Raw genomic sequence first — 117,835 nt, 5'->3', positions numbered from 1 at the left:
ATAGGTCGTGAAGTTTGGCCCCCCTCATTTTTAGTTTAAAGCCCTCTTGATAAGATGAGCCAGTCATTTTCCGAGTTCTTGTGAGGTGCAGTCCATCCCTTGCCAGTAGCCCTTCATCTAGGTCAGGGGTAGGCAACCCAAAACACTCAAAGAGCCACTTGGACCAGTTTCCCACCAAAAACTAAACACTGGGAACCGCAAAAACCTTTTGATACCTAAAATGAAGATAACACTGCATATATTCTTTTTTACATACATACATATCATAAAGGTAAGAAATGATATATGCAGTGTTTTCATTTTAGATGTCAAAAAGGTCTCTCTCTGTCTCTCCCTCCCTCCCTCTCCCTCTCTCTTTCTGCCCTTTGTCTGCCAGTCTTCTTCCCCCCTCTCTCTCCCTCTCTCCGATCTTCTGCTCATCTGGCAAACTGGCTTCAAGCTGTTCTCCAACAAGCTAAGGGTAGGCAAACTCGGCTCTTTTATGACTCATGGACTTCAACTCCCAGAATTCCTGAGTCAGCATTGCTGGGCTAGCTAGTTCTCTTCTGCCCTTCCTGCTTCCTGTTTCCTGCAGAGACGGAGCCAAGGCAGGAGCCCCACCCAGTAAGCTTGTTGGCTTGTCGAACAAGGTGAGGCCACTCTTTTTTATACACACACACAAACACACACACACACACACAGAGAGAGAGAGGGAGAGAGAAGAGAAGTGCAAGTGCCTCTCTCTGTCTCTGTTTCTCTCTGAAAATGGCAGAGGAGGCTGGGAGCCACAAGGGGAGGTTCAAAGAGCTACATGTGGCTCCAGAGCCGCAGGTTGCCGACCTGTGATCTAGGTAGTGCAGACCATCGTCTAGGAAGCTGAAGTTTTGTTGACAACACCAGTAGTTTCTAAAATCCTTTGCTCCCTCATTGGATGTTGGCCTTTGGTTGGATGTATAGATGAGAACACCATGTGTGATCCTAATTCTTTAACTTTCTTCCCTAGCTGTTCATAATCTCATTGTTTTCAGATTCATTGTTGTGTCATTGGTCCCCACATGTAGAAGAAAGAGGTAGTAATCCATTCTTTTATTAATTACAGCTTTTTGCTCCAGGGAAACTATATACTTCCTTAGGTTGACTGCCTGGTCTGAAGACTATAGATCAGTGGTTCTCAACCTGTGGGTCGGGACCCCATTTGAGGTCGAACAACCATTTCACAGGGGTCGCCAAACAACGCAGCCCGCCATTTTTTCCCCCTTTTCCTTAGCTGTGCTACTCCCTTTTATTCTATTGGCTTTTGAAAGCCAATAGAATAGACTCTCTTGAATAGAGTCTAATTCTATTGGCTTTCAAAAGCCAATAGGAATTGTCCAGGCTGTCTCTGCCCTGCTGAGCCGGCCAAAAGTCCCATTCTGCAAACGGTGCTGTACCAGTTGAGTAGTCCTCGACTTACGATCGGTTGGGGGTCGCGGCATTAAAAAGGTTGAGAACCACTGCTATAGATTCTGTTCCTCTAAGAATTGAATCTCCTATCACCAATATTCACTCTTTTTTTCCCTAAGGAAGTCTGGAATAATTCTCTTCCCATCGCAGGAATGCTGGGTTTTGCCTCTTTTTTAGAAACTACTGATGAATGCTCCTTTGTGAGTGCTTGTATATTTTCTTCCAGGGGGAAGCTGTGAAAGCAATTGTTCAGTTCCATAGGGGCTTCATTGGAGTGGGCAAGGGTAGATAGTATGGGCCTTTGCTCTTCGTTGTTTTCTTCTAAGAATCTCATGTTTCCATCAGTCTTGCTTTTTAAGTACGAATGCAGGCTCATTTTTTTACGGAGCTGTTTGTTCCCTATTGTGTTCAATTTCGGTATATCAGTTTTCTTCTTTATGTTTATATATGGGGTCATCATTTTTTAGAAGCTGTTTGCTCCCTATTGTGTAGTCTCTTTGTTTAGGTTGGGATTTCTTGCTTTGCTCATTGAGTTTCAGAGTGGCTATAGTTGTCTCTAAAGTTCTAAACCCTTTATTTTTTCTTCTAGTAATCAAATAGATTACATTTGATACATAAATAGTTTGGGTGGGCATAAGCTGAAACATAGCAAGTCGCTATAGTGTCAGTCTCTATCTCCATGACTTTTTTCTTTGTTTGCTAAAAAATTTAAAATTTCTAAAAATTTAAATATTCTCTGTGTTGCGAAGTGTCAGTTTACAAGAGTTTACAAAAGTTTTGGGCCGTTCGTTCTCTCTCTTGAAAAATTCATTAGTAATTTCCCTGTTTTAAGTGTCTGTCTCTTTTTTTGTGTGTTTTTTTATTTCTTTCCTCTTAGATCAATAAGAATTTAAAAATTTCTAAAGAATTAAAATAAAAAAAAATCAAATGTTTAGTTGAAATAAGAAATTGAAAAATTGAAGATTCTGTGCAGCTTAAAATTAAAAACTAAGAAAAATTCAAAAGTAGGAAATATGTGCAACTGGAAGACAAATGAACAAAAAGCCACAAATTAAAGGCCCAGCGTACATTTGCTTAATTCTTGGGAGAAATTATTTAGTTATTTATTAGATTTTTCTCTCATGTTTATTACTTTTTAAACAACTCATAGCCAGATATTGAGCAGCTTGATTCTTATGCATAATCAGTGCTTTTTTTCTAAAAAAAAAAAATGTGCCAGAACTCACACATGTCATACAACCTGCCTTGCCTACCCTACAAGGTTCCAGCCAAAAAAGGTGCCGGAACTCCGTTCTGGGCATTCTATAAGAAAAAAAGCCCTGTGCATAATATTACTACTGTATTGGCTTTAAACTTTCTGATGCTAGTAATATACACAATAATATGAAACCATGCTGCCAGTTCTTTAGCTCTTCGTAAAGATTGAGTTCCTCCAAAGAACCTAGATGTTGTAAAATATTGGCATAGTGTATGTCCTGATACAAGTAGTGTGGCTTTTGTATTTAACAGATAAATATGCTGTCAATGCAGATTCTATAAATGCTATCCAAAGTGTTTTGATATGTTACCCAGTGCACCGATGACCACTGGGGACCACTATGTTTATGCCATAATCTTTCAACTTCGATTTTCAGATCTTGATATTTTGTGATCTATTCTTTGTATTCTACTATCCATTAGTATTGCCACTTCAATTATCCACCATGTCTTCTTTTCAAGCACAGTTTAATCTGGTATGTTATGAGCCAAGAGTTTATCAGATTGTATCTGAAAAACAATATTTTAGCCTGCTCATTTTCTTTTTCAACTCTGTGCCCACTAATTTTGAATCATTTTGGCCACTATGTTATTTTGTTTATGATCAGTTTGTGTGAACTTCTGGCATAAATAAGTATGTATTTTATTGTTCCTTTTTCCACAATCTGCACTTTGAATCATTTGATTTTTCAATTCTGACCTTGTTTGCATTGGCTCAATTGGCTTGCTCTTGAGATGGCAAAATCAACCCTTAATTTCTTTCCTTAATGTTTCGGTGACCATTGCCAAGTTTTCTTTACCCACTTTCCCCTCCATCTTTTTAGAAATTGAACATGTAATGCTTTTCCTTGCCAGCCTTGTCTTCGTGTTTTTATTACATTATTTTAATATTCATGTTTTGTTTCCTGTATATTCAGTCCCATTTTTAACTTGCATTAGTTCTAGTTCTCGATTGTCTTTTACATAATCAGCCACTGCAGGCTTTTCTTCTTTGACAGTTTGTTCAACTTGAACGAACCTCTGCTTCTATTTCTGCAGGAGGGAGGGGGGAGAGGAGTACCATATACTATGGCATAGAGTCTTCCATATATAGGCAGATTATTATACAAATTACAATTCAGAATGCCCAATGGGAAGAATTCAAAGATTGTGCCAATAAAAATGACAATACTAGTAACTGACAACATCTACATACAACATAAGAAACTTGACAGATCACTAGTATCGCAATGATCCTGGCAAGAGGAGATAGTATTAAACGAAACACAATTTGAATTTTTCCTGCTCAATAGACATACAATGCTTCCTCATTTCTGAATTCAATGGAAATATATAGTAATAAAGAATGCAATAAATTATTTTAATTTTTAAATTTTCAATTTGCATTTAAAGTACTTTATGAATTATCCTAAAGAAATAGTTTAGGAAAGCATAACTGGCTGGCTGGAACATGAGAAGGACTGCAGTAGTTTTTCACATTTTACATATTCATATCTCTAGCACTGAACTGAAAGGAGTCTAGGATGACTCAAAACTGCTAGCACGACACAACCAGTCTTCTCACCATCAAGTGCAAACTCACAGCCACCATTTCTTTGCAGGACATCTCAATACCAGAACTTCGCTGCGGAGATAATTCACTGTGGGTGCTGGATGGAGCTGGGCGGGCGAACAAGCAGGCTGTCAGAGGGGGCCAGGGATGGGCAGAGAGTGAGGTTGGAGGCAATGTTCAGACACAACGGTTGAGGAGAGAGATGGCAAAATGGGACGCTCCCGCCACTTGCAGCTTTTTTTTTAAAGCCACATTGCTTAATTTTTGAGGGTGATTTGCTCTGAAAATAAGGACAACTTTGGGAAGCATGGGGTGGGATGTCAGCTTTTGTTTAAAGTAAAAAGATTTATTTTGAGATGCATTCAAATTATTTCACGTCAAGCAGATTTCAAAGTTTGCAGCTCCATTTAGCTGCAGTCTGATGCACCACAGAAATGGGGCTGTGTGAACACTAATGTTTAGAGTCCAAGCTAAAAAAAAACCCTCAGCATTACTCTTTTCATAGCATTGATGTCGGCTTTGGAGGGAATATTGCTGTGACTCTTGATCCAAACGCACTCTGCACATGACCAGAAACCCGTGGAAAGCATTGTGCATGTGACCAGAAACAAAAAGAAATCATCCAGCGAGCCCTGTGGGGGAAGGGTACATTGCTGTGACACTCCGTACAAACATGTGTTTTTGGTCATGTGCAGAGTGCTTTCATGCTGTTTGTGGCCATGAGCAGGATACTATTTTTTCCTCAGTATTATTATTGATCTGCCTCAATAAGGTTTTTCCTATTGGCTAGTATCAAACCAAGAACAGCTGATCTCATTGGTCTTTCATTCATCCTTTGGAAATGAATGTTGTCAGGTGGAAAAGTAAGAATTTCCTGGAATAATTATTTCTGTTGGCTTTGTCGCTCAATAGAAGTGTAATTTTAATTTTTACTTTTATTTCTATAATTTAAATGCTTCCACACTGATTAGATACCTTAGTTGACCTAATAAAAGACATTGCCCTGTTAGAAAATGTGAAATTTAAGACAGAACAGCATATCAAAAAATACATGGTTTTTCTAAGATATCCAACTAAAAAATGCTTTTTTAAAAAAGAAATGTATTACACCATTACTTTAAAAAAAAAACCTATGCAAAAGAAACTCTTACTAACACATGCAACTAGTTCCATTTTTTTATCCAAGAAATATCCAGGTCTTGTCATGATAATAAGAAATAGCTTCACCCAACCAATCAATCACCTGGGAGTTGCTGATAAGTTTATCAGCAGACAGCATGCTAGCTTCTAGAGTGCATCAAATTCTGCACTATTTTTATTCCAGTTATTTTGTCTTAAAAATACTAACCTGAGTGCCAGTTTGATCTAATGGTTAAGGCACCAGGCTACAAAGCAAAAGACTGAGTTCACGTCCCGCTTTAGCTATGAAAGCTGGCTGGATGATTTGTGGCTAGTTACACTTTCGTAGCCCAACCCTCCTCACAGGGCAGTTGTGTGGAAAATAGACAGAGCAAAGTATTGGGTATGTTTGCTGTCTTGAGTTATTTTGTAAAAATAATAAAGGTGGGATACAAATAAATAATGTTCTTGAGTTGCACATATCTTGAGTTACACATATTTTTTTAGAAAAAACTGTTCTGAAATCACAGCATATATATGTGATTCAAATCCAACAGTAAATTATTTCTTTGCACTGCACTGTTAAAAGTCTCCTATTTGAATTTTTTAGTGAAAAAGAAATGCAGTAAGCTGCATTGCTAGCAAACACCATTGTTATTTCCAATTTATTTTTTAAAAAGTTCTCAGATAAGGCTAGAGACTATGTCAGCCTTTGGGGCAGATGTGACTTGAAACTGCTTAGGTTCAATTCCACGGAACTTAGTTTCTTAAACATGGTTGACTAGTGTTCAAGCAACTTGTGAAGCACATATATCAAATGTATGTGCAGGAGAAACAGCATAGGTAACTACCATGGTGTCTGCCCTAGAAGCCCAAAACTCTAATTTCAAAAACATTATTGGTTTCTTTCTGCTGCTGAGATTTCAGGCTATAAACTTCTTCCGTTCTCAATATGGTCAAACATAAAGCAGAATGAGTGATTCCTTACATGATCTCTAGCAAAGCCAGGTTCATGCTTTCCAAATACCTTTAAAAAAGCTTTGCTGGTGGACTTAATAGTTTTATTTCCTCTTGAATCCTAGCACCAACTCTTAAATGCATGGCATTGTCTTATTTTGGATAGGCATTTAAACCTTACACATAAATCTGCACTCTCTTCCTGAGCAAGCCACCTTCTTAGGGAGCTATTTTGATGCTGCATTATAATTACCCTCCTTCCTTTCCTTTGTGCATGCTATCTAAATACTGCCTGTAACAACATCACGATCTGTGGCAGAGAGGAGTGATAAGTATTACACTATGCTCGTTTATAACCAACTTAGTATTCAGAAGCTATTTAAAAGATTAGGTTTAACAGTAAGTATCAGGCGTTTCACTTCAAAAGTGTAAAAGAACCAAAAGTGATAAAAATTTCCCAGGAGGAAGCATTTTTAAAAAAATAGATTTTAATAATAATAAAATAATCCAAGACAAGCATTTAAAACATGTCAGAATTCCTTCACAGCCCAAACAAGTAAGTCCTCTTGTAGATTTCAAGGCTTCAGATCTTTGGAGGTAAAGAGCTTTCTTACCCCAAGGAAAGCATTGCTGTTAATCAGCAGAACTGCCTGGAAATAGCTTTAAATGACCACTTTTCCAACAATAGTTTTCTGCCTTCATTAGCTATGCAAAAGACATTGAACTAGTCTTCTAAAAATGTTAAGGGTATCATTCCAGCCTATTTTCAAGACTGATCTTTGGAGTAAGGAGTGCACAGAATGGGCCAAGTATATTCTATTTGGAAAAAAGCAAGATGAGTCTTGATTAAACAGTAACTCAGGAGCAGTTTTTAGTACTAGCTTGGTATCTCTGGTCCTCCATATACTATTGGATTATAATTCCTATGCCTGTGCCATTTAATTACTGATGGAATGTTTAGCCCATCATTATTTGGCAGTATTAATTACCACAGCTTCAAAAGTAATACATGCAATATTCAACTCTCTAACTTAATCTTAAATAGAACACCGAAGCCATGTTTCATTATGAGTTTGGCAGAATTAAGACTCTAAGGAAAAGATTTCCACAACCCAGAACTGTCCATTTATGCTGGAACTGCAACTCTAGCTATATTAAATAGCACTTTTGAAAGCCACAGTGCCAACAAACCTGGAGGAAGCAAGATTGAAGAAAACTGCTTCAGAAATGGCAAGATGATATCTTAGTGTTATTTTTAATCAAAATGTCAAATGTAGTCTTTTAGTTTAGCATTGATTTTTTTTACTTTAACAATTGTATCAAGCAAACAGCGAATGAGATTTTCTTGATGAAATCCTTTGCAAGGCTTCCCTCAGAATTTTTTGGTTGTGTATATAAATAGGAGCAATACTGAAAGCAGAGAAAAAACGCAGCACACAATTCTGGAGATTGAAATCAGCAAAAAAAATGTTTCTACGTTCTAGAATCTCAACTGCAAAAAGTATTCAACAGTTCATTGAATAAAGACATCACAGTAGAGGGTGAAAAAGTTCCTGTGGGTAAAATGGCTTTGTAGGACAATTCATACTTACTAAACAATGGGATTCTTGGTTTGCACTGATGATGTTGCCTAGTTGGGTAATGAAATGTCTGTAGGAAAACACCAAGTTCAGAGAGCATTAAGGACCCCACTGTTCAACCCTGAGCTAAAAATATTCTCTTCTATTGGTACTTACTACACCACAAAACAGACAAAAGTCCATGCCATTTCCAAGTATGGCATAGGTTTCCTGAAATATCTCCCCGTGCTGTCACATTATTCTATTCCATTCACTCATATTCTGAGCCACTGTTTCGGCAATTCAGTATATAGAGAAAAACTGCCTAATCAAGTCACCTTTCACATAAGATTACTCCAAACACAGGTCTCACCAAGCAATCACAGTAAGTGGAAAAATAAAGGTAGAGCGATTGTTCTTGCCACATCACTTAGGATTTCAAACCCATCTTAGCCATCATTTGTTCGTATACAGTCCATGCCATTGCTGCCATCAGTGTGCGCCGCAAAGCTCGTGGAACAGCACCATGGAAAAATCCAGGCAGCCCATAATTCTGTAGAGGAGGGGGGAAAAATAGCCATCTAATTCTTAAGCATCAGTTCTGAATGGTAGTTATTAAAGATCACTCTTTAACTAAAGATGGAAATAAAAACTACTAACTATAGAAGTTAGAATGAGTTAACAATGTTTTTATTAATTAATTTATTATTTTTTGATAGCTATCTTGCCACACATGTCAAAAACTATATCTATTTCTTCTAAGAGAATGCAAGCTCATCCAAAACTGGTAAATTCCCCATTCCAAGTATCACCCTCTACAACCTAGTGTCAAGATAACATTTCAGAATGTGCTTAGATTCTCCTGATTGACATATTACAAAGAAACAGAATCGTCACCAGCATATTGATTAGCTCTCAAGTTCATAACAACAACCACCCATACCCCACCCTGATTTCACTGAGATGTGAAATAGCATTAAAGATAAAGATATTAATAAAAGATAAACAGGACTTATGCTTCCTCTGTTTCTCTTCCACAAGAGATCATTTATCAATAAACCATGGCTGTACTGTCCCTAAAAACCACAATGAAGAGAGTTTAAATAATTTATGTCCTGTAACTATAAATTAAATAATTTATATCCTATAATCATTACTTGGGATCGAATGTTCTAGTTGTTTTGAGTTTGCACCTTAGGTGCCTGTTTCTATTGGTACTATTTTTGCTTTTTTTGCCACAATTATTCTATATTCAAAATACAATCTTTGTATTTTGCGATTTTCTCCAGTTTTTTTGTCTTTTATTCTACTGTCTCCATGTATTGCCAAGCCCACTATCCAGACTTTCTTTGTCTTTCTTATCAACAATTATTAAGTCTGTGGTGCTGTGTGGCAGATGCTTTTCTAATTGAATTCTAAGGTTCCAGCTTCTTTATTTTCTAACCCTTTGTCCATTGTGTGGTTCCATCAGTTCTTGTTTACAAAAAATGGTATTTCTTGCCAATATTCCAATGCACCATTGTTGCTACTATGTCCTGCTGGTGTTTGTAGTCCATCTGTGCCATCTTCTTACAGCAGTTAATAATCTAGTGCACTGTTTCTTCAGCTTCTTTGCAGAGGTGGCATATACTGTTTATTTTTGTCTTCTCAATTCTGATTTTATATGCATTTCATTTTAAGGCTTGGTATTGAGTAGACAGAATCTGTCTCTTTCTTCAACTTTTCTTCTCTTAGACCTTGTCAGGTGTTGTGCTGTGTACTTTGCCTGCTTTTTTTTTAATACCGGCCATATGGAGTCTTTGGAGTTCTCTAAGCTTGGAGACAAGCAAAACACTAACAGAGCACATTCATGAATACCAACTAGCAGTCAGAAGACACAAAGAAAATTCCTTAATTTCACAACAAACAGAGCTAACTATAGTTTCAACTGGGAAACTACGAACATCCTAGATCAAACTAAATCCAAAAATGCTAGGGAATTCCTGGAAGTTTGGCATTCAGACAACTCAGCCATCAACTGGCACATAGAGATAACATTTATATGTTGTTCAAAAGAGACAATAAAAAGCTAAACAATTTTTTTAGAATACCTCCTAGCCAGGAATACCAGATAACCATGGATTAACACCAGCAATACTAAACAAACCATCAACCAGTAAACAATGGCCTAATTAGGAATTACCAACTCAACCAATCAAGCACTAAATAAAAGTCTAATTAAGGAATAACCAAGGAGAAAACAGCACTCCCGTCAATACTGATGGAGCAAAATACTGTATACAAGAAAATACTGTATGCAAGATATTATATATAACCAGAGAACAAATCCCACTCCTTTCTAGCACTGAAGATATTACTTAACTAGATAATGAAATTAGTGTCTCCAATATTTTTTTAGCTTTTCATTTTCTCTTTTGAATGGTATATAAATATGGTTTATCTCAATGTGCCTGTTAATAAACCTTCATGGTATACTAGCTTCAGTGTATCTTCTTCACTGTCCTTCAGACATTCTTCCTATGACCTTTTTTCCTCCTTTAAATGTCTGGTATATTTCCAATATTCCATGCCTACCCATGCTCCATAGTTATGTAGACATTGTCAAATCATTGATAGATGAAGGGCGTTATTCATTGTCATTATTTTTCTGGTCTTCCTATCCAGAGTTTGTAGTTCTGCTTGAGCCCAGTCCATTATTCCAGCTGCATTTTTTACTGGAATTGTGCAGGTGTTAATCACTTGATGGTATTTCCTTCACTGAGTTTGGATCTTTCTGATATATTTACTACTAACCTTCCTCTTGATTTCAGTATGCTTGATATTGTCAGCATAATGTTATCACTTTCATCCAGACTCTTGATGTTATTTTCCACAGGGCCTCTTAATTCCTTTAATTTTCACTATTTTCCCCTTCTTGTTGCAGGTGAGTGGACAGGGAAGAGGCACCTCTATCCAGTCCAAACTCCACTGAAATATTTTGGCTGCATATTTGGGTACTGTTGAACAATGATTCTATTTCAGATATTTTTTTCCATACAGCTTCAGATCATCTGTGTAGAGGAGGTGGAATGGCCTGTCAGATATTTTGGATGTTTGATAGCCATGACCTGAGTATTTCAGTATTGTACACAGAGGAATAAATGCAATGACAGTCATGGTGATAATGAATCTCCTTGAAGGGTTCCCTCTCTTTCTGGACAAAAATCTAAATTGTATCAAAAGCAGTATCAACAGGAACAATAAAACAGGAACCAACACCATGCTTCAGAAAGCTAATTATCAATTAATGGGACTAAATAAGACAAAGCTATAGTGTTCACAACTTCTTTGTGCCAAGAGACACCTGGTTTGCCACTGCAGAAACAGAATGCTGGATTAAATTAGCCCTTGATCTTGTCTAATTAATCCAGCATTCTGTTTCTGCAGTGGCAAACCAGGTGTTTGCACGTATAACCAATCACTGCAAAATCCTGATGAAATTAATTTAGGAATACTTTTTCAGAAACATGATGAAAATGAAGTCAGCTGTCAGGTTTGTTTTAACTGAAAATATTTTGTGCTGGTGATTTAAGAGCCAAAATGCTGTTAACTATTTAATTCATTTAGCCTTACCCTGAATATTAAGGCAATAGTCTGTCCAGTGTGAAGGTATTTTTCAGATGAGAGTTGCATGTGTGTTTTGATGACATCAGCAGGCTGAGTAGCTAAAGAAGCCAGAATTCCAGCCACAGTTCCACAACCAAAGTTCACTAATGGTGCAACTGTTGTATCTAGTTGGCCTGGAAGATAGCAAGCAAACCCACAAAGTAATATTACAATTAATTTCTGCAAAGAATAAGTAAGAACAACTAAATACTTTATGTCACATCATAAGCAAGGACTAATTTAGAGTCAGTGTTTTAAAACCCCAAAATTTCAAATTGAAAAGGAGTATAATTGGAAAACAAAGTGGAGATGGATTTCTAAAGGCCCTGAAAAATCAGATTGCATGAATCTGTGGTACTGCACACCTAAGAGGATCCTGGCAAAATGATCAATGTTTTGAAAATTTGAATATATCATGTTTGCTTCACTCCTATTCATATGATTAAGATAAAAAAAACTATTTCAGCATCATTTTTCTCTTAAATTTGGCAGCTGTGATAGTTATACAAGTAAGAAACAAATCAAATTCCAGGAAGTTGAATGACAACTTGGTTTACCTTTACATTATTAATTCAACATTCCTAAAAAGTAACACTATTATAAAACTTCTAGTATTACTTGAACAAACAGATAAATATTAGAATCAAAGGAAATGCAGGTACCTCCGTTTTTTTTTTAAGCATACAACTTTTAGACCAGGGGTGTCAAACTCAATTTCACTGAGGGCCATATCAGGGTTGTGGTTGACCTCGGGGGGGGGGGAACACGGTCAGGGTGGGCATAGTCAGAGTGGGCATGGCCAGCTAAACATTGCTTGTGTTGGGCATCTTTGTGATCTGGGTGGGGCTGGGGGGATCCAGGCTGGTCCTTGAGCTCCCGGGGCACTGGGACCCTACAGCCCAGCCCTGCTATCACAAGAGGGCACCCTGCTGCGCTTATCTCCTCCTCGAAGCTGCTGCTGCTGTTCTTGCTCTCCTTGGCCAGGTTGCTCATGATGTGTGTGGGAGGGCAAAGTATGTGGGTCGGAGGGAGGCCCACTCTCTCTCCATATGAGGAAACCTGGCTTTGTAATTAAAGTATCCTCAGCAATAGGATGGGAGATCACCAGAAGAGATCAAGAGGAGACAAGGGGATGGCAAAAGGGCAGCAGGGCTGTTGGTGGCCAAATGCTAAGACAGGACTTCCCTCAGACCCTCCTTCTCTCTCATTGTAATCCCCTCCCTCCCTCCCTCTCTTCCTTCCTTCCTTCTTCCCTTTCCTTCTTTTTCCTTCCCTCTTTATTCTCCTTTCTTCCTTCTTCCTTCCCCCCCTTTCCTTCTTTTTCCTTCCTTACTCTCTTCCCCTCTTTCCTTCTTTTTTCTTTGTCTTTCCTCTTTCCTTTCTCCTTTCCTGTCCCTTCTTGGATGCTCAAATGCAAAAGGGTAAACATTTCTCAATGCCACCATGGAAAGCTTGGCTGACGTGGGCAAGGCAGGCACGCACACAGATTCTGCTGTTTTCAGCGGCGTTTTAGTGCCTGGCCCAGCAAAGTGGAGCCAGGCGTGGTGAGGCGAGGCCCGGCAAACCAGAGCTGGACAAGGGGAGGCTCAGTAAAACGGGCATGGCCAGGCATGATGGGCGAGGCCTGGAGGGGTGGGGCAAGACTGGGTGGGTCGGGATGAGGCAAATGAGCTGCAGCTGCTCCTGCGCACCACCAGCCTCTGAGCGCTATTTCTTATGTGTGCTTCAGGAGATTGCCCAGCCGGGTTGGGGTGGGCCAGGGCTGGGGCAGTGGGGGCCAGTCCCTTGCTATTTCTGGAACAGCTCCAGGGGCAAAATTTTGGCCCTTGGCGGGCCATATCCAGCCCGCGGGCCTTGTGTTTGACATGTCTGTTTTAGATAGCAGCAGCTTGTCTTTTTTTCAGAATTGTTATGTCTAAGCATTCAAATTGAAACACATGATTAATTTTTACATTCTTTATACCAAGCCATTCAGTCATGGTTAAAAGATTCATGGATCCAGAATCAATATGCTACAAAACAAGGCTTATGATTTAGAAAACCAAAGAGAGACGTAACATGTGCAAACTCAAGAACTTTTTGGGAAATTTCAAAGGAAAAAACAATTACAAAGTACTAGTTTTATGTAACAAATGACATACAAAAGGACATTTTCAAAGATAAAGATGTAAAAGATTTCTTGCCACAAAATCTCTTATAGAAACTATTTCATCTATTTTAAATTCTACAGAATAAGCCATAGAACCTTTTCACTTACCATACGGTGCAAGCTTTTGGGTCTGTGTATAGAACATCAGATAGATGCCAGAAAAAGGTGCATCACGTAGAAGTGTTGCTGACAGGCCACTAAACAATCCACGGGCCCCTTCTGACCGGTAGATATTTCTCAGGGCTCCATACACACTTTTATAGCTGTATTTTCCACTCTGTACATCAAATGTAATTATCAAAGTAAACATCCTACCACAAAAACACATCTGAACTTAAATACACGTGGAGCAGAAAAAAGTTCCAAATTACAAAGGATAATACTGGAACCATTGTAAGCTAATGATATCCATATTGAAACAATTTATTGTTATGACAGAATGATTTATATCAGAGATGTTTAAAAAAATCATGGTATTAATGTTCCTGATATTTTGGTATTATTATACCAATTCTATGGCAATTCTATTTTTTTAGTTATTGCTATAAGTTGCTTAGAGTTGGAAAGAGTGAAATAACATAAAAGGATTTGAAGTGTATAAATAAAACTCTCCAATAAAAAAACAAATTCTCACCTCATACCGTGTTTTTATTACTGTGATGGGTAACATACAAATAACAGCTACAGTCCGTGAGGTTGCTCCCAAAAGAACAGATTCCAAGGCAGTAGGAGAGTGTTCCCACAAAAAATGCTGTTTTATCATATATAAGGTACTGAAGTAAATCCCAACTCCTGGAATGCAACGTATAAAGGACTGCAACATGATGGCAAGCAGAACACATACGGATACAGAGAGAGAGAGAAAGAGAGAGAGAGACAACAATCACGCAAAGAAACAAATTTAAGGAAACCCAGATTTTTATTGGCTATTTTTAACTTTTATTTCAAAAGGATTGAGGCCCAATCTATTTTTTTCCAATTTAATAATGTTGCATTTTATGCAAGAAGCTCAAGAAATTTGCACGAAGTAGGATAGGCTGGGCAAAGGCAACTTGTCTAAAGTCATTTTATCAACTTCAAAAGTGAAGTGGAGATTTGAACTTCCATGGTCTTTAGCTCCAGTCAGATATTTCAGTTCCTGTATCTAAATTTCAAGCTTCATTCTTCAGCAACAGGGACACCCATGTGCAAGCACTTTTGTCAAAAGGCCCTTAATCAAACTAAAGAGACCACAGAGGACATGAGTGACGAAAAGTTGTCACTGCACTTTTGGAAAGGAGAATACTAATCGATTCTTTAGGCAATATGTATGATCAAGTAAAGCAGTATGGAAAGCTAATCATCAGACAGAGGTATTCCCATACTCTGTGATTAAAAAGGTACTAGTGAGCAATGAATTACACTTCCATGGAATCCAAATAAACAGCAATTTATGTTTGTGAGAAACAGCTGAAACACTGTGGCCATATTCAATCAATGTGTGGTCTAGAATTTGGTTAGATTAGTTCAGAATATGGTAGGAAATTGACCATTGTTTTGGCATAAAAGAACCTAGATCTCATAATGGTTTAGTCTGATCATATACAGTTTACTTGGATCTCTATGTCATCTGAGCATTCCCTTTCAGACTTCCATATTCCATTTTGAAAGCTCGATGACAGGGGTGTCAAACTCAATTTCATTGACGGCTGCATCAGCATTGCGGTTGCCCTGGGGAGAAGGTAGGTGTGGCCAGAGTGGGTGCAGCCTAGTGGGTGGGCATGGAATGGGTGTGGTCTACTGGGGGGGCATGGCCAGTTCTACATCATTTGCGTCAAGGATACCTATGGGGACCTGGGCAGGAGTGGGACAGATCTGAGGGTCTCTGGCAAAAGGAGGTGGGACTGGGGCAAGTGCCAAGGCCTGGTCCACTGGGGCAAATGCCAAGATGGCCACCACAAAATTGTACATTGGCTCCCGGCTGGCCTGGGCCAGGGCCAAGGCAGCAGGGGCCGTTCCCTCATGTGGCTTCGCGGGCCACATGAAACCACTTCACGGGCCGCATCCAACCCCTGGGCCTTGTGTTTGACATGTCTGCTCTATGGCCACTGTTATCCCCTGGCTCAACAATGTTCAATCAAATGTTATTTTGAGCCACTGTTGGATAAATTTATTCCTGAACTGGTTGCCACTGGCTTGTAGTGGGAAGGATTAAGGTTTCTTATAGATTCAAACTCAAAATAAGCTCATTCCAACAAATTCAATGCAAGCAAAAAAAAGTCACACTACTTATTAGAGACAACTCACTGGAGAAATACCTTTCCACAGCCCAAATATACTTTCTGTACGAGCAACTTTGAGGAGTAAAGTTATCATCTTAATACGGCCTGATCTGGCGGGAAAAATATATTGGATATTAGAAACAGGTATAGCTCAACAATCATGTATTACAGCTTCTCTACCAGGGGACATTCTGAATGACAGCCTACCCACCCCACTATCCCCCCATAAATACCATCAATTGTACTGGTTGTAATTATGAGATTGAAAATTTAACTCCACTGGAAGATTCCCAGTTCAGAAATATGCTCTACCAAAATAGTTGATAGCATACACAAGCCATTCTTCAACCTAGTAACTTCTATATGCATTGGGATCCACTGGAGACCAAGACACTTTTTCCTGAAGTTATTTAGATACAGGTAAATCCATACACATGGCCAAAATTCCACAGTTTTTATCTGTTGATTCCCAATATTACCATTAGAGAAAAATGCAAAATTTTGCTGTTGACTTCACTACCAGCAAGCATGTAGAGAAACTATCTTCCTGAATTTATGAGTAACTCAGATGTGCTATCTGAATGTTTTTCTCTTTGCACAATTAAGTTGGGATTTATCAATAAAGCCAACCTGTAGGCAGGCAAGACGTAATGCCAACTTTTCCTATAAGGAACAGCAATACATTTATATATCAGTTCACAGTGCTTTACAGCCCTCTCTGAGAGGTTTACAGAGTCAGCATATTGCTCCCAACAACCTGGATCCTCATTTTACCAACCTCGGAAGGATGGAAGGCTGAGTCAACCTTGAGCCAATCAGGATCGAACTCCTGACAGTCAGCAGAGTTAGCTTGCAATACTACATTCTAACCACTGCGCCACCAAGGATCCTAATGCATAACTTTTATGGATGTATTCACTTATATGGATGTATTCACTTATAAAATCATGTAAAACCTAGGACTACATCTTTGCCTATCTCATTGTTATATCGATTTCACCCTTTCCCATCACCTGATCACTTGATTTTAGCCCAGAGCTTTAAAGTCAACAGCAGAAGAATCTCCAATAAATATTTGAAATACTTGCCCACTGACAGTTGGCTGCACAGTCTGTAGCCTAGTTTTCAGCAAGTCAAGAGGCTGGAAGAGCAGGGTGGAGCATGTTCCACTGACAGAACCACAAAAAAAGGCTTTCAGCACAGGATGCATCTTGAAAGAAAAACAAACAAAATTAGATTGGATGCACAGTCAAAAATTAAAACTACACAATTTTTAATAACCATATCCCAGACTTTCTAGTCCTAAAAATAAAGATTAGATTAGGTGATATTTAATAAGTAAATGTTTTCAAATAAATAATAAACACTTATTCTTAAGAAAGCATAATAATCTTTTAAATCTCATGTAGAATCCTTTAGCATATAATTCTTGTTTAAAACATTAGCAATTTCTTCATTATTCTTACTAATTGGGTAACTGTGCTGCAAAATTTTTCACAGGAATTAATACGGCATCTCTCTGAGGAATTTTGATTTCTTTTAACACAGATACTCATTTATTATAATTCCTATATCTACAACTTGTTTACAACTTCAAGTAATCTATCATTTAATAGAAAGAACGGAAGCTGTGGGGAAAGTTTCAAAAAGTATATTGAGTCAAAAAAAGTTAAAAATAAATGAACACTAAGAAAGAATGAGGTCAGCTGGAAAAAATGAGATCAGAATTGTGGTATCTCAGACCCCTAGAATCATATAATCACAGATGTCTTAGCAGAATAGCTTACAATATTGCCTATCAGCTAAAAAGGCTAAAACCAAACTGTTTATAAGGAGCAGCTGTACAAAATGTAGAATGCATCCATAACTTCAGACTTGACTTCTAAAGTATTCAGATGATAAACATTAGTATTTTTAGATCATTATCCTTTTCGCAAAATGCTGTCAGTTGGCAACCAAAAAAAGAATATGAACATGCCAGCTGAAACTATCATCCTTTGAAGAAGCCAAATGCCTATCATAAAATTAAGCAATTCAAACATTATCTGGATCAAGTAGGTTATCTGGATCCTTTTCAGCCTGGGTTCAGGCTGGGGTATAGCACTGAGATGGCATTAGTTGTGCTTGCTGTTGACCGTTCAAGGGCTTGGAATGGCGGTGGTACAATTGCCCCGACTCTCTGGATCTCTCAGCAGCTTTCAATACCATCAATCATAATATTCTTCTGGAATGGCTCCAGGGGTTAAGAGTAGAAAGTATTGTTTTGCAGTGGTTCTCTTCCTCCATGGCTGGTTCTAGTTGGTGTTGGTGGGTGAGGAGAAATCGAGCCCCCAGCTCCTACAAGGTGAGGTATTTTAGGGCCGAAATCTTTTGTTACCCTTCTTTAACATCTACATGAAATCATAGGGTGAAATCAGACAACAGCACAAGGTTGGACAAGTAACATTGTTGGTATGTCCAAGTGCCTAGAGGCCATAAAAGCATGGATGGGGATGAACCGGCTCAATCCTGGCAAGATGAAATGGCTTTGAGCTTTTGGATCCCCATATCTGATGATCTTTGATCCTGGATGGAATTGTACTTCCCTGAACCAAGCTGGTGTGCAATTTGGGGGTCTTCTTGGTCTTATGGCTCCTGCTTGATGAGCAGATGGAAGCCATAGCTAGAGGCTCTTTGCATAGTTGCATCTTGTATGCCTTCTGCACCATTTTCTGGACCAGGAAGCCTTGTTCATGGTAAGTCATGCCTTACTCAACTGTCAGCTGCATTACTGTAATGCTTTTTATAAGTGGTTGCCTTTGAAGACCACTCAAAAGTTATAACTGGTACAGAACACAGTGATACACATAGTTTTGGGTGTCCATAAGTTCATCCATGCTATACGTTTGTTGCACAAGCTGTACTAGCTTCCAGTTTTCTTCAGGGTGCAATTCAAGATGCTGATTGTCACCTTTAAAGCCCTGCATGGCACAAGACCTTGTTATATGCAGGATTGCATAAGAATATCCATCCATCCCAGATCAGATAGGCTGGGCACTTTCAAGGTCCCATCCCTGAAATTTTGCCACCTAGAGGCACCTCAGAAGCCATGAGGTACCTTCATGGCTACCCATATGTTGTGGAACATTTTTCCACTGGTTATTTAATAGACTCTCACACTTCTAACTTTTCAGAAGGCCATTAAGACCTCTGACCACACTTATATTTGCACACTAGAGTATTAAATATGTTCACCAGCGTGGGTTACATATAAAAAGGATGGGACAAAAATGTAATAATGTCACCGAGAAGCAAACTATCTGATGGCCTCATGCTGTACCGATCTTGTATCTGCCTGTAGTCCTTATATAACAGTCCTCCTGGTAGGAATCCCATAGCTACAATCCCCTTTAAGCCCAGACAGAGGATCCTGGGATCTGTACCAAGAGTTTGGGAAGAACAAATACACACGATGCCCTTTACATACAGATAATACTGCACGCTAGGTAAGAGGTAGCGTTTGGGAAACCCCACGGGACTCGGGAGGCGTCACTGCTGAGTAACGTTACCGTCCCTCCCTTTTCTTAAGCCAGCCAATTTAACAGAGAGATGCGAGGTGAGGCAAACGACTTCACCAACCAGCCCAGCCTCCTCTTTCTTCCCAGAGGAACCGCGGCCCTTTTCTGATCCGGCGCCAAACCAACTTCTCAACTCGGATTCGGGTTTTGCCGGTGCGGACATTCCACGCAGCTGGTATCTGGGCGCAAGGGGCGTGGCGTCAGCGGCTCGCCTTCATCACCGGGCCAATCAGAAAGAAGGAGAGGAACCAAGACTGAAATGTCACTCTTTAACTCTTTCTCCGCTGAAGGCGCCTTCGTGCTCGGCTTACTTTAACTAGCGCAGGCGTCGGAGGCATCCCACCCCAGGATGGATACAGAGAACGGTGGCCAATAAGAAAGCAGCTGACGATTAAACTCTTTCTCAAGATAAGATGCTCTGAAACAAAAACAACTTTCGGTTTCTAATCTTTCCCTCTTGCAGCTTTGTTATTTTGCAAGCAAACAATGTTTCCGCTCACGATAACTATGAAATCCAACCACCTGGATTTGTAAAAACACTCCAGACGGCTCTCCAACCTACTTTTGAGAGAAAAGGAACAACCCAATGTTGCGTTCGCTCTTCGGGAGTCTTTCTCAAGGAATTCCCGAGAAAGGTTTCTTTCACTAGCACTATCCGTGTTAGGACTGCACCGACCTGCACCAACGTGCCAAGTCATTAGCTACGGTTTGCAATTTACAACACCTTCTACCCAAGCTCCCCAAAAATGTTAGCCGCCCAGCCACGACACTAGATCACAACCACAAGTTGAGCCGCTTCTGTGTTCTTACCGCTATAAATTCCACTTTGTGCTGCGTTTGGAGCAGAGCAGGAGTCCATTTCTGTATCATTTAAAACCTATGAAGGGGCCTCCTCATTAATTAACAAAAATCAATACAATAACGTTATTAAATAATATAATAAAATTCGACAATTGTCAAAAGGGCTTTCTCCTTCAATTTTTTTTTTTTTTTTTTTAATCCAAGAGGCTTAGCGGAAGAGGAAGGAGCCAGCAACCTAGAGATACGAAATATGAAGAGAGGCATATTCCCTATTCTTTTTCCGCTTCAGGATTCTATTTAGGCGCAGCAGCAATTTCCCTGGCTTCGGCCCCAAAGTGCCCAAAGATTTATAAAAGATGCAAAATTATGGAAAACATTCTTGGACTATGTTCATGTTACTAATGGTATTTTTTCAAAAAGTGCTTCGTGATAGAACAAGATTAATTTGACTATCTCAGACGCTGAAATTTGAAGCAATTCTGCCCATGAGGTTTCCCCCAAATATTCGACTGCCCCCCCCCCCCACACACACACACGTTTCTGTATTTGGAAGAGTCCTGAAGGCATGACTCTTTCGATCAGGCTTTCCATCAGAATGACTGACGTCTCTTCCTTTTTGTTCTCCTCTGAATTTATTTTCTTTGCAATCATTGTTCCTTCTGTCTTATGCTGGTTGGTTGGTTGTGTTTTGGGTCTATCTGTACATTTTCTACTGTTTTTCACTTTTAAATGTTTTAATAATTGCAAACCCCTCAGAGTCATTGGGAATTGGATAGCATATACATTTAATGAATTATTATTATTGGTCATACAGTCACCCAGATATAAACAGTGGATTTGACATTTTTATACTCTTATTGAATTCTTTCCAAAGATCTGCGAATGCTCCCCTCGTTTCCTTTTCCGTCCGGTTCGGCGTTGACTTTCAGTGCCATATTGCCATCTAGTGGCGGTCCAATAAATGGCTGCCCTTTAAAATATTGTAGAATTCATCATTATTTTAGCTATTATATATCCATTATAGCAGAGGTCACCAACCTTTGTTGGTTGACAGACCGGATAAAAAGGGAGGGGGAAGCATTTTACGTGTGTGTGTGTGTGTGTGTGTGTGTGTGTGCGTGTGTGTGTGTGTGTGCGCGCGCATGCGCATGGGGCCACAAGCACACATGTGCTGCAAACGGCAGGGATACTTCCAGCGTGATACTCAGTAGCCCTGCCCCATTCTTGCATGGTGCAGCATCTTGTTTTGCGCCCCACAATGCGGCAGTGACTATTTTTGCAGCATAGTGGCAACCCATTTTTATACTCCATGGTGTTTTTGTGCCACGCAGCACAGTGGTGGCCCGTTTTCATGCCCCAAGGTGCGGCACTGGCCCATTTTTGCACCCCATGGCACAGTGTCCTATTTTTGCACCCTGCAGCTGCAAGGCTAGCACAAGAGAGGGGGTATGCACATACACGTGCGCACACAGTGGCCAGCCTGTCCTGCGGCCCGGTGGCTAGGAGGCCACAGCCCAATACCGGGCCACAGCCCACAGGTTGGGGACCCCTGCACTATAGGATGAAGGCATGTTCTGCATGTTTCCAACCAATATGGCCCTGAGATTTCTTTTGCCAATTGTACCCACAATACTTGCTGAACTGTAGTATTATATATACTATTCTGATTCTGGTCTCCATAGAGTATACTGTAGAATCAGAATAGAGCTGGAAGGGACCTTGGAGATCCTCTGGTCTAGTCCATCCACTTGCTCAAGCATTTCTGAAGAGTGACTGTCCAGTCTCTTCTTAAAAATCTGCAATAATGAAGCAATCACAACTTTTTGACTAGTTAATTGTCCTCACTCTAAGGAAGTTTCTCTTTAATTCCAGGTTGCTTCTGTCCCCCATGCTCTTTGTGGCAACCTCTCAAGTACTGAATACTACTATCATGTAAACCCTAGCCCCTTTTTTCTCTAGACTAGCCAAATCCTGCAACTGTTCTTTATATGTGTCCAGGCCTTTAATCATTTTAGTTGCTCTGTAATTCAGTCAGTCAGACTATTCATTTTTCAGAAAAGTTGGAACATTTAAATTAATGGTTATTTGCTGTTTCATAGCAATATTCATATACTTATCAAGCACTTTGTGTTTCTTGATTTAGAAATAGGAGCTTTTTTCTCTATAGGTAGGTCTCAACTTTGACTGGTTCCTTAGTGACCATTTGAAATTCTGACTTGAAAAAGGGGACTTACAGCTAGATTCAAAGTTTTGACAGTTGCAAAATATAGTCACATGACTAAATTTCAGGCACTCAGAAACCAGGATTCATTCATTCATCCATCCATCCTTCCATCCATCCATCCATTCATTCATTCATCAAACAAAAATTACAAATTTGAACTAACAAAATGAAAAAAACTAAAATGTGACAGGGACAATAGGCATGCACGTACCCCCTTAGGAGTGTTTAAATATGGGATGAGATCCACAAAAATTAAGTTGTAATTAAAACTGTGAAAGTTAGTATCTGATTAAATTTACAACCATTTGCAGCATCCTGTGGTCACATGACTCCATTTTATGATCATTTTGCTGAAAATCAGCAGTTATCTCTGATTTATGGGTTAAAAAGTGCCCAGCGTAAATTATGGGTTCACTTAACAATTGTTTTCCTGACATTTCAATGATATGCTTCAAGATCCCACTGGAGAACCATCATTTTAGCACATGTGTTTCTTTGACATTGTCTTCAAAAAATATTTTCTTTGTTCTAGGAATTGAGATCTCTTCTTTGGTGCTAGCCCAACTGCTCCACTAATATTTTGCATTCATTTTAGATTTTAATTAAAGAAAAATTGTGATCCTACATGCATAGTCCCAATTTCAACTTTTGATCTAAAAACATGCCAAAAAGGGCTCAGAATGTTTTCTGTTTTTCCTATGAGTTGCCAAACAATATCTTTTTTCCAGGCACCATAATACCCATTAGCATCATGACATTTGTACTACTCCTACGTGGTATCCATAAGACACCCCACCCCCAATTATAAACATGAATTAATAAAAAGCCCCGAATTCTTAACATTACAAATGTCACAAGATAAATGAAATGCCAAATTTTATAAGATATTCTGGGGCAACTGAAATCTCACAAGAATTGGGATATTATATTTTAGTACTTGCTCCATTGCACAAAAGTCAGTTCTGCTTTTGATCCCTGAAATCATAATGCATAATGTTTTAATTTATTCAATTCTGCTGTATGCCATTTCAAGTCTGAACTTCGTTGTTTTGTCATCCAAGTATGTGCATTATTCTTGAAATTATTTTCAATCAGATTTTTTTTCACTTTTTTTTTTTCATCAGTTCAGCTTTCAGAAAAAGAAATTTTCTGACTGGCCATAGCTATTTTATGAATGGGTGGGTTACAACTTGCTGCTGTGCATGATCCAATTGTTTTTCCTGGAAGCTTGTTAAATTAAAAAAAAAGGTCAAGTTATAAAAATCTCCACCTCTTCTTTTGGAGAAAAAGAAATCTGCCTTGAAAATGTAAGGTTTTTCAGCTCAGAATCCAAATAAAAACCAATGAGACTCTGAACACGAGCCTTCTGCGTAAGAATACAGCTTTATTCCTTTGATCAAAGTTATAGACTGGGCTCTTCAATCTCTTGTCACATGCAGGCACTGCTGTGAAACAACGTAGAAAGAAAGGGCACCTAATCAGAAAAAAATCTTCTTTTTATAACTAATACATATTACAAGGTTCCTACGCATCTAAAAGGTTCCTTTAAATCTCCTTATCTATCCTATCCTAGTTACATTTCTGCATCTCTAAGCTTGAACATACAATAGCTCAATAGCTGGCAATTAGCCCAATAACTTTGTTACTTTGCAGGCCATTAGAGAAGCAAAGAACTGTTACATTTACCATCCAAGGAAAAAGGGGATGGAAAGCAAAGGAAGTGTTGCAGTTTCTTAGCTAGGCTTTCTTTTGAAACAGAGAAGTAACAGAAACATTTTCTTTGGTCAGCACAATTTAGAATACAATGGAGCACATACAGAAAGCAAGCAAGAATAAATGAACAATAGCTGGGCTATGTTTTACATGAACAATTGATTATACAATAAAATATTATTGTTGTGTATTGACCAAATTTCTAATGGCAGTTATAAGCTGTTAATTGAATATGTTTAAATCAAGTTTCTAACTGTTTGTGTATTGTTACAAGCTTTAAATTCGTTGGCTGCCACCTAGTGGCAGTCCGATATAAATAGGAGCCAAGCGGCTATTAGAGTCACTTCTGTGTTTATTCAATAAAGAGCTGTTGCCTAACCTTCGGTCTGATCAATGCCTCACCGATCCCAGTATTTAACAGTGGTGACAAAGGTGGGATATGCTGCTAAGGATAGAGAGAGTTGAAGCATTAGAGCCAGAGCCAGAAGTCAATAAGGGCTGAAACCAGGCACTAGCGCCGTGGTAGGGACTGTGTCCCTCTTGCCAGCAAGCCACCCTGGAGGCACCATTCTCTTGAGGCATCTGTCCCCACGATTCACAGAGCAGCATAAGGCATTCGACAGACCTCGTGAGAGTCAGCTATGGCCAAGGTGGGCAAACTGAACGAATTTGACGTTTTCCATCTAGATCAATGGAGCTCCTACATTTCCAGGGTGGAGAATTACCTGCAGGCCAATCAGGTGAGGGAAGATGGACTGAAGGCTGCTACTCTGCTATAAATGTGCAGATAGGCGAACTTCGACATAGCGGAGAACCTAATAGCCCCAGCCAGCGTAGAATTAGTCACCTACACCGATCTGAAGAGGAGACTAAAAAAACACTTTGAACCCAGGCTGTCAGTCATTGCTGACATTGGCACGCATTCGAGCAAAGAGAACAACAGCCCAGGGAGTCAGCTGCTGAATTCGTGGCTGCCCTTAGGCAGGCGTCCAGAATTTCCAGATTTAGAGGATCGGCTCAACTCATATACGGCCTGAGAAACAGAGAATTACAGCAGAGGCTGTTTGTAAAGGAAACCTTGAGGTTCCAGGATGCATTGAAAGAAGAGATGGCAGAAGAAGCCACAGGTGGGCAGTGAAGGCATCACGACCCCGAAGACCCCCCCCCCAGCCAGACAGCTGTTCACTACAAAGACACAGATAGAACAGACGACCCGGACGAGAATGTTGAGATCGACCGGGTGTAGAAACCACCAAGAAGAAAGCAGCGACTATTTGACAAGGCAGCCTTCTTCCCTAGCTGTGCTGGCTGCAGAGAACGGCATCAGCGATCGGAGTGTAGGTTCCGCACAGCAGTGTGTCAAGCCTGTGGCAAACGGGCACATCGCCATCATCTGTAAAAGTCGCCAGAGGGAAGTTCAACCCGAAGACATCCCCAGGAGAGGTAAATGGGCCCCAGGAGGAACATTTTTAGAACAGGAGCCCATCGCCCTCTCAAAGAAAAGCTAAGACTCAGGGTTAGTCTACAAGGAATTCCATGTTCAATGGAACTGGGCACCGGGTCAGCCCTCTCCATAATCTCCTACAAAACTTTCAGTCACATCTGCAGACATGGCGGGAAATGAGTCAGACTTAAGCCGTCAAATTTGATGCTAACAGACTTTCAAAACTCCCGCGTAGCAGTTAAAGGTGAAGCAAAAATAAAAGTCAGCTTCAAAGAGTTTGAGGGTCACCTCAATGTCGTGGTAGTCAAAGGCCAGCGCACCAGTTTGATAGGGCTGGACTGGTTTGATGCCTTGGGCATCCATGTGACTGGCATCAACAAGACTCCACCAGCTGATTTGACAGCTGTGTGCCAGGAATTCACTGATGTATTCCGCCCCAGCTTAGGCAAGCACAAAAGAGCAGCAATCACCCTCCACCTTGATCCAGCAGTAACCCCCATCAGGATCAAGGCTCGCAGAGTGCCTTTTGCCTTAAAACCAAAAATAGATGCAGAATTAGATAAGCTTGTGGAGCAGGGAGTGTTGCAAACTGTAGATAGCAGTGTGTGGGAAACCCCCATAGTCACACCAGTTAAACCTAATGGAGATGTGTGCATCTGTGCTGTTTATAAGTGCACCATTAATAAGGCACTTCAGCAGCATGCGTACCCAGTCCCCGTAGTTAGCCACATCCTGGCATCACTACAGGGAGATCGCTTATTTGCTAAGCTGGACCTGGCACAGGCATATCAGCAACTGCCTGTGGATGATGCCACTGCAGAGGCACAAACAATAGTTATACACAGAGGGGCATTCAGGGTTCGTAGCCTGCAGTTTAGGGTGAGTGTCACCCCAGGGCTTTTTCAGAATGTAATGGAACGCACACTCAAGAATATTCCAGGAGTGTGTCCTTACTTTGATGACGTTCTAATCACTGGGGAGTCAGCAGAAATCTTAGCAGTTCTCCAACGCTTCCATGAAGCAGGGTTAAAGCTTAAAAGAGATAAATGCCAGATAGGTGTGAACTCTACTGAGTTCCTAGGATTCCAGATAGATGCTGCCAGAATCCACCCTGCTGACTCAAAGCTTAAGGCTATACTGCAGGCTCCCAGACCTAAGCCAAAGGGGGAGCTGCAGGCATTTTTAGAATTACTCAACTTCTACCATGCATTCTTTCCTCATAAAGTAGCATTAGCAGAGCCTCTGCATATGCTCCTAGATAAAAGGGCACCATGACTGTGGACTAGCATCCACAAAAAAAGTTTCAAAGCAGTCAAATCACTGCTGTCATCAGATTCAGTGTTAACACACTTCAACAAAAAACTGCCTATTAGTATTGCGTGCGATGCTTCATCGTATGGGATAGGAGCAGTTTTGAATCATTTAATGGCTGATGGGCGGCATAGCGTATTATTCAAGGACACTTTCCCCTGCGGAAAGAAATTATGCACAAATTGACAAGGAGGCATTAGCAATAGTAGCTGGAATAAAGAAATCCCACAATTTCCTTTATGGTCACCCATTTACCGTTTTTACGGATCATAAGCCTCTTCTAGGTCTGTTTACTGCAGACAAGCAAACCCCTCAGATCCTTTCCCCAAGGATGCTGAGGTGGTCAATCTTCATGGCAGCCTACAATTACCGGCTAGTACATAAGCCTGGCAAGGAAATGGGCCATGCTGATGCGCTCAGCAGGCTGCCCCTGCCTAAATCAGAGCCCGACCTTGCACCTGCTGCACGTATCCTGGCAATCCAGGATCTGTCAGAGTCTCCCCTTCACGCAGGAGATGTGGCTGCTGACAAAACACTCAGTCGGGTTTTGAACTGAGTGCTGAGGGGGTGGCTGAAGCCAGTCCTGGGACAGAATTTCACAGTTTCATCAAAAGACAAGATCAGCTATCAGCTTACAAGGGCTGCATTTTATGGGGAAGTTGGGTCATAGTCCCACACACATTAAGAGTGAAAGTCTTAGAATCTCTGCATGAGGGATATCTTGGAATAGTCAGGATGAAGGCACCTGTGGTGGCCAGGGTTGGATAAGGATATAGAGGCTCAAGTTAAAGGATCCCAGGTTTGCCAGCAGACCAGAGCTGAAATGCCTCAAGTTTCAGTACATCGTTTGGAGACCACGCAAACTCCCTGGTCTTGAATTCATATAGACTATGCAGGACCCTTCCAAGGACAGGTGTTCCTCATTGTGGTGGACAGTTATTCTAAGTGGCTAGAGGTAGCACTTGTCCAACTATGACTACTACTAGGACTATCCAGGAACTGCGCAGAATCTTTGCCACGCACGGCTTGCCTGATGTGATTGTGTCCAACAATGGGGCACAATTCACTGCTGCTGCATTCCAGTCCTTCTTATGGACTAACATGATCAGACATGGTACCTCAGCCCCCTTTCATCCTGCTTCAAATGGTCAAGCAGAATATATGGTCAGAACGACCAAGGAAGCATTAAAGAGACTAATGACTGGTGATTGGCATCATCGGCTGGCAGACTTTTTGCTCTGCCTACACACAGCCCATGCACCTCAATGGGCCGCAACCCATGTCCCCAGAACTGAGATGGGGACATCGACTGACCACAAAGCTGGACTGTCTCCATCCAGATCAGGTAGCCACAGAAACAGCGCTGCCCAAGCCCCCGCAGAATCTGCAACTTGGTAATAAAGTTTGGGTGAGACACTACAGTCAAGTGGCACTGTGGGTGGTAGCTGTGGTTTGTAAGGTGTCAGAGCCACTGTCGTATGAAGTGGCCCTGGAAGACGGTCGTATGGTTCGGCACCACATTGACCAATTGCGATGACGGCAGGCTAATCAAACCCTGGCCGCCGACAGAGAGGAGAGCCGGGAGCTGCCTGGTAACTGTAACATGCCTGAGTCCCCTAAGTTTTGTGAGACTCGCAGGGAGATACAGGGTGACTTAGCCATGTCTGAGTCACCACAAACTTCTGAGACTATGTCCACAGAATGGGAATTGTTAGTGGACTTGTTCCCCAGACCGTCAGAAGGTGCTTTGTACAGAGAAACAGGCACCGATCAACCTAACAGGGTTGTGCAGGACAGCACCGGACTACCTGGGCAGAATGTTCAGAAAGGCACCGGTCTGCCAGAGGCAAGCAGCTCTAGCCCAGTCTGTCTAGCTCACAGGTCGGCAACCTGCGGCTCCAGAGCCGCATGTGGCTCTTTGAGCCTTCCCCTGTGGCTCCCAGCCTCCTCTGCCTTTGCAGAGAGAGAGAGAGACAGAGAGAGGCAATTGCGCTTCCCTGCTCTCTCTCTCTCTCTCTCTCTCTCTCTCTCTCTCTGTGTGTGTGTGTAAAAGAGAGTGCACTCACAGTGTTCTTGGAGGAGCTGAAAAGCTTACTGGGCGGAGCTCCTCCCTTTGCTGCGTTTCTGCAGGAAGCAGGAAGGGCAGGAGAGAGCTAGCTAGCCCAGCTAGGCTGACTCAGGAATTCTGGGAGTTGAAGTCCATGAGTCATAAAAGAGACGAGGTTGCTTATCCCTGAGCTTGTTGGACAACAGTTTGAAGCTTGCCAGGTGAGCAGCAGATAGGAGGGGGGGGAGAAAGAGAGAGAGAGAAAGAGAGAGAGAGGGAGGGAGGGAGAGAGAGAGAGAGAGAGAGAGAGAGAGGAAAGAGAGAGAGAAAGAAAGAGAGTGGGGAAAAAGGAGTGGCAGACCAAGGGCAGATAGAGAGGGAGGGAGGGAGAGAGACAGAGAGGACCCTTTTGACATCTAAAATGAAGATAACACTGCATATATCCTTTTTTTACCTTTGTGTGTATATAATTTTATTCTCTTAAAGCATTCTCTTGGTGATCATTGTTTTAATAGTAGGGATATTCCCAAGAGTCATATTTTTACTTTTAGTGTGTGTGTGTGTGTGTGTGTGTGTGTGTGTGTGTGTGTATGTGTGTGTGTGTGTGTGTGTGTGTGTATATATATATATATATACATACACACACATACATACACACACACACACACACACACACACACGTATAATAAAGGTAAAAAAGGATATATGCAGTGTTATCTTCATTTTAGATATCAAAAGGGTTTTGCGGGTCCCAGTGTTTTGTTTTTGGTGGGAAACGGGTCCAAGTGGCTCTTTGAGTGTTTTGGGTTGCCTACCCCTGGTCTAGCTCAGCAAAAGGGCTTGTAGACCGGGATCCTCTAACGGCGCTCTGGTGATCGGAACGGGCACAAAACCTGCCTGCCTACTTACAAGACTATATTCATTATTGTGATATGTGATTATTTAGGGGGAAGAGGTATTGTGTATTGACCCATTTTGTAATAAGGCTGCACTTTGGGTGGCAAATAGTGCTTTAAATTCATTGGCTGCAGCCTAGGGGCAGTCCGGTATAAACAGCTATTAGAGTCACTTCTGTGTTGATTCAATAAAGAATTGTTGCCTAACCTTCAGTCTATCAATGCCTCACCGATCCTAGTAATTAACAATTATATTTTGAAAGATTATACTTGGCTTGATCGCTACAATGTTATGAGATGCACAATCAGCAGATTGCTTTCATGATATGTGTAACAGAAAATAGAGATAGCTCTGAACAAGAAATTTAAAAAATGGAAAATCTGCTTAAGAAATGCAGTTTTAAAACCCCTTTTTCTGGCTTCAGAAATCCTTCTAAACAAGTAAATTCTTAAAATCATATTTAAGTTCTTAAAATTGCACTTTAAGAAGGAATCTTCAAAGCTGTGCACTGAGTTTCCAAATGTTGCAACAGTATTCAAGGCCATTGTATACTAAATAATTAATTCAGTAAACATTAGAATCCACAGTATCACTGATAGCAGACTTCAGAATTTCAAACCAATGAAAATTAAAATGATTTGTATGTAGTGCAACAATTGTACTAATAAGAAATATATGAATTATTTCCATTTGTGAAAATTAAAGACTATAATACAGCCACGGATCAGCCACTTTCCCTCTGAAAAGGGCAACAAAGGAAGATGAATAGAACATTCTACCCATCCTTGGTTATTTCTGTGCTTTTTGTGGAATAAAAAGACCTTAGGCCAAAATTTCTGTGGGAATGGAAATTTTCCTTGTCCACTTGAGTGCTAACTTCTTAGCAAATTAAAAATCTTTTTATTTCATTACCAAGCTGGCTTAAAAGTCTTCATAATATGCACAGAATAGTGGTTTTGGATTATAGAATTGAAGGGAAAGTGTATTATTTCCTAGATCAGGGTTTTTCAACTGGTGGCATGTGTACCACCAGTGGTAGGCAAGCACCTGGCTGGTGGTATGCGTAGGACGGGTTGAAAAAAAATGTTTAAAAAATGTTTTAAAAAGTGTAAAAGTGGATAAGGTGAAGTGGCAGCAGTGCTTCACAGGCTTGTGGCAAAGTCAACTGGAACTGCACATTGCCTGGGTCCTGCTGAGAGCCCAGGATCAAAGCATGCAGCTCCAGCTGATTGGCGGAGGCCATGGGGTAGCAGGCAGCCTCAAGCAGTCTTCAGTGGAGATTCCACTGGAGCTGCGCGACGCCTTGCCTGGGTTCCCCCTGCCCACACCCAAATGCCCTCACCTCTCCCAAGTATGTTTCTACTCACCTGCTTTCAGCAGCATTCCCTTTCTCCTGTCCTTCTCAGCCTTCATGTGTTTGTGAGACAAAAAAAAGTTCTATGAGACTCGCGAGAAGTTAGACAGTCTCATGGAACTTTTTTTTCTTTTTTATCCACAAACACGTGGCAAAGGCAGAGAAGCAAAAGGAGAAAGGGAGTGCAGCTGAAAGCAGATGAGTACAAAAATGCTTGGGGAAGGCAAGGGCATCTGGGTGGAGGTGGGGGCACCAACATTACCCTGCATGGTGGTGGGAGGGTTAACGGCAGATGCGGGGAGCCCAGGAGGTGCTGCGCAAAGCAGGCAGAGGGAAGGCCGGGCAGATTGTGGGCGCCGGCAAGCGAGCAAGATGGGCAGGGGTGTGAATCAGCGTGTTCTCAAAAACACCAATCTTGTGCTCCTGCTCATCTCACTTGCTTGCAGAAATCTGTAAAGTTTACAGCACTGCCTTTTGGGAGGGGGGGAATAAGAATGGGCAAGCTGAGCAGGGCAGGATTGGCAGCTGCTTGTCACTCCGACCACCGTTAGAGGGCATGGGGAGGCCCTCCCCAGCAAGACCCCGCTCGCTTTTCCCACCGCTCTCATGGCTGCCCTCTGGTCACTGGGCTCGGCTCTCATCTGGAGAGCAAGGTCCGTTTTTGCCCGCAGGTCAGTGCAGCAATGGGCCTGGAGCTTGAAAAGCGCCCCTTTGCACCCGAGGAGGGGCTGAAGCTGCTGCAACTGCATTTCGGCTCGGTGCTAAGGAGCCTCCCGGGGTCCAGCCAGGTGCTGAGGCTCCTCTGTGCCCGTAAAAGAAATACCCGGGGCTGCGTGTGGCTCTGGGCTGTGGCTGCAGCAATGAATGAGCTGCTTCCCCACTCGCTGCTTTTCTCCGGCTGCAGCCACACACAATGAACCAAAGGGAGTCTGGCAGCCACAGCTCTTTCCCCGCCCCATGCGCTCTCCGCTGCCTTGCTCTCCTCCCCCTGCGGAAGAACAGCAGCTGTGCTGGGCTCCCGGCTGCACCGAGCACGACCGCCGCTCCTTTTCAGAGGAAGCAGCCAAGGAGAAGCAGCGGGCAGGAACCTCAGCAACCGCCATCACACAGCCATCTGGCTCAGCAACAGCGGCGGTGGCAGCAGTGGCAGCCAAACTCCAATTGCCTCCTCTGGGCTCTTTTATGTCATCCCCACTCCTGGAGTGTTGGACAATGGGAGGGAGAGAGGAAAGGAAGGGACAAAGAGAGGAGGAAGGAAAGGAAGGGAGGGAGGGAGGGACAAAGAGGGAGGAAAGGAAGAAAGGAAGGAAAGAAGGAAGGAAGGGACAATGGGATGGAGAGAGGGAGGAAAGGAAGGTGCTCATGCCTGTCCCACCCCCTCCACCAGAGACTCACAGATCCCCTCCATATCCCTGCCCGCATGAGCTGGCCACTGACTTCGCTTGTCAAAAAGTTGCAAAAGGTGATCACATGACACTGGGACACTGTGACCGTCATAAGTATGAATCAGTTGCCAAGCATCCAAATGTAAATCACATGACCCTGAGGATGCTGCAACAGCATTAAGTGTGAAAAATGGTCATAATTTGCTTTTTTCAATACCATTGTAACTTCAAACAGTCACTAAGCGAATTGTTGTAACTCGAGGACTACCTGTACTTTATCATTTTTTTTCCTCTCTTTTTTTGGTCAAGCTTTTGACACCTTGCTGGGTGAGTGGTGGTACTCGGATATTGCCTTATCCTAAAAGTGGTACAATGGGTGAAAAGGTTGAAAAGCCCTGCTCTAGATGACGAAGCAAAGGGCATTTGAGAAACTGCACAATTTCTTCACCGGACAAACAGTGTGCGAGATAGCAAGTTTGTGCTTTCATTAAGCAGAGAAGGAATTGGTGCAGTAAACTTGCTTTCTCCTCCTTTCAGGAAATTGCATTGGTGTGACCATCAGGTCAACACAAGTCAGGTTTAACTTGAAGAAAGTGTATATATGTACATGGAGTAACACTGTGATATCTAGATTAGCAGCTATGGAAGTTTCTCCAAAACAAAGTAGTTCAAAATGATATTATATTCATTGGGGTACAAATGTTAATGTATGGACACTGGAAGTATAATTTACTTGATTTTCTTTTCATTCACTATTCTTTATCTTTTTCTCCAAAGCACCAGAGGGCAGGACAAGAAACAATGGTTGGAAACTGACCAAAGAGAGAAGCAACCTGGAATTAAGGGGAACCTCCTGACAACCTGGAATTAAGGGGAACCTCCTGACAGTGAGGATAATTAACCAATGGAACAACTTGCCTTCAGAAATCGTGGGCCCTCCATCACTGGAGATTTTTAAGAAGAGGCTAGACAGTCACTTGTCTGATATGGTATAGATCAGTGGTTCTCAACCTTTCTAATGCCGCGACCCCATAATACAGTTCCCCATGTTGTGGTGACCCCCAATCACTTATACATCACCGGGTGCCAGGGGCGTGGCCAAAGAAAAGAGGGAAAAAATGGCGGACAGCCTTGTTTGGCGACCCCCGTGAAATGGTCATTCGACCCCAAATGGGGTCCCGACCCACAGGTTGAGAACCACTGGTATAGATTCTCCTGCTTGACAGGGGACTGGACTAGAAGACCTCCAAGGTGCCTTCCAGCTCTATTCTATTCTGTTCTGTTCTGTTCTGCTCTGCTCTGCTCTGCTCTGCTCTGCTCTGCTCTGCTCTGCTCTGCTCTGCCTTGCCCTGCCCTGCCCTGCCCTGCCCTGCCGTGCCCTGTCCTATTCAAGATTCTGACAAAGCATCTGTTTTAATTTCTGTGTTTTAATTTCTGTCCAGTAATTATAAAAGTTATGTGCTATGTAGATGGTTACTAATACTATTCATTACTTTAACAGGAATTAATTGAAAGAATTAAAAAAAATCCAGAAGTACCTCAACACCTCGATAGAAGAGATCAGTTGTTACCCTCATGAGCAATGGAAGACAAGGCATTATTTTTAACCCAACTAATGAAGAAATCATTCTGGATGAAATATTTTCACTTTTCAACAATAAAAAATATCCTAAGTTCCAAGGAAAACCTAAAATATTTATAATTCAAGCCTGCCAAGGAAATGAATATACCTCAAAACAGTTGTCTACATTGAAAATATTATAATAAATAGAATCAAGGTATTTCTGATTTTTGTCAATTGATTGTTCATTTTGTATTCTTGTTGCACTATAAAGAAATTTGAGTTTTGCACATGAATTTCAAAAAGTACACCCACGTGTCACCTATCCTCCGCGAGCTGCACTGGCTTCCTGTGGGTCTCCGGGCGCAATTCAAGGTGTTGGTTATCACCTTTAAAGCCCTTCATGGCATAGGACCAGGTTACTTACAGGACCGCATACTGCCGCATAGTTCCCATAGACCGGTGAGGTCCCACAGATTGAGCCTCCTTCAGGTCCCATAGGCCAGACAATGTCGGTTGGCGGGCCCTCGGGGAAGGGCCTTTTCTGTGGTGGCTCCGACCTGGTGGAATCAACTTCCCCCCGAGATTCGAACTACTCCCACCTTGCCGGCCTTTAAGAAAGCCATTAAAACACTCCTGTTCCGGCAGGCCTGGGGCTGATGTCCCCAGGGGGGGACGGGATACGATTGGACATGCTGTATGAATGTACTTATTTTACTGTTTTATTGTTATATTTATTGTTTTAATTTTGTACGCCGCCCTGAGTCCCTCAGGATTGGGCGGCATATAAATTTTAGAAATAAATAAATAGAATAGAATAGAATAGAATAGAATAGAATAGAATAGAATAGAATAGATCAGAAACTTAACCGCTGGGAGGAAATTGCTTATGTAGATGAGCAACTGATTATTTTTTATTAAGAGAAAATGTTTTTGGCTTATATCATGTTGGGTCACCCCTTCCAACTGTCACTTTAAGTTGATTGTGGTTAAAGAAACTAGAGCTTATCTGTTGTGAATGCAATCAGAGTTGACAAATAGTGAGGAAAGGCTTTTGTGCAGAGAAACCAATTGATGTGCGAGAGTGCTTCCTGAAAATTTCTTAAGTGCTAGCCTTATAAAACGATGGGAAATGATAAAAAGAGCCTGAAATTTTTTTGTTACAAGCTGATATTAACCTGTCTAAAATAAATGGTGAAGAGTTTTTTGCTGCTGAGTTTCTCCTACAATGGTTGCCTGCCCTGGCCTTTGGATCTTAAGATTCTTCTCAGAACAAGTATCTTGTGAGAGGAAGTTCCCAATAGAGAAGTCCCCAATAATCTGCCATTCAATTGTTTTTTAGACTCTCAGTTCCAGGCTCTTTAGGCCACAATCCTCTTTTCTTAACAGTCATTTTTAATCAGTTACATTGGAACTAATTTCTTATATGATCTAGAATGAGTTTATTCTTCAAATGAAATGAGGGAAATAGTGAAGTTAAATAACTTCATTGGCTTCACTGATGTGATGTTTGTAAAAATATGTTTTATTGTACTGATAGGTTTAGGAGAACCAATGTAATAGAGGAAATTATTACAATGCTACAATTATGCTAGAAGCCACAGTGAGCAATTTTCTACTCTTTATGTTTTCTTGTTTGCTTTCAACAGTCTACTGTGTTCAAATAAATTTGCTTACTTGGCTTTGTATGCATAGAATTGTGGCCTTTAATACACAGGCTCCCTCAAACTGAGCCTTGATAAAACTGAACATCCTTTTCTTAATCCACAAGTTATTTTTACAACTCATTACAATTTTTACTGGCAGCTCTGTTCCATGATCAATTGGCACATTCATAGATATTCCATAATAACACATTAACTTCTCCAGGCAGTTTAATTGTTGATCGTGTTTAGTGAAATTTTCTATTAAACATATACTGAAATACTTGTTCACCATGATGTTAGCATTCATACAAATTTAGTGACACTCAAAAAGGTAAGGGTAAATCAAAAGATTGCTGTCAATGCGTATACTGTACACTACATCTTGATCCTCTGTGCCTATTCTAAAGTAAAATGGCCTTTAGCTCAAACTTCCCCTAAAAATATTTTCACATCATCCCTTAGAATTGGACTGAATCTCATTTGGCTGATTACTGGAAAAAAAAGACTTCATTTGAAAATATCATAGAAAAGGAAGATACAAGTATCCCTTGACTAAAAATTGTAATGGACCCTACCTATTGCAGTTACTAATCATGAGGGTCATTAGGCGAGATGTCTATGAGATCGCCTCACCAAACGATCCCAATCCAAGAATTGCAACTGCTCTGAAATGGCACTCGCTTCCAGGATGACCCTTTATGGCTTCCAGGAAGGTTGAGGAGTGGAGCAGCCAGCTCTCCTTCTCAAACACAGTCTCTGGAATTCATGGTGTCTACTCTCAAAATGGCACTGCTTCGGAGGTAGCAACATACCACCTGTACATCTTTCTAAAACTGTTGGGTAGGCTGTGTAGGGTGTGTGGCAGAGTATCTGCTTCCCAAAGATCTACTGAAAAGGTAAGTGACCGATTTGTGATGAAGGGTGGGGAGGAGAATGCAAGACCCAGAGGAGTGGAATTCAAGACCAGGGACTGCAGTATTTCCTGTTATTGTTTTCTATTACAGAATATAATAAAATAATTATACTTTAAATACATGGTCAATACTAATAATTATGTTTAATATTTTAATGTTTAAAATGATTGTTTATTATGTTGTAGAGATATAAATAAGAACTTCATTCATTTACATTACAGATTGGTCAACTGCCAAAGATCTCCTAATTTCCTAATAAAATATAGAACAATTATAGTGAGAAGCCCAGGTTTCCTGAGCTTATATGTGATTGTACAGAGTTTCTAATGTATGGGAAAGAAACTATACCAAATCTCCAGCCTAAATTGGATTTGGGGGAAAGTGGAGGGAATCAACAACACCTCCCGAATCTTGAAATTTCCTTGAAATGATCAAAGATTATTATGCCATCTCTATGCATGTACTACTCTTGATGTATGTTCATGAGACATAATGAAACCTGTATAAAATGGACCCAACTTGCACATTTCCTCATTTGTCCTTCTTTCTGGATGTCTAGTAGAAAGCAATGATAAACTACTTCCATTTTGTATCCAAGAAAACTCTACGGACAGGTTGATAAAGTCACCAGTTTGACTCATAGATAGAGACTATAAGTAAGTCTTTAAGTAGAATTATAGGAATGCATTCAACATTTGTTTGAACTACAGAGCCATTTGTGATTATTTAGTTACAGACATCTGCTTTATGCAGAATCCTTAAACACAAAAGTAGCCAAAAAGAGAAGAGTACACTATAACAAAATTGAATCTAAAAAGAGAAGATATTTGGGCTGAATTCTCACTGACACTTGAAGTTCCCTATTAACTGACAATATTTACAGCCTGTATTTTAAATATATTTTGTTAAATTTCTACAGAAGCATGTGCAGTCTTGTTTTGTTATTTTTTATTAGGCCTGAATATCTTAGACATTGGTAGCAATCAATTGTCTCTACATAATTTAGGATGTACACTTCTGTTCTTTTGACAGGCAATAATAGTAACTAAGATGCTTAAGTAGTGATTAAGTACAGGTCAGGCTGTTACCTTTGATAGTTATTTTATTTCCCCCATTCCCTACTAGGATTGCTAGTAAAATTACCATTGTTTATTAGGTAGATGGAGATAAAAAAACACTATCATTACTGCATTATGAACAAAAGAATTCTCCAAAAAGAAAGGAAGCTAAAAAAAACATTAATTTTTATGAAGCAATATCAAAAACTTAATCTTCCTGACCTGGCAAGATCAACAAAAAGTAAATGTTGTCTAACATCTATAATCAGTTACCAAACTGAATAAAGAACGAAATATTGCAGTTTACTTCTTATCTCAGAAATACTTTTAGAGTTGGGAAATAGTAATAATCTTAGGAACAGGAAGTAAAAGGAAGATGTAGATAGCATCTGTTCAGTACATTTTTTGTTCTTTGTTTTTTGCTTTAGTGTGGTCCTAGTGATGTGAGCCACAGTCTTCTGGATGTTGGGTGAGCAGCACTGTTTTGCAAGTTTGCTCATGGCTTGCATTGGGAATTTTTCTGAAGCTCTCGGAATTGGCTTGTGGTGACACAGGTCCAGATAATTGGAAGAAAAGGAGAAGAATGTAGACTGTAATAGTTACTGCTACTAAGGGCCACATGGTATATCCATGCATGACCAAGTCCCTCTAGTCCCTTGATTTGGCATTCCTTACCCTTATAATCAGTGGTGGGATTCAAATATGTGTGAACAATCGGTTATCTGTGTGGATGCTGCTTCTGGAAGTCCATTCTGGGCCTGGGCAACAAAAAATTAGTTACCAGTTCTACCGAAGTGGTGCAACCCGACTGAATCCCACCACTGCTTGCAATCTGTCAGAACAAAGATTTTGCAGCTCCCATCATTGGCAACACAAAACATCAGTAATTCAAGCTTTGTACCTGCTGCTGATTTATTTCTCAATGACTTAGCAAATAATTGTTAAATTTCTAGTGTACTCTAGCACTAGAGTTCATCATTTTAAACCAGGGTTCTTCAAACCTGGCCCTCGCTGGCTGAGGAATTCTGGGAGTTGAAGTCCACAAGTCATAAAAGAGCCAAGTTTGAAAACCCATGTTTTAAACCCTTTAAATAATTGAAGCACCATAAAGTTAAAATTCAACTTATCAATCCAATGAACGTTTTCTAAAAGTTACTACATAAAAGAAAATAAAAGAAAATGCAGTATATAATATCAAGTAGAATATGGCATGTATTAAGGTGACCAACTTTTTTACAATGAAAAGGACACAAATAAATTGAAGAAAAAAATATTGTAAATAAAAGAAAATATTTTATTCATTGCAGCAATAATACAGAATACACTATAATATGATAAATGCATAATAAAAAACATTTGTAACAATAACAGTTTATATTGTAATTATGCTTACATGCCACGCCCCCGCCTGCAGCTGCCCTGCCAGCACTGCTGACCCGCAGCTCCCAAAGCACCAGCTGCGCTGGCTCCGGCCCCGGGGGGTAGCCCGCCGTCAACACACCTCGCCTGCAGCCGCCCCACCAGCACCACCGCCCATCCTGCACAGCCCTGTGTAGAGCAGGCCCCGCAGCTCCCACAGCACAGGGGGCAGCCGGCCACTGCCGCCCCTCACACCCCTGCCCACAGCAGCCCTGCCACCCCTGCCTCTTGCGACCGCAGCCATTATTGCCCTAGCAGGGCCGAAGATCAAGAGAAAGTTACCGTGGCGTCACCGCTCCAGTCTCCTCCAGGTGTCTTTGGGACTAACTAGGAGATGGTGTAGTTGGGTAGCAGGGAGGGGTGCAAAGTTCCTGCCAATTTGCCTTCGCTGCAGACAACTTACATGTGCAAAGGTTGCTGGCCGGGTGTTTTGACGCGCTCAGCAGAAATTCCTATTGGCTTTCGAAAGGGGAGTAGCACAGCTCATGCAAAAATTGAAAAAAAAAACCATCAAAAAAAGGTGCTGGAATGCCATTCTGAGCGTTCTATGAGAAAAAAAAGCCCTGAAGATTAGTCTTCAAATATCGAAAAGGAGGACATGTAGGAGGACACTTTTCAAGGGAGGACAGAACTCACAAAAGGAGGACTGTCCTCCCTAAAGGAGGATAGTTGGTCACCTTACATGTATAGTAAAAAGGCCTCAAATTGTGCTTATTCTACTTTGCTGTGCCAGCATCTTGGCTTCAGTGAATTTCAAAGTAGCAGAACATAGAGAGAAAGCCTTCAGAGAAAAAGAAAAAATTGCTGCTGAATTCCTGTGAGCATTCAGAGAAATTATATTTATTTATTTGTTAAATTTACTTGCTGTATCTTGCCATGAGGCCATTCTAGTCAGATTATAACAATAAAAAGGAAGAAATGAAAAGAGAGTGAACAGAACAGAAAAAAGATAATAGAACAATAAAATCAACAATGAAAAAGAGTACAGCAAGAAATAAATTATATTATTACCAAAAAAGGAAATGAATGTATTGGTTCCCTAAATAATGTACCATGAAACCCAAGTACTTAGAACAAGGAATTCTTTTTATTTGGGTCTTTCAATGTTCCAACATAATTCTTAGCAGCCCTTGCAAATGCATTACCTATGTTTTCTCATAGTTAATTAATAAATTGTGTTTCCTACAAAAAGATATTAGCATCTCATGGCTCTTCTAAGATCTATTATCTTCCAAGATCTATTATATTTGAAAATTGCCTGATATAAAACTGATATTCCTGTGGAGCGTTTAATATGGTAAGTATCTGTCAATTGTAGATGCTTTGTTCCAAAGAGTTTCTCTAACGATGGGAGTCACAGACCTCTTTGATCTAGAAACAGGGCAAAAAGCATGATTTAATGGCTGAATATATTCACAGTCAAATGAGAGTATCAGTCTTTAATCAAGCATGGAACAATCTGTCTGTTCACACTACTAATTTTGAACTAATTTTGTAATTCTGTTTCAGGATTGTCTCTGTCACTGCCTGTTCTACATTTGCTAAGATACCAGGCTGTGTCCACAACGGCAGCATAGATTGATAATCCACTCCGGATATAAATTAGTTTGTTGAGCTATCAAAATATTTGAAGTAAAATCTGAGATGAATTATAGAGAAATATTTTTCAAGAATGTGTGTGTGTGTGTGTGTGTGTGTGTAATTTTAAATCCAAAATTTAAAAAAGATAAAAAAAGACAAACACAGGCTTTCATGAGATTTAAGTAAATACCATACCACATCAAAAGCATGCAATAGTTCACATTTCCATGCTTGTGGTTATAATGTATGCAACTTCTTTTAGGGAAGCAATTTATTATCTCTGCTGATTTTGCAACTGAGAAATAGGGTATTTATATAAATGCTGACTGTAAACTAAAGTAGATGTAAGACTCATCCAAACCATATTTGAAAAGTCTGTGTTTTCAGAGCAAGACAGAATTGTTTAAGGTAAGACTGGAAATTATATAACATCTCAAAAATGAAAAGTAGGTCCCCCCCCAGTTTTTCCCCTGAGGTATCCTCCAAAATATTAATGTCCCATAACTGTGATCTATTCAGTAGACACTGTAGATCAGGGGTCAACAACCCGTGGTTTGTGGACCAGTACCGGACGATGGCATGCGAGCAACCGGTCTTCACAAAAAAGCAAAGCCCCATCCATGGGATGCAGGCAGCACTCAAAACCACGCATTCTTTGGTCCATGGAAAAACCTTGGGGACCTCTGCTGTAAATAAATCATACTTTAATTGATTAATTGGCTATTAAAAATTGAATACAAATAAGCAACTGGTTTTGTACATTGCTTGTATATAGTATAATATCCTTAATAACAATATTTAGAGAAGAAGAATGATAGTTTTAACAATTTTCAGCTTTTCAAAATACTTGTTAAAGTTTTTAATAATAGCAATTATACTTAGACTTCTATAGCACTTCACAATGCTTTACAGCCGTCTCTAAGCAGTTTAGAGAGTCAGCATATTGCCCCCAACAATTTGGGCCCTCATTTTATCAACTTTGGAAAGATGGTATAACTTCCTGCCCAAATTTTAAAATATGGATTCATATTGGACAGCATGCACAACAAGTTAAATTTCAATATTTGTCAAAGATATCACTAAAGTATAATGAGTGGCCTATTGTCTCTAAGTATTGTTAATTTCTATACATTGTAAATGCAGTGAAATGTTTTTTATTTCACTGAAGCTGAAAGCAGTTTCTGAAAAGCAGAGACAGAAAGCAAAATAGATATTTTTACTGAAGCAGTATTTTGGGTGATAAACAGAAAATAAATCATATTATTTCATTAATGCAAAATTGTTTCCAAATTATATCCAGTATGAACTAATATTTCTTTTTCTGCTGTTCACTAGTGTTACAAAATAAAGGTAAAATATAAGTGTTCTACTTACTATTTACTATCTAATGTGTTAAGATGCTGGGAGAAGCAAGTAGAGCACTTTCCCTTCACAATTTCTTCATACTTGTGCCTTTGTTTGCTTCCTATTTTGTGGTTTCTAGTGAAGCATGATCATATTGCTTGAATGGTTAGCATGAAGGTCCAAAACTGGAACTACTGTCCTTTCTGCCTTTGTCTCTGTTTGTGGGAAATGTGGACTTCCTTTTCTTAAATTCTCTATAATTATTCTGTATTTTTCCCCATCCTTCTTCATCTAATCTCCATCAGGCTGTTGAAGCACTAGCTTTTTATTCAGGTTTAGAATGAATATATTCAAATATAGAAGCAAAAAGGAGCATAACATTTTATTTCATTTAAATACACATATTTCCCTGTATAAACCCAATCTCAGCTCCCCATATTGAATGTGTCATTATTTGGTCATACATAGAAAATGGCATTATGCTCTAAGGCCCTCAGGAATGGCTGTATTAATGAAGTGACTCTTTTACATTCTTTCATCTGCTATTTCTTTGTTCTTGCTATTTTGATAGTTTTTTAAAATTTTTTTTAAATTAATGATTTTGGTTTTATATATTTATTTTTTTATAATATTTTATTGATTTTCTCATTTTACAATTGGGTATTTAAAAAGCAGTGTGATGACTGGGTTGATCAATAGTTCAATAGCATACATAAGTCTTTAGTATAAATCTCATATTACAACATATCACATTGCAATCATGGAGATAACTTGGAGAGAAACTCTGAGGAAGCATTAACTCCTGATTGCATCCATAGAGCTAACAGAACTAAGGCAGGCACCACAAGGGCTACAAGTTAATCCTGCATAAGAAATGCCAGCAAGGGATCATTTAAGTCGTCAAAGGGCATTGATCTCTCTTGCCCCCCCCCCCCAGAAGAACAGCACCAAGAGAAACAGGATGTCTTGTTTTTCAAGAACTTGCATGAAGACTTTTCTCACCATCTTCTCTTTTGCTTTGTTGCAGATAATTCCTTTATTAAGAAACTGTCAGCCTATCTCTGATTTTAGTTGCCCTGACCCCTGACCAGCAGACACCTTCGTTGTTTTGAATTTTGAAAAAATACAGAAGTTGGTTACTAGTTGCAAAATCAGGAAGAGTGTTGATATTACAAACTGTTCCTTTAGCTTTCATAGTGTTTCTCCTGAAACTAGATACCAGAACTCTTCTCAAGAACTGATGAATTCACTTCTAGCACTTCCCAGTCTAGCTGAAACAAACAAGAAAGGTGGGGAAAAAATCATACTTTTTGATATTTTATTTTAGTGATGGTCACCCTTCTCAGAGAATGGATGAATAACTATTACTTCAGAGTGTGAGGACTTTCTATTTTTATGTTTGTTTGTTTGTTTGTTTGTTTGTTTTTCATAAATTTCCTACCCAAAGAAAACAAGGCAACTTGTTGGGAAATAACAACAACTGTAACACAACTGTATCACAACCAACTGTAATACAATTATTGGGAAACTCCAAGGATCCTAACTATGATTAGAGGTGATTTGAGGGTATTAATAAAAAGCACCAAATAGCATTGATCTTAGCAAGTAGCAGCATCTCCTGATACAAAAGCTACATAGAGTTGAACCTGGTCTGTATTTGGATCTGAAAACACCAGAGAATTCCAGGGCTTTGGGAATTGAGAAATAGAAAAACATATTGGAAGCAATCAATGGCTAATTACATATTTACTGTAGCCAAGAAAAGTGCATGGGTAAATCTGTGAAACTAATTGTAATTACATTTAACTCTGCATATTTACCTTCTAAAGTTTATTAATGTTGTATTTCTACTGCTGGGTGTGGGAGAGTGGCATTGTGAAATATTTTGCTTTAAGCATCATATAGCGAACCTCACCTTAGATGTTATGCATTCTAATAAGGTGCTTCTGGCTGCTCCATCTGAAGAAGCAGGATATTTGGGGACAGGCCAGGTATATATATACAGAAAGTTTTTCAGACAGATCGGTCTGATTGATTGCACCTTGGCATTTTGACTGCTATACTGCAGTTCTACTTTTTTATAATCTTTTTTGCCTTGCAGCCCCCCAACTAGGGGCATTAAGCAGGTTCGAGTCGCAACTGTGATACATTACAAATTCAGATTTCTTTTTTCTTTTTTCTTTTCTCTTGTCTCTTTCGTGTGTGTGTGTGTGTGTGTGTGTGTGTGTGTGTTTTCTGAGGTTTTCGCGGGTGTTTGTATGTAGGTCTTTGGTTTTTCGGGTTTTCTCCCGCGTAAAATTGGAAGTGTCTTGGCGACGTTTCGCCAAGTGTCTTGGCCTGAAGATGACGAATGGGACTTCGTCGAAATGTCGCCAAGACACTTCCAGTTTTATGCGGGAGAAAAGCCGAATAACCAAAGACCTACATGTATATATGTGTGTGTGTGTGTGTGTGTGTGTGTGTGTGTGTGTTTGTGTATGTGTGTGTGTGTATGTATGTATGTATGTATGTATATTTGTTTTCTGAGGTTTTCGCAGGTATTTGTATGTAGGTCTTTGGTTGTTCGGGTTTTCTCCCGCGTAAAATTGGAAGTGTCTTGGCGACGTTTCGCCGAAGTCCCATTCGTCATCTTCAGGCTGGTGTTTTCAGCTTCGTGCTTTGAGCAGCAATGTGTGGTCTTAGCTGTTTCTTCCTTTTAACTGCCAGTGGGGGTATGAACTGATTGGGTGGGAGCTTGGCTGTGTTCTGATTGGGTGGAGGTGTGTTCTGAATGGTTAGGGGCTTGGCTGTGCTCTGATTGGCTGGGGGAGTGTTCTGTTTGGTTGTGCTCAGGTTAGTCTGAGTTGCAGAGGGGTTTGAGATTTTGGGCTGCCTTGCTATTTTTTGGCTTCGCGTTCGTGGTCGTGCCTCCTCTTCATGGAGGGTGTCAGTTTGCTTCATGTATGGATTGGAGGGGTTTAAAGTGGCTAATGATGCAGCTGTGGTCTGGCTTCTGGTTTGTGGTCGTGCCTCTCATCGGTGTGGCTTTGGGTTTGTTTTTTGCGTGGATGTGTGGTGGTGACATCCTGTGTGGTTTTTGTGAGTGTGGGTCTGGTATCATTTTTTGTGTTAGGGAGTCGTTTGTCAATAAGGGCGGGTTTCCAAATGGCTGGTAGGCGGGAGGTATCATCTCGCTTGTTCATGCTGTGTGGGCGTTTTTCTATCTCGATGGCTTCTCTGATTATTCTGTTATTAAAATGTTCACTTTTGGCAATGGTTCTGGTATTTTTAAAGTCAATTTCATGTCCTGTGGCTTTAAGGTGTTGGACCAGGGAAGATGTTGGTTCCTCTTTTTTGACTGAGTTCTTATGTTCTTCAATGCGTGCACTTATTCTTCTGTTGGTTTGTCCGATGTATGTGGTGGGACAAGTGGTGCATGGGATTTCGTATACTCCTTGATTTTCTAATTCAATTTTATCTTTGGGGTTTCTAAGGATGGTGGATATTTTTCTGTTTGTGCAGAATGCTGTTTTGATGTTGTGTTTATGGAGGATCTTACTGATTCTGTCTGTGGTGCCTTTTATGTATGGGAGGAGGGCTTTGCCGTTTTCTTGTTCTTTGTCTTGGATTTTAGTGGGGGTTTCTTTTTGGATTAGGTTTGTAATCTTATTTCTATGGAATCCATTGGATGTTAGTACATTGGTGAGAGTGTGTAGTTCGGGTTTTAGGTGTTGTTCGTCAGCTAAGCGTTTTGTTCTGGAGATGAGTGTCTTGGCTACAGAGTTGATCTGTGCTGGGTGGTGGTGTGAGAGAGCGTGCAGATAGCGGTTTGTGTGTGTTTTCTTCTGGTAGATGGTGTGTCCTAGGGAGCCATTGGATTTCTTGTAGACTAAGACATCGAGGAAGGGAAGTTGGTTGTTAGCTTCTGTTTCCATGGTGAACTGTATTTTGGGGTGTAGGCTGTTGAGGTGTGTGAGGAAGTTGTCCAGTTTTTCCTTCCCATGTGGCCAGATTATGAAGGTTTCGTCTACGTATCTGAGCCAGAGTTTGGGTTTGTGATCCGATTTTTCTCAGATACGTAGACGACATCTTCCCTGATCCAACACCTCAAAGCCACAGGACATGAAATTGACTTTAAAAATACCAGAACCATTGCCAAAAGTGAACATTTTAATAACAGAATAATCAAAGAAGCCATCGAGATAGAAAAACGCCCACACAGCATGAACAAGAGAGATGATACCTCCCGCCTACCAGCCATTTGGAAACCCGCCCTTATTGACAAACGACTCCCTAACACAAAAAATGATACCAGACCCACACTCACAAAAACCACACAGGATGTCACCACCACACATCCACGCAAAAAACAAACCCAAAGCCACACCGATGATGAGGCACGACCACAAACCAGAAGCCAGACCACAGCTGCATCATTAGCCACTTTAAACCCCTCCAATCCATACATGAAGCAAACTGACACCCTCCATGAAGAGGAGGCACGACCACGAACGCGAAGCCAAAAAATAGCAAGGCAGCCCAAAATCTTAAACCCCTCTGCAACTCAGACTAACCTGAGCACAACCAAACAGAACACTCCCCCAGCCAATCAGAGCACAGCCAACCCCCCAGCCAATCAGAGCACAGCCAACCCCCCAGCCAATCAGAGCACAGCCAAGCCCCTAACCAATCAGAACACACCTCCACCCAATCAGAACACAGCCAAGCTCCCACCCAATCAGTTCATACCCCCACTGGCAGTTAAAAGGAAGAAACAGCTAAGACCACACATTGCTGCTCGAAGCACGAAGCTGAAAACACCAGCCTGAAGATGACGAATGGGACTTCGTCGAAACGTCGCCAAGACACTTCCAATTTTACGCGGGAGAAAACCCGAACAACCAAAGACCTACATACAAACACCCGCGAAAACCTCAGAAAACACACACACACACACACATACACACACACACACACACACACACACACACACACACCACACACACACACACATATATATATATATATATATATATATATATATATATATATATATATATATATATATCCTAGTAGCCCATTACCTGAGATTGTTGACTAAGGCTGAAGAAACAACAATTTTCAAAGCTCCATACTTTGCCCGTTGCAGCTTTAGGGGATGAAACAGAAAATGTATTTTATGGTAATTACTGCATAACTTGAATATCCTACTATTCATAATCCATGCTTAAATGTATGTGTCTATATATAATTTGCATCTTCACTAGTGTTCATATATATGTATGTATGTATGTGTACGCGTAAGCGTATGCATATGCGTATGTATATAGGTCATTTTTTAAAATTTAGTTGGCGACAATTCAAAAATCATTTACACTGCTTTTTTTCCAGGATGTTGTTTCTACCTTCCAAGTTCATACAACAGCTTTGAGATTCACTGCTACTGTAGTCTCCTATCCAATACTAACAATCCAATTCTGCTGCATTTATAAAGAGTAGACAAGGTTAACTAAATATTTCTAATGTTGCAATACAGTATTATATTGTCTTTTATTTTCACATTATAAGACTTTGAACATTTATGAAGCTAAAAAAGAGCAGTCACAATATAAGCTATTGGAAATAGCTAAAACAGAAGTCATGCCCCTCTGGCTGTTCATAGTCCCCAATTCTTTTTATGCCTCAATCCTCAACCACAGTCATCCCAAATCATTAGCAGTTTCCCATGATCTACTGTAATAGAACCCATCTGACATATCTAAATATTATTGTGGTTTTTAATCAACAGTTCCTGCCAATAAAAAATATATGTGGCATGTCCTTTTTCATTTCATATTGTGATTCTGCTCACTACAATCCCTGTGCATAGTAACAATTTAAATACAATTCTTGGCCATTCAGAGATTGTCCAGAATAAAAACATAAAATACAATACTCAAAACTTAAGTGTAACAAAATCCTACTAAAATCTGTTTGATTTACAATGTTTTCCTCTATGTTTTACTCAAAAATAAGCCCCTTCAAATTTCCCCCCAGAACCAATATTTAACTAGTAAAATTAAGTTTGACTTAGTAACTTGGTAATGTTTGCCTATATTACAGAAAGATTCTATAATATAGAATTCCTAGTAGTGCTGGGTATATTTCTAAATGTTTTCCATTTATATTTTAAGCATATATTCGCCATGACTGAAGAAGATATTGAAATAACATCTTCGTTTTCATATGAAGAAGAAGAAGAAGCCATTCTATGTAACAAAACGGACATCCTGATGCTTGGAAAAATCTTCCTGCCTAAGTTGTATGGCCTGGTGTTCACCATTGGGCTGATAGGAAATTTCTTAGTAGTTCTTACCATTCTGAAAGCCAGGAACCAAAAGAGCATCACTGATATATTTTTTTTTAATCTGGCCATCTCCGATCTTCTTTTTGTGATTTCTCTTCCTTTTTGGGCTTTTTATATTATACATGATTGGACACTTGGAAACTTTACATGCCAAATAGTTTCTTCTTTCTATTCTGTGGGCCTCTTTGGTGGCATGTTCTTCATCACTATCATAAGCATTGACAGATACCTAGCTATTGTTCGGGCAACATGTGCTATGAAATCCAGGACAGTCACCTATGGATATCTTACTAGTATATCAATATGGGCCCTAGCGATTTTCTTTGCAAGCCCCCACTTTATATTCATCCAAAAGTCAGACAAACAATGTACTTCATCGTATCCAGAACATCTTAAAATAATATGGCCTGTTTTCAGCTATTTGGAAAAAAACATCATTGGATTTCTTCTCCCAGTGTGCATCATAAGCTACTGCTATCTGCAGATCATCAGAACATTGATGTCTTGCAAAAACCAGTGCAAACAAAAAGCTATGAAAGTGATTTTACTTGTCGTAATTGTATTTTTTCTTTTCTGGACTCCATATCACCTTTCACTTTTTCTGCAAGTGCTACAGTACTTTGAAGTCTTCAAAGACTGCAGTTCCTTAAGGTTTCTGGATTACACAATACTAGTGTCTGAGTCAGTAGCTTTTAGCCACTGCTGTCTTAATCCAATCATCTATGTTTTTGCTGGTGAAAAATTCAGAAAGCACCTTTCCTACTTGGTTCTCAGATGCATTTCATTCACATGTGCCTGTGGGTCTTGTGGCAAATATTGCAGTGGAGTGCCTACTGCTATTCCAGATTGTGTTATGACCAGCAATCATACCCAGAATACCAGTGACCAAGATGTATCTCTCCTTATTTGATTGTTAATAGTTAAATAGTATTGAATATTGAGACATATTAAATACTGAACTACTTTACCCAAACCATCGATAGACTTTGCTTTCTCAGTACTGAAACTTTTGTGTACCATAGTTATAGTATTTTCCTTATAAATTTATAAAGTAAGATTCTTTAGTATCAGTTTAGAATTTCTCTTTATGATGAATAGCAAACAAGTAAAATCAGTAACCAATAAATTCTATATTGTTTACATCCTTATTTTTTACTATTTATTGTTTAAGCAGTAATATCCTTCTTTCACAACATATTATTCATAGGGAGAAAGGTTTTATATTGGAATCTCAGCCTGTGAACTACTCATTCTGAGTACTTCTCATAAGTGGAAGAATAGGAAGAATTTCTACAAAATAAAGCTGTAAGGGCTCAGTACCCCACAGTTCTTGGTACTATTCTCAACAACTGAAAAATTTGGTACCCTGTCATACTGTATTTCCACCATCCACTTTTACCACCAGAACAAGAGATTAGGCATTGAAAAGGAAAAGACAGGGTACATTCAGATTGTACAACACATAATCCAATAGGATATGTTTGACAGAATCAAAGAAAGTTAGAGTTGGAAAAGGTCTTGGAAATTATTCAATCTAAATTCCTACCAAATGTAAGACTCCAACATTATAGCATCACCAACAAATGGTCGTCCAGCCTCTATTTAAATATTTCTAGAAGGAAGGTAAGTAGTGTCCTGTTGAATTAGATCCCTGACGTATCTAGTTTAGCAGTATATTCTCAGGGTAACCAACCAACTGCACAAAGAAGCCCACTAGTATTCTGACTGCTAGGCCTGAAAAGCAATGGCACTGCCATCACGCCTTATCTGTCATGAGTTCCATAAATAAATCTGTCCCATCATGCTGGTTCAACTTAATTATATTAAACTCTAGTTTGCAAAACAGATCTAGGAAGTTGTAGGTGCTTCATCTCTGGAGGTTTTTAAGAAAAGACTGGACAGTGACCTGTCTGAAATGGTATAGGGTGTCCTGCTTGAGCAGGGGGATGGATTAGAAGACCTCCAAGGTCCCTTCCAGCTCTGTTCTGATTATTATTATTACCTCTCTCTTTCAGAAATTCTGAAACTTCAACCCTGAGCTTTTCAGATCACTTGAATGCTACAAGTATTGGACAGCAACAACTATATTTTGCAGCATTTGTTTACAAACATGACTGTATTAAGTAATCAGACTATAAAATATTTTGAAATTACTATATATATTTTCATAAAATGGGGAAAACAGGGAAAGAAAAAAAGATGAGCTAGCAGAAATTTTAAAAAATTAAAAACACTATATAATTATTCTTATGAATTGTCCAACTTTGATGAGAAAGGAAGATTTCTTCTGGCAAAGAAGGAAGATCCAACTCTATTTCAATTATACGACAAATTGTAAAAGGAGAAATAAACCAACTTGTTCAAAAAGTACAGAGAACCTGCAAAGAAAAGTTCTAAATAAAGCTAGCAAACTAGACGGATTAACCACTTCTGTTTTTTGCCCTCCAGATGTTCTGTTTTGAATCCAGCTTAAGTAGCAATGTGACAATATAGTGAAAGTGTCCATTCTTTAGATTTCTCATAACATTGGTGTTTGGTTTTGATTTTTAAATTCTTTTCTTTTTGCCTTGGTTCATCAATTCAGTAATCTGACTTTCTAAATTTTATCTCAGCCACTGATAAGTTTTCAGTTAAATATGCAAACCAAGATACAATGGGCATAAGTTACAGTTACTCAAGTTTCATTTAAATGTAAGAGGAAATGTGCTAATAATAAGATCAATATGACAGTAGAATAACATGTTTAGTCAGGATATGGATACTTCATCTCTGATTGATTTTAAGAAGATGCTAGTTAACCACTCCTCCTGGATTGATTAATTAGTTTTTCTGCACATTGCAGAGGGTTGCAACCTTAAACACTCAAAGAGCCATTTGGACCTGTTTCCCACAGAAAAGAAAACACTGGGAACCACAAAACCCTTTTGACATCTAAAATGAAGATAACACTGCATATATTGTTTTTTACCTTTGTGTTATGTATAAAAAAAAAACTATAGTGTGTTGCATTTATGAAATCAATGAACAGGTACAAAGAAAACAAATTTTTATTTCTGCATGCAACAAAACATTTTGAACTCCCAAAAAAAGACGCTGGGTTGAAGTTTACTTTCAAATAAAATACTCAATGTCTGTAGAGGTGAGAGACAGGCAAAGGTCATGTGCAGAACACTGCCCCTCCAAAGCCTGTGTACCCCTCCTCTCTGTATCTATCTCATTCCTTCACATCACCATGGCGATGTGAAAGTGTGCAGGTCTGTGTGACCTTGCCTGTTTGATAACAGTGAGCTTGCCGACAACAAGATGAGATTGCCAACTATTCCCTGTTTCTGGCCTCTGGCTGCTATATTCTTGAGGATTGGTTGGGAGTTTAACCAATGAAATGCTATTGCCATGTAGAAACTTTTGCTTCTTGTGATCTGCTATAAAAACAATAAACTGCTACATGTGGGTAGCCATCTTTTTGCACCCTGCAATGACTAAGGACATATTACTACAAATGTCTATTTAAGTCCTTCTCATATTTATGAAATAAAAAGCCAGTACAAACTATAAAAACTACAAATAGAAAAAGAAAAAAGAAAAAAATTGCAGGGGGTGGAGGAAGAAAAGGACAGGAGAAAGAGGGGAAAAAATCTTTCTCATTCATCCCAACAGGTAAAAACAATTTTAGTAGCTTATCTACCATCTTTAAATACAGCATAATTATCCCCATACCTCATCTCTTAATTTAAAAAAAATCAAAATATTTATTAAATGTTCTTTACTAAAAGTCCAGTAAGGACAAACACATATATTCATATATATTTTTTCTCTCTTTCTCCCTCCCTCCCTCCCTCTCTTTCTCCATTCCTCCCTCTCTCTCTCTCTCCCTCTCCTCTCTCTCTCTCTCTCTCCCTCTCTCTCCCTCCCTTCCTTTCTTCTCTCTTTCCCTCTCTCTCTCCCTCCCTTTTCTTCTGCCCTTGGTCTGCCAGTTCTCTTCCTCCACTCAGTGTGTTTATGTGTGTGTGTGTGTGAGAGAGAGAGAGAGAGAGAGAGAGAGAGAGAGAGAGACAGAGACAGAGACAGAGACAGAGAGAGGGACAGAGACAGAGAGAAACAGAGAGAGACACTTGTGCTTCCCTTCTCTCTCTCTCTCTTTCTCTCTCTCTCTCTCTCTCCCTCCCTCCCTCCCTCTCCCTCTCTTCTTTCTGCCCTTGAGAGAGAGAGAGACACAAAGAGAGTCCCTACTGAAGAAGCGGCACCCTGGCGAGGGGAAGCAAGGGAAAGGCAAGGGGGGTGGGAAGGGAGCAGGTGCCATGGGCATCGCGCTGCTAGCAGAAGGTGGCTCTGCTGCAAGCGGCAGAGAAGAAATGGAGCTGGCCCAAAATATGAGGGATTATTTTTTAAAAAAAAATCAATTTAAATTGAGCTTGAATCCTGCAGGCTGCTTGGACGTACATTTTTCATGATGGTTACTTCTTAATGATGGATAACAGATCTTGTGTGACATTCCATTGGGGGTGTGTGTAGAAAAATGTTATCGTATCTCCCATCTGTGCCCTTTCTCAAGTTTTTTTCAGTTGCTGTTCCCAAGATTTGGGTTCCAGTTCCTATATCAACCATGTCATTCTTCTTCATGGGCACGAAGGACCTTACAGATAATCTTCAGACGAGGGAAGGAATAAGCCTGCGAATAATTGCACAATTCTGTGAAAGAAGAATGAAAAAGAAACTTGAAATAACACTCAAAATAATAATTTAAATTAAGATCAACAGATTTAGGATTAAAACTGATTCATCAAAATTCTATTTCAAATATGGCCTCCTCAAAGAAAGTATCTGAATAGATGGATATCTGATTTCATTTGTGGGAGATATAAAAATTTTGAAAGTTCATCAAACTATATCACTCAGTTTTGTGATGTATTTTTGTTTTTTTCAATTCCATTTTAACAAACAGAAGTACATAAATGTGACCTACCAGAAAATGCATTTACCAGAAGAAAAAGTAGCAAGGTGCACTCTTCAAATCTCTAGTCTCTCATGAAATTTACTTTTTTTTTTCTTGGAACATGTCTCATATACAAAGCTCTGGACTGCAGCCACTCACGACATTTTTCCTAAGGATTTTGATGCAATCCATGTAATATTTGGTAGCATTATTGGGAAATATGCTGAGTTTGAAGACTGGTGCTTCTTTTTGTAGTATATTTATTTGTCTTCCATGAAACCAATCCCCTGTGCCAAAAAGTCTGGGAACCTCTGTTCTAACACAGGAGTCCACAACCCCTGGGCCACAGACCGATACCGGTCCGTGGCCAGTTAGGAACTGGGCTGCGCAACTGGAGGCATGCAGAAAATCTGCAGGGGTCTGGGTAGGAGTGGGAGAGTGGTGGGGCAGAAGCCAGCTTGCTCAGTGCAAAGGTTCTCGAGCGGCTACACTTGCAACTGACTTGCAACATATAAGCTCAGTGTCCTTCCTCCACTTCCTCCTCCTGCTTCTTGTGCTCTCTCTTCTTCTGCCTCCTCCTCCTCTTTCTGCTTCCTCTCCTTTTTCTTCCTCCTCCTCTTCTTTCTCTCTTTCCTCCTTTCCTCCTCAGCACCCCAGCTGGGCTCGTGCTCCCTTCGTGCAAGTCTCCAAGTTTGCAAGGCAAGCGTGTACCAGCCCAGCTTGCAACCGGGAGCTTTCCAAAAAACTTGTTGGAGGGTGATCCCAACCCAAGGTATATGTTTGTGAGGGTGTTTTCTCAGGGTGCAAATAGCAAGGAGAAGTTCTCTCTCATTTACTTTTCGTGGTTTAATTTGGTATGTGTGTATCTGTGTGTTCACACTCCTTTCTTCATGCAGCTCTCATTGCCACTTTTTGTCCTCTTTTTTCTGCTACATCAATTTTTTTTTTACCGCTGCATTGGTTGAACAACAACCATGCTTTTGCAGTAGGATGCCCTACTGGTATCCAGGGTCCCCAAGGAAAGGGTTGAATTTCCTAGTTCTGTGCTTTAGCCACTGATACCAACTAAATATATTTCTCAAGCTAGATTCTGCATCCTTTCTTCAGTGTTTTTTTCCCCCCCAAGATTCAAATTTTCCTTAAATCCTATTTGTGATAGAAAATTAAAGAAAAAAAAAATATACCATATGTCTCACAAAATATTGGATTTTACACAAGCTACTATTAAGGTATACTACAATATCTGGTGGTACACCTTATCAGTAACATGTAAAATCCAAACATTGTAAAAAATGTCATTTTGGGTAAGGTATCATTGTAGGAATATATTTGTTTATCTTCCCTTTTCCAGGTAATATTCTGTGGAACTTAAGATCCAACGTCATTAAAAAAAAATTCAAATACATAATTTGAATCTTCTTGTTTCATGGTTGGAAATCTAATATTTCTGGACTGTGAAGAAAAAAAATACAGGAAGTTATTTCATGTGAGTCAACTACACTATTAAACACAATTTATATATTATACTTAAAGTTATTGACTGAAAATTTCAGCTAGGTAGAATTATACATCCAGATCCAGTCTGGATTTATTTCAGAACGGAATATATTTAGCCCTGTCAGATAATTATGAAACCAAACTTCTTTTTTTTCCAAAATTGAAACTCATCAGTGAGCAGTCTGCACCGTGAAATAGACCTATATTACAGGGGTGTCAAACAACTGGCCCGCGGGCCAGTTGCATCATCACATGATGCAGAGAGTTTGACATCCGTGTTATATTAGAAACAGTGTGGAAAGGCTGGAGAATAATTTAGGAGCTCAAGTAAGAATGGTTCAGTCCAAAACAAAAATCATAATTTGACAGCTAAAAAAACCTAGGATAGTTTGTTTACTTGCTATGCTGTCCAGAATCCTGTGTCCTTCATATTGTAACATAATTGTCTCTGAGAAAATAATTATTTTTAAAACAATAAATACTTTGATTTTTTTTCAATACAATTTGATTTCTGCACAGATCGTATTTTATTCAAGTATTAGTATTAATTACAATTAGAAATGCAATCTTAAATGAACTAAGTTACTACAATTTTAAACATCATGCATAACCAGGGTGTCTTCTTTTCAATCTGCTTTGATAGCAGAAGGATGTGAAAAGACCCGAAGAGGGACTTTAGAAAGAAAAAAAGTTTAATGATACATATAATTATTAAACTTTTTGAAGTAAATAGAAGGTGATTTTCTTAAGAGCTAGATAATGTTCCTAGTGTAGAAAACGGTGAATGTGTGGCATTAGCCTGATTCTATTCACAAGAGGGAGTTAGTGAGGCTTCTTCCATTCATCTACAAAAAGGTAACGTGTACTTCAATGAATTGTTTCTCTTCAGTTAACTGTTGTGCAGTCTATCTCACTTGATTTACACCACTTCCTTAGGCAGACGGTACATTACACTTATGTAAGATATTTCTTATCTTCGTGGATATATATATATGTATGTTAAGTGTGGAATAGTTTCAGACAGAGAAAATTGCTTGTATTTTTTTCTTAACTCCATCTTTAATGAATAGAATTTGCTTTAGATTTTTTTTTACCAAAAAAAAGAGGCATTTGAAGAATTTACAGTGGAGAATATATGGCATTCTAGCATTTACTTAGTTACATGGTCGTTGAATAGTGTTTCTGAATTACTATTTGATAACTTGTATGGTAATCTGGCAGTTCTCATGTTCATGATCATGTTATATTCCCAATACATTCCCAAAATGAAAGTGTAAGACATCTTCTCTCAAAGACCGTTCTTTCACTGTGATACTGGTACTAATTTCACAGCTAAGATGAAATCCTGCTCTTGGGACATTGTTGGCAAATTTCTCTTCTTTCTAGAGAAATTCACAGAATTTGTCTTTTCAATTTTATTCTTTACAGAGGAAAAAAAATAAAAATTGGAAACACAATTTATGTCCAACTCTACTAATTTTTAACCATATTTTTCTAAACAATGAACCTCTTATTGTGCTTAATGATTTGAAAAATGGAAAATTACTTACATTTTTGTAAATCAGTTCCCTCATGTTACCATGGAAAAATGAAGGCACTTACAGCACAAATCTGTAACTGCCTGCAGAAAACTCTCTGAGCTGAATTAAGCTTTCTAAGAAGTAACTGTGTATCATTTAAAGGATATTTTGGAACTATATAACTCTATAAATGGATGTTTACCTACAACATATACAAACTAATCATATCTATGCTTATTCAAAAGAAAATCTACTGGAGTTCAACAATATTTATTTCCAGGTAAAAGTGTGTGGGATTGAGAACAATGAATTATAGGTTTTTATTTTCATGAAAGGCTAAAGTGATCAGGCATAAGATCTGTAATATGCAAATCAACAAAACTTACACATTCATTTCCTTTGAGATAAGATCTCCTTGCACTGTGATCTACAATTGTTGCTACCATTAATCACAGGGACTCTTAAAGATAGGACTGGCAGAATCTTCAACCAATCCTTCAACCACACCGAGCCGTCCATTTCACCAATCCAGATTAAACTTCTGCAGGTATGATGAAGAAACTAGACAAGTTTCAGCTTGATATATTAGGTTTTTGTTTATGAAGTTGATTTAATTTCATAAATTTTAATTTATGATACTCTGCCTCTTAGAAATAAATCCACTGATTACAAGGAGTTGGATTAGATCTCATTGTTTTTTCCTCTAATAGGAATTATCAATATGATTTTTGTTGCTGTGTAATAGATACAGAATTTAATGTAGTCTTTTTTTCTAACCTGATGTCATACAAGTAAGTTGGAATCCATTAAAGATCATCATGCTGCACTTAATGGATTTTTCTCCAAATTTTAGTATCCCTAGGAGTAAGATTTATATAATGCAAATCAACATTGATATATAGGTAATGAAAAGGAAAATAAGAGGAACAATGAGATGAAAGGGATATGCAGAAGCAATAAAAATAAAACTGAATTGCAATTGTTAATTATATAGTGTAGCATTATTCTTTAAACAATGCTGAAAGCATAAATATCCTGGCATTTCATTAATTGTTTGATTAAAATGAGTAAAACTTGCAATAGTATTTTAAAAAATATTATCTGAGATCAATATATTTGTGCTATGGTAAAAATTCAGAAAATTAAAACAACTGTAAAATTAAAGGAAGAAAGAAAAAGATCCAGAAGCAGGTGAATATAAAGTGTGGAAAAAGCATATTCATAAATTCTGGAACCAATTCTTTACATGTGAGTAAGAGGATCAGATTTTTTTTAAAGTGAATTTTTGATCTGCATGCGTGACTAGAAAAAAGATAGTGAATACCTTATTGCTTCAGGGCAAGATAATTCTTAATCTGGCAGGAGATTGTATAAGATAAGAGAAATAGAAAATTAGAGAAGATTGCAACAGGAGTTGGACAGGGTTGATTATTCAATAGAAAATGTAGCCTCCTCAGCACAAAGAATCTGAAGTTCAAGAATGGACAATATTTTATTAAACTAAGGACTATGAACGGGTGAATGTTCAAGTTCTTCAACAGTTTGCATCAGATCAAGTGGCAAAAACTGGTCTCATGGTCTGCAGAATGAAATCAAGAAACATCCAGACAAGGTGCTGAAACATTATAATCAATTATAATATATATTTTTCTCTTGCCTTGAACAAACTCCATCTGCTTCTAGTAAGGCAGACAGAAGTATGGACATTTTTTTTTTTTTTTGTAGTAGCAAAGCCAGATTGTGTACTGTAATCCAGTGACTGAGGGAATAGTTTCTTCTACTCAGGAATGATATTAGAGCACTGGTAATTACATTGTTCAGTCTGAAATTTCTGTTTTGGCTCTGAAATGCATATCTTCCAAATCTGTATTTTTTGTGATTTTTTTAAAATTATAATACAGACAGTCTAGTTTTATGTATCATCACTCTGAACCAATATCACTGAATTTAGTGGGCCTTCCAGAATAAGCATGTGTAAGATAGCAACCTTAATTCCTCTGAATAGAAAGCTATGAATTCCCGTGCTGACTCCTTAATCTTTTCATTTAGGTTTCCAATGATGTCTATCACTGAAGCAGCCAGCATCAGCATGGAATCTTCTTCATTTATTGATTATGAATATGATTATGATGGTCCTCAACCATGCATCAAAGATGGAGTAAGGAACTTTGGATCATTGTTCCTTCCTACTCTTTGCTCACTGGTCTTCTTGCTTGGTTTAACTGGCAATACTCTTGTTGTCTTGGTACTACTGAAGTACAAGAGGTTAAAAAGCATGACAGATATTTATGTACTCAATCTTGCCATTTCTGATTTGCTTTTTGTTCTTACTCTTCCTTTTTGGTCTTACTTCATGGCTGATAAGTGGGTATTTGGAGATACTTTATGTAAAATAGTCTCTTGGACCTTCCAGATTGGATTTTTCAGTGGAATCTTTTTTATCATGCTCATGAGTATTGATAGGTATCTTGCCATTGTTCATATTGCATTTTCACTGAAAGCAAGAACTGCCACTTATGGCAGTCTTACTAGTCTTATTGTATGGCTAGTGGCCATCAATGTCTCTGTTCCAGACCTTATATTTAGCTCATCAGTAAATGGCTATAATCGTACTGAATGCAAATTAGTGTACCATAAGAATAGCACAGCATGGAAACTCTTTGCTTGTATGGAAATCAACATATTAGGCCTCATTGTGCCCTCCATCATCATTTCCTTTTGTTATGCAAGAATAGTTCTGACCTTGCTACACTGTAGAAATAACAAGAAAAAGAAGGCAGTGAAGATGATCTTTGTTGTGGTGGTCGTGTTTTTTATGTGTTGGACACCTAACAATGTTATACTTTTTCTAAAATGTTTGGATGATGTGGGTATTCTTGGACAATGTGAAATCAGCAAAAATTTGGACTATGCAGATCAGGTGACTCAAATCCTAACATATTTTCACTGCTGTTTGAATCCAATCATCTATTTCTTTATGGGACAAAAGTTCAAGTTATATATCAGATTGTTCTTCAAAAACTGTGTTCTTTCAAAAATACTTTGTAAATCCTGTGGGTTCCATGAATCTTTCTATTCTGAGTCATCAGGTTCAGGTTATACTCAATCCACTAGCGATGAAGAGACATTCTGAAATCTAAAACACTTGAAGTTGAACCAACACAACAGAACAATGACAACTATGATATGCCAACAAATAAGCATGGCTTCAAGTAAATTTTTAACATGGAAAAAGAAAAGCAGCCCATCCAACTTGGAAACATAAAAGCTATTTTGCCTTGGATGCAGCAATTACACAGAGCTTTAAGTCTCAGTATACATCAATTTGTCATTTCAGTCCTATGGTCACATTTCTGACAAAGATGTGAACTCTTTAAGTTTCCTTTCTAGTCATGGCATTAGGATACTTGTTTTACATATCTTTTGCTATCTAGGAAGTTTTTTTTTTCTCTTTTCAGAGTTAAGATAGCTTCAAATCAACTCTGCAGTTCACAAGTTTGGGTCCTCTGAGGCAGCAGATAAGCTTGGAAATAACAGCAGTTCCAAAGATTTTTCAAAGTGGTTGTGTCAGTTGTGAGCAGAATTATTATCTTCAGTTAACTCTTTATCTTCCTTTAGATGTCTCTTCAAAGGCAATTTTCATAAACCCCAGCTAAATAAATAAATCTCAGAGAAAGTTATGGATCGTTTGCCATGGCTAACACCCTTCCATCTCAGCATAACTAGTACAGACAAGGGGTTGGAAGTTTTTCTTTCCCTTCTTACCCCAATTCCCACAATCCCTTGTAACAGGGAGATATCTTAATTTCTTGCAAACTAGATAGTCCAAGAGTCTATCATTATAGTTTATGCTTGTTGAATTTATTTTAGAGGCTGTATCTATCTGAAAGCAGAAAAACATATCTACTTTCCTCTTTCAGGGAATTAAGATTACTCAATTTCTCATATGTAATTACAACATGTAGTTACATTTCACAAAATGTAGGCCATGTTCCTTTCATGAGAGTGCTGTACAGATCTATTCATGCCTTACTGAATTGAAATGAAGTATACAGACATATCACAGTATTATAAGTTACTGCATGATGCATGCAGGAGAACCTTGGCCATGATGCTGATCTTCACTTTCTCCTGTTGACAGGGACACTGAACTCTGCCTATCTTATTCACAGCTTATACTATGATTTTGCAGAATTCATTATTTTAATGTCAAACACATAACCTCCTGTCATGTTTTCAGATAAGTATAATGATATTATATTAAGTTAGTTTTAGTTTTTAGAAATCATTTAATGTAAAGCCATTTCAAGTAATAACACCATTAATACTCAGCTTTTTAAATGTAAAGAACCTTTGTTTTTTGTGGGCACTTGAAACTTAAGCGCTGTATTACTTAACTGTCTATAAATGTTAATAGAAGAAATGTATTATTTTCTGAAGAATGTTTTTTAACATTTCTATTCTTTATCTTTTAATGATAAAATAAATAAATATCTTTTGTGAAAGATTTATCAATGACTTTATACAAATTATATGAAAAAAATAGTCATACATCACTGGCAGACAGAAGTAAGGATGTACATCACACTTGATTACAGAAAGTATATGTCGTAAATTTATAGTGAGAACTTGTCTTTGCATGCATTAGCATTTTTTACTGGTCAGTAGTCAGAAGTCCTATGATGCAAAGGAAAATGTTATTAACAAAATAAGCATAAAAAAGATTGTAGTTGTTGCAGTATCTAATATATAAATATCAAAAGCAAGTGTTTTCCTACTCTAAGAATCATTATCTTGCAATTAAGATTGGTACAATCTACCTAGCATTTTTTTCTGAAAATGTGTTTCACTACTAAGTTAAATTGATTATGACTTGCCAAAAGTATCTATTTCATGCCATAAAGCCATTTAACATTGCCATTTTTCCTCAGTAAGTAGATAAAATACCAGCCCATTTCATGCAAAGGATGTTATGCCATTTCATACAGTTGTCACAGTGACAGTAAATGAACTTTTTTCAGTGTGTTGCCTTCCATCTAAGTTGTATAACTCCCATAATTTTTACTTAGCAAATACATAGGGTATAGTTGCTGAACTCCACAGGGTTTGAAGTCGAATATAATTCAGAGGGCACCATGTGGGGAAAAAGAACCACCAGGAATCTTAGTTTACTGTAGTTTCCAATAGATACATTAATTGAAGAAACATGGTCTTGATTTCATGAAATGGACCAAATGTTGCCCAGTTGGTGAACAACTATAAGTGCCTTCACATATATACTGTAGCCAAGTGGTCTCAAACTTTTCTTCACCATAGACCTGCTTTAAATACCTTGTGTGGCCATGGACCACGACCATGGACCACAAAGATTCAATATTTAAATCATAACTTTTCTTCAAGTCTTTGCAGACCTTGTGATGACATCGCATTCCCCTCAGGGTTCTGCAGATCACAGATAGAGAACCACTATTTTAGCCAGTTTTCATGTTTTATCTAAGGCTATATATGTGATTAATACTAAAAAATATATGCTTTCTGCTGTTTTATCAATAGCAACAGAAATTTGTTATTGATTAAAAATGAAAGAAACTATCTCCCATTTAATGTAAAACTTGATTATATTACTAATTCAAGTTGATCAGAGAACAGTTTGGAAAGGAAAAAATGACCCAGTTTGATTGTACTAAAAAAATTATAGATCAAAATACTTGATCTGGATCCTAGTTTACAAAATGGGGTTGCTTCATCTATGAATGTTTTGGAGTCTCACCAACTGCTTTGGGATATGAATGTAAATGTGACAACACATTGGAAGTCCAATCTCTTTTTTTAATTATCAATTACAACCTATGTCAAGATGATGGATTTCAAATGACTTGAAAGGATGGGTGGACTTTCCCTTTTGGTTCTGGAAGTTTAAGAGAACTATACTGTATTGCCTGAATTGGATGGAATACATAGGCAAAGTTGATCTTTTGAACAGATAGTATCCAGTAAATATTTATGAATAGGTTTGGGAGCTTTTGAATGACAATAAACTTTTTAATTTGGGAATTTACAAAAACATTGCAATATTTACTCTCCTATATGTTTTGGGAGGGGGTAGTATCATTTTTATAAAGATAACAAAGAAGTAATTACATAAACATGCAAATTATCAGCATCATAAGCATAAATATTTTTGTGGAAGGAAGACAGGAATCATTTTTCCTAATAAATATTTTAATTTCCTTCCTCTTCCTATAACTTTATTTTTAAACTAAATCCCATAAATTACCACAATTTCCATAAGCAACAATCTGGGGGGAAAAACAGTAAATGCAAAATTAACAAAATAACAGACTTGGAAAGCACCTTGGAGGTCATCTAGTCCAACCCTCTGCTCAGGCAGGAAACCCTATACCATTTTAGACAAATTGCTATCCATCTCTTCTTAAAAACCTCCAGTGTTTAAGAACCCACAACCTCTGATTAATCCACTGATTAATTGTTCTAACTGTCAGGAAATTTCTTTTAAGTTCTAGGTTTGTTCTGTCCTTGATTAGGGAGTTATGGGTGAAAATGTATGCCTTTATGGATCCTGTTCCATTAACTTCAGAGTTATGAAACAGAAACAGAGTAGATAGCAAAGAATAGTGGAACATTTTTTTTCAAACAAGCTCTGAATTTATGCTGCTAAGTTCCAAAGATTCCACCAAAATCAAATTTTTGTCCTCTGAAGAGAGAATCAAAGAGCAGCAAACTAAGGTGACCAACCTTCCTCCTTTAGTGAGGACAGTCCTCCTTTTGTGAGTTCTGTCCTCCCTCAAAAAGTGTCCTCCTACATGTCCTCCTTTTCGATATTTGAAGACTAATCTGCAGGGCTTTTTTTCTCATAGAACGCTCAGAATGGCGTTCCGGCACCTTTTTTTGATGGCTTTTTTTCAATTTTTGCATGAGCTTTGCTACTCCCTCTAATGGCTTTCGAGAGCCAATAGGAATTGCTGCTGAGCGCGCCAAATTGCTGCTGAGCGCAGCTGGCAAACTTTGCACATGCAAGTTGTCTGCAGCGAAGACAAATTGGCAGGAACTTTGCACCCCTCCCTGCTACCCAACTACACCATTTCCTAGTTAGTCCCGAAGATACCTGGAGGAAACTGGAGCGGCGATGCCACGGTAACTTTCTCTTGATCTTTGGTCTTGCTAGGGCAATAATGGCTGCGAGCGCAAGAGGCAGGGGCAGTGGGGCTGCTGTGGGCAGGGTGTGGCAGCGGCCAGCTGCCCCCTGTGCTGTGGGAGCCGCGGGGCCCGCTCTATACAGGGCTGCGCAGGGTGGGTGGTGATACTGGCGGGGCAGCTGCAGGCAGGGTGTGTCAGTGGCAGGCTGCCCTCTGGGACCGGAGCTGGCACGGCTGGTGCTTTGGAATCCGTGGGGCCCACTCTGCATTTATCATATTATAGTATATTCTGTATTATTGTTGCAATGAGTAAAATGTTTCTTTTATGTACAATAATTTTTTTTCTTCAATTTATTTGTGTCCTCCTGTTCATTGTAAAAAAATTGGTCACCTTAAGCAAACACAAGACGTACAACATACTGCTGTGATATTATGCACTGGGATTGAGAAGTCTGTGACTGAAAGCATTATGTTCTCTTTTTCTCCAACCTGGCAATTTCCTTTATAAACAGATCCCTTCCCCCTTGGGGCATCATCTCTTGCTCAAACTCACTAATGAAACTCAGAGAAGTTTCAGAGAAATTTCTGTGGTTTTAGCTTAACAGTCTTTGGCTCTTATTTGCCAAATCAAATGTACACACTGCTTCAGATCTTTCAAAAGAAAGGTGGAAAGGCCATTCTCTTTTGGAGTTGGTTACTCTTTTGCCTTTTTAAAATGTATTATGATGAAATCAAGACTTTTGAAGGCCCCCTCTAGCCAAAGCGGTAAGTACATGGACACATCTAAAATATCTTGTTGGTAAACGTAACAGAAATGTTTTGCCAGTGCCACTTCCCAAGCATTTTTTTTTTACTTTCTAATGTAGCTTATAGATTCTAGGTGGACTATATTTAAAGACTCATAGATAATAAAACCATTAAAAATGTACCTCTCCCCAAATCCCACCCCAATTTTTGAGAACATGGGGATATTATAAACAGAAAGAATAGTCAAGGCAGCCAAGTTACACAAGGACTAAATGGAAGACATCTGTATCCATCACTCTATCATTGGAGCTCCATTTACTGCTACATAGAGGAAAATATAATTAATTCTTTTTAACAAACATAAACCTAGACAAAGATAGATTTTCAGCAAGATCACAAAGAATTGCAGTATGTCAACAAATGCTGGAGCCCCAAAATAATTCAAACAGTACAGAAAGTAGGCAGTGGGAAGGAACTTATAAGAGCAACATGCCTCCAGAATTATTCATGGCTTTCTATTAATTTATTTTCAATTAATATGTTAAATATCAACTCAATGGTAAATGTCTAAGTGTGCCTTCCAGTTAATGGAGAAGTGTTACTTTGAAAAAAAAGAGGGATACATGAATGTATCAGGAAAACATGGATAAAGAAGATGAATTATATTTTTATGGCCATAAACACAAAAGCTGAACTCTTAATATTATTTGGTTGTTAACACTATTGGTACCATTACATTGGTACCATTACATTGGTACCACGCAGGGATAATATGTCATTAGTCTCATTGTTTAGAAAGAGGTTCGCTCCCAGGTATTTATACAAGAGGTTCGCTCCCAGGTATTTATACAAGACTGTTTTTTACAGAAAGCCACCAAATTCTATGAACATTTTACATTTCCTTTAAGACTTTTCCTATATAGCATTAGAACGATAGATGGATGGCATTTAATTGTGCTGAAGAACAATTTGAATAAATTTCAATTTCTGCCTGAGGCAAGAAGAGAAATTCCTGCTCTTACTTTAACTTCCCCATTATTGTCTTTTAAATAAATACATAGATATTTTTTGCTGTTTCAGGTTCAATGTCAGTTTCTTAGGATCAGCAAAAATCCTACTGAATTTTAATTAATTGCTTCCTCCTTAAAATTTCTGCCACTAATTCCTGCCTTTAGAACAATGGAATTATGCTTGTAAATGCTTTCAGTTATTACATTACACACTGGACTTTACAGTGGCTTCGTTTTATTGCAAAATAAATTTAAATAATGTAAAAAAAAGCTAGTACATTTTCTATTGCATGTGAGGAATATGAACTAATTAAAGATAAGTTATATTTCATAGTCATGAATGAATAGGGGGTAGTTAGTGCCAGAAGAACCAAGAATAAATCTGTCAATTTAAACTTCTAAATTATACTAACTAGTACAAAATATAGAAAGCTAAATTAAGGTGTGCTGCTGACATTTCTGTATTGTATTTAATACAGAAATATAAAGGGGGGGGGGAGAAAAGAATGGAAGCTAGTTAAATTCTTGAAGTGATCTCAGCAGTATTTATTAGAATATCAGCTTTATAAACATACACACCCAGCAGTGGTTTTTAGCTGGTTGCAGAGACCACAACATGCTTTCTTAGTTTCACAATCCTTAACTACTGTACCTCAATAAAGCTTTGTGTACTCTTGCTGCATAAGTTGGAATTTAAATGGAGAAATCTCTCTCTCTCTCTTTGAGCATCTAGTCTAAAATCAAAAATTAAGAAGACAGAATAACTTCTAACTTCACATTGATTTGTTGCTATCTTTTCTACCACAAGGTTTATAAAAAGAGGACATTTGAGCAGTCCTTTTTACAGATGGGTTTAGAAATACATTCTTATTTATATGTTTCTAAACTACTTACTTAAAATTTACTGTTGACTTTGTCAGTCACCCAACAGCTTGAAATAATTATCTTTTTCTTTTCGTTTTTTCCCCAGTTTGCGGGGGGGGTGGGTGGGTAGGGATATGTGTGTATGTGTGCATCCAGTGAATTATTCAGTTGGATAGGTCACATGTTATGGCTCTTCCTAATTCCAAATTCGTTATTGTATACCAGAGAGCAGTCAGAAACCTGTCCTATACTCATTCTGCCTACATTATCAAATGCTATTTTCTTGGATATCAGGTATTTTGTTCACCAAAATTCTCTTTAAAATGAGAAAGATCATCACTGGACATATGACAATACATAAACAAATAAATTATGGAAAAGCTAAGGTCACAAAGTATTATTTTCAAAATACACAAATATTCTTTGGCCAAAATCCTCCTCTTATTAAGCTATAAATATTTGCAGATTATCTTGATTCAGTCTCAGAATATCAAATATTATTTATAACCAGCATTAAGCCAGATAGATACAAAGAAACAGAGAAAATTAAAATATTCAGTCTTTGACTTTACAAACTTTCTTTCTAGACTTCATCTTGATAACCTTCAATAAGGAATAAGGCATCTATAAGCAATCACCTGATTAGCACATCAAAAGCCCAGTTTCAGCCATTCCAGATCAAATGTTGCAGGATGAATTCATGCCACTCTAAACCTAATGTTCTTTAATAATACACATAAATGACTCTTGGTTTATCTAGTTCAGCATTGTCCACATAGATAGCAGTAATTTTACCCAATGTAAGAGAAGTGTGCTTTTATTTCCTGGAAATGCTATTTTAAATTGGGGGTTTGATTTGCAAATCAGAGTTGACTCTGGCAACTACAAGTCCCTAGTTTCTTTGGCAATATATTCAGAAATAATTTGCCATTTGCTTCCTTGCCAGAGCTGAGAGAAACTGTCCAAACTGTCAGTACCTCCTGCTTCTAGCTAAGTGCCTTTCACCACTATGCTAAACTGGATCTTGCTTTATACTTTAGCTGTAGCTTTTTCCCCAACATATTTTGGCTGTGAAATGTAAAGCACCAACTGCTGCCTGGATTCAAGTCTGCATGCAGAGCAATTTCACTCATTTTACACAAGATTCTTGGTGCATCAGATGAGCATACCACACCTCAATATACATCATGTTTGAAGATTCACCTCATCTTCTATATTTGTTATCGCATATACTTGAGAAAGCATGTACATTTGTTGCTCTGTAAAGCCATGAAGGAAAAACCCTGATTGCTTGCTAGGACCAAATGCCATGGTAGTTTCCAGAAGCCTGGATGGATCTTGTGATATTGCAATAGAATGTCTGTGAAAGAAATAAAGTTCCCAAACGGTATACCCAGGAATAAAAGTATAGTAAGTTGAGGGAAATCTACAGGGAAGAAAGGAGCAAAATTGACTCTAAAGTACACAGAAATAATGGGATTATTTTTTTTTTTGCAAGTAACTGTTTTATTTATTTTAATGGTGGGAATATTGAGAGATGACACAGAGGGAATAGTTACCATTTAATGGAATGCTACAAATCCTGTTCACTTTTAAAACAAAATCATTTGAGGCTACTGTGAAAAACAGTATGGGAATCAAAGAATACTGGAACAATCAAATAATATAGCTGGGTATGTAAAATCAGCTTTTCTGTAAATTAAACCATTCCCACATTTCATTGACAAATAACTAACATTCATATAAGGATAGAACAGCTTCCTTAACAAAGTTACTTTTGGACATACCGTAGTATTGGGGGCAGAAGATATACAGCATATATAGTAGACTTTTCTCAAGGCAAGCTTGATTCCTGGTGACTAACCCATCCATATATAAAGATAATATTGCCACAGCTAATTTCAGGGATGTAGCCATGTCTGGAACATCAAGAAACACTTCTGCTTCTGGCAATTCCAAAAATCTGCTGTGTAGATCATCCTGAGCATGTAAACTATTGGGAGAATTTTCCAGAATGGCTAGTCTTGTGATGATGATTAGCTAGGTAATTTCACCTTCTGTGATACCATCAAACTTAAGTATACTTTAAAAGTATAATAAAAATAAAGTGTTCACCAACAATTTTTGTAATTAAGGATTTTATGCTAACCTTGGTTATGCATTTATTTTCAGACTTTTATGATGAAGGGGAACCATGATGCATTTAGTATTAATAATTTCATAAATTTTAGCACATGGACATATTAAAGCACTAACATATTCCAAAACCAAACATATTTATTCTGAAAAGCTACAATTGTCCAAGGAAAACACAGTGTAGTACATTTAAGAATATCCAGTTAAATTTGAGTGTTAAGGTAACACCCAGACAATTTTAAGAAATTATCATTTTGATTTAATATGGGAAAAAATCAATTAAATAGAATGGAGTCTTCATCAATGTCAATCACAGAAGATATGTCTTCATTTTCATGGAGTTAAAAACCTCTTAGAATTGTAACACTTCTCATTACTAACCAAAAATTTGAATCAGAATGTTTTGATGGGCTCAACAATCAGTAAATCAAGTAGAATTACATAGGATTCAGTCATAAATCCTTAGAGAACAGCTTCTCAAAATTGCCTTCATAGTCAAGGGTTTTATTGAGGATGGGCTTGTCCACAAATTCCACCAAACAATTCTGGATGCCACAAGGAGACCTCTCTAGCTCTAGAATGGTAATATTATTTGGAGAAGATGAAACAAGGATATTTCTAGGCACGAACAATGTTAATTGAGGGCCAAGGGATGGCCAATAGCGTCCTAAATTAAAGCCATTAATCCAGACTTGTCCCTGCAAAGGAAAAAATATATAATTTTAGCTATCCTGACTGCAACATTTATATGAAATCAAATCTAACAAAATTCTAATTAAGAATTCAAAATTTCCCACCCCAACAGTGATATCAGGGTTTGGGTTTGGAGCATTTATTAAAGAAGCAACCAGAGGAATATATGTAGGATTATATAGGGCACTACTGGATATGGCTTCAAATATGCTCAGGAAGCCAAATGAGTCATCTATGGCAAAGTTTCTCAACCTTAGCAACTTTAAGATGTATAAATTTCAGATTCCAGGATTCCGCAACCAGAATGTCCACACATCCCAAAGCTGTCAACAAGAAACACGGATCTACTCACTGAAGGGAGTTGGGACTTGGAGTGATAGAAAGTGCCTACAAAGGCACTGATTAGTTGGATCACTTCTTACACAGAAATTAAATCCATCTCTCTAACCTCTATGCTAGCATGCTGTTCTTGGAATCACTGAAGGGTATTATACTGATTAGACAATATTTGTAACAAGAAAAACTGAAACAATTTAAAAAAAGGAACTCAACCAAGTTATTGTGCAAACAGCCTTTGCAAATCCCATTTTTAATTTTTGGCAGCTCATTCTGTTTATGCACATTTTCTATACCTTTTAAAGAGTAAAATTCATTTTAAGATAGTTCTGTAAATATGCTAAATCACATTCCACAAAGTGTTAGATAACATTCTTATCAAAATTATCTCTTGCTGTGGCTTTGACAAAATTGCCCTTGCTAATCTGTTTTGTTTGTTTGTGTGTATGTATGTGTTGGTGTGGGTGGGTGTGGCAGGAGATTGATAAGACTTTTGCAGCATTAAGCTAAAATATATAGTGTTCTCTATTATTTGTTTAATACATAAAAAAAACAAAAATAGAATCTGTAAGTAACAATTCACTCCAAAAGAAGAATTTAAAATGACCTCTGCAAGAAAAAGGTTTACTTGTTTAAATTACTATATTCATTATAAATCTGACTTTCTTATTTCAAAAATAAATTACTGATGACAAAAATTCTAATATTGTACTTAGATAAACACCTATATAATATAGCACTTTCTCATAAAAATTAAACTTCAATGTCCCAATGACACTTTAGTTGACCTTAACGGGAGAACAAAGAAAATATAAATTGATCAGTGATTACTACACAGGATGACAATATCCAATTCTACATCAAAGGTGAAATTCCCAGTTGCTGGGAAATAAGGAAAGATGTATTGAGGAATCTTACATAAGCCCTGCTTATGGAACCTACAGGCATCCAGTTGGGTATAAAGCTCTTGCGATTTTTGAAACAAACATTTTTTGCAGGGAGAAATGTAAATATGTAAGTATGTATTTACATACTGAAGTATGTAAATACGATTTATCTTTATGTATCTATTGATGGCTAATTTGTTTGAATGCCAAGTTTCCAGAAATTCCCTATCATTTTTTTGGATTTAGCTTAGTCTAGGATGCTAATATTTTCCCAGCTGAATCAATATTTGAATCTGTCCATATATTGTGAGATTAAGAAACTTTCATAATGTCTTTTGATTGCTAGTTGTGTTCATGGATGCATTCTACTAGTCTTTTGCCTATATGCCCTATGTAAGACTTTATGTTGAAGATGATCCTTGTATTTTCTTTTTAGACTACTGGATCTTTTGTTTTACTTAAAATATGCTGGAAGGATTTAGTTAGTTTGTGTGCTATGGTAATGCCATGTAGTTGTGATAATCTGTGGTTGTTCTGATATGTTTTGATGTTTGGCAGTATAATCCTTTTTATAGCTTGTGTTGTTTGTGCTGCAAAGATTTGACTGGTCAGGCATTTAATGCCAAAGTTGCAAGAAACTCATGGATGATGTTGTATAGGAAGTGTTTCCTTTTTCCTTTGAAAACTGTAGGCATTCTAGATCAAGAAGCATTATTCAAAAGAAAGATTAAAAAAGGAAGGAAAAAAGATCAAAATGCATCCTCTCAATTAATCCAGATAATTAATACCACTCAAACAATCTAGCAGAAAAAGAAGCCTAATCAAGGAATTACAGAGCAGAAAACACACTTCCACCAACAAGGTTAACTACTGTATATGAATGGCAAGCAAATCCTATACTCACTAGCATTGATGATTTACCTAATCAGGTAATGCTGGTCTGTGAGCAAACAGCCAAGAACAGAGAGCATCAAGGACTCCCTAGTTCAACCATGAATTACAAATATTCTCTTCTCTAGTAAAAATCAGCCAGTATCAGCTCTTACTATAGACCCCGTTTTTAATATTAGCTTACAGTTTTCACTTCTATATAGGAAGGGGTACTGAACAGTGCCTTCTGTATAGTTCTATGGAATTGCATGACAAACTATTCAAGTAATTAATAGCAAATAAGGTGCCATCAAGTATGATGAAAGAGACAGCTGTTCTCCGGAATAAATATGAGTTTCACATAGCCTAATCTGAAAGAGGACTTATGTTATGTGTTCTTCAGCCACTTTTTATTGCACAATAAAAATCTCACTAGTGGGCTAAAAGAATAAAATTAGAACACATGAACAAGAGACATAACAGCACAGATACAATTGAAAAGAAATTAACTTTTCTACTGGGGTGAAAGGTTTTCTCTTGATTGAAATAATACAGAGAATTAGTTCCCTGAACTTCAGATATCATAAGGAATGCTTCCCAAGGACACCTTTAATTAGAAATAATGGACCAAATAACTTTTTAATTTTCACAATTTGTGCATTCTAATCATTGACATTCTCAATAAAAAATTCTCAAATGAAAAATTATAAGAACTGTTATGTTATGAGAGCTATTAAGGCACATGAGTCTTGGGCACTGGAACGTATGTGTGGAAGGCAGAATATGAATTTCAGTATTAATCTGCACATGAGGCAAGTACTAAAAATATCCCAAATCCATAACTAACATTAACATAATTCAGCCAGTACATATCTACAGGTTTACCAGTTGCAAGAGATAGATATTAGACAGTCATAATTTAGTTTTATTTGATTATATCAGCCTGAAGATAATTGTTTTGTCATATATTGCCAACTTTATCAATCCTTGTGGTTGACCTACTAAATATTCCTATTATTAAGCAGCATTCAATCCTAGCACTGGAAATTAACAATCTCAATACTGTTAATATACTCGAATTAAGCTGCCTTACACTTTACCTATAAATGAGGTGGATGAGAAATCTGATATGAATTTTGAAGTTATACATGAACTTTTTATGAAAAAATAAATTGTACCTTTGTCCAACCTGGAAATTTGAGATAGGTGTCCTGAGGCAAATCTGGAATTTCACTAGGAATGGAAAAATTGCCAGTATAAACATTAGGCCCTTCATATGTTGATATATTCCTTCCAGATATCTTATGACTCAAGCCCTCTTGTACTGCTCTGTCAATGTCCAGAGGATATATCTCCCAGTCAAGGAGGATATCTTTAGCAAGAGTTAAATTCGCAATCAGACCCTGAAAATAAATGTATTATAAATAGTCAGAGAAGAGTTTTATTGCTTTGGAATTCTCTTTCTCTCTTCCTCCTTCCCTCCCTCCCTCCCTCCCTTTCTCTTTCTCTCTCTCTCCTTCTACCTGAGTTTTTTGCAGTCTCATAGCCTTATTTTGAAAACCCTCAGTATAGTGACTACATAAACTTCAATAAGTTAGTGCAGGTCGTCCCATGAGATTAGTAGGTATTTGGGAGCTCTGGAAAAAAACACTGATTATACAGATATTTTTCAACTGGATTTCTGCTATGATTAGATAAATGGCATATGGGAGAGTGATAGAGGGAGTGGTACCCTATTGATCTTGTTTGATCTTTCAGCAATGTTCAACAAGGTTAAATATAGTTTGTATTCAGAGTTTAGGCAACTGATTCATCTAAAGGTTTTTCTTTTTTATATTACACAATTCTTACAGAATTCTCTTTTAACAAAATTTATTAAAATGGAAAAGAATGGGCACAGGAATTTCTTCAACTGAACTTAATTTATCACTTTGAACCAATTTATTTGGATGGGGATAGCCATAGCCTTACAATATACTGGGGGGTAGGAAGTCTATAGCTGGTTATTTTGGTCACATATCATTTGAATCTTTTTTAATCCGAGAACCAATTGTGGTTGATATGGCACAATGATTCTGCTTCTATCTATGGAAATTGTTCAAAGAAAAATAATGGGTGATTGTTTTTTTGACAACTGAAAACTTTGGGCTAGATTGTTGCAAGGCATATTGTCCCTGATATGGTTTAACAAATGTATGAGTTCCCTGGGAAGGGATGTTCATTAGGAATTTGAGGTGTCATTAATTTACTTGTCATTAACATGCTGAAGTCATAACACTCAGCTCTGTATCTACATCAGAAAAAGCTGTGATAGCCAGAACAATGCTATGATGGGATAGATGTGGCTTAATATACTAAAAATGAATAAGATGGGGATTTTGTAGGTCAGTGGATTCAAGGGAATGAGAATTTGGGGAATAGCTTGATCTGAAAAGGATATTCTTTCTCAGAAATGTAATGTGGGTGCATTACTTGAGTCAAAGCATTAGTGATAACTCAAATCTTTTTAACAGAAGTGCATACTATCAACTCCATCTGGAATACCAATTGTATTCTGACTTGGTTAGGGAAACCTAACAATAGTGGTTAACAAAATGGTAACCATGTGATTGGACTATGCATTCTTTGTGAGGTTGCGACATGCTTGATCCAGACCCTGTAACTGGTACAAAATGCAATGGTTGGACTGCTGAGTGAGGCATGTTTTTGACATATAAGAGTCCAAACAATTTGAAAAGACTTGGTCAAGTGATAGAATCATTGAGGGAAATCCTACTGCATATGCATATAATAACCACCACAAGCCTCAAGCTATCCAAGTTATTTACACAAATAGCCAAAGGTGTTACTATTAACATTAGAAGGTAGCTTACAACATTAACAGAAATAGCTCAGATGCAAAAGCTGTCAATACCTGAGCATCACCTCTAAAGCTCCATTTTTAGAGATTCTTTGTAAGATAAATTTAATCTAGGATTTTGATCTCACCTTTACACTTTAAGTTTCACGGTACAATATGATTTGCAAGTTTCCACATCCTGTAGTGAAGCAGTTGAACACATGAAAGCTATGTTCCTTAAAGAAAACTATGAAGCTCTCTTTTTTTGCTTTTTTTCACTAAGCAATTTTGCTGTGATAGTAGTTTGTGCTATCACAGCAAGATTGCCTCCAAAAGTGGTGCGCGTGAGAGAGAGAGAGAAAAAGACTAAAACTAATTTATATCTGTATATCTTCTTTAATAATAATACTGGTATATATATACAATATCAAGCTAAACTCAATTCAACTGATAAAAGTAATGTATTTCTGATAAGAAATCCTTGCTATCAAAATCAAGGTTGGCAGCAGACTATATTTTGCATAATCAATCCATACAGAGGCAACCCATAAAAGGGTTGACATGGAGAAAATAAACTTCTGATATTGTAAAATAAATGATATTCCAACTTTTATGCCAAACTTACTAAAAAATTGTTCCCTGATGTTGAAAGACAATAAGGAACTAGAAATGAGAAAATTACTTCACAACTAATCAACATCAAAACTGGGTTGGCACAGACCACAAGTCTTCAGATTACAATGATTAGAACAAAAACAATATACCTACTCCTACTTTCCAACTTATTTTAGATAACAATGTAAATACAAAGGATGATAGGGAGGATCTGTACTCCTCCAGCAAGCCCATAAGAACTACATGATCTGAATAACTGTTCACATTTCCAAAGGAAGGTCCCTATTGAGATAACATCTCTTCATAAAACACTGTATTGCATCTTGCCTGCATTAGGCCAATGCCAGTGGCATTTAAGGCTTGGTCAGATTGTTTATTATGCATATTTTTAATCATCCTCATGTCCACCAAAGACAGCAGGGATTTTGGAATCACTAGTCAAGTATAGTATCCCTTTCTTAATTAAAGGGATACAATGGTATCTCAAAAAAAATTTTCTTCTTCAACTATACCTCTAAATACTATACCTCTATAATTGTTCACTCAATAGCATTAGAAGTGCTGCTTTGTGTTCAAATAATTGGCAAGTTTATAGCTGACTGGACATATAAGACAGGTGAAACTATACCTTGAAGTCATTGTTGTATCGTCCATAATTGACTCGACCCATATTTTCTATCAACAAATCCAGAGTGGCACCTGCATTCCCAGTTATGTTCAATGTCAAGGATTTCCTTCTTTCAAGAATCCCTTGGGGAATCTAAATGGGCAATATATTTTAAAATTAAACCCAAAACAAGACAAGAACAAAAGCTATGTCACTCTTCACTAGTGCTTTTTTCAGATGTATCTGCATTTTGATGGGAGGTTTTAGAAAGTGCTTAATGCCCAACTGTGCTAATTCATAATCTGACTTGAATCAAAATTATGATAGTCATTTATATAATTCAAAATATTTCAGGTGTTTTTTTTAAATAAAATGAGTACTTCTGAAGAAGTTCAAATTTCCCCACCCTCTGTGGTCAGGAAATTTAAATAATTGACAAAAAAATAGATACCGTGAGGGGAATTTTTTTTTGATTCCCAGCTGATTTTGTATGTCTGCCCACTGACAAAGAAATCAAGTCTATCATTTTAATGATAGGTTTGTTTTATCAGTGAGAGACAGAATAACAACAAAATTCAGGTTAATTCAGGTGAACTAGAAATTCAGGTTAATGAGGGCAGATACGATATTGTTGCCATTACGGAAACATGGTGGGATGAAACTCACACATGGAACACACAGCTAGAGGGATTTAAATTATTTAAAAGAAACAGACCAAATAAAAGAGGAGGTGGAGTTGCTCTCTATATAAGAAATAACTACATCTTCACAGAAATAGAGTACAACAATGATAAAAACTGTCTTGAATGCATTTGGGTCAATATAAAAGGGGGGGGGAATGACATTGCCATAGGTGTATACTACAGACCACCCAACCAAACAGAGGAAATAGATGAACTTTTTGCTAGTCAGCTAACTAAGGTATGTAGGAAGCACATCACAATAGTAATGGGGGACTTTAACTACCCTGACATCAACTGGGAGACAAACTCCGCACCAAGTGGAAGATCAAACAGGTTCCTGGCAAACCTAGCAGACAACTTTGTCTCCCAAAAAGTAGAGAATGGAACTAGGGGATTAGCCATTTTGGATCTAATTCTCACTAACAGAGATGAAATGATAGACGGTGTTGGAGCCATAGGAACCCTGGGAGGAAGTGATCATGCAATATTAGAATTCAACATTATAGAAGCACAACCAATAGAACACAGTCAAACTAGAGTCTTGGACTTCAAGAGAGCTAATTTCAATAAACTTAGAGAGGGCTTGGGAAGGATTCCATGGATGAGAATCCTCAAGGGGAAAACAACTCAAGAAGCTTGGGAAATTTTGAAAAATGAGATAATAAAAGCACAGTCTAGCACAATACCAACAAAGAGGAAAAATAACAGCTCTCAAAAGAAACCAGCATGGCTGCATAAAGAACTCTCTGACAAATTGAAAGATAAAAAGGACAAGTATAGAAAGTGGAAAGAGGGGAACATAACTAAGTCAGAATATCAGCAAATAGCCCGAGCCTGCAAAGATGAAGTGAAGAAAGCCAAGGCTCAAAATGAACTGAGGCTTGCGACCAAAGTCAAAAATAACAAAAAAAGCTTCTTTCAACATGTAAAAAACAAGAAAAAAGTGAAGGAAATGATTGGTCCATTAGTGGGTGGAAGTGGCAAGAAGGTGACAAGCAACAGGGAGAAAGCAGAACTATTTAACTCATTTTTTGCATCTGTCTTTACACAAAGGGAAAAAACAGACCAACCTATCAAAAATAGTGCCACAAAAAACAAAACAGAAACACAAGTTAAGATAGGCAAGAAAATCGTTAGTGAGCACCTGTCCAGCCTAGATGAGTTCAAATCGCCAGGACCAGACGGATTACACCCCAGAGTTCTCAAGGAACTGGCAGATGTGATATCGGAGCCACTGAACTATATTTTTCAAAGATCCTGGAACACAGGGGAACTACCAGAGGACTGGAAAAGAGCTGATGTAGTTCCCATCCTCAAAAAAGGAAAAAAAATGGATCCAGGAAATTACAGACCTATCAGCCTGACCTCAATACCTGGGAAGATCCTGGAAAAGATAATCAAACAACGAATCAACGAACACCTAGAGGCAAACAAAGTCATTACTAAAAGCCAACATGGGTTTGTCAAAAATAGATCATGCCAGACAAATCTTATTGCATTCTTTGACCAAGTGACAAAATTAGTGGATCAGAGGAATGCTGTGGACATAATTTACTTGGACTTCAGTAAGGCATTTGATAAAGTAGATCACAACCTACTACTTGACAAGATAGAAAAATGTGGGGTAGACAGAACCACCACCAGATGGATCCGTAGCTGGCTGACCGGCCGTACTCAGCGAGTGGTCCTCAATGGAACTGCATCTATATGGAGGGAAGTGTGTAGTGGGGTGCCCCAGGGCTCTGTTCTGGGCCCAGTACTCTTCAACATCTTCATCAACGATTTGGATGAAGGGATAGATGGGGAACTCATCAAATTTGCAGACGACACCAAGCTGGCAGGAATAGCCAACACTCCAGAAGACAGGCTTCAGATACAGAAGGATCTGGACAGACTTGAACACTGGGCACTAACTAACAAAATGAAATTCAATGGTGAAAAAAGCAAGGTTCTACATTTAGGCAAGAAAAACCAAATGCACAAGTACAGCATAGGTGGCACCATGCTCAATAGTAGTAACTGTGAGAGGGACCTCGGAGTCCTAGTAGACAATCACTTAAATATGAGCCAGCAGTGTGCTGCAGCTGCCAAAAAGGCCAACACAGTGCTAGGCTGCATTAACAGAGGGATAGAATCAAGATCACGTGAAGTATTAATACCACTCTTCAATGCCTTGGTAAGGCCACACTTGGAATACTGCATCCAGTTTTGGTCACCACGATGTAAAAAAGATGTTGAGACTCTAGAAAGAGTACAGAGAAGAGCAACAAAGATGATTAGGGGACTGGAGGCTAAAACATATAAGGAACGGTTGCTAGAATTGGGTATGTCTAGTTTAACGAAGAGAAGGACAAGGGGGGACATGATAGCAGTATTCCAATATCTCAGGGGCTGCCATAAAGAAGAGGGAATTAAGCTATTTTCCAAAGCACCTGAAGGCAGGACAAGAAGCAACGGGTGGAAACTAATCAAGGAGAGAAGCAACCTAGAACTAAGGAGAAACTTCCTGACAGTGAGAACAATTAATCAGTGGAACAGCTTGCCTCCAGAAGCAGTAAATGCTCCAACACTGGAAGTTTTTAAGAAGAGACTGGACAGCCATTTGTCCGAAATGGTGTAGGGTTTCCTGCCCGAGCAGGGGGTTGGACTAGATGACCTCCAAGGTCCCTTCCAACTTTACTACTATTACTAAAATTCAACAAAACACATTTCAAAAATTTATAAATTGATTTGCATTTTAATGAGTGAAATAAGTATTTGATCTGCTATCAATCAGCAAGATTTCTGGCTCCCAGGTAACAAGCTAAGGTTAGGAACGCTCTCTTAAAGGGAGTGCTCCTAATCTCATCTTGTTACCTGTATAAAAGACATCAGTCCACAGAAGCAGTCAGTTACTCAGATTCCAAACTCTCCACCATGGCCAAGACCAAAGAGCTGTCCAAGGATGTCAGGGACAAGATTGTAGACCTACACAAGGCTGGAATGGACTACAAAACTATCACCAAGCAGCTTGGTGACAAAGTGACAACAGTTGGTGCGATTATTTGCAAATGGAAGCAACATAAAATAACTGTCAATCTCCCTCAGTCTGGGGCTCCATGCAAGATCTCATCTCATGGAGTTTCAATGATTATGAGAACGGTGAGGAATCAGCCCAGAACTACACAGGAGGATCTTGTCAATGATCTCAAGGCACCTGGGACCATCATCACCAAGAAAACAATTGGTAACACACTACGCTGTGAAGGATTGTAATCCTGCAGCCCCGCAAGGTCCCCCTGCTCAAGAAAGCACATGTACAGGCCCACCTGAAGTTTGCCAATGAACATCTGAATGATTCAGAGGATAACTGAATGAAAGTGTTATGGTCAGATGAGACCAAAATCAAGCTCTTTGGCATCAATTCAACTTGCCATGTTTGGAGGAGGAGGAATGCAGCCTACGACCCCAAAAACACCATCCCCACCATCGAAAATGGAGGTGAAAACATTATGCTTTGGGGGTGTTTGTCTGCTAAGGTAACAGGACAAAGTCACCACATCAAAGGGACAATGAACAGGGCCATGTACTGTCAAATCTTGGGTAAGAAGCTCCTTCCCTAAGACAAGGTATTGAAAATGGGTCATGGATGGGTATTCCAGCATGGCAATGACCTAAAACACACAGCCAAGGAAACAAAGTGCTCAAGAAGAAGCACATTAAGGTCCTGGAGTGGCTTAGCCAGTCTCCAGACCTAATCCCATAGAAAATCTGTGGAGGGAACTGAAGGTTCGAGATACCAAACGTCAGCCTTGAAACCTTAATGACTTGGAGAGTGCAAAGAAGAATGGGAGAAAATCCCTCCTGAGATGTGTGCAAACCTGGTGGCCAATTACAAGAAATGTCTAGCCTCTGTGATTGCCAACAAGGCTTTTGTCACCAAGTACTAAATCATGTTTTGCAAAGGGGTCAAGTACTTATTTCACTCATTAAAATGCAAATCAATTTATAACTTTTTTGAAATGCATTTTTCTGGATTTTTTTGTTGTTATTCTGTCTCTCACTGTTAAAATAAAACATTACCATTAAAATTATAGACTAATCATTTCTTTGTTAGTGGCAGTACAAAATCAGCAGAGGATCAAATATTTTTTCCCTCACTGTAAGCATGGTAAGTGTATAAAGAAATATTAAAACAACTCCCTGTTTTCTTGATGTTTTTTTTAAGTCAAAAATTCACCTTTGTTTCTCTGATTGATGTCATAAACCACTCTTAGTATATATCAAGAACCCCTTTATTGCATTTAGTACATTCTATCATTCCTTGATAAAAAAAAAGAATGGACAACCTTTAGGTTGTTGGGCTCATATTTAATATTTTTGGAAAATTAAAGAACCACAAAGGTGGAACAGTGATGCAAAATACATAGAGCTATATATAAAGAAATGATCTGGGAAGTTCTTAGCTTTTAAAAAATCTATTAACTTTGCTGTAGTATTTGACTACATTTTTAGCTTCTGTTTAAAATTGATGAGAAACGGTACCATCAATTTTCAGAAACAATAGAGAATCCAGGGACTATAAAGAAGAAATTTGGGGGGAGGGAGGGGGATAATGAACACTTGTCAAGTTAACATTCTCCTTCTTTTTTCCTTCCATTGATCGTTTTCTAATCTTAGAGAAAACATAGTGTAGCATCTCATCTTCTTTGATAAAAATGCCATTCAAATCAACCTGCAAACCAATTGCTAGCTAAAGTTACATAGCCATGTTTGAAATCAAATACAGTCTAAATCCACTTCCTTGCTCCTCTCATTGCCCGCACCTTGATAAAGGGCAGGAGACAATCTTTTTCATGTATTTTTAGTTAAAATGCTGGCGTGAGCACATATGGCTTTGGCTTGACATCGTCTCAGAAAATACACATTTCAATGCATTCCTTCTAGTTTTTAGGAAACAGTCAGAATAGATCATTCAGAATGTAACAGGCAATGATATTGATAAGTAAACAATTTAAGTTTATTGTCACTTATTTTATGAGTACAGTATATTGTCATGTGACTTCAGGGATTATTTTTCATAGATGCCCCTAAATTTGCAAAGAGGCGGAATACCTTGATACCCTACATTAGAATTTTGCAGTTATAAATCAAGGATCCATAGTCATGAAAATAACCAGAAATTATTGTGACAGTAGTATCCTAAAACTGATCTATCTGAATTTATACTAATCCACAGTATTGGCATGTTTCTAACAAACTATTTTTAATGCATTTCTACAAGGAGACTGCGCTGGGTAAGACAAAGAAGCAGCCTCTGACCCAACTTCAATTGGGAAGCACTCATAGCCTTGGATTTTGCCTAAAAGAGCAAAATGAAGTTAAGACTAGTGTTAACATCGACAAGATCAAGCCATTATAAAACTAAAATATCTATCTATAAATATAAGAATATAAGCAAATTTATCCGTCAATGACCATATAAAGAAATAAACAGCCTTCACCACGATCACAAAACTGATCTTACTTAGAAGACAGTACTTATTTGGTATTCTTTTCATATAATTATTACTACATTACATATAGGAGACAGGATAATCCCTCAGGGAATCATAGATAGATAGATAGATAGATAGATAGATAGATAGATAGATAGATAGATAGATAGATAGATAGATAGATAGATAGATAGATGTAATCATAGCTACAATTACAAGAAAGCAGTTTTGATATGGTGCTTTACCCCATCCACAGAGACATAGCCTCGATCACGAATGCCATCAAATGAAAAGAGAATTTCCTTACTACAGTTTCTTGGTAACTTTGTTCTGTATAATACGTATCCAAAATACTTGAAGAAAAAATAAAGAAAAACAAATATTGAAAATTATTTTTAAGCAAGCATTGCATTTTTAATTTATTTATTATATCAATTTATATAGCAATCTCACAATTGCAATTGGGAAGCACCAACAGGGCTCAAATTACACTTATCTTTTTGCAACATTCTGGAAAAAAAACCATAATATACAGTTTTCAAGGTTTAAAACTAACACCAAATATTTGCTATTTAAGAGTCACCATTATCTTCAGGTATTTAACAAGGAATGGTAGGGGGGGGGAAATGGGACTAGTGCTAGTACCAGTTTTGGATGCTCTGTACCTATGCTGATAGTTCTCTTGTAAGAATTACAAACAAATATGTTAGTTGGACAAGAACTGTTGAGGAGAGTTTGGAAAATTATTATGAAGTATAAAAGACATATAATAACTAGTTTATTTGAGGTTAAGAGTGTGGAAAGACATAGATTTATATTCTTATCAGCATATCCTCTAATAGGACTAGAGTACATGGAAATAATTAGGTCCGTCATCTGGAAAATATTTGTTAATATTTGGATATAGAGAGAGGATGGCATGAAGTAGAAGAAAGATGACAGAAGAGGAAGAGAGTCAAATCAAGCATCCCTAGTATTGCAGTCAACACAAGCAGGGTCAAACATCAGTGTGTCCAAATAAAAAGCAGGACTAAATCAGTAGGCCCAGGGCTAGGGAACACTGCTGAAGGAGACGTAGGATGGAATGGTTTATTAACGGGTCTAAGAATAATTGAGTATTAATTATTGTCCCTAACCCAATTTATTATCTATTCAGATATCCATACCAACTATTTCCTGCTTGCTTCTCTAGATTTTTCAGGGTTTATTTAATCAGAGGCTTAGAAACAAGATTTTCCTTCTGCTACATGTTAAGATAAACATCCTTCCTTATGTGAGACATAGGAATGTAATATTGGGTTAATCTGTTGCCTACTTGTTTAATCTTCTTACAATTTACAAGATGGCCTTTTTTGCCAACTCCAGAATTTTCTCTTCTATCTCTACATTCTCAGAAACTATTAGCATGATTCTTATCTCACTAATAAGAATTAGATTTAAAATAATGTTTTAAAACAAGAGTATTGTATTTAGTAGTAACTAGAAATTAATCCTGCCAAGCCCAAATTTATGATTTTGGTGAAACACCTAAAATGTTTTATTTTGCTATTGAAGAATCCATCATAGAACAGTGAGGTATTTAAATATTTAGAATACTTAATGAAACAGAATTTTACAAGGCTTTCACAAAGAATATTAAAACAGTAGTAGCTAAAGGGCAGGGGGGTAATTATGAAATTATCCAAAAGGATGGATAGTGCTCAACTTTTACAAATTGAACTGGACTTTACCTGCTATTAAAACCTGATTTTAGAAACAAATGTATAATTTTCCTGTTGGGTAATCTTTTATTTGTTATTCCAACAAAACAGCTGGAAATCTTCCTTAAATAAATGTGGGACAAGTATTCTATTTCTATTCCAACCATTTTCTTGGAATCCAAGAGGTGGTGAGATTTATTTATTATTTGGACACCAGGAGGGATAAGAATTACATGGTGAGAATTAAATTCTGATGCATGTAAAAGTTGAAATTAGACCAAAAATGAGCTAAACATTTAATCAAAATAACTTTCTACAAAAGTTGGCAACTATTTACAGCTTTTAATTAGCAAACAATATCTTCAGCAATAATTGAAGATGTATTTTGGCAAATTCCTTATATACAGAGATTCTGACATTGCAGTCATTCTCAAATTGACGATCTTCAATATTATTTTTATATGCCTGTAATATTTATCTCTCTATCAAAAGAATACTGAAAAAACTAAGAAAAAAATCTTTTAGTTGTGTCACAGATAAGAACAAATAAATGCTTAAATCATGTGTAGGAACCCTCCCAATGTTGAATAAAAGTGTAGTTTAAAATTTTGTAATGTTGCTGGGCATATATATTTATTCTGTTTAAAATTGCTCATATTATTGTCCATTTCAAGTTGTATTTGTGTTTATATACATGTGAATATTTTAATACAAAATTTTATATAAAAAATAGGGAGCAATACTGCCAGGGAATAAGCTTCACATCTCTGTTCACATAAATCTCCCATTTTTTTGATTCTATAAAAGTTTTCAATACTTTAATACAAATCTCTAATTCTTTTCCTCTCTTCATTATCTTCTAGCTACTGACACTACTCTGGAGAAAATCTGTTTCAAAGTTTTACTTCCTCCATCTTCAAAAACATTGCCTCTATAATTAGATTTATTTCTCAATCCCCATAACCCATCTACTGAGTTTAAATCAAAATCCCTGACCAATCTATAGAGTCATTTTGTTCAACCACCTTTTTTATTTATAGCTCTCACGTTTATTTTATGCAACCCACACTAGTCACCACTCCCTTTTTGATACATTTCACTTCTTAAGAATTTGGTATCAGAGTAGAAACTCAAATTCTCCATTATTAGTGCAGAATATGCAAATGGTACAAACTTCCTAAAATGTTTATACATTTCTTCTAAAAAGTATAACAGAAAATGGAAGAATGGTCTAACTCCCCCACTAATTTAAAATGAGCAAATAATTTGACATGGCTTACATAATTTAATAAACTGGCTAAATTGTGAGTCAAAAAACCTGTGTAGGATCAACTTTTACCTGCTTTAATTGAACAAACGTCAAAGGATACATGCTTTTAATTGGTCCAGATGGGGAAAAATCATTCAGAAGTTCAGTCACTGTTCCAATCTGTAATAGAACAAAACAGAGTACAATTTGCATTGAAATAAATGCAGATAAACAACGGAAGCATTCTAAACAATGCTTACACAAATATTTATCAGAATTTCCTCTAAAAGATAAATCTATTTATAATATGCACCAGTATTTATAGAAACCATTTAGGCCTTCTGCCTGTAGAAGCTGTTTTCATACTCTTAACTGAATTCTCACACAAGCATGTTGAAGGGTGTAGTAATTCAAAATGATGCCAGTTCCATGTAGGAATAATGTGAAAACTCAGTGAAAAAAATTGATCATTCCTCTAGAGCTTGTATTTCATAATTAATTTTATTGCTACAATGTAAATGTATTATCCTGAAGATACAATTCTTCCCTGAGACTAAATTCTCTGATGTGTTAATTCTAATTAAACTTTTTGCAGAGTTCTTACACATTTTTCAACTATATACTACAAAAGAAGAGCTCCATTATTTTTTTAAGCTTCATGATAAAGTTCCAAATTTCCATCTCCAGTGTCCAAAGCATACCCCTACAAAGCAAATGTTTTGCCTTTTATTTAAAAGTAGATCTTCATAATCGCTAAAACAAAATTTTCCAACCCATGACTATGCAAATCTAATGGCTAAGTAATATATATTTACTTACCTTCGTCAATTTAACTTCTCCATATGCAAACTTAGGAGTTGTTGGAGGTATAAGACCCTTTGGCAAATCCTTGAACTGAAATATGAATGAAAAAACAAAAAAAACTAAAACATAATCTTTAGCATTTGAAGAATCTATTTTCTCTTTCTTGTGTAAATAAGCTTATGTGTTGCTGTGGTATCATTACTCAATCTGGAACCCTTAAGATTTGTTGGGACTAAATCCACCTTCACCAGTATCATTCCTAGCCAAAATGGTTAGGACTTATGGCAATTGCAATTTCCCCACATCTTCACTACATTGATAACAATTATACACAATGAGGAGGCTACCATGAATTCCATTTTTTTCCATGTCTGCTATAAGAACTTTAAATCTAGAATATAGACTAATGTAATAATTTGAGGAGCAACTTTGGAAATGTTTCTTACACATATTTCACAAAAAATGTTTAATCTGTGAAAAAATAATAGACATTCTTCTTGATTCTACTAGATAATCCTTTGCTCTCTTTTTAATTACTATAACCAAATATTTATTTTCATTTGCTACAATTGGGATACTTTATATCCAGCCTGCAATAGGGTTACACTAACACTCCCAAATCTAGGATGAAAAAATCCAGAAAACCACAAGATAGCTGCAATCTATTAGGCCTCCAGATTTTTAAAATCCAGCATATGCATATACATCATTTGCCTGAATTTTATCATCAAATCTGAGAAACTTTGCTTGACTGAATCAGACTATTACAGAGCCCAGATTCATCTAGCAACAGCAGGTGCTTTAGATTCTTGTATTAAATTAGAAGTCAAAACAAATCCAGGGCAAGATAGAGAAGTGATATTCCAAAAAGAAACTCACCATACCAATGACTTCTCTGACAGCAAAATACTTCTCTGTAAGATCCCCTGCTTCACTCAATGGGGCATTGTAATCATAGCTAGTAGGTTGTGCCATGTATGGTATATTAGCTCCTGTGAGAAGAAGCAGATTGCAAGTAGGTTATTTGATTGCCTCTTCTGAATGATATAGGTTTAGGAGATTTATGTCCTCAGTGTGTCACTACATTGCATGTACTTCATAGCTGATAATATACCTGCTGTAGTAATCACCATATTTGAGATAGTAGCTTGGTATAATAGCATAAACATGTTTAGAGTAAAATTAAACTTTGGTTGAATTTGTAAAATCAGTATTCATCCAAAATGATGAATACTGTCGTTATCATTCATATAAGATAATTGCTTAAATCACAGATATGACTAGTAACCTAGTTTGCACTCATTTCTTTTCTTACTAACAGATAATTGTGCTAAAATCCTTGACTGACCAAAGCCATATTGGATAGTAGAGAAGAACATGATTATCTTTCTCATATACAGAGGGAAAGGAGTGATATCAAAATGATAGGAACTAGATAAGATAATATAACCTTTATTGTCATTTTTTTACTGTGGGCATTGCAAGTGTGTTGGTGCAGGTTTTGGCAGAATTATAGTTGAAAGAAATAACTATGAGCAAATTTTGAGAAGACGGTAGAGTTTACACCAGGTAGTAGATATGTGCAGACTATTTTTTTTGCTCTTAAATAGGTACATTTTTCAAATTTATACATTTATTGACTAAGACAAAGTGCATGATAAAAATTACCAAGCTTGAAATATGAATGTTCTGTGTGAAAAATGGAATTGGGGATTGCTAAATACAATAAAAGTCATATATAGTGGATATAAAACAGGCATGAGAATTCTGTAAATGAATTGCTTAGTGCATGGTTCAAATAATGCAGAAAGTGACAATAATGTGTGATTATTAATTGGATTATTCTCGGCAAATGTTAGAGAAACTGTATAATGCAAAAGTATGAATCAGAAAATGTACCAAAGAAAATCATATTTTGGTCATTCTTGACTCTATCTTATTGGTCAAGGAAAAAGGAGTGAACCATTTGAAATGGCAAAATATAGAGCAGGGGCCTCCTGGAAGAAGGTTTACTAAGGGTTAGAAAATGGATGGAGAGGTTAATTTAAGACATGAAAATACTAGCAAAAAGGCAGTTGGTACTAAGTTTTTGTTGAAAATGAAAATGGCTGTGTATAAGAACATGCTCATTCTGTTACATGGAAATGAGACTTGGGTATATTAGGAGAAATATAAAAATAAGTTGAATGTAACGGGAATGGGTTACTTGAGAATTGTACGGAAGCAGGATATTTGGCAAAAATCTAAAAATATAGAGATATACGTTGAATGAATTCCCTGTGAACAAGATTCAGTTAAATGTTTCCCTTTCTATTTTCTGCCCCTTTATTTTACCATGTTTCTTGTTTTTTATTCTTTTGATAACATTATTTACTTAAAAGAATGTACCATGATGGGTGGCTATGAATGAAATCCCAAGGGCATTCCTAATTTATAAGGTGATATCTATGCCTTAGCAATTTTGTCTTCCAAAAGACTATACCGTGGGGGGAGGGGGGAAGTACAATGGTTCCAAGTAAAACTGTCTCATTTTATTTAACTCTCTTGCTTCATATAAGCAAGAGAGTCAGTCTCTGTTGTAATTATAGCCTGTCATTTAGATACCGGTAATACTCATACAGACAGTCCTTGGATTAAGACCACTTGTTCAGCAACCATTCAAAATTACAACGCTGCTGAACCAGTAGGCCTATGACAGTCTTTTTAGTTCTAGCCGTCCCTATAGTTACGTCACTGTGAGCTGGCACTTGATGCCTGGTCTTGTGAGTAACTTGTGAGCAAGCCACAGTCAAGGGACAATTTCCAATGTTTCTTGCTAGCCTCCATATAAGCAATGTCAGTGAGGAAACAAGCAGAAAGTCAGAATTCACTCCCCTGCTAGTTTTTGTCCACCTGTGCTCTGTAGCGCCTGCCCAAAGCATCCCTACTCATACTCCACAGAGTCTGCCCATAGCACACCTGTGGCACCTGCACACTTGTGCAGCCCTGGGGTTAGGATTGCCATTGCTAAGTGATTGAGTCACATAACATTGCACTTTATTACTACACTGCTTAGTGACAGAAATTCTGGTTCAATTGCTCTCATAATCCGAAGATATTTGTGCTATATTCCGGAAATTGAAATGCCAATACAAAGAACTTCCTTCTATGACTTTTCTTTTTTTTCTTCCATCCAAAATTCTTCCATTCCTCTGTTTCAAAGGAGGACATATAGTACGTGTTCTTGCTTTTGGTATTAGAAAACAAGAAAATCCTTTAATTGCAGGACAAGCAGTTAACACACACACACCTTACCATTCCAGTAGCCAAAATTAGTCCCTCCTATAAACATATATCTGGAAAAAAGAAGCAGAAAAGCAATTGAGGATGCTGCACAAGAAACATGTTTCTTTTTTTTTTAAGCAGATATCAATGAACTTACAGGTTAACGTTAGCTCCATGTGCCAAGATTTCACTAAGAGTTTTAGCTATGGCTGATGATGGTATAACATTATGGATGTGGCCCCAGTGATCTAACCAACCAGTATAGAATTCAGAATTGACCTGAAATAGGAAAAGTTTTTTTTTAAAAAAAGAACATATATTGGAATTTTTTTTAAAAAAAAAAAACTAACGCATAACAATGTACAACAAAAAAAAAAGCTGCTCAAGAGGTCGATTTGCTACACATTTAACTATATATATGAGGATGAATTCATGCAAGAAATTTTCTCATCATCTCACACTACATTTTATACCAGCACATGGTCATTCAAGGCATACTACAGGAAGATAATGAGTGATATGTTTACAACTAATACTAGGAAATCTCATCTAGCTGCATTTATTTAATCTACCTTTAAAGGCCCATTGTCAAAGCTATGGCAATGGAACATTCCATAATATTTCATTATGATACTGAAGAAATTAACAAAGGAATTTCAATTATTTAAAACCACGAAAACCTGTAAATGCTGTGGCAGAGAAGCCTCTTCCACAATCAAGAGTTATGCCACATTCCATGGTTTCCACAACACCATAAGACTTGTAAAGGTTTTTGCAAGGTAAGAAGAAGAACTCCTGACTCAGCTTCAGCTCTAAAGAAAATGTGACAATCTTTTTCAGCCTTTACAGCTTTTTTTCTGGAGCTATAATGTGGGTGACAATTCTTTACAGCACCATCCCCGCGGTCACATGATCAAAATTCAGTCGCCTGGCAACTCACTCACATTTATGACGGTCGCAGTGTCCCAGGGTCATGTGACCACCCTTCTGAGACCTTCTGGCAAGCAAAGTCGATGGGGGGAAGCCAGATTTGCTGAACAACTGTGTTACTAACTTAACAAATGCAACAATTCACTTAAAACCTATAGCAAGAAAGCTCTTAAAATGATGCAAAACTCATTTAACAATTGCCTCTCTTAGCAAAGGAAATTCTGGACTCAATTGTGGTCATAAGTCAAGGATTTCCTGTATTTCAGGTATGATTTTGTAGATCAAGGAGGCAAAAACTGTAACTAAATGGAAGCGTTGAAAGTATAAATCCAGATTGTCAAAAACACAAAGCAGTATCCAAATACTAAATATTCTAATACAACAAGATTGAGGAGGCTAAATGAATGAGAAAAGAAAAGAGAGAGAAATAGTTATACGCCAGACTCTCCATAGACACTGAAATCAGATGATGAAGAAACTTATGCACCCAAAGTTTCATCATAATTCTTAAAATGGGACAATATGGTAGGACACTTATTGAAATAATGTGAAAATTAATCAGCTTCTAATAAAATACGTGATATTACTTAATTTAGAAGAAAACCTTGTGAGCAACCTGACATTTCCATCACAAAGGAAAAGATGATACAGAGTGAGAAATAAAGCCTACATTGCTTTTAAAAAGAAGGATCTACGCTACTCTTAAAATAGAACTTCATTACATTTAAAAAAAAATAAGAATGGGAATTTGCAATGGAAAGGGAAAGGGAAATATTTTCATTTCAATATTCTCATCACCATAGAGAAGGCTCAAAGTTGAGTTTATGCCCATGTCTGCTTATACTTCTTTCATCAACATTGTCCCAGGATTCTCTTCACTCCCTTTACTTTCCAGAACTCTTTAGAGTACCAAAGAGCCATCTTGAATCAGCAGCAGAATCGCCTCAGGACAATCCTGTCTGACATCCTGGCCATCTCTCTTTTACAGAGGTTAACAAACCATTCAACAGAATTGCCTTCCTCCTAGATTGCTAGGAAACTCCCCAAGATCCATCTGAAACCTTGTGAAAATAACAGGTGCTTGGGCTAGCCATCTATTTATCCTTCCTGTAAAGAAGACTGGTGTCTCCAGTTAGGCTCATAGTCATGAGAAAATACGTAAGAGGTATGGCACAGATCAGGGAGGGGGCCCACGGGTGCACCTAGCGCCGAGATCAGGAAATTTGGAAAACTGAGGACCATTTGTAACAACATTTATTTAACACTGTCATAACTTGGGAAGGTCACTGACTGAATGGTCATAGGCCAAGGACTGCTTGTAGTGTTCCTTGTAACTGCCAATTATTCCCACTTCATTTTCTCCAGCCCACAGTCAGAACTGATCTGATCTAAAATACACTGAACAGTTCTTCTCCCTCTTTTCTTTAATGCCGAGTTTACTTGTTGGTAGCTTCTATTTAGTAATAACTTTAAACTTTCCTATTCCCATTCACTTTCCTTCTTTCTTTCCAGTTTTCACAATATAGTTCACATGAAATATATCAACCAACTTTTCAAAACATTAAAACAAACTCAGAAAACACAGCAAATTCTAACACACAGTTTCTTAGGCTCCATCTTTAATATAAAAGGGAAATACTATGGAATGCTAAAGATGGATAAAGATTTTAAAATAAAGATTTGTCAAACCTCTGCTTAGGTCTGAATACAATAGGATCTGCTTCAGTGGTAAGGTGTACTGAACCCTGCAGTCTGTTCTAACAAATATTTGTATGAATTGTTCCTTTTGTGTAATATTAAGTTATGCTCTAGTTTGAAATTTAAATATCAATTTTCTTCTAAGTGTTTGAACCTCCCTGCTATATCCAAGAATAAAGGAATCCAAAAACAGACGAATCCAAGAACTTTTACAGAAAGCTGGTTACAACAGATATCCCCCACTTTTTCTCATACATATTCACCATTACAGTCAGTCAGTAGATATTATTCTGTGCCTGAGTTGTTTTTTAAATCTCTCCAGAGCTTGTCTAAACACGTGATCTCTTCCCGAGTTGTTTATCTTCACAGTATAACACTTCCCCAAAATATGCTAAGAGCAGGTTAAAAAGCTCAGATGTTTCCTTAATTAATTGAACCCTGGCAGCTGTTGCTTATAACTGACAAGACCCTAAACAGTTTCACATGAAAGGTTTTCTTTTGACTCCTATTTGGCTTAGGACTCAAAGACACGAGTGCAGCTGGCACTCGTGCATTCCTTTTTATGTATATTTTTCATTGTATGCTTGCTTACTATCTTGTGATCCCTTCCTCCTATGATCGTAAATACAAACATTAATTCCCTTCTTGCTAATTATCTCAGAGGTGGGATGAGCATTCAAAGGGGCTGGGAAATGATTAAAAAAAGGCTGTAAGATTTGCCCCTTTACCCAGCTTCCTCAAGAGCTGAGTTCCTGAACCATTTGGGCTCGCCCAGCTGGATGAGGGCTTGTATCTTTTTAACAGTGTACAACAAAAAAAAGCTGAAGTAATATGTAAGTACTGTTGCAATCACATGATTTTTCACTTAGTGACTACTTTGCCTATTGACCAGTTGCTGGTCCCAATTACAGTTCCTAAATGCAGACTAACTGTATAAAAGCAAGATGGATATATTTTTGTAATTAGCAGCGATTTAAGATTTTTTTTTTTAAATATGCTACAGCCATTCTTTCCACTGGCCATTTATTCTCCTAACCATGTATGGTCATACTCCACACTTTCATATGCCTGCTGCTTGATATATCTTATGTGCAACATATCCAACTCTTAAGACATAATTAAAACTACAAAGAGTTAACATAATGCTCCTAAATTAAAGGACACCCATCTTTGTAAACAAACCAGCATAAATGATCAACCCAAATTGGACTGTTCAATATTAATTCATTATTACAATCTTAGAAAATCTGTACTTATATCAACAGTAAATTACAAATGTATGAAGAAAAAATAATACCAAGGGGCCTTCAGGCTCAGTTCGTCTCTGAGATAAAAATGCTGCAGTGACATTGGTATCTGCAAATCAATAAAACAAAGAGTTAAATCTGATTTATTAACTACAGGCCTCTGTTTAAAGACTATTCTTATGGTACACAGAGAAATTAGCCTTAACAAAAAGTACAATGATAATTTAATTTATCAGATGCATTAAAAGCATTGCAGAGAATAAAAGATTGATTAAATAACAATAAACAGGTATGAGCCTTTGAGCCAGCGTTGATTTCCAGTGGCTGTGGTCCAAGTTTTCTTAGCAACATTTTGGTTTGCCATTGCCTGTGTCTTATGCTGAAAAAACAATAACTGGGCTGGTTATCCTGCTAGAATTTAAGGCAAGGTAGAATTTATGGCCTCTCAGTTTCTAACCTGTCTCAATAGTATGGAACCTTCTGAAAAAAAATGATTCTATCAAGATATTACTGAAGTGAGAAGGAAAAAAATGAAAAGCTGATGTTTACTTGATTCTGCATGCTACATTCCCCAATATATTTTTGTACTGCCACTTCCTTTCAGAGGTGATCAAAATAGCAAGGTTAATTAGTTCAAAATGGTTTGTGAGCATGAGTAGGACACGGAAAGTAAAAGATTTTTAAAGCACTACTTTTTGCTTTTCTCTGTATCTTAACAATAATATTCCTTTAAGGATGTTTTTGAATTAAGAAGTTTTGTTGAATAAAAATTTAAAATAATCTGCACAAAAGTGAAATCATAAGGAAAATGTGTGGTGCTTTATATTAAGGCACGAATCCTGTGCCACCTAATTCAATAGAAACTACTTCAAATAATAGGTAAAAATAGATTAAAATATCTATGTGTTAAAACTGAAGTATGTAACATTATTCTACATTTAATGAAGCATTTTAATAAAATCTTCATATTCAGTTGCTTTTCCCACCACTCCAAATTTTTTATATGTGTGCGCACTACTTTAAAAAAAAAGTTCCTAATGCTACCAATAAAAATGTTTTATGGGTTACAGGTAGTCCCTGACCTACGACCACAACTGACTCCAGAAATTGTGTTGCTACGTGAGAAATCTGTTGAATTTTGCCCCATTTTATGACTTTTCTTGCCACATTTGTTAAGTGGATCACTGCAGTTGTTAAGCGAATCATGCGATCGTTATGTGAATCTGGCTTTTCCCCATTGACTTTGCTTGTCAGAAGGTCACAAAAGAGGATAAGGTGACCCTGGGATACTATGACCCATCATAAATATGAACAGTTGTCAAGCATCCAAATGTAATCACATGACCATGGGGATGCTGCAATGGTCACAAGTGTAAAAAGTGGTCATAAGTCCTTTTCTTTCAGTGCCGTTATAACTTCAAACTGTTGTAAGTCAAGGATTACCTGTAATTCATTCTTTTCCTCTTTGGCAGACATTTTCTAATAGAAAAACTAAAAACTTTGAAAGGGAAAAGAAACAGCCAGAACTGCATTCTATTACAATAGGATATTCAAAAGTTGATGATACACTAAAATATTAAGAAATGCTGTCCAATGGGTTCTTTCCATCAAATAGGTTGATAAATAGCTAGTGGCATATTTATTTAAATAGTTTAAATAGCTGTATACCTTGCAAATAGAAAGTCTCAGTGGATCACAGAAACAAAGCAAAGCAAAAAGCAACACAATCTATAATTTAAGACCAACCAGAGTGATTCAATTTCCAACCCTCATCAAACTTTCTGGCTAGAACTCTCCCTTCCTACTAACATTGTCTGCAGTAAAGATGTTGCAATGGTTCTCCTCTTTCCTCCAGGGCCAGTTCCAGACTCTAACCTGGTCTAAATAAAAGGGGTCCTGACTATCTGTTTCTTGAAAGACCCTCTGAAACTGCAAAGTGCACTCCTTCTCAGCAGCCTTCCTTGAAAAAATTTTTTTTCAATTTTTTCAAAATTGAACAGCCCTCTCTCAACAGAGGAAGAGGGATACGACATCATCTATCTCCAGTCTACAACAGAATCCTTTCAGCAGTTCCAAGAAGGCTCCAGACCCATTTGCACTACTCAGGTGATCCTGACACACAGATAAACCTCCAGGTGGTCTCAACCACTCTCTAAAAGAATGCAAATGACCAGCTGTCTGCAAGGAGTATAAATCCTTCCATTTCTCACCATCCAGTCAGAGCTGAAGAAGCTTCTTGGACGAGAAGCAAGATGTCTTCAAAGAAAAACAAGAAAATCCAGTTGCCTCATGAAAAAACACTTTTGGGATTTTATTCTCAAGATAACATGTAACTTCAATTGCTACTCACGTGGTCCAAAATCCACGGTTGAATAAAGGCCTTGAAGAGTTCCACAGCGCAAAAAAATTTTTGTTGCACCATCTGTTGTAAACAAGATTACTTCATTCCCAAGGTACTGGCGAAAAAGATTCTTCAGGTAACGGAGGTAATGAAAATCACATGCAAAATAACTTCCATATTCATTTTCAACCTAATTTAAAAAAAACCCACATATAGACAAGTTCAGTAGGAAAAGATGAAACTTGAAAAGCAACATGAAACTTCAAATGAAATGAAAAAAAAAATACTCTGGTCAAAAACAGTTACATTAAATTTAGGACAAAATGTACCAAATAGTACTCATTCATAATTACACCAGAACCACATACAATCATACTTACTAATTTTACAAGGATATTAAAAAGAGGCATGTCCATCAGGCTTTATATACTGCTACCTGGAATTTGGCTATAGTAACTTGGATTATTACTTGGTTGCCTATTAGATAGTAATAGGGAATCACAGAAATACTGAGCAACTGTGAAGTTTAAATGAAATAAGACAATCCTGTGACCTGTTGGCTTATCCTTTGAGAGAAAAGTAGTGCAGTCTATTTGACTAGAATAAACATTAAAGTTGGGATGACTGTATTTTTTTTATTCCAATTGCTAGACTATCTAAAATAGACTATTATAGATACAAAAATAATTATCATGGCAAACAAACTTCAATGATAAGTCAATATTTACTTATTTAAATAATTTTTCCAGTACACTCTCTGTAACTGTCTGTGTCCTGAAAAGCATTGTTGTGAGGGCAAATGAAAAACCGTGGCTGACTTATGAGGTCCACAAGATGCTGAAAGCACGGCATGTGGCTTTTAAATCTGGTGACATGCTGGCACTTAGAACAGTCAGAGCAAATCTGAAAAGTGCCATAAAAGGTGCAAAGCAAGCCCATTGCCAGAAAATTCAGAACTTTTTTCAGGACCCAACAAACACCAGGAATCCAGGCCATTACGGATTACAAGGTGGCTCCATCCCGATGCAAGGATGACACAGACTTCCTAAACAAACTGAATACATTTTTTGGTAGATTTGAGGCATCAAATAGCACTCCTGCTAGGAAAGCTGTGCCCCATCCTGACGAGCAAATGTTAAGCTTTGATATCACCTCTGTCCGGAAAACACTGCAGAAAGTTAACATTCGGGAAGCAGCAGGCCCAGATAACATCCCTGAATGTGTCCTCAGGGAATGTGCCGAGAAGCTGGCTTGTGTTCTCACAGATATTTTCAATCTCTCATTGCAGCAGGCAGTGCTCCCATCATGTTTTAAGATGGCCATCATCTTGCCAGTGCCAAAAAAGTTCACAATTACAGGCCTTAATGATTACCGTCCAGTTGCACTGACATCCACCATCATGAAATGCTTTGAGAAGCTGATAACGGACATTATTGTATCTAGCTTCCCGCCAGCATTAGACCCGCTTCAGTTTGCCTACTGATCAAATCACTCTACGGAGGATGCTATTTGTTCCATTCTCCATCTGAGCTTGAAGCACTTAGAGGAAAGAAATACTCGTGTGCATTTGTTGTTTGTCGACTTCAGTTCAGTGTTTAACACAATCATTCACCAGCATCTAGTAGACAAACTGGGCCTTTTAGGCTTAAATACTCCTTTGTGCAACTGGATTCTTGATTTTCTAACCAACAGGCCCCAATATGTGCGAGTTGGAACAAATACCTCTAATATCATTTTCTTGAGCAGGGCTGTGTCCTAAGTCCGCTGCTGTTCATCCTGTTGACCCATGACTGTTGTGTTAGTTTGCCACCAGCCATATTATGAAGTTTGTAGATGATACAACAGTAGTGGGCCTTATTCATGATGACAATGTGGAAGCTTATCGCAAGGAGATTGAGGGGTTAATGAACTGGTGTAAGGAAAACATCCTAGTTTTAAATATCAGAAAAACCAAAGAGATCATTGTTGATTTCAGAAAAGGCAGGCATAGCCACACTTCTCTGTGCATTAATGATTCACCTGTGGAGATGGTTACCAGCATCAAATTCCTGGGTGTGCTTGGTCGCTCAACAGTGAAACATTGGTGAAGTGGGCACAGCAGCACCTGCATTTTCTGCGTCACATGAGAAAAGCACATCTTCCTTCTCCTATCCTTACCACTTTCTACAGGGGACGATCGAGAGCATCCTGTCATACAGCATCACAGTCTGGTTTGGAAGCATCACTGCTTCAGACAGGAAGGTGGTGCAGAGAGTGGTAAGGATGACCGAAAAGATCATTGGCAGTTCCGTCCTTCCCATCCAGGACATAGCACAGAAGCGTTGCTTGAGCATGGTCTGTAAGATTATCTGGGTCACTACACATCCTCTTCACGACCTGTTTTCCTTGTTACTTTCTGGGAGGAGGCTTTGTGGTATCCGTAGCATAACATCCAGATTCAGCAATAGTTTCATTACATACAGCATTAACCTTGTGAACTCTCAAGCTTCCTCCTTCTGTTATATATTCAAGATGGACAGTATTTAATATTCATTTGTTATGTATATGTAGGGGAGTGGGTCTATACATATGTTGTATATAGTATGTTTAGGTGTGTGTCATGTATGTGTTTCACTTTGAGAGTGAACAACTAAATTTCATTTTTGATGTGCACCGTTGTGCCCACACTAAAAAAATGACAATAAAAATTATCTTCATCTTAATCTTAACATTCAAAATGTGACTGTTTTAATTACATGTTTTTCCCTTATTTAAGGGAGGAAAATGGGGGGGGGCAAAGTCTTCAGGGAATGAGATTAGATCAATTAAAAAATGAATTCTATGTTGAGGGTCAAACTTGAAATTCAACACCTACCCACCCCCAGTTATCTATAACTGGAAAACATTAGATGGCAAATAAATGTCAGATTACATTAATTTACTCAGTTTTTAACCTACTGTGGGAATTTATTTTCTTACAAAAGATGACACTTGCTAAATTGAAGATAAAACATGAATTTTATTCTTTAAACAGAATTGTGTATGTTATTCTTATTTCTAATAGATTTCAAAGTAATTTTCAGTCATGGATGCCTTTTCTGAAGGGATAAATCTGGCCATATTTCAGAAGATTAGGTTCAAATCTAATGCCAGCTTATTAACATTATAATTTAACCTCATTATTATAGTTTATGTTGTTATTTTACAACAACCAAATCATTCATTAAGTGGCCAATGAAATAGTGAAAAGTAACTGATTTCATAATTTACATTAAATGACACATTCTTCATAATTTTCATTTTCACTTAACATGTTAAAGTTTCTATTTCTCCTTTCTTTTGAATTCTGATAAGCACATCTGTTCAAAAGTATACATCTAATTAATCCTTAATGGTAATTATTGCCTGCTACGTATATCCAAGATCAGCTGAAATAGGTGAGGATATATCACAGATGCAAACTTATTCCAAAAGGTGCTAAGTTTGAATTATCCTGAAATGCTCTGTCATTATGAGGTCAATGCCATATTCAGGTTTTGTTAGTCAGATACAGATTTGAAGACATCTTTCTCAGAATTTCTACATCATAGCTGCATACATTATCAAAGTTCATCTATCAGACAATGTGAAGTTTTTAGATGTCATTCTCATTTATAATCTTTAATTTTGAGAAAGAAAAATTAACTTATTTTCTAGCAATGAAAGAGATTGTAGATCAGATGTGTAGAAATTAGACACATTATTTCACTGGAATGAGATCTAATAATTTAGAAACCATCCTGAAGTAATGTCTGAATAAAATCTAGAAAATAAAAAAATGATCTGAACTGTATGTATTTGCAGATATGCCATTAATCGACGTGGCATTTTGCAGCATTAGCTGCTTAGACAAAAACCATTTCATAAATCTATGGGCTTTCTAAATAACCACTTCAGCATTAGGATTGTATATTAATGATATAAATGAATATGTGATCAAAAATATGACATCAACTGCAGTTAAAATGATAAAAGGTTTCGTGCAATATTTACTAACTTGATGCTTAGCAGATGGGTCTACCCAACTTTTTATAGGGATTGAAATCTAAAAACTTTAAAAGACTGCTTTATGAATTACGGTTCCTAATAAATACATTAATTTTATTCAGGATGTTTCTTTAAAAAAATAAAACATTTTTGAGTTTAAAAGTTTAAAGCTTATTATTCAACAAAATTCTACCTGCACCATAATAATGGGGCCCCCATTCTGATAAAGGTGAGGCTTTATCTTTGGTAATAAGATGCCCATCCATCTTCCTACAGCTGCTAAATAATCTGAAAAAGTATAACAGAGAGTTAGAATATAGTATTTATGTTTCAATCTAGCTATATATACTCGTTCATCTCAAAGCAATTTACATTATAAATATTATAATAAACACAATCCATTCACAATTTAAAATATCATATTCATTAAAAGATTTATTTAAAATTTATTAAATCAAATCTCAGGGGGAAGAATATTCCAGAGAAGGTCCAACTGCAGATAAACCAAGATGACATTCCTTGGTCTTTCACACATCCAAAGTCTGATGATCACATAACCAGGTCTGCAATGGCAGCATGAGTATTTTTCATCTCATAATTACACTACACACATACACACATACACACATGCACACACACACACACACACACACACACAAGGGCGTATATATCTTATTGTATTGTCACCATCTTGTCAAGAACTTAGCTGACTACTTCTCTTTGTATGTAAATTAAATAGAACTAGTCCCAAGAGAGATTCTTGAGATACTCCACCCCGTATTTTCCTCCATGCTGAAAACTGACTTTTTTTCTTCATGTTTCTTGATCTTTATTCTTAAATAATTTACATTTACACATTGCCATTTCTCTTACACTTACCTTCACAACAATCTACTGCCATATCTAGATGTGAGCTCAATGGTTGAAAAAGAGATTTTAAACAGGGTCCCCCCAGCCCTAGTCTGATACTCTTGGCCACTATACCACATATTTCAAAATATTTCTTAGAAGCACCACTAAGACAGCACTGAAAAAACTGACTTTTGACCAGTCCTCACACTTACAACCATCGCACCTCCCTGTGATCACATGATCAGAATTTAGATGCTGGCAGTCAGATGTACTTACAACCGTTGCAAGATCTCAGGTTCACATGACTGCCATTTGTGACCTTTCCAGGCATCTCCCGACAATGGGGAAAGTTAGATTCACTTAACAACTGTGTACTTTGCTTAATGATGGTAAAAAAAGTTTGTAAAATCAGTCACAACATATTTAACTCATTTCTTGGTGATGGAAGCTCTGGTCCCAATTTGTAGTTGTAAACTGAGGACTACCTGCATTATATTTATTTGAATGGTCCCATATTTGTGAGATCACAAACACAAATATGCAGTACCTAATTTTACTTTCGCCACATATAATTACAGGTACCATAATACATTTTATCATTTTATTTTCTTACCTGAATCAGAAGATCTAAGAACAATTGTTTTTTTTTGTAATAACCAGGCAGGTAGACCACCCTATAAAAAAAAATAATATATATATATATATACACACACACACACACACACACACACACACACACACACATATATATAGATCGATAATAACGTTAAAAATAAAAGTATGATTCCTGGGTATATTCATATTCTAAGTGTGAGCACCAGGAATATTATAAAACTATAGAAGTTTAATACAATAAATCACCTAGCTTTTGTCGGCCACTGCCGACATTTTCAGGGTACAATGTTAGTCGTTGGGAGAGTTCATTTATAGGTAAAGCGTTGGGAGAGTTCATTTATAGGTAAAGCGTCAGAGATGCGGAGCTCCTGACTAACCAAAAAAGAGGGGGAGAAAACTCCCCCAACTTAGAACCACATGAGGGGGGAATGCACAACAATATACACGTAGGCAGGAGATGCAAGAAAAGCACTGTCACTGATACAGAAGTTACGACTAGAGCACGGCTTAGCCAATTGGGACCGGTGACGAGATCTAGGAGCCGGGTGGAAGCAATGTTTTACGTGTTTTTTGATCGCTTAGAAGATATATATATTTAGATATAGAAGGAAAAAATTCTAAGACCACATAAGCACTCCTCCCTCATGTTTAGCAGAATATGTTATTAAACAAAGTTTCTCTTAATTTTGGCAGGACTAAGCATATGTATCTCTATCCAGCCACTCAATAATCACAATTACTGTGTATGAATTGGACTGCCATATAAATTTGTTAAATACATACATACGTATACATACATACATACATACATACATCAAAGTGACTGATTCCATGAAGAAGAGAACTGCATAAGTAAAAATTTATCTTTAAGATTCAACATTTTAATCAGACAAAACTGAAAACTATATATTTGGTGACCACTGTTTTAGTCTATTTAGGGTATTTTCCTAACACTGATTTTGAAACTTTCTTACATCCCACAGAAATTTTTTGTGATTTAGAAATTATTATTCAGTCTTCACTATGTAAGGGCAAGTCAACAAGAATAAGCAAGAAAACATTTACCATGTCCCATTCTGCACATATGTAAGGCCCAGCTCTCAATATGACCAATAAGCCAATCTCATCAGCAAGTTTTAGGAAAAACTCCAGATCTCTGTCATCTCTGAAGTTGTAAACTCCTGGTTCGGGTTCATGAAAGTTCCACGGAACATACCTGTAAATACCCCATACATTACTATCATCTTTTTAATTGCAATTTACAAAAAGCCCACTAGTTCACCAGCAAAGAACTGCATTTAAAATTATTGCTGCCTATATTTTTTTTGTACAAACATGGAAAGAATGATTACACAATAATTCTAAAAATATATCAGGCCTTTTTCAGTGAACTTCCTTTACATATAAAACTATGCTACAGGGCCTGTATGTTTTGCATTGGGCTTGCTTAGTTCACATAAGCAAAGCTATGCATGATACCACAAGAGGTTTTGTTCTTCAATTGGTTTATCACAGAACTAATGCTAATTTCACTGAGACTGACAGGCCCAAAATCACAAGTGGTTCCCTGCCTAATAAAGAACAAGAACAAGACCTTCCTACCAAGGTCCAATACCTTAACCATCCCACCACCACCTTGTCTTTCACATATATTGAATACAGTTGCTCTTATTAACTACAAATTATCTGAAGATGATCATCTTTTAAATAATTTATTTTTATTCAGAATGTTAAAATACAAACTCCAAGAAATGAAAAACAAATACAAAAATAAAGCAAAACTAGAGAACACAAAAAAGAAAATAAATGTGCATAAAAAGAAAAAAACATAGATATAAATGGTTCTCCTCAGTTGAATACCTATCAATATATTTCAAGAATAATAGTTCCCTTACCCAGCAAAACAGGAGCACAATTTATTAACTTCTACAACTCTGTTTACCCCACCCATTTGACCTGACCTCTATCTTCCAGATATGCAAAATTAGCAGGTACAACCAACAGCAGAGTTAAACTTCAAAACTCTCTGTCAATACTCTATTGTTGTATTTCACTTGCAGAAAGTCCATAACAGCTTCTAATCTAGCATAAGCCACTACAATCATTCTCTTTGGTCCATATCCAGTATCAAATATTCTTGACTGTTTCTTAATAATAAAGCTTTTCCTTAAATTTTTAACTGGGATCTTTCTCAACAATTGGATTCTATTCCCCAAAACTATAAGTCTGTGTTTTGGATCTCCCCACAGCATTTATTGTCCCCCCCCCCAAAAAAACACCTTCTACAAGTTGAAATGCAACTTTTCTTAACATTTGTTTTCCAATTAGATATAATAATTATATTTCCCAATCTCCATCAATCTTCTCATAAAAATCCAATTCATTACTCATAACTTCTGTCAACTTTGAGTCTTTAGAATCCATAACCAACCTTCAATTTTCAGATCAAACTCCTTTTCTTTCAAATCTACCAGCAACAAATTAGATTCCAATCCATCTGATTATAAGTCTAGTTTATCTGAAAATATCATCTTTGGGTTGATTTAAAACCATTGATATTTTATCAAAGTTTTTATTTAAAAATTTCAATTTGAAGTTGAAAGTTGAAAAGCAGTTTTTCAAAAGGCTTCTCAAATGGCTTTATCCTTAAATAGATGCATTCTTTGTATTTTCAATATTGTCCAAGACTCTTCTGTAACTGAGCTTTTACAGTCAGACTCAAACAGTTCCTCTCAATGACAGGGAAGCACCATAGCAAAATAACCTCAGAGAATACTGAATAATCTTTCCCCAATAAAAATAAGGGGAGGGGGAAGGAAAATTTCCATCAAAGAAAAAAAAAGGCCAGAGCTTTTAAAAAATAATATACAAAATGCCTGTAGTGAAAATCCATTACAAATATAAATCACATCAGATCACTTTCACTATAGAAAGTGAAATTGATTTGCAGCAGCATAATAAAGCATTAAATTAAACACAAAAAAAATCAGTTTGATATCCAGCAAGGGGTTAGAATTAATCAGCATTCAACTAATCAATTGACATTTAAAAGTAAAAATCAAACTAAAAAAGGAAATGTCAAAATGAGCAATTAAAATTTATTTTGCTTAAAACAAATAAACAATTGGAGACCTATGAAAAATTGCAACCATCAAGATTTTTATTGTCCATGGTTGTCTGAGGACCTTCTTTGATTGCTCCTCTTCAAATCTGGGAGCACACCACCAAAAAGCTGTTTGTCAGCTGAAAAAAAATCTCAACATGCTATCTTCAGAGGAATTCAAACAATCATCTATGTAAAGAATTATATACAAAGCATACTCCTTAACATTTAGTAGAGGATTTTGTTAAGGCAAATATAAAACAGAATTCATAGAATCATAGAATCATAAAGTTGGAAGGAATTACAAAAATCATTTGTTCCAATCCTCTGTAATATCAATTGGGCACCATATATAGGAGGGGGGAGGGGGAGAGGAGGAGGAGAAGAGGAGGAAGAAGAAGAAGAAGAAGAAGAAAAGAAGAAGAAGAAGAAGAAGAAGAAGAAGAAGAAGAAGAAGAAGAAGAAGAAGAAGAAGAAGAAGAAGAAGAAGAAGAAGAAGAAGACAACCATCAATCCACGAGAGGTGGCTGCCCAGTCTAACTTTAAAAGCTTCAGAGATGGAGAACCTACAAACCTCATGTTTCACTCTTGTACAGATTGTACAGATTACATCAGAGAGATAGGAATGGTGGATGTCTTGACACAATAGTCAGTTTAGGAGATTCAGAAAGACTCCATAAAATTTTATCTGTAGCTGAGCAAGATGACCAAGGAAACAAAACCCCAGCATCCCTTTGTGTTAATTCATTTTAAAAAAAAAAAACTGGTGGAATTGCCTATGATATAACATGCTTTGACTAACAATAAATTGGATTTAATAAGCAGCTTTGAAAGACTGAGATTACCTTTTTTTATACTTTCCAACTCCATGGAATGTTAGAAAAAAATATATTAAGGGATTCAGAACTCTACCCAACCATTTAACTATCCATCTGTCTACCTGTTAGCAAGAGCAGAGTCATACCTGGTATCATAGGTAGGAAATGTTAGATAACAGAATTATATTCATAACATTTCTATTTTCTAACATTTCAGGACATGTTCCATTTCACGTTTTGTGGACTTAAGCTTACATTTGTGATCCTATGGACCCCATGCAAATCTTATAAAGCTAGAAATTAATCTATGTATTATTAATTAATTACTTGAAAAGTTCTGTAATACAAACACAGCTCTTGTATACTTTTTTATTTTCTCTCCTGAGATTAGTCCAAGAGAACTTCTGAATCAAATTTGTTTTGCATACACAGTGTAGCAACTGGTTGTTTCTTAAATTTTTACTCTTACTATAATGATAAATCGTATGCATCTATCCCCCTCTAGTGGCTGTTAGAAATATGATGCATAGCATATTGCGTTAGAGCAGTCTTTATCTATGGAGGAACTTCAATCTAAAATAACATTCATGTCTCAAAGAACCCTCACAGAGAAATCATAACAAATATTAAAGCTTCTCAATATAGATAATCTTTATTTAGCAACCACAATTAGGACCAGTGACTCAGTCGTTAAATGAAGCAGTAGCTACTGTGTTTACAATCTTACTTCAGCTTTCCTTTTCTTTATAAACTTATGAAGGTTATAAATACAAGAATTGATCATAAAGTTACTTTTTTTCACATCTGTAACTCAATGGTCACTAAATGACACAGTTGCTAAACAATTGTATCTATACAATTCATTTCTAAAGTACACAACCTATGATTTACAACAACAGCATATCAGTAGGCCAACAAGTGAATTGTAACACGTAAAAAATCCTACTCTCATGAGTGCTAACATTGCATCACACATAGTTTAAAAAATGTTTACTTTTTTTCAATCACAATTTCTCGCGCAACCCCAAGTGAGAAAGGCTGCATTACAGTAATAAACTGTCAGTTATTTTTGCATGAGACAAACAAATCACCTAAAGCCACTCTCATATAACTTTAATAAATAAATTAGATATGAAGTGCTAGATGGCTACATGTAAATATTTATTATGCTGAGATAAATACTGCATAAATAAATATACAATATTCCCAAGAAAACCTATCAGACATAAAAATCAGCATCTTGAGAGATCCTAAAACAAGTTTTAGTTCTCATAGTGGGAAAGGCACCAATCGCAGACAATGAATGTCTCATGAAATTGTGTACCAAAATAAAAACTGAGCACAAATAGCTTCCATAATTATTTCAATGTCTGCTGTTACTGGCAGAAGTAAAATCTATCCAGATTATTAGTTGGACACTAAATTTACACTTCTTATATTGAAGAATCTGTTACCTTACCTTAAAGGAGCATTCAATTTATTTTAAAGCACTATGCAGCCCTAACTCTTTTTGTAAAATAACCTACTATTTGTAAGCCTCTATAAAAATCCTGTATCAGAAATGACACATTAGTCAGGAGATCTTCATGCAAATAATGTAACTATACATTATAGTTATATTTGAAACTTATATTCTTGGCCCCTCTTACTTACAATAGAAACTCTTTTTTCAGTTTCTGAAATACCTATCTTATTCAACTGATTTTGGCTTACCAAAAGGAAGTTTGTTTGTTCCTGAATAAAATAAAGAAATGCATTATTTCCTAAATACAGAATACATCCTATGAGTATTCTTTACTGAAGAGAATAATTGTTATCTGAACTGCAAACATTTAGCACCTCATCTCATGGTGCTAGATTTTCAATGACTATAAACCTCAGATGAATTTCTGTCTTTAAGAGGTCTGAGAGTTTCAGTGTTACCTACGTTTGAATAGCATCAAGACCTGCCATTTTCATCTTCAAGAGACGGTCCTTCCAGTAGAACCGTGGAATCCGGGCATAATGTATGCTGCCTGAGATGTAGCGGAATGGTTTCCCATCCTTAAGGAAACAGTTGCGAGCATAATCAATCTCAAAGCTTCTCTGGGATGTAACCTATGAAAGAAAATTATTTAGACAAAAACTTTAATTTGCCAACCGTGGAGGGCAATATGTAAACTGTGTCAATTTTATCCTTAACAATGATGTTCAATATAATCCATTCAGCCCCAGAATGATTGAGTAGTCATGAATTCTACCACAGCAGACACAAGTTTTGACAATATTTAAATTTTGGAGAAATGTAACCTATCATCATTAATATAAATTCAGTCTCTACAAAAAATTGGATTGTGATCCTTAGGTTTCCTTTTGCCTAAAAGAACAAATTATAGTAATTATCAAAAAGCTAAAATACAAAAGTAGGTTACATAAATGGCAAATTAATGGGATCCCATTAAACAAGTATGTTCTTATAAATATATTGAAGTGCAGCTCAAAGTTTCCTTATCTGAGAGTGCACACATCTTTATCAGGCAAGCATGGCCCAGCATAGCTTCATATCTGTCTTACAATTCTACTCAAAGTGGGAACATTTTATTCCAGTAGTTTGCATGGTTTTTCTTGCTAAGGTCATGTCTCAACTTTCCTGAAAACTGTACAATCCAAATTTATAGGAACAACACTTGTAGTTCCAAGATACATCAAGAATGTTGTTTTACAATTAGGGGCATATTTAATTTTTGTGGGTGCTTGAGTCTGGTTTTGGTTGAAATTAGTGTGTTTTTTTTTCCTCCTTAGCCTGGCTCCATTAGTCCTTAGCTACTGTTTTAAATCAATTTGATTAACAAAAGCTAATAACAAACTCCAGTCCTTAGGATTTTCTCTGACCAGCTTCTGTCCACTACGACTTAAAAATGTCAGGAGTCATCTTAAACTATGTATCTGGGATACTGATTTTCAAACAATAGTATTGTAGTATGTCTAGTACCAACCTATAGTTTCTGGATTCTTCTAAGATGGATATGTCTCTCTCTTAAGTTCTAACTTATAAATCTCATCAGCCTTTCACCTTGGCCAGGTAGAATGCTCTGCAATTCTGTGGGGCAGTATAAAAACGTCCCTTTCAGCAGACCTTATGTCCATGTAGAGATGGCTATGTGGAATTGTTAAACCATAAGCTCCTTTGTTGCTCTCTCTTTATCATCTCTATATCCTTCTATATCAAGGAAAAAATTATTCATGCCATTTTAAAGAATCACCTTGCTAGAGAGCCAATGTCTATTGTATCAGGACCCTGATATATCTTTCCAGATTGCTCAATTTTGGACCATCATTTGTTGCAGCTGTTTGACTTACTATTGAAGTTGTGGTAATTGCAACTGTTATTTATACTACAGTTACAATAATTATGTATGTCATTTTATTGAATTTTTAAATTTTAAGTGCATAATTACAGGTCTATGTATTTTACTGTTATGCTTTCCCAAAGGCCATAAAAAGTTTGATTTGATAATAAAATCTTCTATTACCTTCTTTAATATTCTATATTATTTGTTTTATCATTTTTATTAAAACAAAATATTATATATAAATGTCATCAAGCAATTTAAATTTAAAGATATTTTTATTCTTGAAAAGTCTTATTTAATTTGAGCCGAGGTGGCGCAGCAGTTTGAGTGCAGTACTGCACCACTTTAGCTGGTCAGCGGTTCAAATCTCACCAGCTCAAGGTTGACTCAGCCTTCCATCTTTCCGGGGTAGGTAAAATGAGGACCTAGATTGTTGGGGGCAATGTATATATATATATATATATATATATATATATATATATATATATATATATATATATATATTATATATATATATATACATTGCTTACTGGTGTACACCGCTTAGAGCAGTGGTTCTCAACCTTTCTAATGCCGCGACCCCATAATACAGTTCCCCATGTTGTGGTGACCCCCAACCACTTATACATCATCGGGTGCCAGGGGACGTGGCCAAAGAAAAGGGGGAAAAAATGGCGGACAGCCTTGTTTGGCGACCCCCGTGAAATGGTCGTTCGACCCCAAATGGGGTCCCGACCCACAGGTTGAGAACCACTGGCTTAGAGACTGCTTGCACTTAAAGCGGTATATAAGTCTCATAAATAAATAAATAAATAAATAAATAAATAAATAAATAATTTATATATTATTTGTTAATTTTGTAGCAAAAGGTATGAAAATTAAGGGTGTTGCTTCATATATACTTAAAGTACACTAATGGAAATCAGTGGAATTACCTTGGTCAGAATTTCAGTCATACCGGTACTTGTTGAGCAACATGCTCATGTGACTGTCTACCTTAACAATCACAATCTTGACTATCCCAGTTGTGTCATTAAGCAATTGCATAGATTATTAAGTGGAATGTGCAGATGCCTCCAGAGGTAGGAGAGCCCTGGAAAGCCTCATGTAAATCATGCACAAAATGGGATAGCAGTGCAGGGTGATGCAAAGCCACAGTCGGCCCAGCAGTGTGTGGCACTTGGTAGCAGTGCCAACCATCGGCCTGAAAAGAGACTTGGTACTTTTCAGCAGTATGAGCTAGAACTGAAAGTTAGTTGTAGTATTACTCTTTACTGACAGATGCCAGTTTGTTCTAGTACAGTGGTTCTCAACCTGTGGGTCGGGACCCCATTTGGGGTCGAACAACCATTTCACGGGGGTCGCCAAACAATGCAGTCCACCATTTTTCAACAGCCAATAGGAATTGTCCAGATTGTCTCTGCCCTGCTGAGCCCGCCAAAAGTCCCATTCTGCAAACGGTGCTGCACCAGTTGAGTAGTCCTCGACTTACGACCGGTTGAGTAGTCCTCGACTTACGATCAGTTGGGGGTCGCAGCATTAAAAAGGTTGAGAACCACTGTTCTAGTAGTTAAGGCACCAGACTAGAAAACGGGAGACCATGAAAACCAGCTGAGTGATCTTGGCCCAGTCAGTCTCTCTCAGCTCACTTCACAGAGTGAGAAGGAAGAAGGGATATATAAATAAATAAAATAAAATAAATAAAATCCCACCCAAATCACCACACATGCCTATCTTTCTTAATTTAGGCCACTATACACAACGGCATTTAGCACCAGTGCCAACATTGGGTTTAAAGCAGAGGATTTGGGCTTCTGGAATCTTGCAGAAAGTCTTGCAATGCTTCTGCAGGTTATGTGCAGCATGCAGATACTTCTGGAGTTGCATAGGCCTTCCAAAGTCATGTGGGACTTCTGAAGTTGTACAGGTCTTCTTGAGGCTTCAAAAGTCACACACAAACAGGATCCAGGAAACAAAGCCTGGTGCAACCGGAAGCAGCCTAAGACAGGCCATGCAGGCCTCTCAGTGGCATGTGAAAAACACCTGAAGGTAAGCAGTATGCAGTATATCCTCAGAAGCATTGGGTGATAAGGCAAGTGTGCCATTCCCCAAGGCTTGCATATCTTGGAGAATAGTATGAGGTGGCATTTCTGAGTAGTAGTGGCAGTGGTAGGGGCTGGGGTACTGGCAGATACTCACACTGCTGAAGGCCCCAGGCTCTATTTTAGGCCCATCCATGGCAGCCTAGATCAGGGGGAGATAAGCAGGTGCGGGAGTCACAGTACTTCAGCGGTTGTAAGGGCAACTGCAACACTCAAATTTTTAGTTCCTAATCACAGGAGCACTGCATTGGCCTCAATTATGGACATGGCTTGTAATTTTGTTTAGTGTTACCATATTTCTGAACAGTCATTAAGGGCTACATGTATTTTTTTTAAAAAAGTGGGGATGTTTCCTAAAAATAAATCAGTGTCACTGTAAAATCAGTCAATTTTAACTGAATTCCTCTCTCATTATTCCAAAGAAAACAAAACAAGATAAATTCTCTGTCTCCTTTATCAATCATCAATTAATACTATGTTTAAAAGCAGATCCAACAATAAATGCAAGTAAAATTATTAATAAGCCACTGGTAGAATATTTTATATTTAAAACTGATTTACAAGAAAATATAATTTTCTTTTGTAAAAATGTTGGTTTTGGTACCTGTGATATACAACAAAATCATAAAGTATGATTGCTGCCTGAAAAATTGTTGGTCCTTTTTCCAAACATAGTTTGGAAAACAAACATTTTCCAAACATTTACATATTGATTCCTACCTTCCTCCAGCCCAAAAACGGTGCCCCCAAGGTATACACGGCCACTTACTGTGATGAATGGGCTTAACTAATGCTTTCCATTTTCCTCCACAAACAGTGGAACTTTTGATCACAACTTTTGGAATACATATCAGAGATTCTTATGGTATCTCAAAAACTTAGAACTGTGCCATAATAATTTCAGATGCATGATATAAAAACATTATACATCTGAATGATGGATGAAATAGATTGTAATTTACAAAGACCTAGGCAATAATGCAATTTTTAAACTTTACATGGTTTAAACTTTACATGTTGAATGTAGCAGAAGACCTCCCTAGCAGAAGAATTTAATGAACATTAGAGTTGTGCATATGTCTGATTACTTTTCCCAACATCTTATTCACAAATTAAACATACATAATAATCTAATCAGTAAAATGGAGAGCTGTTTAGATTATTATGTATGTTTAACTTTGCTACACTAACTGTGGAGACATATACACATTCTCCTTCTCCCTTGTAATCCTAATTCAGCAAATTGCAATGTATAGTTTACCTATCATTTTTTCTTGCTAGGTGATCTCCTTTTCTTTTTTATAACATTTCAAGAGATGAACACAAGTTCATGCAGTAATTCTCTTTTATACCCTATTTAATAACACTTAGAATGAGTTCAGCTTTATCTCTAAAATGTACTGCCTCTAATTTTCAATCTGTAATTACTGGCCAGTATATATTACAGTGAGGGACAGAAGACTGTAAAATTTTAAATGTTGTTAAACTTGATTCCCAAGCATCCATCACTCTTCATTATGTTGGTTGAAAATGTCAGAAGCAGTAAGTCAGTAGCATCTAATCCAGTGTTTCTCAACTTTGACAATTTTAAGGCATGTGGACTTCAACTCCCAGAATTCCACAGCCAGCAATGCTGGCTGTGGAATTCTGGGAGTTGAAGTCCACATGCCTTAAAATTGTCAAGGTTGAGAAACACTGATCTAATCAATTCAATTTCTCAACAAACAACACTGTACATCACAAGATGCAAGGCTGAGGACTGCAGGGGGAAAGGGAAAGTGATAATGCTAGGAAATCATGAGATTAGGAAGAAGTGGGATTTTTAAGGTAAAGACACTTGTTTTCGAAAGTGGGATTTTAAACTAAGCTTAAAGGAAGGTTATGTATTTATATAGTTTAAATTTTTCCAAAACACAGCAAAACAGCCAAATTTATTGAGTTTGAAGGTCACCAAAAAGAATGAGGTATATGCAACTCTCAGGCTCAGGACGCCCTATTCTTTTCTGTGTCATGCTACAGCGCAGCAAACATATTGGATTAATTCATGATATTTAGCTTCTGAAGAACTGAGGGCATGTCCTTTGCCCTCAAATCAAATTTCAAATTATTCAGAGATGCTGAAATCATTCCGGCATTTGTGGAAAAAAAGTTTTTGGGGATGTTTATGTATGTCTGTGTACTTTGTGTGTACTTTGTCATTTATATTTTCCCTTCTCTGTATTAAAACAATAAAATAAGCATTTTAAAATGCAATAATTATAAACAGCATCTACTTTTTTTAAAAAAAGAAAATCTTACAAATGTTTCATAGGAGCAAAAAGGCAATAATAAATTATTTAAATAAATTCAATGTTATCCTCTTTTATTGTACAACATTATTTGATTGCATGTATTTATAAAATATAGAAAAATATGTTAGTAGTAATAATAACTCTAATATTCTAATATTCCTTTTCAAGAGAAGCCAAAAATTCTGTATATTATTGTCCTTCCTCCTCCCCACTCAGTGCAATATTCTCATAAAAACCTGTGAAATGGAATATGTCCTTATAGCCCTCTTGGCAAAAAATTCAATTGGAACTGCAGAAAGAACTGTTGTATTATAATATCATCAATGATATAAGTGTCTTCAGTCATATACTAATATACACTGCTATAATCCAACAGGTATAATTCAATCTCACAAAATATGGTAGTTCCCTTGAGATTTGGTGATGCTTAATCATTTAATAAGCATTCTGATCTCTGGGGAAATTTTACAGCAGATGTAATAAATTAGTGGTGGTTTTAATGCTGGAGCTCTGTTGAACATGAGACAGAAGACAAACCGAGATAAACAAATGCTAAGATGTGGATCTGTAATTTTCATGACTTGAATTAACATAGTTTTAGATTCAGGAGGTTGGTCAAATTAAATATATAGGAAACCTTATTTTTGATACTTGTTGAAAGTCAAAATGGCAATTCCTGTGAAGCTTGTTGACAGATGTAATTTTGTTTCAAAAACAGCTGGGTAATTGTGGGTGGATGGAAATGCTTCATTCCTTCCAACCTCCAAATGTCACAGAGGAAGAATGGTTATAATATGTACATTTAATCAGTGGTGGTGTTATGGAAAAACCACAATACTTACATCAGAAGACAAGACCACGAAGGATTGGAGAAAACAGGCTTTATTTGTGCACAATGGTTCAGAGCATTAGCTTGACAGATGCTGAACCCTGAGTTACTCCCAGGGTGTCATTTTTATACAGCTTGCCACCCACGCTTAACCTAATGGATGACTTCTTATCTACCTTTAACACACTAAAAGAGAGAAGTTCATATCTTGAGATCACATGCATAGGAAAAAGGGAAATTTATACAATGTGCAGAGAACCACACTCCCCTACACGTGTAATATCTTACACCATTTGTGACTTTCGGTTGGCACTTCTTGTAAAAATGTTTCTTGATAGAATTGCACAAAGGTCATCACACTCAGCCAGTTTATAGTATTAGTTAATGCTTTCAAAACATCACCTCTGTTAATTAAAATATAATTCAAAAGTACTTTATTATTTCTCTTAATGGCAATTTTCCATCTACCTCATTGGGATTAAAATATGTGAACAACCAGTTTTCTCTGTAGATGCTGCTTCCAGAAGTCCATTCTGGGCCTGGGCAACAAAAAATTAGCTGCCGAAGTGGTGTGAACCAACTGAATCCCACCATTTCATTTAATGGATTTTAAGGCAGTGGACAATCTCTAGAAATACGATGAGCAACATGAAACAGTAAAAAACCCTCAACTTATTATGTCTCTAGTGCAGGAGTCTGCAGCCTTGACAACTTTTTAAGACTTGTGGACTTCAGCTCCCAGAATTCCTCAGCCAGCTATGCTTGTCAAGGTTGCAGACCCCTGCGTGTATCTGCACATATACTTTGTATCATAGAAATACTGTCAAGGAAAAGGATGCTGGGAAAGTGGTAACATTCTTAAAATATCTCACTCCTTGGAAATTGAATACTATAGATCAGGGGTCCCCAACCCCAGGTCCATGGACCAATATTCGGCCGCGGCATGCCAGCAACCAGTCTGCACAAACAAAGAAAGCCCCATCAACAGGATGCAGACAGCACACAAAACCATGGCCCCTCCGGTCCACGGAAAAATCTCTCTCCACATAACCAGTCCCTATTGACCAAAAGGTTGGGACCTCTGCTGTAGATGATTTCACGACTTGACTGTTCTTAATCCTATGACAGATTTTTCTTACTCTTCACATATTTAGAGCATCAGTATGTTAGATAAACTTAATGTACTGAATGTGAAGCAGTATTTGAACAGATCAACATGTATAAGCATTTTTGTATTCATCCCCAAAATTTTATCTAACAGCCACATGATTATTGCCACGAGGTTTTATCCTTAATTTTCAACCACAACATACAATTTTGTATTATTAATTATAAATGCAAATAAAGTGTATTCTCTCTACTTATTTTATCATTAATGGAAAGGAACTAGGTGGTTTAAAATGTTAATTATAATTAAATTTACCTCAAGCAATTTTTTAGTGGATACTAAATTATTTAATAAAGGTATGATAGTCTGCAGATTTACTCAATAGTAAGATCCACTGAATTTATTGGGATTATTCAGATTTTACTTTAGTCGTATTTGCTTTAACATGAAGTTATTTTTTTATTCAAGTAAACAGAAGAAAACTAGCCACATAATACTCTTTTGAAATATTTAAGAAATTGACTAAAGGATCCTACTTCTGGGAAAAGCAATATTTCCCAATAAGTGGTTTAATGCTGAAACAAACAAGAAGCTAAAGTGAATTATATCTTCTGACATTCATTACGTTTAATCATTGGGATTGATAATAATAAAGCTGAATGGATTGAGTGAACAACTTTCACTAAAAGCTGGGATCCTATGACCATTAAGATGTTAAGAAAGAATCCCATCTGCAACTTCAGCAGCCATCTCAATCTTGTCACCTCAATATTTTCAGTCAGATACGTTCGTGATACTATCGTGAAGAAAAAGATAGTTCCAGCAGCAGGTAATGCATTAAATTTTCATGAAGATATTGCAATTGTATACGTAGGGGAAAAAACGGTGGGAGTAGGAACCACTTTCTGCCAGCTTCCCCATCGTCTTTGTTGAGGGATGCTGGTAGAACTGTCTGAAATCATGACCACATAACTGCAGGGACAACTTTGGCAAATAAATGGCAATAATTTTGCAATTAAAACTGGTCTGAACATTATGCAAATTTCAACTCCAGAGGAATAATGGGTATAGGGTTTTATATATATATATTCTTCAAGTCAGTGAATTTTAGCACCTTGATTAAAGATTTTAAAAACTGTTACAGTATAATGTACTTGAAGATACAGACAAAGACAATGAGAGTTTTGATAAATTTGTTTCAGTAGTACCAAATGTCATACAAGCCATTAACCGCGCATGGCTTTGTCCCATGTGTTTTCAACCTGTTAACCAAAGAGTAGGCATTTTGAAATGCAGAGAAAAGCATCTGCTTCTGCAGTTTGGATGCTTTTCTAGGTAAGGTAGATATTCCATCTAGTGACTACAGAGTTGCAGCAATAAACAATGTCAGGAAAGCTGCTTCATCTGGACATATTTTCACTTCCTCATTTAGACTTAAGTCCTTGGGTCTCCTGGTTAGTCTCCTATCAATCAGGCCTATGTTGGCCAAGCTCAGTTAATGCTAATTTTACTCAAAGCAATGCTTCAAAGTTTCTTCAGGACTTAAGAGTACAACAATAGGTTTGCTAATTAACCCTAGTTTCCCACATTTCCTAGATGCTAGGCCTCTTTGCAAAGACTGGGCATTACATTCAGTTCCATCAGCATTTTTCAAACTTGGCAAATATAAGACATGTGGGCTTCAACTCCTAGAATTTCCCAGCCAAAAATCCACACATATTAAGGTTATCTAGGCTGAGAAACACTGCCTAGATTAATGGTGAGCAGCTCAGACTTCTTCCTGATCATATTTGAATATTTGTAAGAGTATAGTGGCACTACGAGAAGCCAACTGAGCTCCCCAGTGTCTATGGCAGTGATTCCCAATTCTGAAACTTTAATATGGGTGACTTGAATTCTGGGAATAGAAATCAACTCATCTTAAAGTTGCCAGGTTCGAAAAATACTCCATCAACGCAGTGCTCCCTTCTGCTCCGGGAGGGAGCAGAATAAAAGTCTTCCCTCGTGCCAGTCCCCTTCCTGTGAGAGATTACGAGAAAGGACTGTGCTTACCGGGGATCCAAATCCTGCGGCTAGGAAGTGAAGCAAAACCAGAACAAGCATGTTAAAACAGCAAGTCAAAGAAAGAGAAGACAATACTCCGGCAGCAGACGCAGCCAGGCCCACCGACCGCATGACTCCAGTCAGCTGATCACTTTCGCCTCAAGCTGACGCGCGTGTCTGTTTGCAGCTCTAAAATGCAAGGAAACCCATTTCATTGAGAGGAGTGGTGTGAATAATCATCATTCTTCTGTTGCCAGCCATCTTCAGCTGTTCTCAACTCTGCCGTTCAGAATATGGGGTTTCGCGATTCTGTTCCTGCTGCTTATGTTCTTCCTACAGTTCTACGCTTAAATTGGGCAGACTATGAATTTCCCTGAATTGACATCTGATAGAGCCAAAGGAGGCGAAGGCGGCGGTCCGAGGGGAGAAGGAGGAAGTTGGTTCTGGTTTCCAAAACGGTTCCTCTTAGCTCTTCACAGTTGCTCGGCTCGTGCCACAGCGCAGAGGGGAATAAAAAGAAGATTCGAGTGATAATAGAGGGAACCCACGAAGTAAAACAAGAAACTTATAGTACTCGGTATTCCAAAGAGAAGTTCATCCAATTTCTCACCCTGTTTAAGCTTTCGAAAAGAGACGGTCATAATTTATGCTCAAAGCATCAGCGCAGTTACTGTTTCTCTCGCTTTATCTTATTTGAAACTGAAGGAATGAATATAGTTCATCATTACCAATCTTAAGGAAAAAATTTTTCAACATACTGCTTTTTTTGCTGATCTCTGCTTCGAATTTTTTCTATACCACCTGTGTTAACTCCATTAATGAAGCTCTCTCTCTCTCTCTCTTTTTAAAGAGCTTGCTATAAAATATCCCAGTTTGTATTACCTTTATAGGGTGTTCTGTATTCTTAATGCAGTATGTACTCTCTGCATTTCTGGAAGGGATTTAAAGGAAGCAAAATTTGAAACTCAAGCCAGGGACGGTACACATGCTCCTTCTGAATTATTGCTATAAGCCATTGCTATAAGCGTTAAGACTATTTTTATTAACTTTGGGCATCCTCTATACCACTTTTTATGAACTTTTATCTAATTTAAATTTATTTTTGGTTTTATTTTGATTATACTGGTAATTTATTATTTTAGCATAAAAATTGAATATATTTTAACAAAAGAATCAAATATTTGTGATCAACATTGTAATATAACGATAAAACACTGTTGAATAATTATTCAAAGTATTTTCACATTGTTTAACCAGATAGCTGTGCTGTCGCACTGACTCACACACACACCACATGTATAAGGAGTATTTATTAAGGTTTCCAAGCCTGAACTGTTATTCTCCAGCAATTCCCTGTGCTGGTATCAATTCAACCCCAATGAGTTCCACAGGCTACACAAATGAAACCAACACTATTCCTCAAGGCAAAGGCAAATTCCAAAACAAAGGCCAGTTCACAGGCAAAAACAAGGCAAGGAAAACAGTTGAAGAGACACAATCCAAAGTTCAAGGCACAAACATACAGCAAGAAAACAAACATATTGCTCACAGCATCATCTCTGGCTGCTGTGCTAAATAGCCAGCTTCCGGTGCAGCCCATCAAGAGTGAGGAGGCCGCCTCCTCACAAGTAATCAGGCTGACCATCACTGCTCCTGCATTTTCCCTGCCCTGCGTGTTCTCGGATCAGGTGCAGAAGGTAGCTCCTCATAATTGACTGGCTGTAGTGCATGCTTTACCCACCTGAAGCCTCTGGGCTGTCCTGCTGCAGCTGTGCTTCAGACAAATCACTCTCAGATGACTTCTTGAAGCCATTGACCAATTCCCCTCTTGACGTGCCTGGAACTGGTTTATCTTCCTCTGAACTAACATCTGGAGAGGTATCTGGGGAAGTGTCTGGGGAGTCATCACATTAGCTAATACAGGTAATTCTCAACTTATGATCGCAATAGAGCCCAAAATTTCTGCAGTGCATTAGTTATTATCAGGAATTGCTTTGTACATATAAGGTTATTTCTACTTTCTTAAGAAAACCAGGATAATAGAAGCAGAAGTCTATGGAGATTTTCAGTCATCCATGTCATGGTTGTCCCAAGGCTGCTTTTCCCAAAGGTAACTGGACTTTCTTGGATT

At 37.6% G+C, this 117,835-nt stretch overlaps 4 protein-coding genes across 17 annotated transcripts; 2 read left to right on the top strand and 2 right to left on the bottom strand.

Annotated features, from left to right (window-relative positions):
- Window positions 1-4,025: 4,025 nt before the first annotated feature.
- Window positions 4,026-20,478, bottom strand: SLC25A38 (solute carrier family 25 member 38). Of its 5 annotated transcripts, XR_005556006.1 has the most exons (9): window positions 20,289-20,411; window positions 19,540-19,896; window positions 17,010-17,131; window positions 15,947-16,031; window positions 14,295-14,474; window positions 13,769-13,937; window positions 11,479-11,645; window positions 8,240-8,419; window positions 4,026-7,957 (listed from the first exon to the last, which is right to left on the bottom strand). XR_005556006.1 is itself a non-coding variant. In XM_039336976.1 (8 exons), the coding sequence occupies exons 2-8, from the start codon at window positions 19,639-19,641 to the stop codon at window positions 8,297-8,299; spliced, it is 948 nt and encodes a 315-aa protein (XP_039192910.1). In that variant the 5' UTR covers window positions 19,642-19,896; window positions 20,289-20,411; the 3' UTR covers window positions 4,026-8,296. The 5 variants fall into 5 exon arrangements, 4 of the variants coding, with proteins under 4 accessions (XP_039192910.1, XP_039192912.1, XP_039192913.1 ...); XM_039336976.1 differs by having other exon boundaries at window positions 4,026-8,419; XM_039336978.1 differs by lacking the exon at window positions 19,540-19,896 and having other exon boundaries at window positions 4,026-8,419; window positions 20,289-20,478.
- Window positions 20,479-39,821: 19,343 nt separating this feature from the next.
- Window positions 39,822-49,475, top strand: LOC120305298 (CX3C chemokine receptor 1-like). 5 transcript variants are annotated; one of them, XM_039336972.1, is made up of 2 exons: window positions 39,822-40,549; window positions 48,330-49,475. In XM_039336972.1, exons 1-2 carry the CDS (start codon window positions 40,547-40,549, stop codon window positions 49,410-49,412), a joined length of 1,086 nt encoding a protein of 361 aa, XP_039192906.1. In that variant the 5' UTR covers window positions 39,822-40,546; the 3' UTR covers window positions 49,413-49,475. The 5 variants fall into 5 exon arrangements, with proteins under 5 accessions (XP_039192906.1, XP_039192907.1, XP_039192908.1 ...); XM_039336973.1 differs by lacking the exon at window positions 39,822-40,549 and adding an exon at window positions 40,779-41,241; XM_039336974.1 differs by lacking the exon at window positions 39,822-40,549 and adding an exon at window positions 43,123-43,466.
- Window positions 49,476-51,617: 2,142 nt separating this feature from the next.
- CCR4 (C-C motif chemokine receptor 4) lies at window positions 51,618-60,963 on the top strand. Of its 5 annotated transcripts, XM_039336966.1 has the most exons (5): window positions 51,618-52,159; window positions 53,055-54,207; window positions 54,787-54,921; window positions 56,908-56,999; window positions 58,502-60,963. In XM_039336966.1, the coding sequence occupies exons 3-5, from the start codon at window positions 54,862-54,864 to the stop codon at window positions 59,583-59,585; spliced, it is 1,236 nt and encodes a 411-aa protein (XP_039192900.1). In that variant the 5' UTR covers window positions 51,618-52,159; window positions 53,055-54,207; window positions 54,787-54,861; the 3' UTR covers window positions 59,586-60,963. The 5 variants fall into 5 exon arrangements, with proteins under 5 accessions (XP_039192900.1, XP_039192902.1, XP_039192904.1 ...); XM_039336968.1 differs by lacking the exon at window positions 53,055-54,207; XM_039336970.1 differs by lacking the exons at window positions 51,618-52,159; window positions 54,787-54,921 and having other exon boundaries at window positions 52,726-54,207.
- A 6,746-nt stretch (window positions 60,964-67,709) lies between these two features.
- On the bottom strand, window positions 67,710-117,600 carry GLB1 (galactosidase beta 1). Of its 2 annotated transcripts, none has more exons than XM_039336962.1 (16): window positions 115,714-117,596; window positions 105,927-106,096; window positions 101,144-101,294; window positions 100,077-100,137; window positions 98,805-98,899; window positions 94,616-94,796; window positions 92,316-92,374; window positions 88,548-88,669; window positions 88,421-88,461; window positions 86,006-86,118; window positions 85,142-85,216; window positions 84,413-84,502; window positions 81,619-81,726; window positions 75,235-75,366; window positions 72,331-72,555; window positions 67,710-69,064 (listed from the first exon to the last, which is right to left on the bottom strand). In XM_039336962.1, the coding sequence occupies exons 1-16, from the start codon at window positions 115,834-115,836 to the stop codon at window positions 68,819-68,821; spliced, it is 1,992 nt and encodes a 663-aa protein (XP_039192896.1). In that variant the 5' UTR covers window positions 115,837-117,596; the 3' UTR covers window positions 67,710-68,818. The 2 variants fall into 2 exon arrangements, 1 of the variants encoding a protein (XP_039192896.1); XR_005556005.1 differs by having other exon boundaries at window positions 68,979-69,064; window positions 72,331-72,385; window positions 115,714-117,600.
- Between the last annotated feature and the right edge of the window lie 235 nt (window positions 117,601-117,835).

Source organism: Crotalus tigris, unplaced genomic scaffold (genome assembly GCF_016545835.1).
Source record: "Crotalus tigris isolate CLP2741 ecotype Arizona unplaced genomic scaffold, ASM1654583v1 scf7180000017666.379230911805:20528666, whole genome shotgun sequence".
NCBI classification, from domain to species: domain Eukaryota; kingdom Metazoa; phylum Chordata; class Lepidosauria; order Squamata; family Viperidae; genus Crotalus; species Crotalus tigris.
This window is presented reverse-complemented; position numbering and strand designations above follow the sequence as displayed.

Coding starts and splice junctions, on each gene's coding strand:
- SLC25A38 (XM_039336976.1), bottom strand. CDS start 19,641: ATGTCCGCACCGGCAAAACCCGAATCCGAGTTGAGAAGTTGGTTTGGC. Junction 17,132..19,539: donor AGAAAGAGGAGGCTGGGCTG/GTTGGTGAAGTC, acceptor TTTTCTTTCAAG/ATGCATCCTGTGCTGAAAGC. Junction 13,938..14,294: donor TAATAAAAACACGGTATGAG/GTGAGAATTTGT, acceptor TTTGATGTACAG/AGTGGAAAATACAGCTATAA.
- LOC120305298 (XM_039336971.1), top strand. CDS start 43,507: ATGGTCACCCTTCTCAGAGAATGGATGAATAACTATTACTTCAGA. Junction 43,552..48,329: donor TGAATAACTATTACTTCAGA/GTGTGAGGACTT, acceptor TTATATTTTAAG/CATATATTCGCCATGACTGA.
- GLB1 (XM_039336962.1), bottom strand. CDS start 115,836: ATGCGGTCGGTGGGCCTGGCTGCGTCTGCTGCCGGAGTATTGTCTTCT. Junction 94,797..98,804: donor GCCCCATTATTATGGTGCAG/GTAGAATTTTGT, acceptor TTTTTAAATTAG/GTTGAAAATGAATATGGAAG. Junction 85,217..86,005: donor TCAGAGAAGTCATTGGTATG/GTGAGTTTCTTT, acceptor TTCATATTTCAG/TTCAAGGATTTGCCAAAGGG.
- CCR4 (XM_039336968.1), top strand. CDS start 54,862: ATGGTTGGAAATCTAATATTTCTGGACTGTGAAGAAAAAAAATACAGG. Junction 54,922..56,907: donor AATACAGGAAGTTATTTCAT/GTGAGTCAACTA, acceptor CATTAATCACAG/GGACTCTTAAAGATAGGACT. Junction 57,000..58,501: donor TCCAGATTAAACTTCTGCAG/GTATGATGAAGA, acceptor CTTTTCATTTAG/GTTTCCAATGATGTCTATCA.